Raw genomic sequence first — 144179 nt, 5'->3', positions numbered from 1 at the left:
GGTACCGAGTGCCAAGTCTAGGTCCAAAAGACTTCTCAACAGCTTCTACCCCCAAGCCATAAGACTCCTGAACAGCTAATCATGGCTACCCGGAATATTTGCACTGCCCCCCCACCCCATCCTTTTTACGCTGCTGCTACTCTGTTAAGTATTTATGCATAGTCACTTTAACTCTACCCACATGTACATATTACCTCAACTACCTCAACTAGCCGGTGCCCCCGCACATTGACTATGCAACGGTACCCCCCTGTATATATAGCCTCCCTACTGTCACTTTATTTTACTGTATATATAGCCTCCCTACTGTCACTTTATTTTACTTCTGCTCTTTTTTTCTCAACACTTTTTTGTTGTTGTTTTATTCTTACTTTTTTTGTTTAAAATAAATGCACTGTTGGTTAAGGGCTGTAAGTAAGCATTTCACTGTAATGTCTGCACCTGTTGTATTCGGCGCATGTGACCAATAAAATTTGATTTGATTTGATTTGATAAACACTTTTAGCTGAGCTCACTACAGAAATTTACAGAGACACTGAACCAAAACATAAAGCTACAACAGCAATCTAGGATTGTGAAAGTTGTCAAGTTAGTTTTTAACCTTACGATAGAGGTAAACGCAGAACGCTGTTTGAGAATGGTTTTTATTTTTTGTCTACTAGTAAGAATAGAAGAGTTTCCATGTTTTAGTCTGCGGGTGTTAGCGACTGGGGCTCGCTGAACTCGAGCGGACTGTAAGGGACATAATGGGCTAAGTTTGGTGTAGTGGGATCACTGGTTGCTGCGGAAAAGGAGGTGGTCAAAGGGGGGTGAGTGTAACAGGTGTGAAATGGCTAGCTAGTTAGCGGTGCGCGCTAGTAGCGTTCCATCGGTGAGGTCACTCGCTCTGAGACCTTGAAGTAGTTGTTTCCCTTGCTCTGCAAGGGCCGTGGCTTTTGTGGAGCGATGGGTAATGGTGCTTCAAGGGTGATTGTTTTTGATGTGTGCATAGGGTCCCTGGTTCAAGCCCAGGTAGGGGCGAGGAGAGAGACGGAAGGAAAACTGTTACATTGATGCTGTTGACCCAGATCACTGGTTGCAATGATTGGATTATCCGAAAGGGGTTATGTGTTTGTTTATTTTATAAGGTGTCTTTTCCCCTTAATTGAACACGGTATTATCTGATGTGTCTTATGAGAAGAAAAAAAAATTATGCACTCACTAACTGTAAGTCGCTCTGGATAAGAGTTTCTGCTAAATGACTAAAATGTAAATGTAAATGTCTTGAGTAGGATTCTTTCTTCCAGGATTGATGTTAAGGGAGATGTAGGAAACCACGTATCAAACAACCTTTCAATAGATGCTTGGGATCAAATATCACTGATTCCTTACGCTGAGAAATTGACTATATTTGTGACAGGGAAAAGTACTACATTTAGTGGGGTTGGAGAACCCTTGCGAGAGTTAAAAACAGTGGATTCTAAAAGGTGACATTAAAATTGGCAGTACGTATGGGTGACAGCATGAATGATGGTTACAAATAGTAAACGTTGTATCACGCTGCATTTAAAGAATCGCTGAAGGGTGTGAATTTGAGGGTTCTGTGTTGTAGTGAATTGTTATGGGCGTCAAATGACGAGAACACTGATAGGCCAGACCATCATCACATTAGTAGACTATTTTGGTAGAGAGGGGCCACAAGGCATGTGGGAAATTACAACCAGCGAAACAAGAGAACATATTTTGGGGTTTCGATTTAGGAAGTCACAAAGCATATTAAACGTGATCGAGTAGGAACAATGCGACTCAGGAAAAACCTAGGGGGTTTAATCTCATGAGACTTTATTTTCGTTTTATTCTACACTAGATTATGGAATTAACAAAAGAGGGGAGGAGTCACAAGTAATATTCTTGAGGGTTTTCTGAGTTAAAATAAACAGAGATGTAGACTGGTAAATTCAATGGAAAGTAAGAAATTCGAATTTGAAAGCCTATTTGATTTGATTCAGCTGTCAAAAATTATACCTGTAGATTGAATACTATAGCTAGTTTCATCATGTCTTGAACTGTACATGATAGGCCTAGCCGTTTTGGCTCTAATTCTCCCATTTATGTATCCTGATGTGCCTGACTACTAGATGATAGGCATCCTTCTATAGGGGCTCAGCTTGTCCTCATAAAGGATTCTTCCTTCTATATGGTTGCCACTGCCAACAAAGACACCACATCAAAGGCCAAATCTGATGTTGAAGAAAGGCAGCCCCACATATTGTGTTTGTCTTAGTCTAAAAAACAGTAGCTACAGTGGGGAGAACAAGTATTTGATACACTGCCGATTTTGCAGGTTTTCCTACTTACAAAGCATGTAGAGGTCTGTAATATTTATCATAGGTACACTTCAACTGTGAGAGACGGAATCTAAAACAAAAATCCAGAAAATCACATTGTATGATTTTTAAGTAATTCATTAGCATTTTATTGCATGACATAAGTATTTGATACATCAGAAAAGCAGAACTTAATATTTGGTACAGAAACCTTTGTTTGCAATTACAGAGATCATACGTTTCCTGTAGGTCTTGACCAGGTTTGCACACACTGCAGCAGGGATTTTGGCCCACTCCTCCATACAGACCTTCTCCAGATCCTTCAGGTTTCGGGGCTGTCGCTGGGCAATACGGACTTTCAGCTCCCTCCAAAGATTTTCTATTGGGTTCAGGTCTGGAGACTGGCTAGGTCACTCCAGGACCTTGAGATGCTTCTTACGGAGCCACTCCTTAGTTGCCCTGGCTGTGTGTTTCGGGTCGTTGTTATGCTGGAAGACCCAGCCATGACCCATCTTCAATGCTCTTACTGAGAGAAGGAGGTTGTTGGCCAAGATCTCGCGATACATGGCCCCATCCATCCTCCCCTCAATACGGTGCAGTCGTCCTGTCCCCTTTGCAGAAAAGCATCCCCAAAGAATGATGTTTCCACATCCATGCTTCACGGTTGGGATGGTGTTCTTGGGGTTGTACTCATCCTTCTTCTTCCTCCAAACACGGCGAGTGGAGTTTAGACCAAAAAGCTATATTTTTGTCTCATCAGACCACATGATCTTCTCCCGTTCCTCCTCTGGATCATCCAGATGGTCATTGGCAAACTTCAGACGGGCCTGGACATGCGCTGGCTTGAGCAAGGGGACCTTGCGTGCGCTGCAGGATTTTAATATATGACGGCATAGTGTGTTACTAATGGTTTTCTTTGAGACTGTGGTCCCAGCTCTCTTCAGGTCATTGACAAGGTCCTGCCGTGTAGTTCTGGGCTGATCCCTCACCTTCCTCATGATCATTGATGCCCCACGAGGTGAGATCTTGCATGGAGCCCCAGACCGAGGGTGATTGACCGTCATCTTGAACTTCTTGCATTTTCTAATAATTGCGCCAACAGTTGTTGCCTTCTCACCAAGCTGCTTGCCTATTGTCCTGTAGCCCATCCCAGCCTTGTGCAGGTCTACAATTTTATCCCTGATGTCCTTACACAGCTCTCTGGTCTTGGCCATTGTGGAGAGGTTGGAGTCTGTTTGATTGAGTGTGTGGACAGGTGTTTTTTATACAGGTAACGAGTTCAAACAGGTGCAGTTAATGCAGGTAGTGAGTGGAGAACAGGAGGGCTTCTTAAAGAAAAACTAACAGGTCTGTGAGAGCCGGAATTCTTACTGGTTGGTAGGTGATCAAATACTTATGTCATGCAATAAAATGCAAATTAATTACTTAAAAATCATACAATGTGATTTTCTGGATTTTCGTCTCTCACAGTTGAAGTGTACCTATGATAAAAATGACAGACCTCTACATGCTTTGTGAGTAGGAAAACCTGCAAAATCGGAAGTGTATCAAATACTTGTTCTCCCCACTGTCTACGTTTAGATAAAGATTTTGTTAAGAGCTCTGATAATGGCAAATGACCTTCACATTTGTTGATTGGTTGAGTTTTTCTTTATTTTCCAGGTTTCTGTTGGAGTTTTTGAAGGACCTGGACAGCATTTCAGGCTGATTTTGGTGCGAGGCCAACCTGCAAATGTGTTTCCAAGGGTACAGTATTGTAATTAATTGCCATTTAGCCCTACAACTTTGATTAGGGGTTATACTAGTTTATGTCATGAACATTTCATTGAATTGGTCACACCAAAAGAACAGTATACAGTTGCCAGCAGTGACTCCGAAAATGTGTAGGCTAAAACGTAGGCTATGCCATTACTGTACTGTAAGGTTAGCACAAGACAGTTCTCTCATTCTCTCATTGCCTGCCTAGTCAAGACTCAAGTCTTTCCTTCTGTTGATGTGATGTAGACTAGGCTACTACACAGTAATGACTGGAAGCAGTGGGTGTATTGAGTTGCACCCCACCTTGAATCATGGGGCAATACAGTGAACATCCTCCATGGTTTAGCTTAATTCGGATTATCATGAAAGTATTTCACAGCACCATGCATTAGAGTAAAACTGCAATGTGAGAATTGTCAACTTACTATACTAATGCAACTCTAGCTAACGTGTCTCTGACAACAGAGCTTCATTGTTTTGGAAAAGTCACCTTTGACCTCCCCTTTGAGAATCTCCAGTCACAAAATATATATAATAATATTACATAATATTACCCTAATTATTAAAAAGTTTAGCTACAATAATGGCAATTATTGTAAAGAGGTTTGTGGGTTAAAACTATACAAACCTTTTAGACTAGATGTTCCAAAAACCAAAGTGTGAAACCCAATCCCTGTTTTAATAACAATATACTCCAAACACAGCACATAAAACAAATATCCATGTATAAACACCCCTATTGAAGAGCAAACCTGCTTAATAGCCTGATGAGCGGATGTGTACATGCTGCTCCTTGACTCTTCTCATAAAACAAATAGGCTTGTCATGTGTAACAAAATCCCCTATGTATGAGCAACATACTTAATAGTTTGATGAGCGGAAGTGTGCCTGCTGCTCCTTGACTCTCCTCATGCAATACTTGTACCTTGTCATGGCAATCCTAGTAATGCAGTCCAGATGTGTATTGGTCAGTCTGTTCCTGTGATTTCTCTTCACAAAGTTCATGGTTGAAAATGTTGATTCACAAGTGTATGTGCTCACAAAAAAAGGACATCACCTTTTGCAAACATTGCTTCAGAGCTGGGTACTCTGTGTTAGCGACCATGTTCCAGAAGTGGGAAACACCTGTTCTCAGCTCAGCTTTCAGGGTGTCATTTGCCTGCAGTTCAATAACTTCACATTCCAATGCAGCATAGTCAGGTGAGAGGCCTGTGATGACTGGGGTAAGAGAAGACACTGGGACTTGGAAGGGGTTCTCAATGAAGTGGAAAGAGTCCTTGTACTCTTTGTGGAAAAATCACCCTGATTAACTCTTTAGTATTATCCCAGTTTACCTATTTGCTTATGGTCTTGCCTACGCCTAGCGAACAGTTTTTTAAATTATATGAGAAAAAAATATTCAATTTTATTTGGAACGGCAAGCCAGACAAAATTAAAAGGGCATATTTATATCATGAATATAAATTCGGAGGACAGAAATTATTAAATATAAAGCATTAGACCTATCACTAAAAGCTTCAGTCATACAAAAGTAATACTTAAATCCGAACTGGTTCTCAAGCAAATTAGTAAGATTGTCTCACCCAATGTTCAAGAAAGGCCTTTTTCCCTTTATTCAGATTACAACAACTAATTTGCAGTTATTTGAAAAGGAAATCATCTCCCAAATATCACTATTTCTAAAACAAGCCATAGAAAGTTGGTTGCAATTTCAATTTAATCCTCCAGAAACGACAGAACAAATAATGCAACAAATATTGTGGTTAAATTCAAATATACTAATTGACAAAAAACCTTTATTTTTTGACAGAATGTTTAAAAAAGGTATAATCTTCGTAAATGATATCATCGGTAGGACTGGTGGAGTTATGTCGCACATGCAGCTAACAAAAACATATGGAAATGTCTGCTCTACCCAAAATTACAACCAAATAATTGCAGCCTTACCGCAAAAGTGGAAGAGGAAAGTGGAAGGGGGAGAAAGTAAGGAACTTGTCTGTCGGCCTTGCATTAAAGAACATAATTGGTTAAGGAAAACTTATATCAATATAAAAAAGTATAGCAGTTTCACTTAAGGACCAAAGGATTGACAGCCGTCCCATATAGATTGCAAAATAGTTGGGAAGAGATTTTTGACGTACCGATCCCATGGCATAGTGTTTATGAACTGACACGCAAAACGACACCGGATTCAAAAATTAGAATCTTTCAATTTAAATTATTATATAAAATTCTTGCTACCAATAGAATGTTATTTATATGGGGGATACAATCTTCCCAGCTCTGCAGATTTTGCTGTGAAGAGACAGAATCATTAGATCATTTGTTTTGGTTCTGTCCATTTGTAGCTTGTTTTTGGACACAGGTCCAGGAATGGCTAAAGGATTGCAATATTTACCTGGAGCTAACCTTGCAGATAGCATTACTTGGTGATCTGAAAAGTCATAGTCAATCGATCAATAATATAGTAATACTTTTAGCAAAAATGTTTATTTTTAATTCACAATCTGTAGAAGCAATGAGAATAGAAAGGTTCAGAACTTTTGTAAAACATCACAGTACGGTTGAAATACAGTGAGCTCCATAATTCACTGGACAGTGACCATTCTTTTGTTATTTTGGTTCTGTACTCTAGCACTTTGAGTTTGAAAGGATACAATGACAATGAGGGTGAAGTGCAGACTGTCAGCTTTAATTTGAGGGTATTTTCATACATATCGGATTAACCGTTTACGAATTATAGAAGCTTTTGTACATGGTCCCCCCCATTTTCGGGCATCAAAAATCATTGGACAGTTTAACATAATGTAGAATAAAGTAATCATTGTTAATATTTGGTCGCATATCCTTTGCATGCAATGACTGCTTGAAGTCTGCGATGCATCGCCATCACCAGACGCTGGGTATCTTCCGTGGTGATGCTCTGCCAGGCCTGTACTGCAGCCATCTTCAGTTCCTGCTTGTTTTGGGGACTTATTGCCTTAAGTCTCCTCTTCAGCATGTAAAATGCATGTTCAATTGGATTCAGATCTGGTGATTGACTCGGCCAGTCAAGGTTTTTCCACTTTTTGGCCATCAAAAACCCCTTTGTTGCTCTAGCAGTATGTTTAGGGTCATTGTCTTGTTGCGTGATTAAGTGCCGTCAATGAGTTTGGAGGCATTTGGTTTTATCTGAGCAGATAAAATATTTCTGTAGACTTCAGAATTCATTGTTCTACTTCTGTCTGCAGTCACATCATTGATGAAGACAAGTGAGCCTGTTCCACTGGCAGCCATACAGGCCAAGCCATAACACCCCCTCCACCATGTTTCATGGATGAGGTGGTATGCTTTGGATCATGGGCATTTCTTTTTTTCTCCACACTTTTGTCTTTCCATCACTCTGGTACATGTTAATCTTTGTCTCATCTGTCCACAATACTTTTTTCCAGAACTCTTGGGGCTCTTTTAGGTGCTTTTTTAGCAAACTGTAATCTTGCCTTTCTGTTCTTCAGGCTTATCAGTGGTTTTGCATCTTGTAGTGTACCCTCTGTAGTCCTGCTGGTGTAGTCTTCTGCGTATGGTAGACTTTGACACATCTACACCTGCATCCAGGAGAGTGTTTTTGATCTGTTGGGCTGTTATCAGGGGTTTTTTCTTCACCATAGAGAGTATTCTCCGGTCATCCACTACAGTGGTCTTCCTCTGTCTACCGGGTCTTTTGACATAATTGTGTTCACCGGTTGTTTTTTTCTTGTTAATGATTAACAAAACTGTTGACTTGGGCATGGCCAGGGTTTTTGCAATGTTCCTGAATGATTGATTTTCATTTCTGAGCCTTATGACGGCCAACTTCATTTGCATCGACACTGCTGTCTTCCTCATGTTGTCACACCCCAATAACAACCTCCAAAGGCAATAGCAGCGTCTAGAATCATTACTATTCATCAACAGCTCTCCTGCATTCACTAACGACACAAATGAATACACCTGCCCTAACGACACACATCTGTGAAGCCAATTTAACAAATACTTGTAGTACCTTAAAATGGGGGGACCATGTACAAAAGGTGCTGTCATTTCTAAACGGTTCATCCGATATGTATGAAAATACCCTCAAATTAAAGCTGACAGTCTGCACTTCACGCTCATTGTCATTGTATCCTTTCAAACTCAAAGTGCTAGAGTACAGAACCAAAATAACAAAACAATGGTCACTGTCCAATGAATTATGGAGCTCACTGTATATATGGCAAATAGAAATCCTATATGGATGGTGTTAAGCGATAGATGGGAGGTATTGAATAGAGTTGAAGGATGGGACTAATAACAAATAACAACAAATAATAACAAAGATAGCTAATAATGTAAGCATACTGTGTCCATAATAAGTATATAGGTTGTATGTTGGGAGCTTTTGGGAGGGAGCACAGTTGGGAGGATGTGGCATGTAGAGGCAAACCGGATGGACATCATGAAAATGATCGGAGAGGTTGATAGTAGAAGAAGTTCAGGAGCAAAAAAAAAATATATATATATATAATAGAATTATTGTAAAATTAACTGTGTCCATAAGGTGTTGATAGTGGGTATGGACCGGAAGTGGAGGCCTGGGCATTGTTGTTCACTAGTTTACTCCAAGTAGGGAAAGGATGGCAGGGTTGAAAATTAATAAAGGGGAGTATATATATAAAAAACATGGGGGATTGGAAGTGATGCAGACAATTACATTGATAGATTGTATCTTCTATCTGCAATATTAAGCTGATCCACACCCCCCCCCAAAAAAAATATTACAAAAAATATATATATATATATATAAAAAAATACAAATAAAAGATTCCTTGTACTCAGCTCCTCCAACTCTTCCACAAATGCATTGTAGTTGAAATGTTGCAAAAGTTCTGGGTCATCTGTGGTGACTGCTCTGAGTTTTGGGACCTGTCTGTCAGGTATGAACAGTGTAGAGATTTTGTTTTGGAATGCCGTGAGTACGTGCATTTTTCTTTACTTCACCTCCCAATTCCACCCCTGGTTACCTGGATATTTTTGCCTTCCCTTGGAGCTGGAGATTCCGTGTATTCAGATGGCAGGTGATGTCAGTGGACGTGGTCAGGTTTACTATCCACCCAGAATTCTCCAAGAGCGATTTTAATGCTTTTGAAACAATAAAGTTGACCACTTGTACAACTAGTTGCATCACATTCTTCAACTCACTGTTCTTGAGTGTTTGCCACGAGTGCCTCCTGATGTATGTTTCGTCCAATGCCATGCTGAAACACGGAGCCGCTGATGTATCCTCGTTTAGCTGCTTACCAATGTATTTTCCAATTTCTTTAACCCTTCTTATTATGGTTGTTCGATAGTTGTAGTCCTTTTATTTGCTTTAGAATTGCATCTTTGTTACTGAAGTCAGCATACATTATTTCCATTAGCGGTGCGTGGGTAAAATTACTGAGGAAGCCAAGCCAGTAAAAAGTCCATATTCAAATCAAATCAAATTTTATTTATACATATCCGCCGAATACAACAGGTGTAGACAATACAGTGAAATGCTTACTTACAAGCCCTTAACCAACAATGCAGTTTTAAGAAGAAAAAAAATAGATAAGTAAAAAATAAAAATAGCAAATAATTAAAGAGCAGCAGTAAAATAAAATAACAGTAGGGAGGCTATATACAGGGGGTACCGGTAGCCATGATTAGCTGTTCAGGAGTCTTATGGCTTGGGGGTAGACGCTGTTAAGAAGCCTTTTAGACCTAGACTTGGCGCTCCGGTACCGCTTGCCGTGCGGTAGCAGAGAGAACAGTCTATGACTAGGGTGGCTGGAGTCTTTGACAATTTTTAGGGCCTTCCTCTGACACCGCCTGGTATAGAGGTCCTGGATGGCAGGAAGCTTGGCCACAGTGATGTACTGGGCCGTACGCACTACCCTCTGTAGTGCCTTGCGGTCGGAGGCCGAGCAGTTGCCATACCAGGCGGTGATGCAACCAGTCAGGATGCTCTCGATGGTGCAGCTGTATAACTTTTTGAGGATCTGAGGACCCATGCCAAATCTTTTCAGTCTCCTGAGGGGGAATAGGCTTTGTCGTGCCCTCTTCACAACTGTCTTGGTGTGTTTGGACCATGAACGTTTGTTGGTGATGTGGACACCAAGGAACTTGAAGCTCTCAACCTGTTCCACTACAGCCCCGTCGATGAGAATGGGGGCGTGCTCAGTCCTCTTTTTTTTTTTCTGTAGTCCACAATCATCACCTTTGTCTTGATCACGTTGAGGGAGAGGTTTTTAACCTGGCACCACACGGTCAGGTCTCTGACCTTCTCCCTCTAGGCTGTCTCATCGTTGTCGGTGATCAGGCCTACCACTGTTGTGTCGTCGGCAAACATAATGATGGTGTTGGAGTCGTGCCTGGCCATGCAGTCATGGGTGAACAGGGAGTACAGGAGGGGACTGAGCACGCACCCCTGAGGGGCCCCCGTGTTGAGGATCAGCGTGGCAGATGTGTTGTTACCTACCCTTACCACCTGGGGGCGGCCTGTCAGGAAGTCCAGGATCCAGTTGCAGAGGGAGGTGTTTAGTCCCAGGGTCCTTAGCTTAGTGATGAGCTTTGAGGGCACTATGGTGTTGAACGCTGAGCTGTAGTCAATGAATAGCATTCTCTTGTCCAGGTGGGAAAGGGCAGTGTGGAGTGCAATAGAGATTGCATCATCTGTGGATCCGTTGGGGCAGTATGCAAATTGGAGTGGGTCTAGGGTTTCTGGGATATGTGAGTCATGACCAGCCTTTCAAAGCACTTCATGGCTATAGACGTGAGTGCTACGGGTCGGTAGTAATTTAGGCAGGTTATCTTAGTGTTCTTGGGCACAGGGACTATGGTGGTCTGCTTGAAACATGTTAGTATTACAGACTCAGTCAAGGACATGTTGAAAATGTCAGTGAAGACACTTGCCAGTTGGTCAGCGCATTCTCTGAGTACACGTCCTGGTAATCCGTCTGGCCCTGCGGCCTTGTGAATGTTGACCTGCTTAAAAGTCTTACTCACATCGGCTATGGAGACCATGATCACATAGTCATCTGGAACAGCTGATGCTCTCATGCATGCTTCAGTGTTGCTTGCTTCGAAGCGAGCATAGAAGTGATTTAGCTCGTCTGATAGGCTTGTCACTGGGCAGCTCGCGGCTGTGATAGTGGCGTTGTTTGCTCTATAACCCATTCGTTCACACGCCACCGTGATCTACAATAAGGCCATGACAATAAAAAGACATCAGTCACACAGTGGCGGAATAAATTCAACTCCACATACATTTGTTTCATCACAAAACCGGAGAGCAACATCTGTCCGGTGAAGTCCACAAAGCAAATATTGCATGTAACAAACAGTTATATCACCTGCAGCATGGTCAAGCAAGTTAATGTTTTCGAACAGTTTACTAAACAACTACTGATTTAGAACCACAGAGTTACCGCAAGTCAGCACAAAGACAACAGGACATTTAAACATCATCATATTAACAAGGCTATACTGCATATGCTTAGTGTAGTACACTGGAAACAAACTTAAAGATACCAAGAACAATTTAGTCCAATCAATGTTGCTAAATATCATGTGGCTGTCCATAGTACTGATTTCTGTCTGTGTGTGTTTTGACTCACCCTAACTGAACGCCAATGCCATCCTCCTCTCTTTCATGTTGGCAAAACAGTCTGTGGCTCTGTCATACAGTACACTTTTAGTTTTTGTTGTCATAGGCTACGTAGATAAAATGCTTGCTAGCCTAACTTCCAGGCATGGGCAACAATGAAACACCTACAGTTCCTTGCAAAATAATTCATCCCCCTTGGCGTTTTTCCTATTTTGTTGCATTACAACCTGTAATTTAAATGGATTTTTATTTGGATTTCATGTCATGGACATACACAAAATAGTCAAAATTGGTGAAGTGAAATTTAAAAAATAAATTACGGAAAAGTGGTGCGTACATATGTACTCACCCCATTTGCTATGAAGCCCCTAAATAAAAAGATCTGGTGCAACCAATTACCTTCAGAAGTCACATAATTAGTTAAATAAAGTCCACCTGTGTGAAATCTAAGTGTCACATGATCTGTCACTTGATCTCAGTATATATACACCTGTTCTGAAAGGCCCCAGAGTCTGCAACACCACTAAGCAAGGGGCACCACCAAGCAAGCGGCACCATGAAGACCAAGGAGCTCCCCAAACAGGTCAGGGACAAAGTTGTGGAGAAGTATAGATCAGGGTTGGTTTATAAAAAAATATCAGAAACTTTGAACATCCCACGGAGCACAATTAAATCCAACAAAAATGGAAAGAATATGGCACCACAACAAACCTGCCAAGAGAAGGCCGACCACCAAAATTCACAGACCAGGCAAGGAGGGCATTAATCAGAGAGGCAACAAAGAGACCAAAGATAACCCAGAAGGAGCTGCAAAGCTCCACAGCGGAGATTGGAGTATCTGTCCATAGGACCAATTTATGCCATACACTCCACAGAGCTGGGCATAAAAAAAAAGCCATTGCTTAAAAAAAAATAAGCAAACACATTTGGTGTTCGCCAAAAGGCATGTGGGAGACTCCCCAAACATATGGAAGAAGGTACTCTGGTCAGATGAGACTAAAATTGAGCTTTTTGGCCATCAAGGAAAACGCTATGTCTGGCGCAAACCCAACACCTCTCATCACCCCGAGAACACCATCCCCACAGTGAAGCATGGTGGTGGCAGCATCATGCTGTGGGGATGTTTTTCATCGGCAGGGACTGGGAAACTGGTCAGAATTGAAGGAACGATGGATGGCGCTAAATACAGGGAAATTCTTGAGGGAAACCTGTTTCAGTCTTCCAGAGATTTGAGACTGGGACGGAGGTTCACCTTCCAGCAGGACAATGACCCTAAGCATACTACTAAAGCAAGACTCAAGTGGTTTAAGGGGAAACATTTAAATGTCTTGGAATGGCCTAGTCAAAGCCCAGACCTCAATCCAATTGAGAATCTGTGGTATGACTTAAAGATTGCTGTACACCAGCGGAACCCATACAACTTGAAGGAGCTGGAGCCGTTTTGCCTTGAAGAACGGGCAAAAATCCCAGTGGCTACATGTGCCTAGCTTATAGAGACATACTCCAAGAGACACACACAAAAAAAAATTGTATCTTCAAAGTGGTAGGCATGTTGTGGAAATCAAATGATACAATTTTAATTCCAGGTTGTAAGGCAACAAAATAGAAAAAATACCAAGGGGGGTGAATACTTTTGCAAACCACTGTAAGTTATCTAGCTAGTTAAGGTGATCCTACTAGGCTAGATCAAGGCTACATATTTAACTTAAATCGTCTCAGGCCAGTGGCACAACATATTCATTTATGTTTTGATCGGAATCGCCGTCATAATCATTTGCCTGTACAGAGAATTAAGTCAAAACCACAAATCAAAATCCCCATCTCCATCCATGAAGGACATCAACACAAGAAAGTGATTTGATTGGTCTGAAGCCAAATCCAAACTGGCCTCCCTTGGGTGGCGTTTTGTTGCACCAGTACAACCCACAGTTGAGCAAATGCTTGCTGGCATTAATCAATCAAATGCTACGGCGACAACATGTTAAACTCTTTTGGTTCAGACAGCATCAGATACATGGGCTACACATACTGAGACAGAGGGGTGCTGTTTCCCTCGCTCAAGTGATTTCTCCGGTGAGATTTAGCCACTTGTGAATTGCGGAAAATTATGAAAACACAGAGAGAGAGAGTTATTATTTGTATTTATTTATTTATTTGTCAAATATTTGGGGAAGCCTGGCTTCCCTTGGCATCCTTGAATACACACCACTGCACTGGCACACACCACTGATTATTCATGCTGAAGACAAAAAGCACTCTTTCACTATGTCTGTGTCAATAAAGGCCTTCTTATACCTAGCCAAGATCAGTGGTGACCCGTCATTCAGGGCAGGTGCTCATCGGCCATTGGACATACATTACACAACAAGTTGGAAATCGCAAATTCAACAATGTGTGGTTTGGAAAGCAATCACTAGCCTGCTATTCAGTGGAGTTGGTGTGTGATCCAAGTCTGGGTTTAAAGTTCTCTTTTCCAAGTTTAAAAGGTTAAACATTCAACATTGGCCATGCTGTCAATCCAGCATGACTTCTGCCGCATTCAAAACAACTGGAAACTCGGAACTGGGAAATCTCAGATTTAGTGAGTTCAAGACAACTGGGAACTCAGAAAAAATGAGCTTGACTGGGAAAATACATTTTGAACAGTCATCCAAGTCGGGAACTCAGGCCTCTTTCTAGAGCTCCAACCTGAAGATCACTGATGTCATGATTCAACCTTGTGTTTTTCAGCAACATAAATCCAGAGAATGCCAGACTTTGATGACAAAATTTGCACACGAAGTACCGCCGCGCCACCTTCCTGTTCAAGTGAGCATAGCACAACAAGGTGAGTCCAAAAATGTATACAGAAGACAGCGCTATTTGGTAAAAGACCAAGTCCATATTATGGCAAGAACAGCTCAAATAAGCAAAGAGAAACGACAGTCCATCATTACTTTAAGACATGAAGGTCAGTCAATACGGAACATTTCAAGAACTTTGAAAGTTTCTTCAAGTGCAGTCGCAAAACCCATCAAGCCCTATGATGAAACTGGCTCTCATGAGGACCACAACAGGAATGGAAGACCCAGAGTTACCTCTGCTGCAGAGGATAAGTTCATTAGAGTTACCAGCCTCAGAAATAGCAGCCCAAATAAATGCTTCACAGAGTTCAAGTAAGGTAATGGGTGGCTACTTTAAAGAACCTCAAATATAAAATATATTTTGATTTGTTTAACACTTTTTTGGTTACTACATGATTCCATATGTGTAATTTCATAGTTTTGATGTCTTCACTATTATTCTACAATGTAGAAAATAGTAAAAATAAAGAAAACCCCTTCAATGAGTAGGTGTGTCCAAACTTTTGACTGATACTTTTTTGGTTACTAAACTCAGTAAAAAAAGAAATGTCCCTTTTCAGGACCCTGTCTTTCAAAGATAATTCGTGAAAATCCAAATAACTTCTCAGATATTCATTGTAAAAGGGTTTAAACACTGTTTCCCATGCTTGTTCAATGAAACATGCACCTATGGAACGGTCATTAAGACACTAACAGCTTACAGACGGTAGGCAATTAAGGTCACAGTTGAGAAAACTTAGGACACTAAAGAGGTCTTTCTACTGACTCTGAAAAACACCAAAAGAAAGATGCCCAGGGTCCCTGCTCATCTGCGTGAACGTGCCTTAGGCATGCTGCAAGGAGGCATGAGGACTGCAGATGTGGCCAGGGCAATAAATTGCCATGTCCGTACTGTGAGACACCTAAGACTACGCTACAGGGAGACAGGATGGACAGCTGATCGTCCAAGCAGTGGCAGACCACGTGTAACAACACCTGCACAGGATCGGTACATCCGAACATCACACCTGCGGGACAGGTACAGGATGGCAACAACAACTGCCCAAGTTACACCAGGAACGCACAATCCCTCCATCAGTGCTCAGACTGTCCGCAATAGGCTGAGAGAGGGTGGACTGAGGGCTTGTAGGCCTGTTGTAAGGCAGGTCCTCACCAGACATCACCGGCAACAACGTCGCCTATGGGCACAAACCCACCGTCGCTGGACCAGACAGGACTGGCAAAAAGTGGTCTTCACTGACGAGTCGCGTTTTTGTCTCACCAGGGGTGATGGTCGGATTGGCGTTTACCGTCGAATGAATGAGCGTTACACCGAGGCCTGTACTCTGGAGCGGGATCGATTTGGAGGTGGAGGGTCCGTCATGGTCTGGGGCGGTGTGTCACAGCATCAACGGACTGAGCTTGTTGTCATTGCAGGCAATCTCAACGCTGTGCATTACAGGGAAGACATCCTCCTCCCTCATGTGGTACCCTTCCTGCAGGCTCGTCCTGACATGACCCTCCAGCATGACAATGCCACCAGCCATACTGCTCGTTCTGTGCATGATTTCCTGCAAGACAGGAACCTGTTGGATCAGAGGGTGAGGGCTATGGCCATTCCCCCAAGAAATGTCCAGGAACTTGTAGGTGCCTTGGTGGAAGAGTGGGGTAACATCTCACAGCAAGAACTGGCAAATCTGGTACAGTCCATGAGGAGGAGATGCACTGCAGTACTTAATGCAGCTGGTGGCCACACCAGATAATGACTATTACTTTTGATTTTGACCCCCCATTTGTTCAGGGACACATTATTCAATTTATGTTAGTCACATGTCTGTGGAACTTGTTCAGTTTATGTCTCAGTTGTTGAATCTTGTTATGTTCATACAAACATTTATAAATGTTATGTTTGCTGAAAATAAACGCAGTTGACAGTGAGAGGACGTTTCTTTTTTTGCTGAGTTTACATGATTCCATATGTGTTCATTTATAGTTTTGATGTATTCACTATTATACTACAATGTAGAAAATAGTCAAAATAAAGAAAAACACTTGAATGAGTAGGTGTTCTAAAACTTTTGACCGTTAGTGTATGTTTTTGAAAAAGGCAGTAAATGAGGCTGAATTAACTGTTTCGCTGCCAGACAAGGCTCCGCTGATAGCCAGGTGTAGCAGTGGTAAGGTGTTGGGACTGCTGTTGGGACTCTGCTTTTGGGACAACAGCAGAGGTCACTACCGGGTGGGTATTTCAAATTGTAGCCTATATGTGATATTGAGGCCATCTATCATACATTGTTGTGCCCCTGGCCTGAGAGGATGGAAGTTCAATATGTAGCTAGAAGTAGAAGGCTAATGTTAACTAGCTAATATTGCCCATGAATGGAAGTTAGGCTAGCGAGCAAGCATTTTAGCCAGGTAGCCTAGGACAACAAAAAATGAAAGTGTGTACCGTATGACAGAGGTATAGAACGTTGCGTCAACATGAAAGAGAGGAGGATGGCATTGGCGTTTCTCTTCAAGTAGGGTGAGTCAACATGTTTTTCTACTTGCACGAACGCGCACGCAGACACACACACACACATACACACACACACACACACAGAAATCAGAACCATGGACAGCCACATCATGTTTAGCTTACCTTGATTGGATTCAATTGTTTTTGGAATATTTTAGTTGTCACTGTATTAGACTAAGCAGAGGTAATTTGATGATCAAATCAAATCAAATTGTATTTGCCACATGCGCTGAATACAACAGGTGTAGACCTTACAGTGAAATGCTTACTTACAGCCCTTAACCAACAATGCAGTTTTAAGAAAATAAAAAAAAGTGTTAAGTAAAAAATAGATAAGTAAAAAATAAAAATAGCAAATAATTAAAGAGCAGCAGTAAAATAAAATAACAGTAGGGAGGCTATATACAGGGGGTACTTGCGGTCGGAGGCCGAGCAGTTGCCATACCAGGTGGTGATGCAACCAGTCAGGATGCTCTCGATGGTGCAGCTGTAGAACCTTTTGAGGATCTGAGGACCAATGCCAAATCTCTTCAGTCTCCTGAGGAGGAATAGGCTTTGTCGTGCCTTCTTCACAACTGTCTTGGTGTGTTTGGACCATGATAGTTTGTTGGTGATGTGGACACCAAGGAACTGGAAGCTCTCAACCTGTTGTTGAAATGTTGAAGTTGAAATGGTGTTGGAATAGAGGTAGCTCCGGTTTTCTTTGCGACTTGCGGTAACGCTCTGTGGTTCCCCTTACGAGAACAGATTGCAGTCAGAACTGTGGTTAGAATGCAGTATAACTGCAGTAGGCTGCAAATACTGTGTCCCCCCCAAAAAAAATGTACTGCAGTATTTTGCAGTGACTGCAGTTACAGTGCAGTATAACAGTATCAGTTTGGACACACCTACTCATTCAAGGGTTTTTCTTTATTTTTACTATTTTCTACATTGTAGAATAATAGTGAAGACATCAAAACTATGAAATTACACATATGGAATCATGTATTAACCAAAAAAGTGTTAAACAAATCAAAATATATTTTATATTTGAGGTTCTTCAAATAGCCACCCTTTGCCATGATGACTGTTTTGCACACTCTTGGCATTCTCTCAACCAACTTCACCTGGAATGCTTTTCCAACAGTCTGCCATCTGACTCATCCCAAACCATCTCAATTGGGTTGAGGTCGGGGGATTATGGAGGCCAGGTCATCTGATGCAGCACTCCACCACTCTCATCTTGGTAAAATAGCCCTTAAACAGCCTGGAGGTGTGTTGGGTCATTGTCCTGTTGAAAAACAAATGATAGTCCCACTAAGCCCAAACCAGATAGGATGGTGTATCACTGCAGAATGCTGTGGTAGCCATGCTGGTTAAGTGTGCCTTGAATTCTAAATAAATTACAGACAGTTTCAGCAGCAAAGCATCCCCACACCATAACACCTCCTCCATGCTTTACGGTGGGAACTACACATGCAGCGATCATCCGTTCACCCACACCGCATCTCACAAAGACACGGCGGTTGGAACCCAAAATCTCCAACTCTAACGAACTTATCCTCTGCAGCAGAGGTAACTCTGGGTCTTCCATTCCTATGAAGGTCCTCATGAGAGCCAGTTTCATCGTTGCGCTTGATGGTTATTCCGACTGCACTTGAAGAAACTTTCAAAGTTCTTGAAATGTTCCGTATTGACTGACCTTCATGTCTTAAAGTAATGATGGATTGTCGTTTCTCTTTGCTTATTTGAGCTGTTCTTGCCATAGTATGGACTTGGTCTTTTACCAAATAGGGCTATCTTCTGTATATCCCCCCCTACCTTGTCACAGCACAACTGATTGGCTCAAACACATTAAGGAAAGAAATTCCACAAATTAACTTTTAAGAAGGCACACGTTAATTGATATGCATTCCATGTGACTACCTCATGAAGCTGGTTGAGAGAATGCCAAGAGTGTGCAAAGCTGTCATCAAGGCAAAGGGTGGCTATTTGAAGAATCTCAAATATAAAATATATTTTGATTTGTTTAACACTTTTTTGGTTACTACATGATTCCATATGTGTTATTTCATAGTATTGATGTCTTCACTATTATTCTACAGTGTAAAAAATAGTAAAAATAAAGAACAACCCTTGACTGAGTAGGTGTGTCCAAACTGTAGAACACTGCAGTTATTCTGCAATCACTGCGTCCAAAATACCACAGTCGACTGCAGTTACTGCACTTTTACTGCAGTTTCAAAACTGCAATATTTTTTCGTAAGGGTCTAAATCAATAGTTGTTTAGTGGTCCGAAAATGTCGGAAACATTAACTTGGTTGACCATGCTGTAGGTAATGTAACTGTCTGTTACTGTACATGCAATATGCTTTGTGGACTTTACTGGACAGAGGTTGCTATCCGGTTTTGTGATAAAACAAAAGGTGTGGTTGAATTTATTCTGCCACCATGTCTTCTTATTGTCTCGGCCTTTAGGCCTATAGTACATATACATATACACATATATATATATATGTATATATATCATGTCGCAAGGCATATGAACTAACAGGTTATAGCGCAAACAACGCAATTATCACAACATATAGGTTGTAATGTCTTTTGGGGGGGTGGGGCTTGGCTTGGCTTCCCCATTGATTTTACCCACGGTGGCAAGTTGCTCATTATTGCGTTTTTGCTTCTGCTTGACTACTACAAATCGATCAATGTTAAATGTTCATTGCAAGGTAATTCGATTTTTAAAAAAAGATGGTGATAAATACTGACTTTGATGCGGCACAAAACACGTACAGTAGAGTGGGATAAACGGATGCTTCTCTCGGCCCTCCACCTCCCACCTCCGTCGTTAGCCTGAGCGAAATTTCCTCGACGTCACATGTTAATGCAGAGCTCAACATCTATCTTATACTGCCACCTATTGGGAGAGTGAAATAGTAGAGTTTGTGTTTGTGGAATTTGACTGCTAGGAAACTATTTGAAATTGTGCTGTATTTGGTAGTCTGTACATGTACAATAGAAAAATTACCGCGAGCCGCCAATCAAGGATCTGCGAGCCGCGCAATGACTATGCCTGGCCTAACACAACACAGTCTACAACCCAGCCACCTCAATTTCCTCCACAAACAAATAGACACTGAGAATATGCATTGTAACAGAGAAGCATCAAACTGCTTAATTACCCACATTTTCTACCATGCAATGAGTTTGTTCATGCATGAGACAAGATGATGAATCACCATTAGTCTTGTGAGATGCCTGTGAGAACAAAATGTTTTCCATGTTCCGGAAATAGAGCCAATGGTATGGTTGGTAAGTAAATCAAGCCACACTGAACAAACTGTAAAGAACAAAGTGATCTGATGCCATTACCAAGCAATGTCTGCAAATCCACTCACCTGTTTTCACCTGTTCTACGAAATGGCACTTTTGTAGGTCTCAATTAATCTCTGAAAGGTTGATGACTAAGAGGAGAAAGAGAAAACATCACCCTTTTGACAGCCGGACAAAGATTGTCACAGTCTTTGAGGCTGATCGTCATAATACAGTAATTCAGAAGTTATTTGCTTCTGAATTGCCACTTTGCCAAACGTTCAGATTCCTGAACTGCCAATTTACAGCGCTAGATTACATGTTGTGAACGTGTAGTGGGTGACGCACCGACCAGCCGGTTAGAGAAATGGTTGCTCATGCAAGAGTCCTTCAGGTCTGAGAGCAGTCGGCACATTTCACATTCAGCTGTAAGCTCTCATCACCATTATGTGTATAGCAGCAGGGCCATAGAAATAAGATGTCTATAAAACTCCAATAACAGCCCCTCTTCAGAAGTACAGATACAGTGCACACTGCTGCTTATAGGGATAGTGAATGGGGTTATAGTGATGAGATTGTTCTGCACAGAGATGTGATCACTATAGGAGATTGCTGCATCTATTCAGCCTCTGCTTCAACAGGTAAGCAGGGGTTTTCTGGATCAAAAAGGGGCTTAGGTGGTGGCCGTGGCAGGGGACTGTCACGATCGTCTAGTAGCGAAGTAGACCAAGGCGCAGCGTGTGAAAGAAACATGACTTTATTTTATTAAAGTACTAACAAACAAAACACGACTCGTGAAGTCCAACGGTAAACACTGACCGTAAAGGAACAAAAACCCACAACACCCAAAGGAAAACATACAGATTAAATATGGCTCCCAATCAGAGACAACCAGCCGACAGCTGACACTCGTTGCCTCTGATTGGGAGTCATACAGGCAAACATAGAAACAGAACAACTAGAATACCCAACATAGAAAACGAAACACATAGAATGCACACACCCTGGCTCAACATATAGAGTCCCCGAGCCAGGGTGTGACAGGGACGTGGCAATGGGTGCTGTTGGCTGGTAGGCGCAGCTTAATTGTAGAGAACATTTTAGAGGCCCCCATCTTGGCGGTGTAGAGACATTTATATTTTTTTAGCAAATGTCCTGCAATTCTACACATTTTTCCATGGAGCTAAGAGAACATTTTGGCTAATGCTGTGTTATTTTGCTCAAACATAATAACAAAATCAGTACTGCTAAATTCATTGTTTTTGGAATTTTCTATTTTTTATTTTGGTGATAGTTTTCTAAGATTCTATAATAAAAATAAATATAGGTACATTATCTTTTCTACATACTTTATATCTCGTTTTAAAAATGTTCCATCCCAGATTATTATATTTGTTTACACTGTTTTGACTTAAGTGGCCCACACAAGGATTTCAATGGCAGAACAATCCCTGGTAGGATGTTGAGAAGGTTCTGTGACTAGTAAGAAACCACTGGTTGCAACAAGCACTGATGGAGAATACTCTGTTGTTTTCCCTTACCTTAATAAAAACATTGACTTAAGTGTACACTCTGGCAACCTGTCATGCTGCCTGTGCACTCAGTAGATATAGGCCTAATAAGTGAATACAATATTTGTTTTCCTGAATACGCATTGAGATTGACTTCTCTGCCCTAGTAGGTACATAATTGTGTCAATATCATGCAGGCACAAACAGTATTGTTCTTATCTGTATGTCTGGGAGATATGGCTAGTCTGGCATATCTGTCACAGAATAATGATCTCAACCCCTTAGCTTTCAATTGTGACTTTAATTACAGTACATAATGTATGTCATGTTATCATCTCTCATCCTCTCTCATTTCCACCTCTATACCCATCTCTATCCCTTCTCCTGTCTTTGTATTGTCTGTAGGAGTGGTTGACCTTTGGGAAGGAGAGAGATGGAGCCATCATTAAAATGGCCCAGAAGTTTGTAGTTGAGACGATAGTGGGGAATTCTCACACACTCTACAACTTGGACAGGTTAGTCGCTCACTGTCACAGTAGGAAGGGTCCAATAAGCCAGAGGACAATGATCATAGGAGTTGGTAAGACGGCACAAACAGACCTGGGACCAGGCTTACCTACCCATGTAATTTTAAGTTATGTCTCCCATTTCTTATTAGTCCGATATCAGTACATCCAATAGTGATTTGAATAGTATTTGAATTTTGAGCTCAAACTGTTCCCGATGGCATATTCAACGATGTTGCTTGCTGGATAAAGAAGAGCAAACTGGAAAATAAGAGTGTAAATTGAGAACCTGCTAGTGGGTAGGGAAATGACACATCTAAGAACATGTTAAATAATTTGCCGTGAACACAGAATTTCCGCCCCCTCCCGCCCCTCCGGAAACAAAGCTCGAAACTAAGGATCTGGATCACGTTCTGCGCAAGTGTTATTTTACTCACACTACCTAGCTGCTGTTCTCACTCCCCCTCCCTTTTCCTCTTCCCTCTCCTTTTCCTCTTCTGAATCCAGACAGCTGCTGAACTGTTCGTTTTGCATCGCCTGGCGCCCGGTGTGCTATTAATCCTTACGTCGTTTGTCAACTACTGTTTTAGTCTGCCTACTATTTTTGATGATAATCTTCATAGTTATTATGCTGCCATATTGTAGCGAGAGTTGCTGAAAAAAGAACTAGCCAATTATAATGAGAAAATAATCACTATTTTGACTGCCTGTATGCATCTTGCTTGTGTTTGATATGCTTGCCTAAATATACTTACAACAGACAGCAAAGTTTGTACGAACATGTTGATCATGTCTTTTGTGTACAACATGGGTGGTATGCCAGCAGCATACCACCTTGCATCCCACTGCTGGCTTGCTACTGAAGCTAGTCCTGGTCGGTCGCTGGATGGGAGACCAGATGCTGCTGGAAGTGGTGTTGGAGGGCCAGTAGGAGGCACTCTTTGCTCTGGTCTAAAAGAAATCCCCATGCCCCAGGGCAGTGATTGGTGACATTGCCCTGTGTAGGGTGCCATCTTTCAGATGGGACGATAAAAAGGGTGTCCTGACTCTCTGTGGTCACTAAAGATCCCATGGCACTTATTGTAAGAGTAGTGGTGTTAACCCCAGTGTCCTGGCTAAATTCCCAATCTGGCCCTCATACCATCATGGCCACCTAATCATCCCCAGCTTTCAATTGTCTAATTTCCTCCCTGTAACTATTCCCCAGGTCGTTGCTGTAAATGAGAATGTGTTCTCAATCAACTTACCTGGTAAAATAAGGGTTAAATTAATGTAGCCTAACATACCTCCTGAAAAAAGAACATTACATTTACATTTACGTGATTTAGCAGACGCTCTTATCCAGAGCGACTTACAAATTGGTGCATTCACCTTATAGCCCGTGGGATAACCATTTTACAATATGTTTTTTTTTTCTTTCTTTGGGGTGGGGTAAGGGGGGGGTAGAAGGATTACTTTATCCTATCCCAGGTATTCCTTAAAGAGGTGGGGTTTCAAGTGTCTCCGGAAGGTGGTGAGTGACTCCGCTGTCCTGGCGTCGTGAGGGAGCTTGTTCCACCATTGGGGTGCCAGAGCAGCGAACAGTTTTGACTGGGCTGAGCGGGAACTGTGCTTCCGCAGAGGTAGGGGGGCCAGCAGGCCAGAGGTGGATGAACGCAATGCCCTCGTTTGGGTGTAGGGACTGATCAGAGCAGGTAGGAGCGACCGGTCAGGTAGGACGCAATCCAAGAGTGAGCCGCGCCGGAGAAGCCCAACTCGGAGAGGGTGGAGAGGAGGATCTGATAGTTCACAGTATCAAAGGCAGCAGACAGGTCTAGAAGGACAAGAGCAGAGGAGAGAGAGTTAGCTTTAGCAGTGTGGAGAGCCTCCGTGACACAGAGAAGAGCAGTCTCAGTTGAATGACCAGTCTTGAAACCTGACTGGTTTGGATCAAGAAGGTCATTCTGAGAGAGATAGCAAGAGAGTTGGCTAAAGACGGCACGCGCAATAGTTTTGGAGAGAAAATAAAGAAGGGGTACTGGTCTGTAGTTGTTGACATCAGAGGGATCGAGTGTTGGTTTTTTGAGAAGGGGTGCAACTCTCGCTCTCTTGAAGACGGAAGGGACATAGCCAGCGGTCAAGGATGAGTTGATGAGCGAGGTGAGGTAAGGGAGAAGGTCACCGGAGATGGACTGGAGAGGAGGGGATAGGGTCAAGCGGGCAGGTTGTTGGGCGGCCGGCCATCACAAGTCGCAAGATTTCATCTGGAGAGAGAGGGGAGAAAGAAGTCAAAGCATAGGGTAGGGCAGTGTGAGCAGGACCAGCAGTGTCATTTGACTTAACAAACAAGGATCGGATGTTGTCAACCTTCTTTTCAAAATGGTTGATGAAGTCATCCACAGAGAGGGAGGGGAGGGGGGAGGATTCAGCAGGGAGGAGAAGGTGGCAAAGAGCTTCCTAGGGTTAGAGGCAGATGCTTGGAATTTAGAGTGGTAGAAAGTGGCTTTAGCAGCAGAAACAGATGAAGAAAATGTAGAGAGGAGAGAGTGAAAAGATGCCAGGTCCGCAGGGAGTCTAGTTTTCCTCCATTTCCGCTCGGCTCTGAAACACCAGACGGGCTGGTGAAATCGAGCTTGAGGCATGGAATTCATAGTTTGAACATGTCAACCATATCTTTAGTGTACAACATGACATTTCCCCCTCCATGTCAATGAGGGGGAAGCGGCAGCGGAGCAGTGGGAGCACTGAGCAGAAGCTATGTACAGAATGACGCAATTTACCACAATCTGCCACGACTTGCAGTGGCTATTGATACAAAGATTTCTGCGCATGTGCAGGATTTTGTTTTTATGTAGCTGCAGCCCACTCTGCTGCCTACAGTGGTTCCTCAATTAAAAGTTTTGAGCTTGTGCCGCGACCATTTGTAATAGATCGTGGCAGATTGTGGTAAATTGCGTCATTCTGTACATAGCTTCCGTTCAGTGCTCCCACTGCTCCGCTGCCGCTTCCCCCTCATTGACATGGAGGGGGAAATGTCATGTTGTACACTAAAGATATGGTTGACATGTTCAAACTATGAATTCCATGCCTCAAGCTCGATTTCACCAGCCCGTCTGGTGTTTCAGAGCCGAGCGGAAATGGAGGAAAACTAGACTCCCTGCGGACCTGGCATCTTTTCACTCTCTCCTCTCTACATTTTCTTCATCTGTTTCTGCTGCTAAAGCCACTTTCTACCACTGGCTTCCAGTTGAAGCTCGCATCCGTTACAAGACCATGGTGCTTGCCTATGGAGCAGTGAGGGGAACGGCACCTCCGTACCTTCAGGCTCTGATCAGTCCCTACACCCAAACGAGGGCATTGCGTTCATCCACCTCTGGCCTGCTGGCTCCCCTTCCTCTGCGGAAGCATAGTTCCCGCTCAGCCCAGTCAAAACTGTTCGCTGCTCTGGCACCCCAATGGTGGAACAAGCTCCCTCACGACGCCAGGACAGCGGAGTCACTCACCACCTTCCGGAGACATTTGAAACCCCACCTCTTTAAGGAATACCTGGGATAGGATGAAGTAATCCTTCTATCCCCCCAAAAAAATAAATAATTAAAATAAAAAATAAAAATTAAAAAAAAATTTTTTTTGTAAAGTGGTTAACCGACTGGCTATAGCGTGAATGCACCAATTTGTAAGTCGCTCTGGATAAGAGCGTCTGCTAAATTACTTAAATGTAAATGTAAATGTAAGTCAGGTTCCAGAAAATCCGGAACCCCAGCAACAGTGTAAAATGCTGCATTGATGGGGTATTTGGCCTGGGAGGGATCAATAAGATTAAAATGAATACTTTCACATTTCTACAACTTCAATTGTCAGCATAGCTTCCATTCAGCCTATTTCTTTCTATCTAGTAGGCTAAGTGATGTCAGTATGTTACTGTAACTAAACTAGAGCACAGTGGGTTACATAAATGTGATTGATGTTTTAAAGACACACATGCTGCGAGCAGAGCTCCAGAGCTCAAAGGGCAAAAGCTCTCGCTGATGTAGAACCAACTGAAAGAGTTCTGATGTTTCACTTCCTACAGCAGAGAGTCCTATAGCTCAGTGCTGCCAGTGCCAGTCACACCACACAACATGTGCAGGCTCCAAGCAGTGGGAGGAGGAAATAGCTAAGCAGGGAGGCAGTCATCGTGGCAGACTTGTATGTGGCGTCCTGGTGGGGTGGCGGTGCTCAGCCATTACAACCATACTGCTGCTGGAGACTCATGGGCTCCTGATACGCCTCTGGCCCGGCCCACAACGGGGAATGATCCAATAGGAAGGCCTGAAAGGCTCCCACCAACACCGATATAGATGGTGTGCTGTAACCTCATCAGGGCATGGTTAGGGAATGGCTATGTAGATACCTAGGTACTGCCCGCTGTTCTATTACGAGTTATAATGCTGCCATTTTATTATAATTTTTTTATATATATTTTATATGTGCTTTTTTGTACATCCTGTATATGAGTAATGGAGAAGATTAATAACAACTTGATAACTATGATGCAATCAAGTACCATGAATATGTTTACTTTACATGTTGACTATGAATCATTTATACAGTAGGTTTTCAGATGGTACAAAATGTAAAAACGACAGAATGTCAAAGACTGAAAAGTAAAACTGTATTGGTATAATGATGTTTTGAATTGTGCTGAGAAATGATGCACTGTGCAGTTAATTTGAAACAACCAGTTTGTTGATGTGCAAAGATTGCCACATCAGTATCAATTGGCATTTCAGAAAATTATGCTCTGTTTTAATCTTGAATTATGTTTTAATAATTTCTACCTCTACTTTTATATCATTATCTTCAGGATCAGTGAGATGAACAACTGCCCTCCGCTCACGGTTTCTACTAAGCTAATATTTTGAGTTGTTTTAAGATGGTCATATCAAGTATCATTTAGCTATTTGATTTTGAATTTTAGGTTTCAAAACAATTATTTGATGAACCATTGAATTTGGCCTTACTGCTATTAGCCCAAAGAAACACAAATGTTTAACTGTTACTGGGCTAGCTTCAGATGAGTCCCGAGACGCTTGTGGGGGTCGAAGAGCAAAATGGAGAACACCATCGTGTTCGTGAGAGCTTAATCTTTCCATTGTTTTCCTATTAGTTTGAACGCTACAGACGTTTTCGTGAGAAGATCGATTTCTGGGATGTCTCATGGTCCGCAGATGTGGAAGGCCCCTATTGGTGGATGCGGTGGATATCTCTAGCTTAAACAAACAGATTTTGATGTTTTTTTTTTTATTATGCTAATTAGATTTTCGTGGGGCACAGACATCAACTCTAGGGGGTTACCCCTTTGAGCATGGAGAAGTTTAATGAATTAATATATATTAATTACACTTTGGATGGTGTATCAATACACCCAGTCATAACAAAGATACAGGCGTATCTTAACTCAGTTTCCGGAAACCGCTCAGGGATTTCACCATGAGGCCAATGGTGACTTTCAAACCATTACAGAGTTTAATGGTGTGATAGGAGAAAACTGAGGTTGGATCAACAACATTATAGCTACTCCACAATATTAACCTAATTAACAGAGTGAAAAGAAGGAAGCCTGAACAGAATACATATATTCCAAAACATACATCGTGTTTGCAAAAAGGCAGTAAAGTAACACTGCAAAAAATGTGGCAAAGCAATTACCTTTTTGTCCTGAACTCTGCATTTGCCTTGCAGCATTGCGTTGCAGAGGCAGTTGCAGTGCGTTCTGTATGGTGCATACGTTGGATTTATCTAACGTATGCGTCAAACTATATGCATAGACGGCTTGACAGAAATGGTAGCAGAAGGTGAATGTTGAACTTTTGTTCATATCCAGATGATGCTGCGTACCATTTTGCGCAATGACGCTATCGGTGTGATCGAGGCGTTAGAGATTTACCCAGAAAGACTCACAGCTGTAATCGCCGCCAAAGGTGATTCTAACATGTATTGACTCAGGTGGTTGAATACTTATGTAATCATGATATATGATTGTTTTTTATTTTCCGTGATTATTTTTTACAAATGTTAGAATTTTTCTTCCACTTTGACATTACAGAATATTGTGTGTAGATCGTTGACAAAAAATGACAAATCCATTTTAATCCCACTGTGTAACACAACAAAATGTGGAAAAAGTCCATACTTTCTGAAGGCACTATATAAATCCCCTTTTACATCAGCAGTTGTCAGAAAGGGTAATCCAGACTAGAGAGAAGGGACTCAGACCATATGGAAGATGATTTTTATTTTTTATTTTTATGGATGGTCATTTTAACTTTGACCTAAATCTACTATTTTTGTTTCATTAACACCTGGTGGAACAATTGTGTGATTGTACAGTATAATATAGTGCTTGATACATTTCCACCATTGTAATATCCAGAACTGTTACATCCTGTTATTCCTCAGTAATGGGTTTCCTAAACCACCCTTGTATGTCGAGCCCTGGCACACATAAACAGCGGCATTCCCGTGCGGTTGTTGCCTCTTCAGAAAGTGGGTTTATTGGTCAATTGCACATTACTGTTTTAATAAATCATGATTGTAATGTAGTGAACATTATGCCTAATCCAGTCCGTGTAGTCGTACTGTGGAATTCCAGTTCCATGTTTTACAGTAGCCAGACAGTGGGCGTGATATGCCATGTGAACCATGTAATGCCAGCATACTTCTGAGTAAAGTTAAACTAAAGTATACGAACGCCCCGACCTCAGTTTTTTTTAAACATAAGCAATCTAAACAGTGGGACGTTACAATTGGCGACGAGAGAAGAATGCAATTTACAAGACGAACTGTCTATGTGAGTAAACGCAGATAGCAGCAACAGCCTAGCTAACGTCGGAATCAGCTAGCTAACATCGTACATTACCGTAACGGCTACTTTACAGAACTTTCCGATGTTTGATGTGCACACAGAACCCAGCTCAATCGACTCGAGGTGGAAAAAATTGATCAACAGATGAAACAATTTTCTAGTGGCATTAGACATCGCGGATAACACACAGAAAAGGCCATTACTGTTACACTATGCAGAGTCGGATGTGTACGATATATTTGATACACTGTAAGATACCGGAGCAGCTGATGAGTATGATACAGCTGTAGCCAACACAGAATATGAAACCTACGTTTTCAGACAAGCAAGACAAAATGAAAACGAAACCTTGGATGCTTAACACACAAGATTGAGGCAATTAGCAGCCACGCGCGAGTTTGCAAATGTTGATAAAGAAATCAAGTCACAGATAATACTAAGCTGCAGTTCCGCGCGCCTCCGCCAGATGGTTCAATGGCTCTCCAACAACTACTTGATACAGGCAGGGCACAAGATATGTCGGATAAACAAGCTGCAGGCATGGAGAATGCTCAGTCAAAATCAGAAAAATAACTTTCAGTGTGCGCTGTACAAAATAAAAGATATAACAAAAGCCAGGGCTATAAAAATGAAAGCGACAAACATCAAAACATAACATGCAATAACTGTGGAGGAAAATTGCCACATGCAGGAGGACAAACAAACTGCCATGCAAGAGGGAAAAAATGTAAAGGATGTGGAAAGTTGAATCACTTTTTTAAATGCTGTAGATCACAAACCAGGGAGTCCACTCCTCCAGTTGCTGAAAAACTAACCCAACAGCATCCTAAGCATAAGGTGCAGTCACAAGATGACAAAAAGACACAAAAACAAGACACCTCCCCAAGCTCTGATGATGATGATGAATTTGTGTATGTTGTGTACAGAAACCATCGCAACCACACATCCAAGTTACTATTATGAACACAACTGTGGATGTTATTGTTGATTCGGGAGCAAGTGTTAACATTGTTGATGATGTCACATATGACAAGTTAAAGCCCAGCTGTGAAATAAAACAGGCTAAGGGAAACATCTTTGGCTCATCTGAACCACTTCCACTGAGAGGAAAATTCACAGCACCAGTCCGCTCCAAGACTACGATGGTGAACACCACTTTCTATGTAATCAAAGGTGACTCTGGCTCACTTCTGAAAATAATCAACTCTCTGTCCACTCCAAGTGAACCAGCTGATGGTTCATTCATAACCCAGCTTACCAACGAATACCAGGACCTCTTCCAAGGCATAGGAAAATTCAAAGACTTTCAAGTGAAGCTGCACATTGATGACACAGTGCAACCAGCAGTACAACCACACAGGAGGATTCCTTTTCACATGAGAGAAAAAGTTCAACAGGAGCTTGACACACTACAAAGCCAAGACATCATCGAATAAATCAGCGGGCCAACGCTATGGGTATCCCCAATAGTGGTCACACCAAAACCCAAGACGCCTGATAAAGTTTGTGTCTGTGTCGACATGCGCCTTCCGAACACAGCAATACAACGTGAACGACACATCACACCAACGGTTGACGACCTCATCCATGATCTGAATGGAGCATTGGTGTTCTCCAAGCTAGATCTTAATGCTGGACACCACCAGCTTGAGTTACATCCAGACTCAAGGTATATCACAACCTTCACTACACATACTGGCCTCTGGAGATACACCAGACTAAACTTTGGCATAAATTCAGCTGCCAAAGGTGTTTCAAAATGCAATACAGCAAGTGCTGCAAGGCATTCCTAACGTGAGAAACATGAGCGATGACATCCTAGTCTACGGTAGATCTCAAGATGAACACAACGCTAGTCTCAAAGCAGTGTTTCAGAGATTGAGAGAGAAAAACCTCACGCTGAACAAAGAAAAGTGCGAATACAGCAAAACAACTTGAGTTTTACGGCTTTGTTTTCTCAGAGAAAGGCATTTTGGCGGATCCAAAGAAAATCAAAGCCATACAGAATCTGCTAGCACCTCCAAATGTCTCGGAAGTTCGCAGTCTACTGGGTATGATACAATACTGCTCACGGTTCGTACCAGACTTCGCAACAACCGCACAGCCTCTTTGTGAGCTCACAAGAAAAGATCACACTTGGTCATGGGGACCAAAGCACCAGTCTGCGATGAAAAAATTAAGAACACGTCTGACGTTTGACCCAGCCAAGAGGTCGACAGTGTTAGTTGACGCCAGCCCAGTTGGTTTAGGTGCCATACTGAGTCAGCACAGCCCTACAAGTGACAAAGACGCCCATATCATCGCATGTGCCAGCCGAGCGCTTTCAGAGGTTGAACAGCACTACTCACAAACCGAGAGAGAAGCTCTGGCGATCATCTGGGCATGTGAACACTTTCACTTGTATCTCTACAGAGCTCACTTCACGGTCATCACAAGCCATAAACCACTAGAGGTTATCTTCAACAACCCAAAAGCCACAGCCCCAGCAGTACTTGAGCGATGGAGACTGAGACTACAAGCCTGTAGTACAAAGCCAGTAAAGACTACATGTCAAGACATCCCATCGCAGGGGAAACATCACAAGAACCTCCCGCATGGCAGAGGAATATGTGGACTTTATCATTGACAACACAATTCTCAAAGCAATGACTCTAGAAGAGGTGCATGAAGAAAGAAAGAAAGACTCAGCTCTACAGAAGGTGATTCGCCTATTGTCCACAGGAACCTGGCAAGATTCACCACGTGACACACAAGATACTGATTCCCAAACATTAAAAGCACTCTTTCGCATGAGACATGAACTAACAATCAATGCACAAGCACACGTCGTTCTGAGAGGAACACTGCTCGTTCTTCCAGCCTCTCTCCATACAAAAAGCAATCAACCTAGCTCACACAGGATCTCTAGGTATTGTGAAAACAAAACAGCTACTGAGAGAGAAGGTTTGGTTTCCAGGCATAGATGACATGGTGGGAAAAGCAATTCAGCACTGCATTCCATGTCAAGCTGCCACTGCAGAAAATCCTATGGAACCACTGTCTATGTCGAAACTACACAAAGGTCCATGGCTAGAAGTATCAGTCGATTTCTGCAGTCCTTTCCCATCGGTTGACTACCTACTTGTAGTTGTCAACGAATACTCAAGGTATCCAGAAGTTGAAATCGTAAAGTCCACATCTACCACTTCTGTCATTCCCAAGCTTGACAAAGTTTTCTCCTTTGGAGTACCTGAGATTGTAAAAACGGACAACGGACCTCCCTTCAATGGACAGTCCTTCACAGATTTCAGCCACTACCTTGGATTTAAGCATAGAAAGATAACACTAAAGAAAACCGTCACAGCCACAAACTCTGAAGAAAAACCTTGGAAACAAAATCTCTACAGTTTTCTGAGAAACTACCGCACAACCCCTCACAGAACTACTCAACAAACCCCAGCAGAGCTGATGTTTGGAAGAAAACTCTCCACTACACTTCCCACAATGCCTCACTTCGCACCAAACACCAAGCTACGTGACACTGACCAACGTGCAAAGCAACGCTTGAAAGAGACTGCTGACTACAAGAACCGACCATGACCCTCCACACTCAAACCAGGAGACATTGTACTCTGCCATCGGCATGCCAAAGGAAAATTCAAGACTCCCTACGATCCTAAACCTTACAAAGTCGTGAGAATCAACGGATTGATGATAACGGTGACACGCTCTGGACGTCTGGTAACCAGAAACTCATCCTTCTTCAAAAAGCTCCCACCATCAATACCTGTTGACTTTGACTCCGAGCTGTCGGAAGAAGAGGACGACCTGAATGCTTGTCCACTTGGCGCTGAACAACCAGATCGAGACCCGGATCCAGATCCAAACCCTCAATACTCTGAGAACCAATAGAAGCTCCAAGATATCTCATTGAAGAGATGTAATTAATCGAGTGCAAAGACTGAAATAGCTAAAAACCTTAATGTTGTATCCCAAGTGAAATTTATACTGACCCGTACTGATAACCTAAGTTATCTTTATTTTGAAGTAAAGGAGGGATGAAGAGACGTGCAATAAAAATTTGATGATTTGATTTAATGTTGTGGGCATTATGCCATAATCCAGTCCGTGTATTCGTACTGTGGGATTCCTGTTCCATGTTTTACAGTAGCCAGACAGTGGGAGTGATATGCCATGTGAACCATGTATTGCCAGCATACTTCTGAGTAAAGTTAAACTTAAGTATACGAACGCCCCAACCTCAGTTCTTATAAACATAAGCAATTTTAACAGCGGGACGTTACAATGACCAGGGAAATTGTTTTGTGTGTCGCACTGTTTTGGTTGCAGTATGGAACCCTGCTACTGCTAGACCAGACTCCGGCACAATCTACCTGCCTACTAACATGACTATGGCGAAACAAAGGCTGTGGAAAACCTGTATATTAGGAGGACATGTAAAAGTAACCTGTAAAGCTTGTCATAAGCCTAGTGCAAATATATCTGGGCTAAGCCACAAAGCATGTTGTCAGTCAGTGTCTTAATCATGTAACATTGGGGCTTTTCCCTAGTCGTTTGTCCAGGTGTTAAAAGAGCTTTTACCGAGTACAGAATGTCAACACAGTGTTTACTTTACCTTAGCCTGTTACTTCCATATAGCAGTCCAATATATTTAACAAAACTACAAGGACATTTACACACACATAAAAGCATTGGGGGACATGGGGATTTACTTAATATACAAAGCATGGCATAAAGACATCAAGCGTAAATAATATAATAATAATAAATAATATGCCATTTAGCAGACACTTTTATCCAAAGCGACTTACAGTCATGCGTGCATAAATTTTTTCGTGTATGGGTGGTCCCGGGGATCGAACCCACTACCTTGGCGTTACAAGCGCCGTGCTCTACCAGCTGAGCTACAGAGGACCACAGACGCTAAGGTGCATTGTGACATAGCTACACGGCTTTGAGACCACCATCTGCGGGGGATGCAAATCCCGAACGCTCACCTCCTCACAATTCCCAACCAACGCGGCTCCGGTACGCATCCTCTATTCATTTAAATGTGGTGACAGTTGGAGAAATAGCTTGAGCTGCGCTGAGAATTTGAAAAGTATGAAAGCCAACGGTCCAATATACTAGAACACTGCTGTGCATACACGTTTTGGACTATGATAGACGCTTAAGAGAGACAGTAGTGGTGCAGCTTCACTGGAATCTGACTAACGGTATTCTGTGCTGGTTGGTTTTGCCTGTCAGGTATTTTAGGAGCTGCTCTTGGATGCAGACTGTGTGAACTGGCAGATGGCAGATGGATGTGGCTCTCCTGCAGTGCCTTCTTCCAGCAGTTCTTCCACTGCTACTGTCCTGTAGGCTTCAGACGAAGGAAAGACCCCAGCGGAGGCTATATCAGGTACACACACACACACTAAAGCAGGGTACACACCACACCACACACACACACACGTAGACACACACGTAGACACACACACATACACACTACATCAGGTACACACACCACACACACACACTCCATCAGGTACTCACACACACACTGACACCCACACCACACACAAACACAGACACCCACTTACTGCCCTCCTGGGATTCAGACAGAAGACTGTGATTGGTCCGTGATTACCACAATGTTTGTGCTTTGGCAGAATAATTGACGCATCTGCTTGCACCAACAAGGCCTACCCTATCTCTGTTCTAACATTGGTAGGCTAGGTGCGTGGCACCTCTTGCATTCAGATGTTTGTAAAATGGTTTTCGCAATATTAAATCATAAGCTTTATTAATTGAGGGACAACCAATTTAATATACTGGGTCATTGTCACCAAATGCGCTGTAGAAAATTGTGTTTTACCGCCGGAGCTGTGTAGGTTACCGGAGTGGTCACAGCTCACATCTTGCCGATTGTACATCTTACTGCTGATTGGGGCTTTTCGATTGCCAGGTTCATTGTACGAAATGTTTTTGCTTGTTCTGCTTTAAACAGTCAGTGCATTTAGTCATTTTTGCATGATCAGGGTGAAGGTGTAATTTCATTTATTTATTTATTTTTATTTAACCTTTATTTAACCAGGTAAGCCAGTTGAGAACAAGTTCTCATTTACAACTGGGACCTGGCCAAGATAAAGCAAAGCAGTGCGGAAAAAACAACAACAACATAGAGTTACATATGGAATAAACAAAACGTACAGTCAATAACACAATATAAAATCTATATACAGTGTGTGCAAATGTAGTAAGTTATGGAGGTAAGGCAATAAATAGGCCATAGTGCAAAATAATTACAATTCTAATTTAGTATTAACACTGGAGTGATATATGTGCAGAAGATGATGTGCAAATAGAGATACTGGGGTGCAAATCTGCAAAATAAATAACAGTGTAAATAACAATATGGGGATGAGGTAGTTGGGTGGGCTACTTACAGATGGGCTGTGTACAGGTGCAGTGGTCGGTAAGCTGCTCTGACAACTGATGCTTAAAGATAGTGAGGGAGGTAAGTGTCTCCAGCTTCAGAGATTTTTGCAGTTCGTTCCAGTCATTTGCAGCAGAGAACTGGAAGGAATGGCGACCAAAGGAGGTGTTGGCTTTGGGGATGACCAGTGAGATATACCTGCTGGAACGCATACTACGGGTGGGTGTTGCTATGGTGACCAATGAGCTAAGATAAGGCGGGGATTTGCCTAGAAAGGATTTATAGATGACCTGTAGCCAGTGGGTTTGGCGACGAATATGTAGTGAGGGCCAGCCAACGAGAGCGTACAGGTCACAATGGTAGGTAGTATATGGGGCTTTGATGACAAAATGGATGGCACCGTGATAGACTACATCCAATTTGCCGAATCGCCGAAGTAGGATCGGTAGGATAGTCAGTTTTACGAGGGCATGTTTGGCAGCATGAGTGAAGGAGGCCGATTCTAGATTTAACTTTGGATTGGAGATACTTAATGTGAGTCTGGAAGGAGAGTTTATAGTCTAACCAGACACCTAGGTATTTGTAGTTGTCCACATATTCTAAGTCAGAGCCGCCGAGAGTAGTGATTCTAGTCGGGCAGGCGGGTGCAAGCAGCGTTCGATTGAAGAGCATGCATTTAGTTTTACTAGCATTTAAGAGCAGTTGGAGGCCACGGAAGGAGTATTGTATGGCATTGAAGCTCGTTTGGAGGTTTGTTAACACAGTGTCCAATGAAGGGCCAGATGTATACAAAATGGTGTCGTCTGCGTAGAGGTGGATCTGAGAGTCACCAGCAGCAAGAGCGACATCATTGATATACACAGAGAATAGAGTCGGCCCGAGAATTGAACCCTGTGGCACCCCCATAGAGACTGCCAGAGGTCCAGACAACAGGCCCTCCGATTTGACACATTGAACTCTATCTGAGAAGTAGTTGGTGAACCAGGCGAGGCAGTCATTTGAGAAACCAAGGCTATTTAGTCTGCCAATAAGAATGCGGTGATTGACAGAGTCAAAAGCCTTGGCCAGATCAATGAAGATGGCTGCACAGTACTGTCTATTATCGATCGCGGTTATTATATCGTTTAGGACCTTGAGCGTGGCTGAGGTACACCCATGACCAGCTCGGAAACCAGATTGCATAGTGGAGAAGGTACGGTGGGATTCTAAATGGTCGGTGATCTGTTTTGTGAACTTGGCTTTCAAATACTTTCAAAAGGCAGGGCAGCATGGATATAGGTCTGTAACAGTTTGGATCTAGAGTGTCACCCCCTTTGAAGAGGGGGATGACCACGGCAGCTTTCCAATCTCTGGGGATCTCAGACGATACGAAAGAGAGGTTGAACAGGCTGGTGATAGGGGTTGCGACAATTCCGGCGGCTAATTTTAGAAAGAAAGGGTCCAGATTGTCTAGCCCAGCTGATTTGTAGGGGTCCAGATTTTGCAGCTCTTTCAGAACATCAACTATCTGAATTTGGGCGAAGGAGAAGCGGGGGGGGCATGGGCAAGTTGCAGCGGAGGGTGCAGAGCTGGTGGCCGGGGTAGGGGTAGCCAGGTGGAAAGCATGGCCAGTCGTAGCAAAATGCTTGTTGAAATGTTCGATTATCGTAGATTTATCGGTAGTGACAGTGTTTCCTAGCCTCAGTGCAGTGGGCAGCTGGGAGGAGGTGCTCTTATTCTCCATGGACTTTACAGTGTCCCAAAACTTTTTGGAGTTAGTGCTACAGGATGCAAATTTCTGTTTGAAAAAGTTATCCTTTGCTTTCCTAACTGATTGTGTATATTGGTTCCTGACTTCCCTGAAAAGTTGCATATCGCGGGGGCTGTTCGATGCTAATGCCGTACGCCACAGTATGTTTTTGTGCTGGTCAAACTACAGAGGTCTCAGTAAGTACACCTCAACCCCCTCATTAATTGTGGCCGTCTGTGTGACCAAGACAGCTGAGTCTAGTTTTTTCCCCCAGCGGTTCAGCATTTTGTTTGATTTCTGTTTTATGGTGTGCCCTATTGATCACGACCAGGGTTTGGTTTCTTATAAAACATAGTCTGAAAGGGGCTCTTTCTCTTCTGAAACAACAACATGGTTCTCTCTCACAGTTCCTACTGAGAACTGAAGCAATTTGGCTCTTATGATTCGTCTTATAACGGCCTCCAACTCCACCACAATCCTCTAGTAATTTGACTCTTTTTGCATCCTGTTTTTACAAAGCACTTCTCCTGGCTTATTCTATGGCTCTAGAGAGAGCCACCTAGTGGTTAAATGTTTTGTATTTATTTATTGGCTGTCCTGCATTAACAGTTTTACCGTGTTATGTTTTCATTCTGCCCATCAGCCATTATGGAAGCTATTTCCAGTCAGTGGTTGGTAACATTGATGTAACGTGTGTGTGTGTGTCCGTCAGGTCTCCTGGCCTCTGTACCCACCATCCAGGAAGAGGGAGAGCCTCCCCCGACAGACACATTTTAGGTCAGCAGCAGCACCTGTGGTTTGTTGGGAGGTGTAGTTTTGTCCTTTAATTAACCAGGAAAGTCCTGGTAAAAAAAAAAAAACAGCATTTTGCTTTAGATTAACATAAAAAACAAGCTATTATATGGAATTTAATCCTTTTCTTTTCTCAAAGTTTCAATGTATCAGCTAAACAAATAAATGTTGTCTAACAGAAAGTGAAGGATACATGTACAGGAAAACACATGACCAATCTAAACTCTATTGAATGCAGAGTCACCCCCACACACGTTGTCTGCCCAGTGCAACACTCTGAAGAGAGGTAGGCCCTCTGAACCACAGCACCCACTCGAAACACCAGCACACCATCGCTGCCCAAGGAGACCATGATCAACTACAGGAACAGCAACAAGAGCAGTGGGAGGAACAGTCAGAGAAGCAGGCTGTAGAACAGCCAGTGGATCTGCAGTGGCACACGGTAATAAGCCACTGGGTTGTTCTGTATTCTGAAATGTGATTCATTTTACTGGAACCTCTTCAGAAGTCATCAAATAAAGTAAAATAAATGTAGGACAGGGATCATCAACTAGATTCAGCCAGGTGCCAATTTTTTTTCTTGAGTGGATGGTCGGGGCGCCGGGAACATAATTACAAATCATTTGTAGACTGCAAATTGACCGCAAGAAGCCCAAACAGATGTAATGTTTGACTAAAACATAATCATTTCAAACCTTGCTTAAATTTGTATACGATCACGTCTCTCTATTTTGCGTGGGAATACTTGGGAACAGATATCTTAAATAAAAATCAATTGGAGCTGATTCCCTGGTGTTTTTATATTTTTATTGTTTTCTTTTCCTTTGCTCAGAAAACATGAGGGGCCAAATAAAACCACCCGCGGGCCAAATTTGGCCTGTGGGCCGCCAGTTGGGGAACCCTGCTGTAGGCTATTTGTGGAAATCTAACCAACTGTGCAATTTGGTTTCTGTGTTTTTAGGAGCTTGCCATGTGGGATGATGGATGCTAGAGAGCCATGGTAGAAGACTTCTGATGTCCTGCGCTCACCCCTTTCCTTCGGGGCAAGACTAGTCACACATACACAAACATACAGAGTTTTACATACATTAACTGGTTTATAAAGTATATGAATAACAGCAAATCCAGATCAGCAGCAAGAACACCACCATAATTGCCAATAATAGTTTGCATAGAGAAAGGTTACAAACAGTGTATTGTATAGCAGGTTAGTGCTTAAACCTTTCCTTTCAGCTTTCCTAAACTGGCTTTTGTTATAGTTTTTTGTACCACCACCTACTTTTATTAGTGAGTGAATAACTGCCTTACGACTACAGTAGAGCCTCAAAGATACAAACCTTAGGTTTTTACGAACTGACCGGTCAACCGAGTAGGCAATATTAACCTGGATTATATATTTTTTTATCCCCCCCAAAAAACACATTAAAACAAAACACATGAATGTAAAAGACGCAATTCATATTTTCTATAAAGGTGTATGTCAAAGTTGTGGATATTTTAGTGTTCCGAACGACCTCCATTCTTGATGTGTTCGTATCTCTGAGGTTCCACTGTCATGTATCTGTTTGTCCTCTGTATGTTATTTTGACTTCGATCACAATGATATGATTGGTTTAGAAACTAATATTTTGCCTGTGGCAGAGAAGATATAATATCAATCAGTGAAATAACCAAGAATCAATGTTTTCATATGACTTAGTGCCCTTCATGTAAGTTATGAAGTAGCAGGGTCTGTCATTGTGCTTACTGTAAAACAGAACAGCACCTAGCTGCTTCCACCCACCATGGGTAGTGAGAAGTGAGTCTGTGGCCACACAGAGATGGATGAAACGTATGAAAAATTAATATGCACTTGTCACTGTCCATTCAACTCATTTCAACTTTTCACATATGAGTTGCTAACAACAAAAAAGACAGATAAAGCTGTGCGTAGACATTTATCATTTCTGTAGTCCATCAACCTATGACTCCCATAGAAAAATACATTGCCTCAATACATTTTTGACGGATGCTAAATCTGTCAATGATAATACTGTCTATACTAATACAATAATGACTAGTTTCGCTAAATACCATGTGTATAAAATATTTATATTAATTCCCGCTATATTCTGTTTATATTTGCACATCTATCAACCTTGTGTATATATTATACAGTATATATTACCATAAAACCCTTTGTCTTTGTTTGCACTGCCCTGTATGTGGATCTGCCCAGAAGGGGATGAGTTTGGCCTAATTTATAGTCTACGTAAGTACTCAGGACAGCCATTTTGCATTCTTACATTGCATACTTACATTGACTATAAATAAGCCTTTAGGAAATACTAACAGAGGTAAACTTCATTTATATTTCCCGTCAAAACACCGCCCATCTAAAGCTTGTCATCATTTGTCAGTCACCAAATATTGTACATTCCACGCAGAAAGTGTAAATTCACTATAATATTTTTTTCCATGCTGAGCTTTGTGAAATAGTTGTATTTATTTGTTTTATTTTCATTAAAACGCTGATAGAATAGTGACCCAATCAGTCTTTGTGATTGTATCTGTATATGAACCTCCGTACCGCATGCTGGAATTCACTGTCGATGGTAATAAATATAGTTAATTCATAGCATTGTGTATTTGGTAGTAGGTAGTTACACTTCCACCTTTTCAGTACTACATTTCGCCACTGGAGGGCCACATGCAGTAGGTTCTTAGCACAGAATATGCTTAAAGTGCAGGAGGTAAACAAGACTGGTAGACAAGACTGTATGAAGTCTAGATAAGATCTGGAACTGAACTAGGACCACGGGTCATCTGTACTTCACTCGAACAACCCTTATTTTCTTGTGAAAATAGTTGTGGCTCATCAATAGTTACGTATCATTAATAGACTTATCAATTAATCAACAATCAATCAACACTTTAGGACCAAACTTTGGTTTATTGAAGGGGTAGTCTCAGGTCAGTAATAGCAATAGATGCTTGTTATGTAATACTGTACAGGTCAGTTGTAGTTTGGGAGGAGGGTGAAAAGGATGAGGTTTAACAGTGCTTTGTTGACCAGCAGTAACACTTATGTGATCTCCTCAGGGATCACTACTAATGGCCTGAGTCCTCTCTCTCTCTCCCTCTCTCATCTATTTCTCTCTCTCTCTGTTTGTCTGTCTCTTCCCTCCTCTCTTCCTCTGTGGTCTTTCTCTCCCTCTCTGTCCCACTCTTTCTCTCTCTGTCTTTCTCTCCCGCTCCTCCCTCTCTGTGTCTGTATCTCCATGTCACACTCTATCTCCTCGCTCCCTGATATCAACTCTGATAGAAGATGAAAAGGGTGAGGAGGGACAAACAAGCTAGCTGTCTTTAAGCACCGTTGGGATATCTGGTACAGACATGGCCCAGTGAACCTGACATTTTAGCTTTCATGTACAGTATAGTTATTCTGGTCTGTAACTTGATAAAGTAAGGACAGGATTTGGATACCAAGAATAGGATATTGTGACTATGAATGTACACAGGCCCAGGTTGTTTACATATTAGAAAAGACAGTGTTAGACTTCAAACTTTTTACTGTGATTTTGTCCTTTCTTGTGAGTTTTGGTGTATACAATTATAAAGGAACTGTAATTTACACACCCCTGGTGTGGTAGACGTACTAGTGGCCAGTGTTGTAGTGTGTAAAATGGGTGTACATGTCATGTCTTAAACAGTATTGTAGTGTGTAATGTGTGGACATGTCCACAGGGACAGCAAATCACATTAGAGGTAATACTGTAATGACTGCTTAGCCCACTTGCCCTCCCCCCGCCATTTTATAAATTATACCCCGGACATACGTAAGCTGTTAATTCTCTCTGCTGCCCTGGCTCACACATCACATCACAGTTTGTTCAGAGCGTGGAGAAGAGGGTGTGGGTCATTCCATGGCATGAGAACCAACCTACACAACAACACAATGGAAGCCATGATGTTGTAAGCAGGGCCAGGGACCTTCCAAATCCTCCCTCCTCAGATCAGGGATAAAAGGGAAGAAGTCTCTCTTTCAGCAGCAGCAGCTTCATTGACCCTAGCAGTCACCACTTCCCTTCCCTCAGCCCTCCCTGTATATGGCTGCCTGGCCTGCGGAGGAGCCAGGCAACCTGAGTAGAGCTGCATCAATTCAAGCCGTCCATCATACAGGAGGCAGGGCCTTACAGGAGAAGAACCTACCCAGCCAGGGCTGATGGGCTGGGGCTTAAGCGGGTGATTGAGTCCCCCAATCTCCAGTCTCTTTACTGTCCACCAACAGCCTGCACCACCCCCATCCTCCCATTCTCCTCCAGTCATTATTTTGGACCAGAGGGGAAACACAAATACACAGAGAGGAGACGAGAGCTCTATGCTGTGTGTGGGGAAAAGGAAAAGAAGCAGGCTTGATCTTCAGGGTCCCTCTCTATCAGTGGTGTGGTGGAGGTGTTGTTGCTGATGTCTGGGCCAGAGCGCATGGAGAGTGAAGAGTCAGGATTGTGAATGATGCTCTGTTGAAAGGGGGAAGTGCTGTAATTGCCTGTTGAATCGATCAGTTCCTGGTCCCTCTGCCTGCCCTGCCCAGCCGATGTTGCTCTACTTCAGTCTGCAAATGGAGTCCAACGAGGAGGGGGAGAATTGGAGGGAGGAGGAGGATGGAGAGAATGGAGAGAAGTGGATGGAGGACCAGTGGGAGAAATGGTACAGTAGTATTTATATACTTTAGAGTTAAACCAGGGTCGTATTCATTAGGGCAAAAATTAACAAAATGTTTTTCAATGGATAACTAAAACAAGTGTTTTATTATTGGACTACTTCAGTTGGTTCAATCCCTGTTTCAGTCCGTTTTCTTCTGTTTGGTGCCTAATGAATATGACCCAGGCTGGGTTATAGGCCTTTACCTGGGGTAAACATACGCTGGGCAGTGTGCATATTCTTATAGAAGATCCCTCTGAAATTGATACTAACAGGGTACCAGCAGAAGCCAGAATGTGATACAGCCTTATTTAGATGCCTTATTTAGATTATGTGTTACGGTGTGAAATCTGTGAGAGATTATCAAAGAAACAGCACATAAACCAGTGGCCTTTTGTTTACCGGACAAGCTTTAATTTGCCATAAAGGTCTAGACTTCTTGGCAGTGACGTACAGTATGCTAATGTAAGACATAGAGACCACACTTTTTCCTGTCTCTCTCGGGCCTTCATGCAAACCCCAATGCAAGCCTTTTATTATAGGGTTTAGAGCTTTATAATATCAGCACAGATGGTTGTACACCTGCCACCTGACATCCGGAGTATCAAGCAGTACCTCACTAAGGTGAAAGTGTGACTAAGTCGTTTGTCTGCAGAGAGCAACACGCCTGTGTATACTCTCTCATTGATGTATGTAAAACAGTGTCCTCAGCTCTCATTGATGTTGAGTGATGACATGGTTTGTTTTCTGTAGTGTGGTGTGACGCAATGTGTGTTGTGTGTCTTCAGGCTGATCCATGACATCAGCCTGGAGGAGTTTGAGGACGAGGACCTTTCTCAGGTCACAGAGATCACTGATGAGGCTGGAGCCAGCCTTAACTACGACGACCTTGACTCTCAGGTAAACTAATCTACATGTACTCACACCAGACCTGGGTTCAAATACAGTTTGAAAGTGTCAAATGGGCTCGGATTGCAGTTTTGCGACTTTTCTATTGGTCCATTAAGCCAGGCAAACTCAATCAAGCACAAATCAAGTAGTTGAAATTATTTCGAATAGTATATGAACCCAGGTCTGGTACACACAGTGTGGTGCCAGCCTCAACTACAACAACCTGGATGACCAAGTAAGCTCCTCTACACTAGTTTCCCTCAACTAACTCCTCCCTTCTCCCACAATACTGACTTCACTATGCTGCAGTCTAGTTTTCATAATATGAATATTAATAGTAGAATGTTGAGATATTGAGATAAATGTTGCTTCCATTGTATGCTTGCTGTTATTTTGGGGCTGTGACTATGAGATAGTAGCCACAGCAAAAGCAGAAGTAGAATCCAGAGTTAGTAGTCCAAAGTCACTAATCAGATTAATGACTGCAGGCGGGGATTGTCCTGGTACACATGTGGTCCAGAGCCAAGTAGACCTAACATGCCACACATCATTAAAGCCTGGCCATCATGTCACTGGCCTCAGCCTTTAGCCCTGCAGATATTCTACTACACTAGCTAGTAGGGTGAACTGCATTTGTAGTATCAGTCAAATGGAGACGTCACACCATACATTAGCTTAGGGGAAGGTTGTAGTATTTGTAAGATGCCATTTATGTACAGTAGGTTTTAATATTTTGTGGTTAAAGAAATGATTCAGTATTAACATTATCTTTAGATTTGACGTGTAAAGACGGTAAGGGTGTTACACATTGCTGTTGTATACTTCACAGAACAGTAGCCTGGCTTTGCCTGTGTTTGTTTTCAGGGAGGTTTATCCTACTACAGTATGATTGTATTAGAATGGCATTACAGTGAGCATGAGCAGAGAAAGAGCCACAGGCTCAGGCTGCTGATGTCATTGCCAGGCCGTGATTGACTGGCTCCGTCTCTGCTCTCTTCCTCTCCCCCTCCATTCCTTTTCTCCTCACTGAATCCTTTTCTCTCTCCACTCGCTCTTGTTCTCGCTTTCTCTGCCTCCCTCCCTCTGCTCTCCTCCTCACTGAATCCTTCTTTCTCTCTCTCTCTCTCTCTCTCTCTCTCTCTCTCTCTCTCTCTCTCTCTCTCTCTCTCTCTCCCCCTCCACCTCACTGAATTATTCTCTCTCTCGCTCGCTCTCTCTGCTGCAACGCTGCTGCCTGGCTCTTCCCAGGACCATGTGACGTGGCCAGCCAGTAGCCAAGCGGGGAAAGCAGACGGGCGGGGGTTCAGGGAAGTGCAGGCGGAGATGCTCCACTTGGACCTGATCGATGCTGAGGAGGAGATCCAGGAGGAAGAGGAGCACTGGGGCCTGATCCATGGTTCCCACGACGACCACAGGCTCAACCAGGAAGAGAGAGGGGCCGTCGTTCTAACTCCTGTAAGACAGAAACAGCCCAATGTGATAGAATTAGAATCTGCGGAACATCCGGTCACTATGGATACGTACAGGCCCAAGAGACCCACCACCCTAGCGCTGTTTCCACAGGTGCAGCCTCAGCCTCCTCATCCTCCCAGGACTCAGGTGGGGACTGTTTATTTCTACCCTCTGTGGTGACACGACATCATCAGATCATCTGTTTGGTTCATATAATGTTGGATTAGATACAGAATAGAATGGAATCTGTATAGAGGCGTTAGAGGGGCTGCTGCTTAATCTCCCCTGTGATGACAGGCAGATCACATACTGTATCATAGATCATTATGTTTGTTTGAAATATACGATTCGATAGGAAGGGATCTGTGTAAGAGCTGTATAGAAGCTGGTCGCTTACACCCAGCACCAATTTACAGTACAGATCCTGCTTATTTTCTCCTCTGTGATTACAGATCATCTGTTTGGTTTAAATAATTAATGGGAGATCAGATAGAATTGAATCTGTATAGAATGGTGTCTGTATCGAGGCAGCATACCTTACCCAGGCACCAATATTAATACAGAGATCCTTTAATGTAATGTAAGCAATATGTCTACAGTGTGTCTTTGTTAATGTCGTTAAATGAAAATATTTTCATTTCACATTTGTAGCCACTGTATACCAGAAAATCTGAATGCTGGGACTGTTGTGATTCTCAATCGAAGCATTGTAACAGTAGAGGACATTTTCATTCATGTGATAATGAATGTGCTCTTTCTCCCTCGACAGAGCCCATGTTTACGACTGTTTGTAGCATGTGCTCCGTTTGCCTGCTGTCCTTGGTCTTTGCTGTCTGTAAATAGCACGTCCTTCTGTGAGTCTGTTCAGCTTCCCCATCAGCTGAATGGCATCAGACAGGGAAGGAAGGGTGTGCTCTGCTCACCAGGGATAGCAATGGAAAGGATAGGTCAGAGTCCGTCAGTGTCAGTCCAAGGATAGGGCAGTTTACAATGACAATCCTATGTAGAATGACTGAAGGGGTGAGGATCTGTTCACTCATCTTTCATCCATTGCATCTCATGTTGATCTTTATAAAAACATCTTTGATCTTTCCCTCAAAATAGACCTCTTGCCAGAATTATATTTTGTAGGCTAGTATTTATCGTGACTAAAATGGTTTAATATTGCTTGGATGCTTTGATGTAGTCCAGTGAGCTTCAGACCTATCTTCATTGAAGAAGTGTACGACGAGGAGAGGGCTGTCATTTCTCTGGAGGAGACTTGGAATGATCTTAGTAATTGCCCACAATGCTCAGCACGGCCGAGTGCTGTACAGTCTCTAGTAGTAGAGTGCAGATTGAAGTTTGAATGTTTGATGGTTTAATATTTTAACCTAAGCCATTAGTAGGATTATTGTTATGTATGTCCAGTGTGTATGTACTGTATGTATGATATATGAACCCACCCAAAACAACCCCACCACTTTTCAGTTATAATCAGTTATAACTAATTAAAATCAGGTATAACTGTTTGAAACCAGTAATAATCAGTTATGACCAAAACATTAACATGCTAAAAAGAAAATGTTTCAGAAAATCTGTTTCACGAGGACATCCATGAATGATGATCACAATGTCTTTATGACAGACTTCTGAGTGATTAAATTCAAAGAAGATCAGGAAAAGCAGGATAAGGTGCATGGCAGATGTAGGTTTTGATAACAACCTGCTACACGACTGGTTCATCCTTACCCTGTCTCAGGGTTCCTTCCCATCAAATAACCTAACATCACATCCACTTCAGACTCAGACCCCGTCCATCTGGCACTCTAGGCAGACTAAAGCAAATGCTAAAAGTATTTGTAAGATTTTCAAAGTATTATTTTGAACCCGGGTGTGGCCTGGAGAGGATAGAGGGAGGCCCAGGATGTTTTCCTCTCCAGGCGGTGTAATTCCTAATTCTGGCCCTGTCAGACCTGGTCACGTGACTAACGTCTCTGTGTATGGCACCACGACACGGCCTGACCTCAGAGCCCTGCTGCTGCTCGTGATGTCACGCTGTGTTGGGGAGGATTAGGCTAACCATGTTTTATGTCTCACTCCTACTCTGTCTGAGTGGTAGCCTGGTACAATGACAGAGACACTTGATCCCGAAGGAGCTGATCTCAAGGACTAGGGAAACAGGTAGTGAAAGCTTGATTCAGATAGCCTGGTCCCAGATATGTTTGTGCTGTAGCAAGGCAGCACAATCCGATCTGGGACCAGGCTATCTGAATGGTGGTGTTCACTGCCTATTTTCACAGTCCTTGAGATTACATCCCCCTCCAGATCAAGTGACTATAGCAGGGCTCTCCAACCCTGTTTCTGTAGGTTTTCGCTCCAACCCTAGTCTAGCACCCCTGATTCTAGTAATAATTAGCTGGTTGATAAGCTGAATCAGGTTAGTAACAACTGGGGTGGAGTGAAAACCAACAGGAGGCTAGCTCTCCAGGAACAGGGTTGTAGAGCCCTGCTCTACAGTATACTACACCCTCTCAGGTTTATAATGTGATCAAGGTGAACGATTACTTAGAAACTTTAGCCCCTTTGTTTAGACTAAAAACCTGATTTGTTTTGATTGTGAACAACATCTGCCAACCATATGTCACCATGGCTGTTGCCGTCACTACGTGTCCCAACTGGTTACATCACGCTGTTGTTGAGCCGTGTGTGTGTGCGTTTGCGTGCATGCGTGTGTGTTTGAGTACATACGTAAGCTGCATTGGCCACACACACACGTACGTACGTATGTGGCCAATGCAGCTTATACAGCACAAGACAGTTCAATTATCATTACAGTCATCACAGTTGTTTATTTGGGCTGAACATTTGATAAGCCATAGCCACTTCACTGATCTGACAATAGGGCTATTAGACATGATGATACTACTCTAAACTACACCGGTGCCATGTTGCCTGAGACCTGAGGGGACCTGAATCTCTCAGAGCAATATGACTGTAGCTCAGTGGGCTAACTTGGTTATGGTGGTGTCAGATTACACAGTGGATGGTTATCGGTTGCTGGGGTTGGTTACTGAGGACAGGAGGCCAAGGGGGGAGGGTGTAGTGTACCAAAGTTTGTAAAGCTACGTAATGATTTACCTTGCCTGAGACCTGAAGACTTCTACCAAAGGGATAACAGCTACCAAAAGGATAACACGGTCTTGATAATCAGTCAGTTCCATGAATTCCAAAATGTATTTTTTTCATTTCATGAATAGAACTTGGAGCATTTCAACATCAAACCGTTCTATCAACACAAACCCGACACACCAAAGAAACATACACACACCTACACACAGTTTCTCCTCCACTTCTGGGCCACGGTAACCATGGTAACAGAGCCAGTCCCAGTGCCCGGCAGAAGCTGCATCACGACTGTGAGTCAGCATCGTCACTGTGAATGGTCTCTATGACGGTGTGCTGCTGTGTAGTGTAACAGTCTTCATCTCCTGATTCCTCTTCCACGCAGCCGGATCAGATTGTGATGGTGTGTGAGATGATGTCATCAGGGCTTGGTGAGTCTCGCCCCAAGCCGGAGCCATATATTTAGATGGCTGTGGTCTCGTGTTACCGTACTCTAAAGCCTTGTTCATCACTCGGCTGCAGGAAGCCTGGAACAGAGGCTAGGACTGGGTAGATGTGATTGACAGCTAAGACAAGTCATTGATCATAGAACTGTTTGGCTAGAAAAGAGCTGTGGACTGACTGGGCTGGGCTGTGTAGTAATAACAGAGAATAGAGAACAGCCGTCTCCTTAGGCAGAACAACCACTCATGCTTTTTAACAGCCACTCCTGTGTGTGTGTGTGTGTGTGTGTGTGTGTGTGTGTGTGTGTGTGTGTGTGTGTGAGAGTGTGTGTAATGTTTATCAAATAAAAGTTCAATCCAACTATCTTTCTCTCCTCTCTCTGTCTCTCTATCATTCCATCATTCCCTCTCTCTCTGTCTGTAATATCATTGTAGGACAAGGATACAATTAACAACAACTCATTTGGAAAGAAGGACACATGGAAGGAGAATCTGTCAAACTCAAACTCCTCCTCCCCCCACATAACAGGTGAGAATGGGATATTGACTTGTTTAAACCATATACAGTTGAAGTCGGAAGTTTACATACACCTTAGCAAAATACATTTAAACTCAGTTTTTTCACAATTCCTGACATTTAATCCTAGTAAAAATGCCCTGTCTTAGGTCAGTTAGGATCACCACTTTATTTTAAGAATGTGAAATGTCAGAATAATAGTAGAGAGAATTATTTATTTCAGCTTTTATATCTTTCATCACATTCCCAGTGGGTCAGAAGTTTACATACACTCAATTAGTATTTGGTAGCATTGCCTTTAACTTGTTTAACTTGGGTCAAACGTTTCGGGTAGCTGTCCACAAGCTTCCCAAAATAAGTTGGGTGAATTTTGGCCCATTCCTCCTGACAGAGCTGGTGTAACTGAGTCAGATGTGTAGTCCTCCTTGCTCGCACACACTTTTTCAGTTCTGCCCACACATTTTCTATAGAGTTGAGGTCAGGGCTTTGTGATGGCCACTCCAATACTGTCCTTAAGCCATTTTGCCACAACTTTGGAAGTATGCTTGGGGTCATTGTCCATTTGGAAGACCCATTTGCGACCAAGCTTTAACTTCTTGACTGATATCTTGCTTCAATATATCCACATAATCTTCCTTCCTCATGATGCCATCTATTTTGTGAAGTGCACCAGTCTGTCCTGCAGCAAAGCACCCCCACACCAAGATGCTGCCACCCCCGTGCTTCACGGTTGGGATAGTGTTCTTCGGCTTGCAAGTGCCCCCTTTTTCCTCCAAACATAACGTTGGTCATAATGGCCAAACAGTTCTATTTTGGTTTCATCAGACCAGAGGACATTTCTCCAAAAAGTACGATCTTTGTCCCCATGTGCAGTTGCAAACCATAGTCTGTCTTTTTTATGGCGGTTTTGGAGCAGTGGCTTCTTCCTTGCTGAGCGGCCTTTCAGGTTATGTCGATATAGGACTCGTTTTACTGTGGATATAGATACCTGTGTACCTGTTTCCTCCAGCATCTTCACAAGGTCCTTTCCGGTTGTTCTGGGATTGATTTCCACTTTTCTCACCAAAGTACGTTCATCTCTAGGAGACAGAACGCGTCTCCTTCCTGAGCGGTATGACGGCTGCGTGGTCCCATGGTGTTTATACTTGCATACTATTGTTTGTACAGATGAACGTGGTACCTTCAGGCGTTTGGAAATTGCTCCCAAGGACGAACCAGACTTGTGGAGGTCTACCATTTTTTTTCTGAGGTCTTGGCTGATTTCTTTTGATTTTCCCATGATGTCAAGCAAAGAGGCACTGAGTTTGAAGGTAGGCCTTGAAATACATCCACAGGTACACCTCCAATTGACTCAAATTATGTCAATTAGCCTATCAGAAGCTTCTAAAGCCATGACATCATTTTCTGGAATTTTCCAAGCTGTTTAAAGGCACAGTCAACTTAGCGCATGTAAACTTCTGACCCACTGGAATTGTGATACAGTGAATTATAAGTGAAATAATCTGTCTGTAAACAATTGTTGGAAAAATTACGTGTCATGCACAAAGTACAGTGAGGGAAAAAAGCATTTGATACCCTGATTATTTTGTACGTTTTCCCACTGACAAAGAAATGATCAGTCTATAATTTTAATGGTAGGTTTATTTGAATAGTGAGAGACAGAATAACAACAACAAAATCCAGAAAAACGCATGTCAAAAATGTTATAAATTGATTAGCATTTTAATGAGGGAAATAAGTATTTGACCCCTCTGCAAAACATGACTTAGTACTTGGTGGCAAAACCCTTGTTGGCAATCACAGAGGTCAGACGTTTCTTGTAGCTGGCCACCAGGTTTGCACACATCTCAGGAGGGATTTTGTCCCACTCCTCTTTGCAGATCTTCTCCAAGTCATTAAGGTTTCAAGGCTGACGTTTGGCAACTCAAACCTTCAGCTCCCTCCACAGATTTTCTATGAGATTAAGGTCTGGAGACTGGCTAGGCCACTCCAGGACCTTAATGTGCTTCTTCTTGAGCCACTCCTTTGTTGCCTTGGCCGTGTGTTTTGGGTCATTGTCATGCTGGAATACCCATCCACGACCCATTTTCAATGCCCTGGCTGAGGGAAGGGGGTTCTCACCCAAGATTGGGTGGCCCCATCCATCGTCCCTTTGATGCGGTGAAGTTGTCCTGTCCCCTTAGCAGAAAAACACCCCCAAAGCATAATGTTTCCACCTCCATGTTTGACGGTGGGGATGGTGTTCTTGGGGTCATAGGCAGCATTCCTCCTCCTCCAAACACGGCGAGTTGAGTTGATGCCAAAGTGCTCGATTTTGGTCTCATCTGACCACAACACTTTCACCCAGTTCTCCTCTGAATCATTCAGATGTTCATTGGCAAACTTCAGACGGGCATGTATATGTGCTTTCTTGAGCAGGGGGACCTTGCGGGCGCTGCAGGATTTCAGTCCTTCACGGCGTAGTGTGTTACCAATTGTTTTCTTGGTGACTATGGTCCCAGCTGCTTTGAGATCATTGACAAGATCCTCCCATGTAGTTCTGGGCTGATTCCTCACCGTTCTCATGATCATTGCAACTCCACAAGGTGAGATCTTGCATGGAGGCCCAGGCCGAGGGAGATTGACAGTTATTTTTTGTTTCTTCCATTTGCGAATAATCGCACCAACTGTTGTCACCTTCTCACCAAGCTGCTTGGCGATGGTCTTGTAGCCCATTCCAGCCTTGTGTAGGTCGACAATCTTGTCCCTGACATCCTTGGAGAGCTCTTTGGTTTTGGCCACGGTGGAGAGTTTGGAATCTGATTGATTGATTGCTTCTGTGGACAGGTGTCTTTTATACAGGTAACAAGCTGAGATTAGGAGCACTCCCTTTAAGAGTGTGCTCCTAATCTCAGCTCGTTACCTGTATAAAAGACACCTGGGAGCCAGAAATCTTTCTGATTGAGAGGGGGTCAAATACTTATTTCCCTCATTAAAATGCAAATCAATTTATAACATTTTTGACATGCGTTTTTCTGGATTTTGTTGTTGTTATTCTGTCTCTCACTGTTCAAATAAACCTACCATTAAAATTATAGACTGATCATTTCTTTGTCAGTGGGCAAATGCACAAAATCAGCAGGGGATCAAATACTTTTTTCCCTCACTGTAGATGTCCTAACCGACTTGCAGAAGAAATTTGTGGATTGGTTGAAAAACGAGTTTTAATGACTCCAACCTAAGTGTATGTAAACTTCCGACTTCAACTGTACATGTATACAGTACTTTCTTGTGAGTAATACCAACATTAACTTTAAACAAAGTAGCAAAGTTTCTGTTCGCAAAAGTGGAAGCATTTAGGAAATTATACCTTTCAATGGATTGTTTCTAGACATTTTTATTTAATTTGTGTCAATGGGCACAAAGTAATTGCACATATTGCTACCAATGTCAATGCTACAGTACAGTATTTTATTCAACTCCAATCCGCTAATCCCTTCATAAGGTGATTGGGCCTAGACCGTTACATGAACACTCAGTCATAATCCTTAAAATGTTCAAGAAATAGAAAACACTAAAAGCCCAACGTCTTCGGTGTTCTCATACTTCAGTATGATACATACAATAAGAACATGTTGGCCAGGAAACCCAACAATGGCTACTGTTACTGTAGCTATATCCCTTATAATCCTTCACTCTGCAGTTTGTAGCCTAATGAATAATCTTTTGTTTTTGCTTGTGTTGTTGTTTTGTTTGTTTGTCTGTGTTAAAGGCGATCTGACACCCACTAATAAGCAGGTGAACGATGAGTGTAAAGTCCAGCAGCACAGCGATGCCTCTGTGGCCAAACAACCCCAACAAAGAGGGACAGGTCCAGAGAAGGCAGTCAAGGCATACAGCAAGGACTACTCCACGTTCATCTCACACGGAGCTACAGTATCACGGGGCAGGCAGCGTGATGCAAAGCAGCGGGATAAGAAGTCCTCCGCTGCTCCACACAACCAGACTACAGCAGCAAAGCCGAAAGCAGGCAGTATGAGAGACAAAGCTGTGGATGGGGACAGGGATAGGGATGGGAGCAGGGGGCGAGGAGGACAGGGGCAAGGGCGGGGGTGCTGCCGTGAGGAGGAGTGCCAGCCAGAAGCCACGGAGGAGATCTACCTGACCCCGGTACACCAGAAAAACCCAGACACTGACCGTCCAGACTCTGACCGTCCGTTCCTGTCTCAGAGCAGCGAGGGCAATCGCATGTCAATCAGCTCCGACGCGGAGGGACCCCCAGCGTACCCAAACACCGCCCTACCTGACCGAACAAACCCCTCCATCAGCGAGGAGGACGAGGTCTACCTGCACCCCCCTGCACCTCCTCCACGTTCATTCTCCATCTCCTCATGCTTTAGGCCATCTGACAGTGAGGGAGGGGACCAGGACAGGGGGTTATGGCACAGGGGCTCTAAGTCTAGCTCTAAGGGTGAGTCGGTGGGGTTGGGGGGGTTGGGGGCCCTGCGGACTGCACACGCAGGCCTCTCCTATGACTCTGTTAAATACACCCTAGTGGTGGACGAGCACGCCAAGTTAGATCTGGTGAGCTTGAAGCAGTGCTACCGGAGCTACAGTGATGAAAGCGACACAGAGACGGTGTATGAGTCAGCCAACGAGGAGGAGGAATATGAGGTGGATCACAGCGAGCTGAAGAGAGAAAGGAAAGAGTCATCACGTCTGTCGAGGGCTTCTTCGTCGTCAGAGGCAGGGGTTAGCGGGGGACCTCGAACACGCAAGTTCCGCAATGTGTTTGTGAACAGACATTTACACTCCTCTGGTGAGTTTTTTGTTACCGGCTGCTGCCATCCTTTTTTAAATGTATATTTTATACCTTGATTACACCATGAAGTCTCTTTGGACGAATTACCCTTTTTTTTCGAGGCAGACCTTGCTCAGGATTATGCTATTACTCAATTGTATTGCAAATTTCATTGAAACCATGTTTATATTTCTGAAGACAAAGAGCTGAACTTACTTTCTTACTTCAAAGGAATTACAAAAGTTAGAACGCCCTATTTAACATGATTTAAAGACACCAAAGTCAGCAGAGTTACTCCTGTATAGTACTCTTGTTTTGACACTTTATCTCATTTTTATCACAATGACCTAAAGCTCCCCTACTGCCTCGTGTCCTCCAGGTGCGGAGTCCTTTGGCCTGTTCTCCTGTGCGTTAGATGGAGTAGAGAAGGAGCAGAGCCACAGAGCTGTGTTCAGGTGAGACATTGTATGGTTTTACTCTTTATAAAAACTTGGTTCATATAAAAACTAATGAATAAGCCATTATAAATGGGTTATACGTAAGGGATAATCAACGAGGAGCGTTCTATGGAAAAGAATGTATGATGTGGAAGGTGTGTTCCATGACACGTTAGCGGAGTGGAACTAACTTTCCACGAAGTTGCATTATTTGCCAGAGAGGGCATAGAGCAACGGCAGGTAGCCTAGTGGTTAAGAGCGTTGGGCCAGTAACCAAAAGTTTGCTGGTTTGAATCCCCAATCTGACTAGGTGAAAAATCTGTCTGTGCCCTTGAGCAAGGCACTTAACCGTAATTGCTCCTGCAAGTCATTTTGGATAAGAGCATCTGCTAAATGACAAAAATATATACAGTACCAGTCAAAAGTTTGGACACACCTACTCAATCAAGGATTTTTCTTTATTTTTACTATTTTCTACATTGTAGAATAATAGTGAAGACATCAAAACTATGAAATAACACATATGGAATCATGTAGTAACCAAAAATGTGTTAAACAAATCAAACTATATTTTAGATTTTAGATTATTCAAAGTATTCACCCTTTGCCTTGATGACAGCTTTGCACACTCTTGGCATTCTCTCAACCAGCTTCATGAGGAATGCTTTTCCAACAGTCTTGAAGGAGTTCCCACATATGCTGAGCACTTGTTGGCTGCTTTTCCTTCACTCTGCGGTCCAACTCATCCCAAACCATCTCAATTGGGTTGAGGTCGGGTGACTGTGGAGACCAGGTCATCTGATGCAGCACTCCATCACTCTCCTCGATCAAATAGCACTTACACAGCCTGGAGGTGTGTTTTGGGTCATTGTCCTGTTGAAAAACAAATGATAGTCCCACTAAGCGCAAACCAGATGAGATGGCGTATCGCTGCAGAATGCTGTGGTAGCCATGCTGGTTAAGTGTGCCTTTTAATTCTAAATAAATCACAGACAGTGTCACCAGCAAAGCACCCCAACACCATCACACCTCCTCCTCCATGCTTCACGGTGGGAACCACACATGCGTAGATCATCCGTTCACCTACTGTGTGTCTCACAAAGACACGCGGATTGGAACCAAAAATCTCAAATTTGGACTCATCAGACCAAAGGACAGATTTCCTCCGGTCTTATGTCCATTGCTCGTGTTTCTTGGCCCAAACAAGTCTCTTCTTATTATTGGTGTCCTTTAGTAGTGGTTTCTTTGCAGCAATTCGACCATGAAGGCCTGATTCATGCTGTCTCCTCTGAACAGTTGATGTTAAGATGTCTGTTACTTGAACTCTGTGAAGCATTTATTTGGGCTGCAATCTGAGGTGCAGTTAACTCTAATGAACTTATCCTCTGCAGCAGAGGTAACTCTGGGTCTTCCTTTCCTGTGGCTGTCCTCATGAGAGCCAGTTTCATCATAGCGCTTGATGGTTTTTGTGACTGCGTTTGAAGAAGCTTTCAAAGTTCTTGATATTTTCCGGATTGATTGACCTTCATGTCTTAAAGTAATGATGGACTGTCATTTCTCTTTGCTTATTTGAGCTGTTCTTGCCATAATACAGTGCCTTGCAAAAGTATTCACTCCCCTTGGTGTTTTTCCTATTTTGTTGCATTACAACCTGTAATTTAAATGGATTTTTATTTGTATTTCATGTAATGGACATACACAAAATAGTCCAAATTGGTGAAGTGAAATGAAAAGAATAACTTGTTTCAAGAAATTTAAAAAATAAATAAAGTAAAGTGGTGCGTGCATATGTATTCACCCCCTTTGCTATGAAGCCCCTAAATAAGATCTGGTGCAACCAATTACCTTCAGAAGTCACAAAATTAGTTAAATGAAATCGACCTGTGTGCAATCTAAGTGTCACATAATATGTCACATGATATCAGTATATATACACCTGTTCTGAAAGGCCCCAGAGTCTGCAACACCACTAAGCAAGGGGCACCACCAAGCAAGCGGCACCATGAAGACCAAGGAGCTCTCCAAACTGGTCAGGGACAAAGTTGTGGAGAAGTACAGATCAGGGTTGGGTTATAAAAAAATATCCCAAACTTTGAACATCCCACGGAGCACCATTAAATCCATTATTATAAAATGGAAAGAATATGGCACCACAACATACCTGCCAAGAGAGGGCCGCCCACCAAAACATATGGACCAGGCAAGGAGGGAGTTAATCAGAGAGACAACAAAGAGACCAAAGATAACCCTGAAGGAGCTGCAAAGCTCCACAGCGGAGATTGGAGTATCTGCCCATAGGACCACTTTTTAGCAGTACACTCCACAGAGCTGGGCTTTACGGATGAGTGGCCAGAAAAAGCCATTGCTTAAAGAAAAAACTTAGCAAACACGTTTGGTGTTCGCCAAAAGGCATGTGGGAGACTCCCCAAAAATATGGAAGAAGGTACTCTGGTCAGATGAGACTAAAATTGAGCTTTTTGTCATCAAGGAAAACGCTATGTCTGGCGCAAACCCAACACCTCTCATCACCCCGAGAACACCATTCCCACAGTGAAGCATGGTGGTGGCAGCATCATGCTGTGGGGATGTTTTTCATCGGCAGGGACTGGGAAACTGGTCAGAATTGAAGGAATAGTTATGCACACTCAAGCTTTCTGTTTTTTTGGTCTTATTTCTTGCTTGTTACACAATAAAAAAATATTTTGCATCTTCAAAGTGGTAGGCATGTTGTGTAAATCAAATGATACAAACCCCCCAAAAATCAATTTTAATTCCAGGTTGTAAGGCAACAAAATAGGAAAAATGCCAAGGGGGGGTGAATACTTTTGCAAGCCACTGTATGGACTTGGTCTTTTACCAAATAGGGCTATCTTCTATATACCACCCCTACCTTGTCACAACACAACTGATTGGCTCAAACGCATTAAGAAGGAAAGAAATTCCACAAATTAACTTTTAACAAGGCATACCTGTTAATTGAAATGCATTCCAGGTGACATCAAGGCAAAGGGTGGCTACTTTGAAAAATCTCAAATACAACATATATTTTCATTTGTTTAACACTTTCTTGGTTACTACATGATTCCATATGTGTTATTTCATCGTTTTGATGTCTTCTATTATTCTACAATGGAGAAAATAGTAAAGAAAAACCCTGGAATGAGTAGGTGTGTCCAAACCTTTGACTGGTACAGTATATATTTATACCACAGCGTTGATGAATACGAGTTTCTGATTGGTTAGAAGAGCATTCAAGAATGGACATTGAAACCTGATAACGGAACAGTTGGAAAAGATATCTGGACAATTTGCAATCATAACGCAATAGGCGCCTACACATGCAGACCGTACTTGCTACAAAGTTATAGAACTCTAAACCAACAACCACACAAACATGAAATTGGATACAATGTAAACGCTGGTCCAACGAGGAAAAAACGTAGCTAGCTAGCTAGCATTGATTTGTTTTTGCAGAGACATATCTTTTTGGAGCATCTGATGACCTAACGTGTTGAGTGATGAACATGAATCCTGGTCCTTTATAGTCATGACGCAAGTGGCGCTATGCTGTCAAAAACTCCCACGTTTCTAGTTTGACCAGCTGTTTTCAGCAACTGATATTTTTTAATTTGGTTGTCATATTGGCAGGTTTGCTAGCAACAAACTATTTAGCTAGCTTCTAGCCTAGTGTTTGATATGCCATGAGATCTCCTCGTAATGAACAGTGTCGAGTGTCCTGACAAGAAGGCACATTTTTCTTGCTTTGCCAGGCAGAATCGGGCATTATCAGCTCTTTGTTATTGATGTACCAAATGAATGTCAATAGAAAACAGCTACTTTGCTGTTATTCTGGCTGCAGAGGTCGTGACTGTGTTAGCCGTAGCTAGCTGGCTAGCTAGCAAGCAAGGGATAAGAATGTTGCCAGCGAGCATGGCAACTGAACATAAAGAACGAACGACTGGGTTGCTTTTCTAGCTAGCTACCAAAAGATGAGAAAGTATGAATTTGCTTATATAAATGAAAATATAAACTAAAACATTTTATTCCTACCGGTAAATGTGTGCTTATAGTATTGTTTTCTTTGGCAACTGTGGTATAAGTGGGATCAAAAGCTTAAACAAACGCAACTGAATAACCTTTGTTGTTGTTCTGGCTGCAGAGGTCGTGACTATGTAGACGTAGCTAGTTGGCTAGCTAGCAGCAAGCAAGAGATAAGAACGTTGCCACTGAGCATGGCAACGGAACATAAAGAACAAACAACTGGGTCAGTGGCAAAGTTCTTATCCCTTGCTTGCTGCTAGCTAGCCAACTAGCTACGTCTACACAGTCACTACCTCTGCAGCCAGAATAACAGCAAAGTTTACGTCCTTGCGTTTGTTTAAGCTGTTTATCCTGCTTATACCACAGTTGCCAAAGAAAACAATACTACAGTGCATTCGGAAAGTATTCAGACCCCTTGACTTTTTCCACATTTTGTTACGTTACAGCCTCATTCTAAAATTGATTAAATACATGTTTTTCCTCATCAATCTACACACAATACCCCATAATGACAAAGCGAAAACAGGTTTTTAGACATTTTTGCAAATTTATAAAATAATAAAATTCCTTATTTACATAAATATTCAGACCCTTTGCTATGAAACTCGAAATGGAGCTCAGGTGCATCCTGTTTCCATTGATCATCCTTGAGATGTTCCTACAACTTGATTGGAGTCCGCCTGTGGTACATTCAATTGATTGGACATGATTTGGAAAGGCACACAACTGTCTATATAAGGTCCCACAGTTGACAGTGCATGTCAGAGCAAAAACCAAGCCATGAGGTCGGAGGAATTCTCCATAGAGCTCCGAGACATGATTGTGTCGAGGCACAGATCTGGGGAAAGGTACCAAAAAATATCTGCAGCATTGAAGTTCCCCAAGAACACAGTGGCCTCCAACATTCTTAAATGGAAGAAGTTTGGAACCATCAAGACTCTTCCTAGAGCTAGCCGCCTGGCCAAACTGAGCAGTCGGGGGAGAAGGGCCTTGGTCAGGGAGGTGACCAAGAACCCGATGGTCACTCTGAAAGAGCTCCAGAGTTCTTCTGTGGAGATGGGAGAACCTTCCAGAAGGACAACCATCTCTGCAGCACTCCACCAATCAGGCCTTTATGGTAGTGGCCAGACGGAAGCCATTCCTCAGTAAAAGGCACATGACAGCCCGCTTGGAGTTTGCCAAAAGGCAACTAAAGGACTCTCAGACCATGAGAAATAAGATTTTCTGGTCTGATGAAACCAAGATTGAACTCTTTGACCTGAATGCCAAGCGTCACAACTGGGGGAAACCTGGCACCATCCCTACAGTGAAGCATGGTGGTGGCAGCATCATGCTGTGGGGATGTTTTTCAGCGGCAGGTACTGGGAGACTAGTCAGGATCGAGAGAAAGATGAACGGAGCAAAGTACAGAGAGATCCTTGATGAAAACCTGCTCCAGACCTCTAAGGACCTCAGACTGGGGCGAAGGTTCACCTAACAACAGGACGACGACCCTAAGCTCACAGCCAAGACAACGCAGGAGTGGCTTCGGGACAAGTCCCTGAATGTCCTTGAGTGGCCCAGCCAGAGCCCAGACCAACATTCTTATCCCTTGCTTGCTAGCTAGCCAGCTAGCTACGGCTAACACAGTCACGACCTCTGCAGCCAGAATAACAGCAAAGTAGCTGTTTTCTATTGACATTCGGATACATCCATGAGCTGATAATGCCCGATTTTGCCTGGCATAGCTAGAAAAGTTTGCCTTCTCGTCAGGACACTCGACACTGTTCATTACATGGAGATCGGATTGCATATCAAACACTAAGCTAGAAGCTAGCAAACCTGCCAATATGACAACCGAATTATACAAATAACAGTTGCTGAAAATAGCTGGTCAAACTAGAAACTTGGGAGGATTTGACAGCATAGCGCCACTTGCATCATGACTGCAACAGTAGCCGGGACCAGAGAAATTAATGTTTATCACTCACCACATTAGGTCATGAGATTATCCAAAAAAAGAAGTCTCTGCAAAAACAAATCAATGCTAGCTAGCTACGTTTTTACAATGTATCCAATTTCGGTTTGTGTGGTTGTTGGTTTAGCATTTCGTAACTTTGTAGCAAGGACGGTCTGCATGTATAGGCACTTATTGTGTCATGATTGCAAGGTGTCCCAATATCTTTTCCAACTGTCTCATTATCTGGTTTTAATGCCCATTCTAGAATGCCCTTCTAGCCAATCATAAAGAGTATTCAACAATGCTGTGGTATAAAAGGATTATAATGACTTCGTCTCGGGCCCAGTGTTGCCAACTCCTCAGTAAGGAAAGTAGCTATTGGCTGTCCTAAAAGTCGCTAGAAGTCGCTAAATGACATCATCGCCTAATTTGCATAATTGACCATGTGCATGTAATTGTGATGGACGCTGTAGGAGAGAGGAATAACTTCGTGGGAGAGACAAAAAGTGAGTAAAAAACACCCTAAATATGTTTAGAACTACAAATGAACTTTCTTCTGTCGATTCTTGTTTTTTTTTATGTCACAATTCCAACCCTCCTCCTTTATCCGGGCTTGGGACCGGCAAAAGTGACCCAAAAGAGACACTCTACTCTGGTGGAGTTACTTCGTTTTTTTTATTTATTTATATTTTTGTTTTTCTTAAGTTTGGTTTTAACCTTATGGTCCACTTAGGAGCCTACAACAAGTCACAGTAAAACATGAACATTTTTAACCATAACATTTCAACAATTTTTTTTATATACAATCTACATTAACAATCTAAATGGACCAAAAAGAGAGAATAGAAAAAAACTGTCAATGGCAATGTGAGAAAATGATGGTAACTAGTCTGGCCCTAATTCAGGTTAATTGTTTGTTTTTTCCAGACCCCCTTCTACACACACACAGGCTGTGCTGACTCACAGAAAGAGTGGGTCATCGTCATTTTGGTCAAGGCTCTCTATGGCAGGTTCAGCAACTGAGGGAGCTGACTTAAATGAGTAAGCAGCTGATGTGCCAAAAAGCTGCAAAACATTATCAGGCAGCTGGTGCTCATAGCAAGCCTCACCAGACAGCTTCAGTCCATATCGAATGTACAGGATGGAGTTAAGGGTCTGCAAGGACATCCAATTTCTAAGTTAGCTTTTTACCACACTCATCTGGCTGAATACTCTCTCGACTTCAGCATTCGAGTGTGGCAAGGACAACACAGACACAGCTGCCATGGCAAGTTCTTGAAACGGGTTGATATCAGCTGCATCCCTGAACTTCCAAATCTCACTCCAGAAGCGTTTTTGTCTCATTCCATTTACTAAGATGGATGGCACGCCATTGCTGGACAATCTTGTCTATCTCTGCAGGGGAGTAGCCAAGGAGCTTGGCTATTTTTTCTATTTCTCCAGGGCTCTTATTGTGCTTTAGAGTTTCCTCCACATTGAAAACTGACATGTACTGCAATGCTTCGGTGTTGTCCGGCAGTCTCACCCTCAACTCATAGGCTACACACCACTTTCGGACATTGTTTTCATCCTCAGGCGCAAGGTGGAGCTCAGCTGCCTTTGACTGAAAAAGGTAACCAAGGTACGGTTTGGGACTGATGTATCCATCTATTGGCCCTTTGAGTACATCAACATTTGCCAGTGGATTCAGCACCCTGCTGCTCACAGACTTGATCAGGCTAACCAAGCTGTCAAGTAGCTTAAGAGGATCTACTTGCTCTCCCTCAAAAGCCTTGATGGCCAACTGTACCTCACCCAGCACTGACTTCAAAAAAGTCAGATACAATATGTTTTGAGGATCACTGTACATGGAGTCTCCCGAGTGGCGCAGTGGTCTAAGGCACTGCATCGCAGTGCTAGCTGTGCCACTAGAGATCCTGGTTCGAATCAAGGCTCTGTCGTAGCCGGCCACGACCGGGAGACCCATCGGGCGGCGCACAATTTGCCCAGCGTCGTCCAGGGTAGGGGAGGGAATGGCCGGCAGGGATGTAGCTCAGTTGGTAGATCAGTGTTCACTGTACTTGGTGACTGCGGAATGCAGCCTAAGCTCCTCCCACTGGTCCAAAATGCGTGAAACCGCGGGTTCAATGGAGAGCCAATGTGTGGCACACACCTTGGTTATCTGTAAAGGTTTCTCCCCACTGTTGATGGTCTCATATATGGCCTTGTAGGCCTCCCTGCGCTTTGGAGACACTGAAAACCAGTTATTAGTCTCTCGTACCAAGTACTCCACACTACGGGGGATGGTGTCATTGGAACCATGACTTACAGCAAGCTGCAGAGAGTGGCACACACAGCGAATAAGAATCAGATCTTTGAGGCTATACTCCTCCTTCAGCACCTTATGGACCCCATTGTTAATCCCCGTCATAACATAAGCATTGTCAGTCCATATCCCCAGGAGTTTCTCTTTTTTAAGACAACACTTCTCGAGGAAAGCCACAACATCACGGGCTATAGATTTGGCATCTCCTCCCTCCAACTCAACAAGCCCCAGAAATGTTGATACAATTGTCTGCTTGGTGTCACTAAAGTACCTTATCACAACCCCCAGGTACTTAGAAACACTTACATCCGTGGACTCATCGAGGAGGAGGCTGAAACGCTGGTCACCCACATCTGCGACCAACTTTTTCAGAAAGTATGGTGTTAGAACACCATTAATCATTTCTGTGCATTTTGAAGTGGGTAGCAGCAGTGGAGTCTGAGAAAGCAGCTCTACATGCTTCTCCAATGTGATCACATGCCAGCATGGAACAGTGTTCAGCGATAACTAATGCCATGGTGGCCTCAGCCTTTTTTGCAGAGTCAATTTTTTAAACCATAAATGGCAGCTTGTTTTGGGTAGAACTGTTATAAGGCTTTGCCTTTTGAGTTGTCATGTGCTTTTTTACATCACTAAGTTTGGCGTAGAAATCAGCCTTACAATACAGGCAGTATGCCCGTGTATCATCTCCAATAAACGGCTTCAACCAGCCTTTGAATTCAGGGTTGGATTCCCACTCCTTTCTGTATTTTTGAGTGTACAGTTTAGACTGAGACATGATGAGCTAGCTAGCTAGATGTTTAGCTTATGTCACATAGAGGCACACACACAGTGGACGAGGTGAGTAAGTGACTGAGGCTGTGTGAGTCAAATGCAGTGATTTATTTTAGACAAAGAACATTTTACATTTACAACCCGCCCTGAATGTAAGCCAGGGCGGGATCAGCCAGCGGCGGCTTCCTGCATGCGCGATTCATTTGCAGTCTAGACGCGGAGGGGTGAACATCTCCTGCTCTGACTGCAGCTGGGAGGGACTGCTGCGCGAGGACTGGGCCGCCTGTGAGTGCTTTGGGACGGAGGTGGGGCCCACGGCAGCACCCGCTGCTCGTTGAGAAGAGTAAGAACGATACGTGCTTTCACGTCAGAGTCTCCAAAAGTCTCCAATAACACCAGAAAAGGTTGCTAGATTTGTCACTAGTCGACATGTGTCACTAGAAGGGTATGAATACTCGCTAAATATAGCGACAAAGTCGCTAAGTTGGCAACACTGCTCGGGCCTAACAATACCGTGCCAAAATATCCTCCAAACACAGGCTTCTCGGGCGTGCATTAAGCCCTAGAATGCACTTCTAGCCAATCAGAAACGAGTACTCAACAATGCTGTGGTATAAATATTTATAAATGCTTAAAGCGGTCTTACCCAGGGTCCTCCTTCTGGTGCTGACAAACACATTAGAGATTCATTAGATGGATAAATATAAAACATAACATCATAGTGGTCTGACAGTGTGATTAACACCTCATTAGCAAGATAATGTAAAAACAACTTTGTAAATACATTTTATTGTAATCGCTGCCAAAGGTGCTTCAACAAAGTACTGAGTAAAGGGTCTGAATACTTACGTAAATGTGATATTTCAGTTTATTTTTTATACATTTGCATTTGTTTTTGCTTTGACATTATGGGGTATTGTGTGTAGATTGATGAGGGGGGGAAAACTATTTAACCCATTTTAGAATAAGGCTGTAATGTAACAAAGTGGAAAAAGTCAAGGGGTCTAAATACTTTCTGAATGCACTGAGGAATTATTGTCATTCTCAATGGATATAAAAACATACTTCATTTGGTTGCTGTTTGAGGTGAAGTAAACATTCATTTGAGAAGCTCCACAGCTCATTAGTGGTGGTGCATTAAGCCAATCAGAAATACTATCAGATCCTCAACATTGACAGAAGTGCTCCAAACAAATGACAATGACTAAATTTACAAAACTCGTAAATGGAATGAAATTAACCAAAACTTGTTTCTCACAAGTGTAGCATAGGTTGTGCGCTCTGCAAACGTGTCCACTCCGACAATGAATACAGTAAAAGACTGGAGTAATAATATGTTGAATGCATTAAGACATTACTGTAACAAAACAAACAATGTAGATTAGGAATTAACGGTGAATGTACTACTGGTGATATATGTAATGGGAATTCTGGAGAGAGAAGTACGTTGTGCAGCCACACTCCCCTTCTTGGACTGTGCCATCCCCCGCGGCCTCCGCAATGGATTAGTTGACTGAGATGGGGGCAAATAAGACCGGTGTCTCGTGTGCCATAAAAAATATATATATATACAGTACCAGTCAAAGGTTTGGACACACCTACTCATTCAGGGATTTTTCTGTATTTTTGTTATTTTCTACATTGTGGAATTATAGTGAAGACATCAAAACTATGAAATAACACATATGGAATCATGTATGGGGGAAACAAAATTATGCACTCACTAACTGTAAGTTGCTCTGGATAAGAGTGTCTGGTAAATGACTAAAATGTAAATGTAGTAACCAAAAAAGTGTTAAACAAATCAAACTATATTTTAGATTCTTCAAGGTAGCGACCCTTTGCCTTGACAGCTTTGCACACTCTTGAAATTCTCTCAGCCAGCTTCATGAGGAATGCTTTTCCAACAGTCCAACAGTATGAAAAATGTATGCACTCACTAACTGTAAGTCGCTCTGGATAAGAGCGTCTGCTAAATGACTAAAATGTAAATGTAATTAACCATGCTGTCTGTGTGATTAACAGGTTTGTCCCTCGACATGGCGATGAGCTGGAGCTAGAGGTGGATGACCCCCTGCTGATGGAGGCTCAGGCTGATGATCTATGGTGTAAGGCCTACAACATGAGGACTGGGGCCAGCGGCATCTTCCCTGCCTACTACGCTGCCAAGGTCACCCAGGAACCCAGCAAAGGTGTCAAATATGGTTTATACTGTTTGTGATGGTTTATTTAATCCATTAGACAGGCTTTGAACACAGCAAAGGTACTGCCATCAATACACTTTGGGCATCAGTGTTTGGTTATAGGATCAATATAGACGTTCTATGAAATGCATTAAATTAATTAGCCAGTGTGCAAGTCTTTGCTCTCTTGCCAACTCCTTGTCCCTTATTGTCATGCCGAACATGTTTGCCCATAGGAGTTGGCATTTTGGCAAGAGAGCACAAACTGGATAGGATCTTTAAATAGCCTGATTTGGCTCTGAATGAACCTCTACTGAATAATATGCGGACAAATAGAACTATAAGTGTGTCTTTGCCCTTGCCCTATCTCCATTAGATAACAAAGATGACTGGGTAGACAGGTTCCGAGTGAAGTTCCTGGGTTCTGTTAACGTACCCTACCACAAAGGCAACGACGTGCTTTGTGCTGCTATGCAAAAGGTACAGTATCAACCCCCCCTGGTGGTGTGTTGGGGTTTGTAATCTACACTATCATTTCACAATCCTCAATCAGAAGAACAATGCAGACAGAATGTGATTTGGCAGCCTATTGTACTTAAAGCAAAGTCTGAGAATGGATTTGCTGAGTTAAAACGTGCACATGTAAACAATCAAGCTATGCTATTGTTTTCATCAACAGATTGCTAACAACCGACGGATGACCATGCAGCCTCCCTCTGCATGTATTCTGGAAATCAACATGAAGGGGGTGAAAATCATTGTGCAAGATGAATGTAGGACCTCGGAAAGAGTATGTCCTCTCTTATACACTAAAATGTCCTTATTCTATAACTGTGCTAATACTGATATCTTTGTTCACAATGCCTCACTGTTATTGGTTTATGCATCAGTGTTCAAGGCCCATGTATATACACAGTTTTCATTTGGATTAGCTACATACATGTTGTGATATGGAATTTTCCAGTCAGACCAAAGTTAATCCTATAAGTCATTTGTAGTCATACATTATTCATTCATACATTAGTCATACATTGGAAAATACAATTCTGGAGTATTTCTGTAGGTATGGAAACTACAGTATGACTACACCTTTTCAAAACAGGGTTCAAACAAGGTTCAAAACAAGGTTAAGTATGACTAGACCTTTTCAAAACAGTCTTGGGTGGAAAGCAGCAGTCATTTATCAGGGTGGACATTGCCCTCGTGAGGACTTGTGTGGGATACTATGGTCCTGTGGTCGGTGACATAACCCCTGTTGCATAATGACCACTCAGTCTTAAGACTTTTTAATCCTCCTCACTCGTGGTACCACCAGTGTGTCCCATCGGACTGGCTTACTGTATGAGTAAACTCTCAGACACAGACCATAGGGTCTGAGCCTAATATTATGTTCTGTTCTTACTGAGGTGTGGTGTGGTGTGGCCTGAGTATCAGTCTGTTTCTGCTCTCTTGACAACTCTTTATTGAATTGCCATGCCAAACATGAGCAGAAACAGACTGGAACCCAGGCTGCACTATGATGCATTCACTCAGGCCCAACAGCCACTGTACCCATATAAATAGAATTAGCACATTCTAGAAGTACTCTTTCTAATTCTATGACATCACATGCTAGTGCAGGAACTCACCGTGAATATCTCTCATCTCTATGTATATTTTCACAGGGGGATAAGTGCTTTCACCTTTTTCAGCTTAAGAACATCTCCTTTTGCGGCTGTCACCCAAAGCATAACAAGTGAGTAAATGACACATACTATACTAAGGAAGTCATTCAACTCCAAGCTTACAGACCTATAAATACAAAATCAGATTGATGGCCACCTCACCCACTGGGCAAAAACAGGCTGAATCAACTTTGTTTCCATGTCATTTCAACAACAACAAATAATGTGATGACGTTGAATCAATGTGGAAAACTGATTGGATTTGCACAGTCATCAATGTAAGGGAATTTCATATTTTTCACCCAACTTTTAACCTAGATCCAGTGACATGGTGACATTCTTTGTCGATTCCATGTTGAATTCACGTTTGTTGACAACTCAACCAAATGTAAATCAAAACTAGATGTTGAACTGACATCTGTGCCCAGTGGGCAGCTTATTTAACAAAACATAAAACTACATAAATCTTAAAGAGCTGTATCTCAAGGGCAGAAAGACTAGCAAGTAGCAACTACTGTATCTGGAGCATGTTGTACCTTGTCTCTCCCATTGATACCAGGTATTTTGGATTTATCACCAAACATCCTGATCACCAGAGGTTTGCTTGCCATGTCTTTACGTCGGACGACTCCATGATGCCTCTGGCTGAGTCTGTTGGGTAAGCTCTCAAACATTTCCTCTCTGCCAATCATCTCTTCTTACTATCCAAATATGCTAATGAATATGTACAGCATACTGCTTATAACAACAAATCGTTCTATTCACAAACTACTACTGACTATTTGTACCTAACCCCCCTTTTGTTGTTCCTGCCTACAGGAAAGCCTTCCAACTGTACTACAAGGAAACAGTGGGCTACTCATGCCCAACAGAGGACATCTTCATTGAGTAGCTATCTTCTCTCTATAGTACATTTCTCCAATGTTGTGTCATGATGAAACAACTTGCATGGTGGATTACTGCATTGAATGGTAACGCTTTTAGTAATATTGATCTGTCACACAGATCTACTTGGTGCGGCTTTCTATTCACGGTCATGTTTCCACTGCACAAACATGTCTACAGAAATACCTAAACTAAAGCATTACCAATCCTATCCAAAATAACATACATGTATCTTCCTTAAAAAAAGGTCATTGGCCAAAAGTACACTACTGTTAAATGTAAAGGGTGTAGCCAAATGTAAGGACAGGCACTACAGTCCAGAAAATCCCAAAAGTAGTTACAGATCTAATTCAATATCACACTCAATATCAAGATAGAATATGTTTCTCTGTATGTGGCTATACGAGTAATTCCAAATTATATGAGATCACTATATCAAGTCACCTGGAAACCTTGTCTTTGTACAGAGGAAGACAGAGAGGCAGTGATTTCAATCTGTCTGTATGTCCCTGGACTGTTTTTAGAATCACACTGTGTTTGATTTCAGAATCAGTTAGTATGTATGTTGGGTGGGAAAGTGTATTAATGGATTAATGGTCCCCATCACATCATAACAGGCTTTAAATGAAGTTCATCATTCTCACCTATGAGCTCTTTGTTAAAATGAACTGTGACCTGGCCTGTCATCCTATCTGCCAATACCAAAAAGGTTAATTCACTTTTATTTTTCTCTTAATGTGACCCGTGCAGCCAATGGCAATGTCCGCTTTCGGTATAATGCCAGGAGTCGCTTGTGGATTTGACAACTCTAACGTAATTCCACCTCTGACACCGCCAAAACTACTGCTATGCGGATTTCGGACAAAGTGGATCTGATTTAATAGAGCCCTTAATCTTACTGTAACTTGGAAACAATATTTTTGCCCCAAATTGTATAAGGAAAATATTTTAATAAATATGATCTTGGAATCACTGTGGTCTTTCCACTTTAAAAGCCACCCGGAAGGCACGTGTTCGGAAATCATGTGTTAAACCCACAAGTAGTGCCTATTTTCTAATTATTGTGATTACTGTATACATTATGCATTTCCTTTTTATTTCCGATGGTTCTCCTGGCATTGTGGGACAGATGTAATACCTGTACAATATAAATATGCTGTTTGTAAATGAAATGTCCTACAGAAAGATTGATCAAACCTGGTGTGTATTGCATGATATCAATGTCAAACAAAACCATGTAGAGAAAAAACCACAGGATGTTAATTCTTGTCATTAAATGTGAAGGTGTTTACATCCTCTCTGAAATGTATGATTTATATTTCCCTTGATGATTGCATCTCAAAACAATCCTCTAAGAGGTAGTCCCGTGTAGCTCAGTTGGTAGAGCATGGCGCTTGCAACGCCAGGGTTGTGGGTTCGATTCCCACGGGGGCCAGTATGAAGAAGAAGAAGGAAAAAAATGTACGCACTCACTAACTGTAAGTCGCTCTGGATAAGAGCATCTGCTAAATGACTCAAATGTAAAAATGTAACCTGAGGTGTAAAAATCTTCCTGACCATGCAGTAAGACATTATTGCCATGGGTGACACAGCAACAATCTTTATATTAGTTGATACAGGGTTGGTAATCATAAATTACATACAGATATATCACATCATAAATAACTACAGAAAATAATGCGTATTACTATGTAGGGAATACTGAATTATAGTTCCAACCTGTAGAAACTTTCACACTTTTCAGACAAGGAATACAATCATCAGACAGGTTTTCATGGTACAAAATATATAACAGTTCTACAGAAATTGGCCTAGAGAAATATGCCTAAAGTACACAGTTGTAACACAGAAACTATAGTTGTAACGGAGTCACTGACAAGTTTAGTCCATCAGTGGAAGTATAAGTGTGTTAATGGGAGGCAAAGGGCCATTGGGAGGTCAGCCTCAGTCCAGGCTCAGTTCTCTGAGGAGTCTGTCTCCTCTGTGGATCCGTCACTCTCCATCTCGATCCTCTTGCGGTGGTGAAGGGACTTGCGTGGGGAGGCCTTCCTAGGGGGCTCCTTGTGTCCTGGTGCACTGCTGCTGCTGTTGGATGTAGGACTGATAGCGATCTGTGCAATGCTGTAGAGAGCATAGAGATATAGTAATATATTACAATACAATACTATTTCATCCTGTAGAGAGGAGAGGATACACAGTACTACGGAACTGACTAAGCTTCCAACCAGAGGGTGACTGAAGGTTCATAATCAAGTTGTGTCAAGGCAATGAAGGCATGCAACATGATCTATTAGCCATTTTTAACAGTGTATTAGAAACATGGGCAAATTTAGGTTTTTGATTATGGTACATTATGTGTTCCAGTTGACTTACAGTTTCTCCACCTCCTGGTCCATCTCAGGGTCAATCAGAAGCTCTAACTTGTTTGGCAGGGCACCTAGGAAGGTCAACACTCAAAATTATTAACAATAGATAAATAGGGATTAAATGAAAAGCCTGGCAGGTTTCATTTATTGTAATGCATGGCTTGTAGTTCTATTTCATTATGGGAACAGTAGTCTTTGTTATCAATAGATAACAACACAGTAGGCTAGTTCTCACCAATGTCCTGGTTGACACCCTCATGTCTGACCAGAGCCATCACAAAGCCATAGAATGTCACTCTCTGTGTTTGCTCCAGAACCTCTCTAATGGCAGATGTAGAAGGATGGCTATGGAGAAACACACAAGATCAATAAATCACTCTAACTGCAATATGTAACTTTTTGGGCGACCTGACCAAATTCACATAGAAATGTGTGTTATAGATCTGTCATTCTCATTGAAAACAAGTCTAAGACGCAGTAGATCTGTTCTATGTGCACTATATCGTCTTTTACTTTCAGTTTTGTACATCAGCTGAAAATACAACATTTTTGGTCATGGAAAATATATTTAAAAGTGGTTTAGATGGTACAATGATTCTCTACACTATACTTGCTTGTTTTGTCACATAAACTGATATTAGGCAAACTATTAGAATTTTAGCAGGAGTTATATACCCTAGTAGTTCAATACAACTTAATTTGTCCCCCTGGTATAATCTTCTCCCGAGTGCTGGTGTTGCCTGAGAATCATTGAATGTTTGTTTATATTGTCATTGTAGGCTAGTCACAAGATGTATTTAGATGTATTGTAATTATGGAACTATTTCTTACTTGTGTTTGAACCTTTCACAAAGCCCCTCGATGCACTCTCCAAAGACAGAAGAGTCCACTCCTTCCTGGGCCTCAGTTTCCTCTGTAGCCACCTGGGGGAGCTGTTCCACTGAGGTAGAGGTGGGGACGATCACAGTGTTGGGGCTTTTCCCTGACAGCAGGTCCTGGTAGATCACAGCAATACTCTCCAGGAACTCTGTTAGTGGAAAGTAAAATGAATACAGGATTTCATGTGACACTGTGCAACCTAGAGTCTACCCAGTCAGAGGCAGAAAAGTATCTAGTGCTCTAGCATTAGAGTTTATGTATGTGATCATCATGTCAGGTACATAGTGGTGAACCAAGTTCTCTGGTTGTTGGTTTATGCAGAGGTACTTACCTTCAAAGTAGAACTGGATTTGGAAAGAGAAGAGGAAATCCGAGAAGGACATGAGGCAGTCCATGGCATCATCCATTAGCACTATCCTATGTTGAAAGAGGATACGGTCATAGTGTATACTTCAAATGTTCACAATCATGTATTTGCATTCCATTTCACAGAGATGAAAACACACTGAACTTAATGTAACTTAAATGTAGCTAACTTAACATAATACTGTACAATATCAATCAATTATGCCAAATCAGACCTTGCTGCATGTTGTACCATCTCCACTGGAAAGTCTGGACAGAGGAGCTGCAGAAGGGAGCTGTACTCCAACATGGCCAGGAGGTCTATAGCAAGCATACAAAAGCACATAACATATATAAACACTGACAAACAACACCAGAGATATTAATTGTATTTATATAACTCAATGACACACACAGGAGGTCCTTGCAGGAAACTGAAGCTACAGTATAATTCCATAAGCATTGTGTTTTTTAATCGTAACTTTTTCACTAAATTGTTTTCACATTTTTATAATGTTCAAAGACTGTGTTACCACATCACACACACAGACACACACTCATTAGGCCTACCTCCGTTCTTCCCGATCTGTCGGAAGCACCTCCAGAGGACACGGATGAAGGAGGCCCTGTTATGAGCTGTGGCCTTGATGTAGCCGAACTCTCTGAACAGTACATGGTTGCCGTTCTTCACACTGCTAAAGCTGTCAACCAATCACAAAGGAAGTGAAATACAACATAAGGGCCAATTATTTGGCAAAAACATAATAATAATCCATAAACAGGAGATGGCTATAAGCATTTTAATGTAAGAATGTATCGTTACCTACACTGTAGTTACAATATAACTTTGAAATAAGATGAATTGATTTGAGGAATGTGGCAGGGAAACGTATTCCACACGTCTGTTTATGATCTGCTCTGAAGAAAGACTGGTAAAATAGAATAGAAACGTACTATTCTGAAAAGTAACGGACGATGCCAAACTGGGTGTATTCCTCCTTGTGCTCCAGAAGCTGGGTCACAGCATCGTTCAGGTAGAAAAGCACGTTGGTCTCAGCTGCCAGAGGAGAGAGGGTGAGTAGCTAATGTTAGCTACACACTAATATTTAGCTTTGGGTTAACCAATATTGGTGTCCTTTTATGCAGGTGTTGCTAGCTATCAAATAACTGTAATGCAGAGCGGCATATCTCTACCTATAGGCCTAACAGCTCTGCTGTCTGGCTGCATGCATGATGGTGCAGATGCAAGCTAATATTAACTAACGTTAGCTACTCACCAAGGTACTCATCAACTGAGAGGGTAGGATTGAAACGATCAGGATTCATTTTCGTGCACATTGCAGGGTCCGTAATTATAAGGTTATATATTGATATTTCAATGTATTCACTACTTGAATTTTACAGCTGGCATTGCATTTTCATGTTACTGTGGCGATCTAGCCTTGGTAGGTTTCCGCACAGGTTTCGTTTCCATGGGAAACAGTACCGGATGTTTAGGGTTTTATCAATTAAACCCCCATGGAACATCGGTATTCACTGAAAGGTTCCTAGTGTACCACCCAAACCCAAACCGAATGCAACAATCATGGGTCTATTGATGTAATGGACAATAAGTGATTGATGAACTATTGATGTAATGGACAATAATTCAAATAGCTTATTACACATGTATTAAAGCAGTCCGCATATGCAATACATCAAGACTTTAAGTATGTTGGCCTGAGTGGCCTCAATAGTCTAATTTTCCTAATTCAACCCCTTTATCAAAACAGTCCTTTGCCACTTCTCATATTAACATTTAAATGAAGGGCCATGTTTAGTTAAAGACAACACAAAACATCTAGATAAATTAAAAAGGATAATAAATCACTCTTGTCTTCATCTATCAACAGATCTTTATCAAACACTACTACTCCACTACTGGTTGAATCAATGGATGGACTCTCGCTCCACAGAGCCTCTCTATGGCCGTTTGTCTCTGTAGGTGCTGTAGAACCACACTCTTTTGACCCCTTCCTCAGCACCTGAGGGAGAGAGAGACAAAGGATGCACAAAAAGGCTTGCTATTTGGGGTTTTAGACTGGGTTTCTGTATAAGCACTTTGTGACATCTGCTGATGTAAAAAGGGCTTTATAAATACATTGGATTTGATTTGATCTCTCTCTATTATTTTCTGTCTATTATCTACATTATGAAGCATCTGTATGAGGCATCCTTACGTACTGCATCTGAGAGAGGGAGCGAAAAGGAGAGATGTTACTCAGGAGGAAAACGAGACAGGGGTTTTTGAATCATGGTACCTCGGTACTAAGCATTCAGACACGGCATCATAACACATAGTTCAAGTATTGGAGGTACAGTAAGTCATTTGAAACACCGGATGAAAAGAGGTTCGATGAGGTTCACTGAGTGACCATGAGGAGGTAAGGAAGTGCATTTCTGTCATCTTCACCTGAGTAGCAGAGGAAGTTGTGATGGTCATCGCAACGCCGCTCCACCCAGAGGAAGCCTCCCTGTTGATCATCGCTCCACAGGGGTTGGAGAAGTCCTTAGTAGCTAGGGGGTGCGACTCCCTCCCAGTGTCTGTAGTCCATGTGGCCCCCGGTCATCCAGTACCACCTGTCTGCTATAGGGCCATACAATGAAAAAACAAAAGTCGCACACTCATCTCTCATTGCTTGTGGATGATTTACTACCAACATTTCCAATAGCCTTCATCAGGGTGTGGCAAATAGGTTCTCATCACATCTGTAAATACCTGCGAAGTCCCAGCCACAGATGGGGGGTGAAGGAGGGCAGGTCGCTGCGCCGCAGCAGATCCTCCACCGCTCTCTGTTCATCCTTGCTGCGGACAATGAGCGGGTCCCCATAGTGATCCCTACAGTAGAACATAGCGTCGGACCAACACAGCTTCTTCGTCACCACTGTCACCTTCCTCCCCCTCAAGAGGACACTGTAGGAAGGAAGTGGAGGAGGGGTGGTGGGCAGGAGAGAGGGTGTGGGAGAAGATGGGGGAGTTGAAGCACTGGTTGAAGAAGAAGGAAGAGGAGTGGATGTTGGGGAAGAGAGGAGAGAAGATGGGGGAGTTGGGGGGATTTTGGAAACACTGATGGAAGGAGGTGGAAGAGGGGTGGACAGAGGAGCGGATGGGGGAGTTGAAGCACTGGTTAAATGAGGAGAAGGAGGAGGAATGGATGTTGTGGAAGAAATTAGAGAAGATGGGGGAGTTATTGGGGGGGGGTGGAAACACTGGTGGAAGGTGGAGAAGTTGACAGGTGAGAGGTTGTTTGAGAAGAGAGGAGAGAAGATAGGAGGATTTTGGAAGTACTGCTGGTGGGAGGTTGAGTGGAGGGCACAGAGATGGGTGTGTCTGAAAGAGTGAGAGAGATTACAATGTTTCACTCTTGACACGGGTACACTCACTGACAGCATGCAGGGAATCGATACCAACAATTTTTCCTTTACTTTATTACATTTATTTGACAGGGACGATGCAGATCTCTGTAAATGTGCCAGATGTAGTCAAAAAGTTAATTTCCTATCTAAAAAAGATTGTAATGATAAATATACAATACAGGAAGAGTTCAACTGTCTGATAAAGATTAACAGTGAAGACAGTCATAGGGTATTACCTGCAGGAGTGGTATATACCTCCACCTCACATAGCATGAGTAGCTTGTCCTTTCCAGGAATTACCACAATGACGTAGTGACCCTCCATCTTATTACACTGGACATTTTTGGTCTTTCCTGGTCGGATTTGGGAGATGATAGCACATCTGGGAAAGAAAGAAAGAAAGAAAGAAAGAAAGAAAGAAAGAAAGAAAGAAAGAAAGAAAGAAAGAAAGAAAGAAAGAAAGAGAGAGAGAGAGAGATGCAGATACCCAGCATTAGCATATATGACAGAGAGATCTCAAAGCCCTTTATAAAGTGTTTCTATGGACGGGAGTGTGTCTAGGATATGGTGTCAGCTGGTGTTCTTGGTACTGTTGCTCTCCAGTGAGTTACCAATGCGGATCTCAGCACAACCAAGATCGTCAGGGTTGGCATCACTGTTGGTGATCCAGACATAGGTCACTCTGTACACATCCAGCAGGTCCAATCTCCATCAGGGATTGGTTTGCCATGAAGTGTCGCTACAGGATCCTGCTTGATAGTCTTGGTTATTGTCCCCGCCAATGGCATGAGCAGGTTCACCCTGAATATTGTACAGAGAGGACTGGGTGGCCACTCTTCTCAACGCCACGTTCTCTATAAAATATAAAATCAAAGAATGTAAAATACAGTAAATCTGGTAGATTAGCCAAAAAGGAGTGGGACTTTGGAAAATGTAGGGCACTCAGTTATTTGAATGCCTGCATAACCGAGGGGGTGTTTATGACGTTGGCTCATCATCAACTTAATTTTTAAAAATCCAGCAATTACTATGTCTCTAGGCCTACTGTTTTACAGAGGAAAGTAGAAATTGTAGTATGTGTCTTGGCACTGTGAATGAGGAGAAGGAAGGATTAAAAATTATAGAATGGTTCATTAATGGTTATTAATAATACAATTATATTATAGTACATTACACAATCACACAATATAATATAATTATACAATGTTTACAGCAGTAGGACATGGTTATATTGTCCACACAACATGGTCAAAGTGTAGGAGAGGGAAAAAAATTCAAGATATGGGTAGAATCACTGTATGTAAAATAAATAATTGCAAAACCTACCAAGCAAGTTGAATTGGCTCCACCCCATGTTTCTAAGGTAGACAGAGGAGATTTTGAATACATTTGTTGTGCTTTGTTAAAATTCATCCTACTTTAACCAACTCTACATGTCAAATACACTCACCTTTTTGGTCAAGAGTCTCAAAAATAAAAACAGTATTCTGTGGCATCAAGATGTTACTTACCAGGAATATCTACTACTTCTCTGTCTCTTCAGGGCACCTGACTCTTTCTCTCCTTGACCCCAATGTGTCTGTCGTGTTATACCTTATGGATATGATGTTTCCACTTTTGCATCTACTATGTTTGATTCCCGTTGTTCTGACCACATGCAAAATGTATTTGTCTTGATTTCTTTACACATAATAGGATGACCTCACCAATGGAGGTTGTTGTATTAGTTCAATGAAATCAGACAAATACATTTTGCATGAACCATACGATTTTTATGTCTCTGCGTTCAGTTTGAAGGAAGTCGCTAACTAGCGTTACCGCAATCGCTAACTAGCGTTACCGCAATCGCTAACTAGCGTTAGCGCAATGACTAGAAGTCTATGGTAACTGCTAGCATGCATTTCCAAAATCCTGAAGTATCCCTTTAACACAAATAGAATAAATAGTGTAGGCCATTTTGACTGGCAATGACCTAGGGTGACTGCTTGAGGTGGTGCCTATATCGTAAAAATTTATGAAAACAAAAATTAATTTAAGGTTTGGGCATATGGTTATCAGTGTAGTTAAGGTTAGGTTTAGGTTTAAAATCAGATTTTAAAGAAGATAAATTGTAGAAAAAGGCGGGGTTTAGCCATTTGTGGTTGTGGTACGACCCTCTCTGTGGAGCGTGGCCCCTCCCTCTGGTTCACCGCCCTTGGAGGCGGATTCAAAGCTTGGACTGGAGAGAGTAATGGTCGAATATTGGCTCCATCTAAATAGCTAACATTATTTTGCATACCAGAAAGACCCCAGGTAATTAAAAAAGCCTGTATTCATTGTTCTGCTTCTGAGCTAGCTACTGAAAGGAGAGCCCGCGCTTTGATGTTCACTCAGACAGACCTAATTAATTTAGCTCACTGCTGCGTTTTCTGGGCCTGGCTGTGGTGGTGCAGATGAAATAGCTTTTCTTTGACTGTCAGGCAGACAAGTCTTATTTTGTACATATGCCAGCTTAATGCAATGTCATACCTTTTATTTTGCTTCACATTACACTGGTTGGTGAGAAAGTATCGTTGTACATAGTCAACATGGTTGTTGGGTTTTGGTCGTGTTGACAGGTCCAGCTAGCAAAGTTACTAGCTACTGTTGCTAGCCACGTTAGCTTGACGTTGTCAGCTGACGTATGCAACAACAGCTTTTAGCTTAACATAGTAAGCTAACTAGCTAACTGTGCATTGATGTCTAAGGTACATTTGTATCGTTATTTGATTCCATCTAAATCTAGTTTTCTAACTAAAAGCTTTTTTCTAATTAGCGCGCTAACTAACGTTAGTTGCGATCAAAGCTCTGCCAGCAATGTTGATCATGTTATTGTAGCTAGCAAGCTAACGTTAGCTAATCTGTCACACGATGTTTGGCATTACTTTGCTAGCTAGCTGGCTAGCAAACGTTAATTTAGTTCAAATCAATATGTGCTAGTGTCGCAGTTGGCTAGCTAATGTAGCTAGCTAGTTAATTCTGCCCAGCCAAAATATTGAACTCTTCCCAGCCAGTCAGACATACGTTTCAAGTTGTATTAGTCGTAAGGACACAGATTCTTACTTGCAGGTTCCTTCTCGACAATGCAACAACAATAAGATATAATAAAATAAGAATACGAACATAAAGTAAATGGCAGTAGAATAGATTAATACAGGAAGGCACAATATTTAGCTAACGTTCGACATGTATCAGGGGAAGGGAGGGAATTTGGGGCCAAGTATTGAAATTGTGCAGACGTGTACTAAGGTGCGGAGAGTCAGTGTAGGTGGTCAGTCCAGCTCAAGGGTACAGCATGTAGATAGAAACTGTCTCTGAGGCTGTTGGTATCAGACCTCATGCTCAGATACGTCTGCCAGACGGTAAGGGAGTGAACAGCTCATGTGTTGGGTCCTTGATGATGCTGTAGGACTTCCTCAGGCATCGTTTCAAGTAGATGTCCAGGATGGATGGGAACACAGCCCCAGTAATGTACCTGATGGGTCAATATGAAATCTGACCGGCAGCCTCTCATCTGAAAATGCGTTAGGAGAGAATCACATGCTTGTCCTTTCAAATAGAGCTGTAGCACCACTTTTAACCGCTTAACTAGCTGCCTCTATTGTAATGGCTAGTTATGTTTTGTCTTCAGATCTCCACTCAGACAGTGCATTAGACAAGCATATTGTTTAACTTAATTATGTCGGCACACTCCACACCCAAATGTTGTTGGTGCATGCCAGAGTATCTCATACTGATGTTTTTGTGATGCCATGTTGTTTTCTAAATTCACTATTGGTATGGAAACTTCTCAATCTCCTGATGCATGCATAGTATGTTACGTGTCATGAATGAAAGGAAGTGAATTACACATTTCACTCCATCAGAAATGTACAGTGCCTTCATAAAGTATTCACACCCCTTGACTTTTTCCACATTTTATTGTTACAGCCTGAATTTAAAATGAATTAAAACTGAGATTTTGTCACTGGCCTACACACAATAGCACATCATGTCAAAGTGGAATTATGTTTTTAGACATTTTTACAAATTAATTAAAGATGAAAAGCTGAAATGTCTTGAGTCAATAAGTATTCAACCCCTTTGTTATGGCAAGCCTAAATAAGTTCAGGAGTAAAAATGTGCTTAACAAATCACAAATGTTGCAATGACTCACTCAGTGTGCAATAATATTTGAATTGAGGCTGTAACAACAAAATGTGGATTAAGTCAAAAAGTATGACTGCTTTCTGAAGGCATTGTATGTTATGACTACTATTGACATACCAGCACTCATTACAACTGGATGTTCTGAGAATGGATTGCAAAACTGGTAACTCCCACTTTGTTTTGATATTGTTGTTACAGTTGAATTTGTAAGGCAAACACAGAGGTCATCATGGGTGATGACAGTGAGTGGATGAAGTTGCCCATCGACCAGAAGTGCGAACACAAGGTGATTACCCGTCACACACACGCACTTAAGACAGACTTTCCTCACAGTGTTGAATCCTTGCTGGATGTGTTTCAGCAGCTGTGGTTTTGTTTCATAAAATATTATCCAATAGCACACCCTGAGCTCGCATTGTAAGCCAGTGTTTTCCATTAGTAACGGCCGTCGGCTAATCAGCCGGTTACGGACTCATTTTCAGCCAGTTACTTTTTCCACGTCATATTAACTAGGCTACTTTTCATTTAAACGTTTTAATTCGCTAGTCCGTCGAACCCTCTCCCGCTAGAATGAATGATATACCGTTTCTAGTGATCTATTGATAGGATAGACGCCTGTTAGTCAAAGCGAGCGACGACAGGAAACGCTCTGTCCCGCCTCCCGGTATAATTTGTGTGTGCTGTGGTTGGTTGCAGTTGAATTTCTTTACATGGAGGAGGGAGAGAATTTGTACATCCCATGTAATGTAAGTCGTAACGATGTATGCACTAACTGTAAGTCGCTCTGGATAACAGCGTCTGCTAAATGACTAAAATGTAAATGAAATCCACTTAGCCTAATTATTATTTTCTGCGACATTAATGTATTTTCTTTCGCGTGTTTCACGTAGCCAGCCACGCGGATTCGTGGCGCATAGGCTATTTACTGTGCTTTATTTGACAACTGGAAAGGAAGTGTTGACTCTGATTAAAGGTGTTGAACTGACTAAATAAAGTAGATCTCCTACAGTACCAGTCAACGGTTTGGACACACCTACTCATTCAAGGGTTTTTCTTAATTTTTACTATTTTTTACATTGTGGAATAATAGTGTAACTATGAAATAACACATATGGAATCATTTAGTAACCAAAAAAAGTGTCAAACAAAGCAAAATATATTTCGGATTTTTCAAACCTCTGCTGCAGAGGATAAGTTCATTAGAGTTACCAGCCTCAGAAATTGCAGCCCAAATAAGTGCTTCACAGAGTTCAAGTAACAGACACATCTCAACACCAGCTGTTCAGAGGAGTGTGTGAATCAGGCCTTCATGGTCGAATTGCTGCAAAGAAACCACTACTAAAGTACACCAATAATAAGAAGAGACTTGTTTGGGCCAAGAAACAAGAGCAATGGACATAAGACCGGTGGAAATCTGTCCTTTGGTCTGGAGTCCAAATTGGAGATTTTTGGTTCCAACCTCTGTGTCTTTGTGAGACGCAGTGTAGGTGAATGGATGATCTCCGCATGTGTAGTTCCCACCATGAAGCATGAAGGAGGAGGTGTGATGGTGTGGGGGTGGTTTGCTGGTGACACTGTCTGTGATTTGTTTAGAATTCAAGTCACACTTAACCAGCATGGCTACCACCGCATTCTGCAGCGATACGCCATCCCATCTGGTTTGGGCTTAGTGGGACAATCATCTGTTTTCAACAGGACAATGACCCAACACACCTCCAGGCTGTGTATTGCTATTTGACCAAGAAGGAGAGTGATGGAGTGCTGCATCTGATGACCTGGTCTCCACAATCCCCCGACCTCAACCCAAGTGAGATAGTTTGGGTTGAGTCGGACCGCAGAGTGAAGGAAAAGCAGCCAACAAGTGCTCAGCATATGTGGGAACTCCTTCAAGACTGTTGGAAAAGCATTCCAAGTGAAGCTGGTTGAGATAATGCCAAGCGTGTGCAAAGCTGTCATCAAGGCAAAGGTTGGCTACTTTGAAGAATCTCAAATATAAAATATATTTTGATTTAACACTTTTTTGGTTACAACATGATTCCATATGTGTTATTTCATAGTTTTGATGTCTTCACTATTATCCTACAATATAGAAAATAGTTAAAATAAAGAAAAACCCTTGAATGAGTAGGTGTGTCCAAACTTTTGACTTTTACTGTATATAGAACAAAAATATAAACGCAACAATTTCAATGATTTTACTGAGTTACAGTTCATATAAGGAAATCAGAAGCCGGATGTGGAGGTCCTGGGCTGGCGTGGTTACACGTGGTCTGCGGTTGTAGGACCGGTTGGACGTAGTGCCAAATTCTCTAAAACGAAGATGGAGGCGGCTTATGGTAGAGAAATGAACATTCAATTATCTGGCAACAGCTCTGGTGGACATTCCTGCAGCCACCATGCCAATTGCATGCTCCCTCAACTAGAGACATATGTGGCATTGTGTTGTGTGACAACTGCACATCTTAGTGGCCTTTTTATAGTCCTCAGCACAAGGTGCACCTGTGTAATGATCATGCTGTTTAATTAGCTTCTTGATATGCCACACCTGTCAGGTGGATGGGATTATCTTAGCAATGGAGAAATGCTCACTAACAGGGATGTAAACAAATTGAGAGAAATACGCTTTTTGTGCGTATGAGACATAGGACCAACACTTTACATGTTGCGTTTTATATTTTGTGTTCAGTATAATACTTAAGACTGACATAACCCTTTTTATTTTTTCCATTTAACCTTAAATTTCTCTGTTCTAATAAAATACATAATTTGAAAAACAAACGTTGTGGCAATGCATATCTTGCAGTAAAACTGTAAATACGATTTTAATCTCGGAGACAGGTTAAAGGTTTAATATTCTCATACTTAGAAAATAGCCCTGATCATAAACGCCTAGACCTAGACAATATTCAAAACAACTAACAATACACTGAATTCATACATTTTCAGTAATTTTAAATTGTCATGTATTTCTACACAATACCACAGCACATTTTTCCAATCTGGGAGGTAAACTCGATAAAGTAGCCTATTCAATAATTTCGCAATGTATTTCGGATGGAATCAAGGCATTATAATCTACCAGAGGCCACCAAAATGTAGCTCCTTCTGCAAATAATGTTGAACCCAGAGGGGAAGCCCCAACCCCCCACCCCCTCCTCCCCGGGGGTGCCTGGCTGGCTACTTTTTCTATTTGGTGGCTACTCTATGTACTTGTGAAAAACACTGGTGAGCTCATTTTCCCCACAAAAACTGCTAATTTAGACTAGATTTCCAGCAGCAAAGAGCTAGACTGAAGACTGCTAAATGGCTCTTCCAAAAGGATAGCCTAACATGCAGTGAAGCTTATGATTTTACAGTTTCCAATCCCTGTCTTCAGTCTCTCTCAAATGATTTACACTCAATCACAATGGAGGATATGCTAGGCCAAATAACTGCCCTCTGTACGTAACATCAAAAGAAAGCCCATTTTAAATTAGTTTCTTTACTTTGGCTGTACAACTAGAATCTGGGTCACATCAAATCCCTTAGTTATGAACTCTAATTTACCTTGACTCCCTCTCATCACAAGGCTCACTGTTCACCTGCTTCATCCCAACCAAGGTATGGAAAGCCAGACTAAATGGCTATGAAGAAGCCCTGAAGCTCTTCCAGAGGATAGAGGACGAGAAGAGCCCAGAATGGGGCAAATACCTGGGCCTGCTTAAGAAATTTGTGACCGACTCAAACGCCGTGGCCCAGCTGAAGGGCCTAGAGGCAGCATTTACCTACATTGAGAAGGCTCATGTGGCTGGCAAGTAAGTACTAGACCTACATCTCATCTGACTACACAAATGGAACTTTGTAAATACAAGAAGATGTAATAGTAACTCATTGCCTAGATTGTCAGGCTACTTGAATAGTTGAACAGTAGTAATGAAAAGGCCTATCTCATAGCCTTGGTCTTCAGGTTAGGTGAATGCATACAATTATAATACAAGAGACTCATTGTAATTATATGGGTGAATATATCTAAATCTCCCAATGAAAGCTTTGTCTGTTTTAAGTACTGATCTCTGTGTGAAACTGGGCTTGTTGTGGAAGGCTCCAGTGAGCTCTAACGCAGTCAGGAGAAATTTTAAGCCTGCCTGATATTTATGTATGGAGAGAGCCTGTCTGACATCAGATCCGTCCGTATATTGTGTGCAACCTATCGGGCAAGGATTACACTATTGAATGATTCTAGGAAGGACTAGTAGGGACTTAGAATGCACGGTAGTGAATGAGAGAACAGAGGCCATAGGACATAGAAGGTGAGTCAAAAGGAACACTAATTCACAAGGGCTACATCGCAAGCATAACATACAACTGTTTATTATGGATTCTCATGACAATTAAGTCGGCATACGCTGCGCAGTGTACATGAATTGACACTCTACTCTCGCACGTAAAATGTGATGCCGTTGACGGCATCTCTCTGTGTGGTTTTGGCTTAAGTGTTTTGCTTGTGTTCCAGAACATCAGGAGAGGTGGTGTCGGGCGTGGTCAGTAAAGTGTTCAACCAGCCTAAAGCCAGGGCCAAAGAGCTGGGCTCAGACATCTGCCTCATGTACATAGAGATCGAGAGGGCTGAGGTGGTTCAGGACGAGCTCATCAAAGGCCTCGATAACAAAAACCCCAAGATTGTCGTCACCTGTATTGAAACTTTAAGGAAGGCACTTAGGTGAGTTTTTCTACTTCATAGTTTTGCTAAAGATTTCTCCAACCAATTAATTCAGGCGCTTTTTTTTAAACCATAGCTATTATGTCATTACATAGGCCTAAATCCTGAAATGTAATTATTTATTAATTTTTTTCAGTGAGTTTGGGTCCAAAATTATTACTCTGAAGCCAGTGGTGAAAGTTTTGCCCAAACAGTTTGAGTCGAGAGAAAAGGCGGTTCGAGACGAGGCCAAACTACTAGCAGTAGAGATTTATAAATGGATCCGGGATGCGCTTCGACCTCCTCTCCAGGGCATCAACTCTGTTCAGGTGAGATAAGGCTTCTGAACACTTTGATACAGAGGCTCTTTCTCAATTCATCTTTCTTCGATTTCTCACATCTTCGCTTCCTTCTCAAAACACATAGGAGAAGAAGGTCTGAGGAGAGGGACTTTGGACCTTCTCCAATAATAGGATTGAAGCATGGAATCGCAGAAAGACCAATTGAGATGCAGCCAGAGTTTGTTTTTGCTCATATGCAATATGGGTCTCCATAAATTCCGGAACAACTGATTCATGGGATGTCTAACAGCTGGGTTTCCTCTTCTTTTTTCCACAGTTGAAGGAGCTGGAGGAAGAGTGGGTGAAGCTGCCGACGACAGCCCCCAAACAGAGCCGCTTCCTCCGCTCACAGCAGGCCCTCAAGGCCAAGTTTGAACAGCAGCAGGCAGCTGGAGGAGACGAGGCAGATGGTATACTTTATCAGACAGCCTAGTTTTGATGTCCACATTTAAGCCACTTTACGCCTTTTTCCTAGCCTGGATGGCAGTCTGTTTGTGCTATCTTATGGAACTCCTTATGGAATTGTTGTCAAGATGGCACAAACAGATCTGTGACTAGGCTTCTCTCATCAATGGCTTTTGAGAGAGAATTTGTGCAACGCTTTATATCTTTGTGGAAGATAACTGTAAATGCCCAGGTGTTGTTGAAAGACAAGAAGATTGACGTATGTAAATGTTGCATGGTAGTCTTGATGATTGAGACTGGTCTTGTGAAAAGCCTTTGCGCTGAAATGTCGACATCAAACAGTCTCAAATATGTAGTCTCGTCTTGTTTTTTTTCTATAATCGTATTGTTGATAATGAGATGGGTAGGCCGGCTTACATTATCAGATTGAAGGTCTCACACTAAACTCTCTTTCAGGAGATGATGATGACGAACCTGCACCTCAGGTAGACCCGTATGAGCTGCTGGAAGCAGTGGAGATCCTCTCAAAACTACCTAAAGACTTCTATGACAAAATTGTACGTTTGGGCTCCAGGGAAATGACCCTTAAATTCAAAAGGCCTAAAGTGCATCTATTGAATTAATATATGCTAAACATACACTACCGGTCAAAAGTTTTAGAACAAATACTCATTCAAGGGTTTTTCTTTATTTTTACTATCTTCTACATTGTAGAATAATAGTGAAGACATCAAAACTATAAAATAACACATATGGAGTCATGTAGTAACCAAAAAAGTGTTAAATCAATATATATTTTACATTTGAGATTCTTAAAATAGCCACCCTTTGCCTTGATGACAGCTTTGCACACTCTTGGCATTCTCTCAACCAGCTCAACCTGGAATGCTTTTCCAACAGTCTTGAAGGAGTTCCCACATATGCTGAGCACTTGTTGGCTGCTTTTCCTTCACTCTGCGGTCCGACTCATCCCAAACCATCTCAATTTGGTTGAGGTCGGGGGATTGTGGAGGCCAGGTCATCTGATGCAGCACTCCGTCACTCTCTTTCTTGATAAAATAACCCTTACACAGCCTGGAGGTGTGTTGGGTCACTGTCCTGTTGAAAATCAAATGATAGTCCCACTAAGCCCAAACCAGATGGGATGGCATATTGCTGCGGAATGCTGTGGTAGCCATGCTGGTTAAGTGTGCCTTGAATTCTAAATAAATCACAGACAGTGTCATCAGCAAAGCACCCCCACACCATAACTCCTCCTCCTCCATTCTTTATGGTGGGAAATACACATGCGGAGATCATCCGTTCACCCACACCGCGTCTCACAAAGACACGGCGGTTGGAACCAAAAATCTCAAATTTGGACTCATCAGACTAAAGAACAGATTTCTACCGGTCTAATGTCCATTGCTTGTGTTTCTTGGCCCAAGCAAGTCTCTTCTTCTTATTGGTGTCCTTTAGTAGTGGTTTCTTTGCAGCAATTCGACCATGAAAGCCTGATTCACACAGTCTCCTCTGAACAGTTTATGTTGAAATGTGTCTTTTACTTGAACTCTGTGAAGCATTTGGGCTGCAATTTCTGAGGCTGGTAACTCTAATGAACTTATCCTCTGCATCAGAGGTAACTCTGGGTCTTCCGTTCCGGTGGCGGTCCTCATGAGAGCCAGTTTCATCATAGCGCTTGATGGTTTTTGCGACTGCACTTGAAGAAACGTTCAAAGTTCTTGACATTTTCCGTATTGACTGACCTTCATGTCTTAAAGTAATGATGGACTGTTGTTTCTCTTTGCTTATTTGAGCAATAATATGGACTTGGTCTTTTACCAAATAGGGCTATCTTCTGTATATCCCCCTACCTTGTCACAACACAATTGATTGGCATTAAATTAACTTTTAACAAGGCACACCTGTTAATTGAAATGCATTCCAGGTGACTACCTCATGAAGCTGGTTGTGAGAATGCCAAGAGTGCAAGGCAAAGGGTGGCTATTTGAAGAATCTCAAATATAAAATATATTTTGATTTGTTTAACACTTTTTTGGTTACTACATGATTCCATATGTGTTATTTCATAGTGTTGATGTCTTCACCATTATTCTACAATGTAGAAAATAGTAAAAAATAAAGAAAAACCCTTGAATGAGTAGGTGTTCTAAAACTTTTGACCGGTAGTGTATGTCATATTTTTTTATATTAGGAGTTTGAAAGCAAAAGTTAGGCTATTATGTGTTTCTTGTATTGAGTTGGATCAATGTAATAAGACATAAACCATCTCTCATTATATCTGACCTTAGGAGGCCAAAAAATGGCAGGAGAGGAAAGAGGCCTTGGAAGCAGTGGAGACCTTGGCTAAAAACCCTAAATTGGAGAATGGCGACTTTGGTGACTTAGTCAGAGCACTAAAAAAGGTACTGTAACATCTTATGTTTCACAGGGACGCCACTAATTGGGATACCGGGTAATGGAATGTATCTCCAGGAAGTAGGACAATGATAAACCTCCTGAAAATAATAATTTGTTTCCCAGGTTATTGGTAAAGATGCAAATGTTATGCTGGTGACCCTGGCAGCCAAATGTGTGGCTGGACTAGCAGCTGGGCTCCGGAAGAAGTTTGGAACATATGCAGGACATGTAAGTTACCTTCAAGGCAGTGGTATAGAATTGTGTTTACAACAGTTATGCTAGCCAAGAGCAGTGAATGTGGGAGCTGATGCATGAACAAGCTGAGTGCGGTTACATTGGTAACGGTGGGGAGCAGTGGCAACATGTATTTGTACATCCCTGATTTTGTACATAATGTGAAAACTGTGCTTTATATTATGCTCTGTGTTTCAAGGTGGTGCCAACGATTTTAGAAAAGTTTAAAGAGAAGAAACCACAAGTGGTCCAGGCCTTGCAAGAGGCTATTGATGCAATCTTCCTTACTGTGAGTAAACTGTACTATGTGGATTCACTGGTCATAGTTTGGGCTTTGTTTCTATGTGATTCATATCAAGCTGATTTAGTAAGATCTGGAATGTTGGGACTGTTCTTGTTTTGAGAGATTATCTTCCGTTTGATTTGGTCAAGAGACTCATTCCAGGCTGCTTCTATTTTATTTTCTGTGCCTAACATAATGTTTTCCATGTCTTCTTATTGTTTTGCAGACAACTCTCCAGAATATCAGTGAGGATGTGTTGGGTGTGATGGACAACAAGAACCCTTCCATCAAACAGCAGGCCTCTCTGTTCCTGGCCAGAAGCTTCCGCCACTGCACCCAAGCCACGTTGCCAAAGAGCATGCTCAAAGCTTTCTGCCCTGCATTTCTCAAGGTACCGAAAACATTTCATATTCATAAACAGGCAAATTCATGGCTGGTTTCCCAGACACAGATTACGTGTAGTCCTGGACTAAAAAGCATGCTTAGTCAAGAATCTGGATTGAAAGTGCTTTTTAGTCCAGGACTAGACTTAATCTGTGTCTGGGAAAACATCCCTCTGTGGTCACAAATGATGTTCTGTCCTCCAATTTGTGAACGTGTGGGGAATAATGCTCCTACTCCCCATCTCTTGATGAACCCTCTCAGCAAGTGAATGATTCGGCCCCAGAGGTGAGAGACGCTGCGTATGAAGCTTTGGGGACAGCCATGAAGGTGGTGGGGGAGAAGGCTGTCAACCCATTCCTGGCTGATCTGGACAAACTCAAGCTTGACAAGGTGAGGATTGCTATGTAGAATATGTATCAGAATATCTATCGTTATTGATATCATTAATATCAGTGTGTTAGTCTATCGTCAATACACAGTATGTCCTTATCGTTGTTATCAGTCTATCTATTACTATCTTGTGTGCCGTGTTATCTTGTGTATCCTGTGTAAAACTAGTTCACTAAAAGTGAACTAATGCCAATGTAGATTAGTTATTTATTGGATATACGGTTGTATTATTATGAGATAGTATCCTTAAAGTTGACCCGTTTTTGAAGAGTAGACAACAAATGAAATTACCTGACCTCCATCCATCTCTAAATGAACAGATTAAAGAAAGTGCTGATAAGGTGGAACTGCCTGGAAAGAAAGGAGGAGGTGGTGGAGGGGCGGAGAAGAAGGCACCTGCTGCAAAGGCAGCACCGCCTGCTGAGGCTCCAGCTAGATCCTCTGCACCGCCCAAGAAGGCCCCAGCAGCTAAGGTTTGATTGATTGATTTGACAATTAAAATGCATATAAAGCCACTTTAGCCTGAGACAAGGTGAACCCCAGGCTGCCAGTGTTATTCACCAGGCTCGCTACACTGTCCCCGATGAGACAGTAACCATAGTAGGTATCTGTAAAGAAACTACTAAAAAATGAATTTTTGTGTTCATTATTTTGCAGTTTGGTGGACCTCCTAAGAAAGGTAAACCTGCCTCCGCTCCGAGTGCGAAAGGAAAGAAATGTTCTGAAACAAAGGAATTCATAGAGACCGAGCTATCGGTAAGTCAACTGTTTTAAGAGGACTGCTATGTGCAGCCTTTTAACCGTAGGAATACTCATTATTTAGTAGTCTGGTTGAATGAGCGGACCATTTTTTCGGTGGTTAACTCTTTCATTACCGGTAACTTGAGTGTTTGACCTTGTTTGTGTCCACTAGATTGAGGTGTGTGAGGAGAAGTCCGCCGCGGTGCTCCCTGCCTCCTGCATGCAGCTGCTGGACTCTGCTAACTGGAAGGAGAGACTGGCCAGCATGGAGGAGTTTCAGAAGGTAACTAGTTTTGACTGTATAATCTGACCTCTTTAGTATTGTCTTACTCATATCTCATCAAATGTTATACATTTGTGTTCTATTTAATTATGTGGTCTTGCTCATATTATGAACCTGCTCTTTACAACAATGTGTAAATAGATTAATTAGTGGAGTTAGGTACTTTTATGTTATATTCTTATCATGTGATTGTCACCAGGCTGTGGAGCAGATGGACAAGAGTGAGATGCCCTGCCAGGCTCTGGTTAGGATGCTGGCCAAGAAACCAGGCTGGAAAGAGACTAACTTCCAGGTACAGCATACCCAAGTTTAAACACTTACCACAGCGAGCTAAAATGGATACATACAGTGCATTCGGAAAGTATTCAGACCCCTTGACTTTTTCTACATTTTGTTACGTTACAGCCTTATTCTAAAATTGATTACATCAATCTACACACAATACCCCATAATGATTAAGCAAAAACAGGTTTTTAGAAATGTTTGCTAATTTATTACAGATAAAAACACCTTATTTACATAAGTATTCAGACCCTTTGCTATGAGACTCGAAATTGAGCTCAGGTGCATCCTGTTTCCATTGATCATCCTTGAGATGTTTCTACAACTTGATTGGAGTCCACCTGTGGTAAATTAAATTGATTGGACATGATTTGTAAAGGCATACACTTGTCTATATTAGGTCCATGTCAGAGCAAAAACCAAGCCATGAGGTCGAAGGAATTGTCCGTAGAGCTCCGAGACAGGATTGTGTCGAGGCACAGATCTGGGGAAGGGTACCAAAAAATGTCTGCAGCATTAATAATAATAATATGCCATTTAGCAGACGCTTTTATCCAAAGCGACTAACAGTCATGCGTGCATACATTTTTTGTGTATGGGTGGTCCCGGGGATCGAACCCACTACCTTGGCGTTACAAGCGCCGTGCTCTACCAGCTGAGCTACAGAGGAATTGAAGGCATTGAAGGTCCCCAATAACACAGTGGCCTCCATCATTCTTAAATGGAAGAAGTTTGGAACCACCAAGACTCTTCCTAGAGCTGGCCGCCCGGCCAAACTGAGCAATCGGGGGAGAAGGGCCTTGGTCAGGGAGGTGACCAAGAACCTGATGGTCACTCTGACAGAGCTCCAGAGTTCCCCTGTGGAGATGGGAGAACCTTCCAGAAGGACAACCATCTCTGCAGCACTCCACCAATCAGGCCTTTATGGTAGAGTGGCCAGACAGAAGCCACTCCTCAGTAAAAGGCACATGATAGCCCGCTTGGAGTTTGCCAAAAGGCACCTAAAGACTCTCAGACAATGAGAAACAAGATTATCTGGTCTGATGAAACCACGATTGAACTCTTTGGCCTGAATGCCAAGCGTCACGTCTGGAGGAAACCTGGCACCATCCCTACGGTGAAGCATGGTGGTGGCGGTATCATGCTGTGGGGAGGTTTTTCAGCAGCAGGGACTGGGAGTCAGGATCGAGGGAAAGATGAACGGAGCAAAGTACAGAGAGATCCTTGATGAAGACCCGCTCCAGAGCGCTCAGGACCTCAGACTGGGGCGAAGGTTCACCTTCCAACAGGACAACGACCCTAAGCACACAGCCAATACAACGCAGGAGTGGCCTGACAATAGCTGTGCAGCGACACTCCCCATCCAACCTGACAGAGCTTGAGATGATCTGCAGAGAAGAATGTGAGAAACTCCCCAAATACAGGCGTGCCAAGCTTGTAGCGTCATACCCAAGAAGACTTGAGGCTGTAATCGCTTCCAAAGGTGCTTCAACTAAGTACTGAGTAAAGGGTCTGAATACTTATGTAAATGTGATAATTGAGTTTTTTATTTTTATAAATTTGCAAAAATCTATACAAACCTGTTTTTGCTTTGTCATTATGGGGTATTGTGTGTAGATTGATGAGGGTGGAAATAACAATTTAATCAATTTTAGAATAAGGCTGTAACGTAACAAAATGTGGAAAAAGTCAAGGGGTCTGAATACTTTACGAATGCACTGTAGATACAAATGTTGGTGAAAATGTTGTGATTGTATCACCTAAGGTTTGTTTTTTAACGGATAGTCCTATTTATTGGACCTTGTATTTGTCCAGCTCCTGTCATTATTGTGGATGTATAAAATTCCATTCACTAGATGGACCCACATTTCTCTGTCGTCATAACTGACTTTTGGTTCTTGGGTTTGTTCATGATTCAGGTGATGCAGATGAAGCTTCACATTGTGGGTCTGATAGCCCAGAAGGGATCCTTCTCCAAGACGTCAGCCTTCGTGGTGTTGGACGGCCTGGTGGATAAAATAGGAGATGTGAAATGTGGGGGCAAAGCCAAGGAGGGCCTGACTGCTACCGCTGAGGCCTGCTCCCTGCCCTGGACAGCTGAACAGGTCTGTTGTTGGTGGTGTTGCCTTTCAGAACTGCGGTTCTGCTATTCAGTTTTTTTCCCTTTTCACATCTTTGAATTAAAAAAAGAGCACAAGTAAGAAATATCAGTTGTTCACTAGTGTGCTTCATCCCTCAGGTGGTCTCCATGGTTTTTGCACAGAAGAATCCTAAAAATCAAGCTGAAACCCTCAACTGGTTGGCTAACGCCATGAAGGAATTTGGATTTGCTGGGTAAGTTTCTTACTTTCCATTATTGGAGGTGTATCCATTTACCAATAACAATATCAAAGCATTCAGTGTCCTATGATAATATATTCTAATTCACAAAATCATTGCGGTAACACAAGTCTGCAGGTCTAATGCTTTATAACTTGTTATAAATATGTATGATAATGTACATGTTTATCGCTGCAGCATCAATGTGAAGGGTTTCATTAACAATGTAAAGACGGCGTTGGGAGCGACCAACCCTGCGGTGCGGACAGCAGCCATCACCCTCCTAGGAGTCATGTACCTCTACATGGGAGCTCCTCTACGCATGTTCTTCGAGGATGAGAAACCTGCCCTGCTGAAACAGATAGACGATGAGTTTGAAAAGGTAAGAAAAACGTGTATCTAATAAGTATAGTATGTATACAATATGTATTTGTATGTTCCAATGAATGACCTCTGACTCTCTTTTTGAAATTGCTAGCTAGGGGTTGATTTCAACTGCTATCTGTTCGGTCTACGTAAGATTGTCAAGAAGGCATATAAGAAATGTATATACTGTATGGACATGTATATATTTTCAATGTGACTGATGCGATTGCTGCGTCAGATGCAAGGCCAGTCTCCTCCGACTGCGTTCAGAGGAGCCAAGAAAGGAGGAGCAGAGGAGGATGGAGAGGAGGCAGACGAGCAGGAGGAGGATGGAGGAGGAGGAGGAGCACCTGACATCATGGATCTGCTACCTAGAACTGACATTAGGTTTGACTTTACACTCATACCCTTTTCACACTACCTTGTCTGCACTGTTCCATATTTTCAACAACTATGATGGATGTGTAATCAGGCAAGCTCATTACTGCTTGGATTGGTTTGGCTCTGTTCAGCTCAGTAGTGTGAAAAACCTTATACTTCTTTGACTATTTTGATGATGACGGTTCCATTCTATGTTTAATGGTTTGGCCATTCCACCTCATTAATCCACTCATTCTTTCATCTCCTGTGCAGTGATAAGATCACACAAGACATGGTGGATAAGATAGGTGACAAGAACTGGAAGATTCGTAAGGAGGGTCTGGATGAGGTGGCAGCCGTCATCTCTGAGGCCAAGTTTATCCAGCCCAGCATAGGAGAGCTACCCGTGGCACTGAAGGGACGCCTCAACGACTCCAACAAGATCCTGGTAAGAGGTTGAAGAGCTAGCTGTCTGTTTTTGTTTTCAGTATCAAATTGACGAAGAGGTCTTCGAACTTGTTGCAGGCACTCTTTAGTATGTTAAGTCTAAGCTATATTTTCTTCTGTCTCATAGTAGAATATTATATGACATTATAGCTTTTTCTGATACCAAAGTATATTTTCTCTCTCCAGGTCCAGCAAACCCTGACCATTCTTCAGCAGATAGCCGTAGCGATTGGCCCAGCTCTGAAGCAACATGTCAAGAACCTGGGTATGCCCATCATCACTGTACTGGGAGACAGCAAGGTAAAGCCTATCGTACTCTGAGATACATGCACAAAGGCATAGGTAGCTATTATGGTTAGTGTGATAGAGAATATTATACTGTACGCATAGTACATACACATAATGAGCATAACTAATCTAGTACAAGTGATTGACTGAGTGACTGTTTGGTTGTTCTCAGTATCAGTTGTCACTCGGTATTGTATTGAGTGAATAATGGTGTGGATTCTGTGTATCCCCCTCTCCCCTGTAGACCAACGTGCGTGCTGCTGCCATGACAACCCTGCAGGCCTGGGTAGAACAGACCGGCATGAAGGACTGGCTGGAGGGAGAGGACCTGTCTGAAGAGCTCAAGAGAGAGAACCCCTTCCTTAGGCAGGAGGTACAAACACAGCCCTTCAGGTCATCTCTTAAAACCTCTCTTAAAGCCTGCCTCTTGTAGCTGGCAGTAATATGTGATCAGGATGTGGTTAGGTGCTGGTATCATGGGTATTGTGTGGAATCTGAGCACAAGGTTGAAACGTTGGCGGCATCTGGAATGGGAATCATAATACCTCCAACCATGTTTGATGGCCATGTACGCTTATCATCTCTACCTGACACAGCCAGAAGAGGACTGGCCACCCCTCAGAGCCTGGCTCCTCTCTAGGTTTCTTCCTAGGTTCCTGCCTTTCTAGGGAGTTTTTCCCTAGCCACTGTGCTTCTACATCTGTATTGCTTGCTGTTTGTGGTTTTAGGCTTGTGACATCTGCTCATCTATAAAGGGCTTTATAAATACATTTGATTGAGAATGACCCATATAACACGCCCCTCCCCTCCCCAGGTGCTGGGCTGGCTGGCAGAGAAGCTCCCCACCATGCGTACGGTGCCCTCTGACCTGATGCTGTGTGTGCCCTACCTGTACTCCTGTCTGGAGGACCGCAATGGAGACGTGAGGAAGAAGGCCCAGGATGCCCTGCCCACCTTTATGATGCATTTGGGCTACGAGAAGATGTTAAAGGCCACTGGCAAACTCAAGGTACGCTCTGTCATGGAGGAGATGACTTGGACAGGCTAAATTTCAAGATATAAAAGATGCCTTTGCCTCAATCCAGTCTGAATTACTAATTGATAGTGGATTGAAAGAAAGTGAAACAGAGCTGTATTCAGTCTGGATTTCCAGGCTAGAGTACATTGTCTTACGTCCGGTTCATGGCTACACATTCGTGTTAGAAAGACTCAATAAGTCGGAAGACAATGGGCTATGGTATTGTTGTTCTGTAGTGACTGTGTCCCACTCTCCCTGCAGCCCGCCTCGAAGGAGCCAGTGTCTGCCCTGCTGGAGAAGGCACGGGCAGTGATGCCAGCCAAGCCTGCTCCACCTCCTGGCAAAGCTGGCGCAGCCAAGTCTATCAGCGGCGGTGCCCCTGCTGCAAAGTCAGGTTGGCTTGCTTCTCAGTTACTATCTGAATGAAGTATGATCAAATCAAATTGTATCTGTCACATGCGCTGAATACAACAGGTGTAGACCTTACCGTGAAATGCTTACTTGCAAGCCCTTAACCAACAATGCAGTTCACGAAATAGAGTTAAGAAAATATTTACTAAATAAACTGAAGTAAAAAATAAAATAAAACAATAAAATAACAATAACGAGGCTATATACAGAGGGTATTGGTACGGAGTCAATGTGTGGGGGTACAGGTTAGTCGAGGTAATTTGTACATGTAGGTAGGGGTAAAGTGACTATGCATAGATAATAAACAGCGAGTAGCAGCAGTGTAAAAACAAAAGGGGGGGAGGGGGGTGTCTATGTAAATAGTCCAGGTGGCCATTTGATTAATTGTTCAGCAATCTTATGGCTTGGGGGTAGAAGCTGTTAAGAAGCCTATTGGACCTAGACTTGGCGCTCCGGTACCGCTTGCCGTGCGTTAGCAGAGAGAACAGTCTATGACTTGGGTGGCTGGAGTCTTTGACAATTTTTTGGGCCTTCCTCTGACACCGACTAGTATATAGGTCCTGGATGGCAGGAAGCTTGGCCCAAGTGATGTACTGGGCCGTACGCACTACCCTCTGTAGCGCCTTACGGTCGGATGCCGAGCAGTTGCCATACCAGGCGGTGATGCAACTGGTCAGGATGCTCTCGATGGTGCAGCTGTAGAACTATGAGTGTGCAGAACACTGTGTGCATCCCAAATGGCACCCTATTCCCTATTTAATGCATTACTTTTGACCAGGGTCAATAGGGCTCTAGTCAAAGGTACCGCACTATTTAGGGAATAGTGTGCCATTTGGGACACACAAAAGTATCCTCTACCACCAGTATGCTCCTTTCATGTGGCTATATCAGCAAAGTAGCGTCAGCCATTGAGTTTGAAGAGGGGGATCTATCTTTTTCAATTTTCTTATCTTGGGCAAGCAAACATTTCTCTAGCTCCCTTGGACAGGTAGCTTGTGTTGTAACATGTAGACTTTGACTGTAAATCTATATACAGTGAGGGAAAAAAGTATTTGATCCCCTGCTGATTTTATATGTTTGCCCTTTAACAAAGAAATGATCAGTCTATAATTTCTATGGTAGGTTTATTTGAGAGACAGAATAAAAATAAAAAAAATCCAGAAAAACACATGTCAAAAATGTTATGAATTGATTTGCATTTTAATGAGGGAAATAAGTATTTGACCCCCTCTCAATCAGAAAGATTTCTGGCTCCCAGGTGTCTTTCATACAGGTAACGAGCTGAGATTAGGAGCACACTCTTAAAGGGAGTGCTCCTAATCTCAGTTTGTTACCTGTATAAAAGACACCTGTCCACAGAAGCAATCAATCAATCAGATTCCAAACTCTCCACCATGGCCAAGACCAAAGAGCTCTCCAAGGATGTCAGGGACAAGATTATAGACGTACACAAGGCTGGAATGGGCTACAAGACCACCGCCAAGCAGCTTGGTGAGAAGGTGACAACAGTTGGTGCGATTATTCGCAAATGGAAGAAACACAAAAGAACTGTCAATCTCCCTCGGCCTGGGGCTCCATGCAAGATCTCACCTCGTGGAGTTGCAATGATCATGAGAACGGTGAGGAATCAGCCCAGAACTACACGGGAGGATCTTGTCAATGATCTCAAGGCAGCTGGGTCCATAGTCACCAAGAAAACAATTGGTAACACAATACGCCGTGAAGGACTGAAATCCTGCAGCGCCCGCAAGGTCCCCCTGCTCAAGAAAGCACGTATACAGACCCGTCTGAAGTTTGCCAATTAACATCTGATTGATTCAGAGGAACACTGGGTGAAAGTGTTGTGGTCAGATGAGACCAAATTCGAGCTCTTTGGCATCAACTCAACTCGCCGTGTTTGGAGGAGGAGGAATGCTGCCTATGACCCCAAGAACACCCTCCCCACCGTCAAACATGGAGGTGGAAACATTATGCTTTGGGGGTGTTTTTCTGCTAAGGGGACAGGACAACTTCACCGCAACAAAGGGACGATGGACGGGGCCATGTACCATCAAATCTTGGGCGTGAACCTCCTTCCCTCAGCCAGGGCATTGAAAATTGGTCGTGGATGGGTATTCCAGCATGACAATGACCCAAAACACACAGCCAAGGCAACAAAGGAGTGGCTCAAGAAGAAGCACATTAAGGTCCTGGAGTGGCCTAGCCAGTCTCCAGACCTTAATCCCATAGAAAATCTGTGGAGGGAGCTGAAGGTTTGAGTTGCCAAACGTCAGCCTCGAAACCTTAATGACTCGGAGAAGATCTGCAAATAGGAGTGGAACAAAATCCCTCCTGAGATGTGTGCAAACCTGGTGGCCAACTACAAAAAACGTCTGACCTCTGTGATTGCCAACAAGGGTTTTGCCACCAAGTACTAAGTCATGTTTTGCAGAGGGGTCAAATACTTATTTCCCTCATTTCAAATGAAAATCAATTTATAAAATTTTTGACATGCATTTTTCTGGATTTTTTTGTTGTTATTCTGTCTCTCACTGTTCAAATGAACCTACCATTAAAATTATAGACTGATCATGTCTTTGTCAGTGGGCAAACGTACAAAATCAGCAGGGGATCAAATACATTTTTCCCTCACTGTAAAAGTGTCTTCTATAATAGAGTATTATTTATATAAGCCGTGTTCATCCCAGAACTTCCTAACCACTCTGTTGTTGGTGTTGTGCAGCTTTGTCTAAAGCTAAACCTAAAGCTGTTATTGATGACTATGATGATGACGACGAGCCTGAGCATGAGACTAAGACTAAGAAAGTGGTTAAGGCTGGAGCTGCTAAAAAGGTATGCATTTATTAATCTTACAATTTTCATTGTTTATTTGTCTGGGACCGTGTACAATTATAACATACATTTGATGTGTTTTTCCAGATATACAGTGCCTTCAGAAAGTATTCATACCCCTTGACTTGTGCCACATTTTCTTGTTACAGCCTGAATTCAAAATAGATTAAACTGATTTTTTTTCTCACCCGTATACACACAGTACCCCATAATGACAAAGTGAAAACATGTTTTTAGAAATGTCATCAATTGTGTTGAAAATGAAATAAAGAAATATCTAATTTACGTAAGTATTCACACCCCTGAGTCAATACTTTGTAGAAGCACCTTTGGCAGCGATTACAGCTGTGAGTCTTTCTGGTTAAGTCTCTAAGAGCTTTGCACACTTGGATTGTGCAACATTTGCCCATTATTATTTATTTAATTCTTCAAGCTCTGTCAAATTGGTTGTTGATCATTGCTAGACAACCATTTTCAGGGCTGGCCATAGATTTTCAAGTAGATTTAAGTCAAAACTGTAACTCGGGAACATTCACTGTCTTCTTGGTAAGCAACTCCAGTGTAGATTTGGCCTTGTTTTAGGTTATTGTCCTGCTGAAAGGTGAATTCATCTCCCAGTGTGGTGGAAAGCACAATGAAACAGGTTTTCCTCTAGGATTTTCCTATTCTATTTTCCATTCCGTTTCTTTTTTTCTAATGGAAAAACTCCCCAGCCCTTAACGATTACAAGCATACCGATAACATGATGCAGCAACCACTCTGTTTGAAAATATGGAGAGTAATGTGTTGTATTGGATTTGGCCCAAACATAACAAAAAGTTAATTGCTTTGTGACATTTTTTGCAGTATTACTTTAGTGCCTTGTTGCAAACAGAATGCATGTTTTGGAATATTTGTATTCTGTACAGGCTTCCTTTTCACTCTGTCAATTAGGTTGGTATTGTGGAGTAACTACAATGCTATTGATCCATCCTCTGTTTTCTCCTATCACAGCCATTACAAATATCTGTAACTGTTTTAAAGTCACCATTGGCCTCATGGTGAAATCCCTGAGTGGTTTCCTTCCTCTCCGGCAACAGAGTTAGGAAGGACGCCAGTATCTTTGTAGTGTAATTAATAACTTCACCATGCTCAAAGGGATATTCAATGTCTGGTTTTCTATTTTAACCCATCTAACAATAGGTGCCCTTCTTTGCAAGGCATTGGAAAACCTCCCTGGTCTTTGTGGTTGAATCTGTTTGAAATTCACTGCTCGACTGAGGGACCTTCCAGATAATTGTGTGTGGGGTACAGAGACGAGGCAGTCATTCAAAAACACTATTATTGCACACAGTGAGTCATGCAACTTATTATGTGACTTTTTTAAGCACACGTTTACTCCTGAACTTATTTAGGTTTGCCATAACAAAGGGGTTGAATACTTGTTGACTGAGGCAAAATGTGGAAAAAGTCAAGGGGTGTGAATGCTTTCTGAAGGCTCTGTAGCTAGACTGATAATGCTTGTCTCCAGTCCCTGGGAATCTTGCCACTGTCATTTAAAATCTAAATCGGTACAATCTCATTCAGCTCTTGGCACACCAAGATCCTACAATGTGCCAGCTTTTCTCTCTGTGAACTGGATATTTCATTCTGCATTTAATAGAACGCCCCCCAGGAATCTGTTGCGAGCTCGGATAAAGATAGTGTCAGTAGTCCTAAAAGACTTACAAAGGGGAAGCGTAGCAGCCAGCAGGTACATGGTTGGAGTCAAGCACCACTGTTACTAATATGTGACTCCGGAATGACTAACTGGGTGGACTGAGCCTTGCACCGGGTGTTAAGGCACTGCACGTGTGTCTGTTTCTAAAACTATGTGGGTGAATTTTTTTTGTGCATGTTTTGTGGGTATTAAAACACACCCATACACTGTGTGAGGCTGAACACAATATCTAAATGTTTTATGTTTTTGCTTTTATATTTAGCGTTATTTTGTAATGGTAATAATAATTGGTCTAGCTTTTCATATACAGGCTGCAATCAGAGAGTTCTTTACATTATAAACATACGATGTTTCTCTGCTGTCTTTTAAACCTTTCTGTCTTTGTCTGACCACGCTATAAACGAGTTTTACAACTTTTGTATGTAGCTTTATATCTTGTTATGTTTCTGAACGGTCTTTTAAACCTCCCTGTTTCTCTACCACATATTCTGAGCACAATGCATAATAACCCTTTTCTCTCTAGCTTTTAAATATAGGTAATTGCCAAAATAATGGAAAGACTTGAGTAAATGAAAGCAGGTGCTTCCACACAGGTGTGGTTCCTGAGTTAATTAAGCAATTAACATCCCATTATGCTTAGGGTCATGAATAAAAATGCTGGGCAGCCCATTATTTTGGCTACCATGGCTATGGCCCCATAGGATGACAATGCCCCCATCCACAGGGCACGAGTTGTCACTGAATAATTTGATGAGCATGAAAACGATGTAAACCATATGCCAAGACCATCTCAGTCACCAGATCTCAACCCAATTGAACACTTATGGAAGATTCTGGAGCGGTGTCTGAGACAGCATTTTCCACCACCATCAACAAAACACCAAATTATGGAATTTATTTTGGAAGAATGGTGTTGCATCCCTCCAATAGAGTTCCAGATACTTATAGAGTCTATGCCAAGGTGCATTGAAGCTTTTCTGGCTCTTGGTGGCCCAACCCCCTATTAAGACACTTTGTGTTGTTGTTTCCTTTATTTTGGCAGTTACCTGTAGCTTTGTATCTTGTAATGATGGTGTTTCTGTGCTTTCTATGTTGTTCTGATAATGTCTCTGCGCTGTCTTGTAAACCTCCTCATTTCTCCCCGTCCCGTCTTCAGGGTGTGCTTGGGAAGAAGGCCCCGGTCACTAAGGCCACTGCCAAGGATGAGGAGGACAGGTCAGGTGTTATCTTTATGCTGGTGCCCAACGGCAAGGAACAGAGGATAAAGGAGGAGAAAGGGCTGAAGGTAATATAGATTATAGTAATAATATATGCCATTTAGCAGACGCCTTTATCCATAGTCTTAATCATGCATGCATTTAATTTATGGGTGGTCCCGGGAATCAAACCTATATCCTGGCGTGGCAAGCTCCATGCTCTACTAACTGAGCTACAGAGAAGTGATGTCACCTTTTTAGCTATTCAGTTTTATCACCTTGTAGCTTTTCACTTTGATAAAGGAGTGGGTGAGGTGTCTCTGTTGTCTGTGGAGGCTGTGCCGTGTTGAAGGAAAAGGTTGATCAAAAGGACAGTATTGAAATGAGTCATGTCATGTGTTTCATCTGCTCCCTGACAGTTTGTGTGGCATTTTGGATGCCCAGGATAAGACTGTTTGCTGAGCAAGAAATAATTATTTATTTTATCCTTTATTTAACCTGGCGAGTCAGTTAACCCGAGTCAATTTGCATGAAATCAAATTGGCATAATAAAAACATCCTTTGTTTCGTCAACAATTATTCTTTTTGGGATACCTGAAGGGGTCCTAAAATTAGAAATGCAATATCTAAATGATCCTTGGTATGACCATCTTAAAACAATTCGATATGTTAGCTTAGTAGAAATCCCCCCGTAATGTGAGTAAATAATGCTGAATAATCACTTGTGATGCAGGTGTTGAAATGGAATTTCCAGACCCCTCGAGATGAGTATGTGGACCAGTTGAAGACTCAGATGTCTACCTGCTTCGCCAGGTGGCTCCAGGACGAACTCTTCCACGCTTCTGACTTCCAACGCCAGGTGAAGGCTATTGGGGTCATGGGAGAGGTAAGATCCCCACAGGAGACAGCAAAACACATGTATGATTAGATAGAGCCCTTGGTGAGTCTCTTTCTTTTTTATTTATACAGGTTTGTGTTATTGAGATGATCTCTTTTGCAATAAAAACCTATACTCTGAAGAGTGAAAATAATTATAATATCAAATCTTATTTTTAGTTTATTTTAGACTGGAGAAACAGAAAAAGAAGTACCCTGTTTCTTCAGTTTTGCCTTTTGCCTCCAGCACTTTCTCAAATCAGCTAATGGTGTGCGGTAGAGTCTGACTATTACCTACAAGTTTATTTTAGAATAAAACCATTAGTGTTTTTTTTAAACCTAAGGGAGTTTTTTTACTTGACTGACTACAATGTTATTTTTACACTGTCTAGCGTATGGAGGATGAGCTTGAGGGCACAGTCAGCTGCTTGGACCTGATCCTGAAGTGGTTCACGCTGCGTTTCTTTGAGACCAACAGCACTGTGCTGATGAAAGTTCTGGAGTACCTCAAGCTGCTCTTCCCCATGCTGAGCAGAGAGAACTACCACCTCAATGAATACGAGGCTTCCTCCTTCATCCCCTACCTCATCCTCAAAGTAAGTCATCTCCATCCACTATCTCATTCCAAAATCATGGGCATTAATATGGAGTTGGTTCCTCCTTTGCTGCTATAACAGTCTCTGCGCTTCTGGGAAGGCTTTCCACTAGATGTTGGAACATTGCTGCGGGGACTTGCTTCCATTGAGCCACAAGAGCATTAGTGAGGTCTGGCATTGATGTTGGGTGATTAGGCCTGGCTCGCAGTCGGCGCTCCAATTTATCCCAAAGGTGTTCGATGGGGTTGAGGTCAGGGCTCTGCACAGGCAAGTCAAGTTCTTCCACACTGATCTTGAAAACAATCTCTGTACCTCGCTTTGTGCATGGGGGCATTGTCATGCTAAAACAGGAACTTCCCCAAACTGTTGCCACAAAGTTGGAAGTACAGAATCGTCTAGAATGTCATTGTATGCTGTAGCTTTAAGATTTCCCTTCACTGGAACTAGGGGGCCTAGCACGAACCATGAAAAACAGCCCCAGACCATTATTCCTCCTCCACCAAACTTTACAGTTGGCACTATGCATTCAGGCAGGTAGCGTCATCCGCCAAACCCAGGTTCGTCCATCGGACTGCCAGATGGTGAAGCGTGATTCATCACTCCAGAGAACGCGTTTCCACTGCTCCATTGTCCAATGGCGGCAAGCTTTACACCACTCCAGCCGACGCTTGGCAATGCGCATGGTGATCTTAGACTTGTGTGCGGATGCTCGGCCATGGAAACCCATTACATGACGCTCCTGACGAACAGTTCTTGTGCTGGTGTTGCTTCTGGAGGCGGTTTGGAACTCTGTAGTGAATGTTGCAACCGAGGACAGGCTAATAGTTTTATGTTATTATGCGCTAGGTGCTTCAGCACTCGGCATTCCAGTTCTGTGAGCTTGTGTGGCCTACCACTTCGCTGCTGAGCCGTTGTTGCTCCTAGACGTTTCCACTTCACAATAACAGCACTTACAGTTGACCGGGGCAGCTCTAGCAGGGCAGACATTTTACAAACTGACTTGTTGGAAAGGTGGCATCCTATGACGGTGCCACGTTGAAAGTCACTGAGTTCTTCAGTAAGGCCATTCTAATGCCAATGTTTGTCTATAGAGATTGCATGGCTGTGTGCTGGATTTTATACACCTGTCAGCAACGGGTGTGGCTGAAATAGCCGAATCGACTAATTTGAAGGGGTGTCCACATACTTTTGTGTATATATAGTGTAAGTCACCTCCATCCCCAACCTCGTCCTCAAACTAAGTCACCTTATCCTTCATCCCCTACCTCATCCTCAAAGTCACCTCTACCTCCACCCAGACCAGGGTTCAAATTTATATCTGAAGTCTTTCAAATACTTGGCACTCCAGGGAGACTCAAGCAAATGTTCAAAGTATTACAATTATTTCAGATACTATTTGAACCTAGGTCTGGGACCAACACACTCTCCATGTGGTGTGGTCTCTGTTTATAGAAAGCTGTGTGACTCCATTTAAAAAAAATGTTTTATCCTTTTTTCACCTGACAGGTTGGGGAATCGAAGGATGTGGTGCGTAAAGATGTGCGTGCCATCTTCACCATGCTTTGTAAGGTCTACCCCGCCAGCAAAGTCTTCCCTTTTCTCATGGATGGGACCAAGTCCAAGAACTCCAAACAAAGAGCTGGTAAGACCAAGTGGACTAAGGCTAGAATAAAGGAGGAGAAAATACAATTCATTGCATTGTCAAATCTTATATTCATTGTAGTAATAATAATACATGGGACTTATAAAGCGCTTTTCAAGGACCCAAAGTTGCTTAAAGGGGAAGTTTACCCAAAGGGGAAGTTTATCCAAAATCCAGAAACTCCCAAGTAATTCCATACATTGAAACTAGTTCTGTGGAGTTTGCCCTCTCCCCTTCTCTCTCTCTTGAGTGCAGAACTGCGACGGCTGCAAAAACGGGTCACGTGACATGTGATGTTGTTGGATGCAGGCCTCACTCTGCTCCGTTGTCAGTGAATGCGTGATTCACAAATTCATAAGTAAGCGTAATGCCGAATTTGCTATTTTTGTCAAAAGTACCATCGGTTTTGATTCAAAATGTATACTTTTCCACCTAAAATATTTGTGATTATTTTATATCATTATTTTATGTAGCAGACTGTCACAGCAGCGGAGATGGGTAACAACTGCGCATGAGCGCCCTCGTGGGGGAAACCCTGCTACGTAGAAATGTCACAATATGCCCTTATATGGAGCTTGATGTCACAGATTCAAGTTCGTTTGGGGGGTAGAAGTAGTGAGGATACAATTTTATTTTATTTTTACAACCAAGAACATGTCTGACGAAAGACTCGCGAGTGAGGAGGAAGAGTAGCCTACTGGAGGGGCGTCGATGTTGTCAAACCTTATTTATTTGAGTCAGAGTAGCCTATTCTGACAAAGAATTGAGGCAAATTGAACTTGGCAGCCACTGTTTTAGAAACCGAGGCCGCAGCAGCAGCTGGACAAGAGCCCCAGCCCAGGATCAACACAGACTAGTGGTGGAGTTGTGGCAATAGCGCTCCAATGCCGACCAATGAGGAAGGTTTGTGCTGCAGAGAATTCAAATATGTGACTAGAATTCTTACAGACATGGAGGAACTTATTAATGATGAGGAGCAGTTAGTTTGCTTTTGCGACCACAGGGATTTTGCTGCCCACAAAAACTGGTGTCCTGGACAAAAATTCTGTAATTTCAAAAAGGAATTGGAGAGACAACCCTGTTCCAGCTGCGCCAAATGGACAGTTATCCAAACGAGGAAGTAGCTAAACTTTACTTTATTGAGTGAACGCTTATCATAAACCTCTGAACAGGACCGTTAGTGGGTTTATGGTTTCACATTATCCTATGTTTGTTTATTTATTTATTCATATATATATATATATATATATATATATATATATATATATATATACTGCAATGTAAGGTGACACAATGTCTATTGTCTCCTCAACCCCCCTTGTCATAAATACATAGGGCACATATGCTAACCTGTATTGCACCTAGGCCTATATGTCGACATGATATGGTGCAACGGTAATAAGAACACCTTGAACTTCAAGGATCAGGTTAGGCTACATACTGTACCTCCGTATGCTTCCTTTGTCGCTTTCTCTTCTGAAACGCACTGCGCCAGATCCTGTCCATGGAAATACAGTAGCAACAGTTGTATCTTTTGGTATCCTTTGGTTTTCTGTCCCCATAATTTCAGATTGCATATCTCGTTCATGGAGGGCGACCTCCACTGAACTAGTTTCAATGTATGGAATCACTTGGGAGTTTCTGGATTTTGGATAAACTTCTCCTTTAAGGGTAGGCCTTGTCAAAGAGGTGGGGCTTTAGGAGGGACTGAAAGTGGGTGATGGACTCAGAGTCACGGACGGCTGGAGGGAGGGCGTTCCAGAGCCTAAGAGCAACCCTGGAGAAGGCCCTGGAGCTTGGACCTGGGGATGACAAGGTGGCCTGCTGTGGTGGAACGAGTGTGCGTATGGGTTGGTAGGGGAGAAGGTCTGAGAGGTAAGGGTGGTGAAGGGCTTTGTAGGTCAGAAGCAGGATCTTGTGATCAATGTGTTGGGAACCAGTGGAGTTCAAGGAGGACAAGGGTGATGTGCTGCTAGGACTTAGTGTGGGTGAGGAGTCGGGCTGCAGTTTTGAACCATTTGGAGCTTCTGGAGGGAGCTTGAGTTGATGCCTGAGAGTAGTGAGTTGCAGTAGTCAAGATGGGAGGAGATTAATGCATGTATGTGGGTTTCAGCGGGAGGACCTGACTTTGGCAATGTTGCGAGGTGGAAGAGGATTTGACAGTCTGTCTTTTGTGGTGGTCAAAGGAGTGGGTGGAATCCAGGATGACCCCAAGGTTGCTTGCATTGAGGGAGGAAGAGACAGTTGTTGTCAATGGTGAGAGTAAAGTTGCGAGCTTTGGTGAGGGTGGATTTGGTACCTATGAGGAGTTCCATTTTATCACTTGAGCTTGAGGAAGTTTTGTTGCATCCATGTTTTTATTGCAGAGGCAGGATTCAATGTGGGTTGAGGAGGGATTTGGTGCTGAGGTAGATCTGGGTGTCATCGGCATAGCAGTGGAAGTCGAGGTTGAAGTGACTGAGGATCTAACCAAGGGGGAAGGATGTAGATGATGAGTAAGGGACCCAGTACAGAGTCCTGGGGGACACCCTGTGTAACTGCAGCTGAGTTTGAGGTGTGGCCATTGAGGCAGATGTAGTGTAGTGGGTCCGGTTTGTGAGGTACAAGTGTAGCCAGGAGAGTGCGGTGCCCTCAACACCCAGACCCTCATGCCTGGTGAGGAGGATCTGATGGCTCACTGTGTCAAAAGCGGCACTCACGTCGAGGAGAATCAGGATGTAGAGGGAACCAGCATCAGCGGAGGTGAGGAGGTCATTGATAACTTTAGGAGTGCAGATTCAGTAGTGTGGAGGGGCGGAAACCAAACTGGAGGGGATTAAATATGTTGTGGGTTTGTAATTGGGAGGCAACAGTCCGTTCCTTGACAAGGAAATGGGGTGGAAGTTATTGAGAAGGGTGGTGTCCAGTCTTGGCTTTTTTAAGATGGTGGGTGGGGGGCTGACTGCAGCTGTTTTGTAGCTGGAGGGAACAGTTCTGTTGACGTTGTGTGTGATATATGGACAGAGAGCATGCAGGCAGGCTTTGATGAGAACAGTGGGGAGAGGATCCAGGGAGCAAGTTGTAGTCTTGGATGACATGACTTTTGAGATGTATGGAGAGTCAATGGGGGGTGAATTCAAAGAGCCGAGTCTCAGCGGTGGCGGTTGACGGGGAGGGGCGATTGAGATTGATCAGTCAGTGATGAGTTTATTTTGGTGAACTTGTCTTTGAAAAACTGAAGGAAGGAGTTGCGGAGTTCAGTGGAGGGAGTAGAGAAGGTGTCGTTACGGTGTTGAAGTAATTTGCTGACAGGGGGAACAGAGTCCGGGAGTTCTTATTGGAGCTGTTGATGATGTTGGAGAAGTAGGCGGACCTGGCAGCACTGAGGGCATCTCTGGAGGCGGAGGTTGTAGGCCTCAGCGTGGACAGTGAGCCCAGACTTCCTGCTCAGGCGCTCCAGGCGGCAGCCAGCTTGCTTCAGGGCGTGGAGCTCGGGGATAAATAAGGGGAGGAGAAGGGAACAGGTTTAGTTTGGAGGGGGGCCAGAGAGCTGAGAGAAACTGAGCAGTGTTGAATTGGGCAGCTAGCTCATAAGGTGAGTTGGGGGGGCGTGGTCAAGGGGCAGGTCAGAGCACATGGCATCAGAGCGTTGGAGGGGGTCAACAGCTTTGATGTTGCGGAAGGAGATGAGGCGTTTGTCAGTGTTGTGGGGTGAGTATGAGGGAAGAGGGACATTTTAAGGATCTTGTGGTGAGACTGTAGGAACAGGGAAGGGGAAATATTAGTTAGGTTGAGGCCAAAAGAGCAGACGAGATGTGTATGTGTCCCTTGATGTGAGTGGGAAAATTGACATGTTGGGTAATATTGAAACAGAACAGCAATTAAATCCGAGACAAGTTTTGATTTTGAGTCCATGTGAATATTCATATCGCCAAGCAACAGTAACAGGGGGAGAGTAAGAACCTTCAGGCCTTCTGTTGAGTGTAAACTTCCTGTGCTTCAATATCCTTATTTGTATCTCCTCGTTGTGGCACGAACCAACCATTCTCTCCCTGTATTCCCCTAGAATGTCTTGAGGAGCTAGGCTGTCTGATAGAGAACTATGGGATGAACGTCTGTCAGCCAACACCAGCCAAATCCCTGAAAGAGATCGCTGTTCACATCGGAGACAGGGACAATTCAGTACGCAACGCTGCCCTCAACACAGTGGTGGCTGTGTACAATGTCTGTGGGGACCAAGTCTACAAACTCATTGGCAATGTAAGATACTCCTACTACTACAATGTACTGTAATATAAACTGCAATAGAGGGTATGTCACAAAGCAGGATCAATGAGTTAGCCAGCAAACTAGCATAAATGTTCAGAAATGAATACATTTAAGTCCTGTGTAGCTCAGTTGGTAGAGCATGGTGCTTGCAACGCCAGGGTTGTGGGTTCGATTCCCACGGGGGGGCCAGTATGAAAACTGTATGCACTCACTTAACTGTAAGTCGCTCTGGATAAGAGCGTCTGCTAAATGACTAAAATGTCAATTTTAAAAGATATGCTTGAAATGGCCATGGACTGTTTCAACCAACAACCCATAGTCAACTTTCACTTTATTAATGAACCAGGAAATGTGAATGTTTATTCAAGTTGGCTAACGTAGTATCCTGCTATGGACTATACGCCTCTGGAGATGTCATCTCCGGTGTTTATCTCAAACATCCTTTGTCTGTCTTTTGCAGCTGTCTGAGAAGGAGATGAGTATGTTAGAGGAGAGGGTCAAGCGCTCGGCTAAGAAGACCCCAGCAGCAGCCCCACCACCCACCAGACAGACTGCAGAGAGAGAGAGGCCCCAGAGAGAACACCCCTCCAACCCCAATGCTACCTTCATGAGGAAGCCTGCTCAGCCACCTCAGGAGGAAGTGCCCAACAAGCTCAAGTATGGGATTGGTCAAATCCCTGACCTAGTGCCTCCTCAACTACCTACCAAAGCATGGCTCTCTATTCTAACAGATCTATGGTGTTTTTACTTTAGTCTGGTGATCTAGTAGTTACAAGTGCCGCTGTACTTTACTCACATTCATGGCAAAGAAATTCTGTCCATGCCTTAAGACCTTACCTACAAACCCTCGTAAGGATAAACCCTTTGTTCCTCCTCAATGTCAGTCTTTTACTCTTTTCACACTGATGTGATGAGCCGAACCGTGCTGAGCTCTACTGCACTGACCTGGTTACGCATCCATCATACATACCGGAACAATGCTTGAACAACAATGTGAAAGAAAAAATATCTGAGCCAGCACAGTATAGATTAAAAAATCATACTTTTTCGCCAGAGGGAAATTTGTTTGCACGGTTTGGGTTGGCACGATGGTGTGAAAAGAGTATTTGTGTATTCTTTCCTTCTCAATTTTCTAACCTCTGTTGGTTTCATTGCATGGTGTGCGGTCTGTTAATGCTGAGCCTCTCTTATCCTTTATAATTGCTCTTCTCTTATCGCTGCTCTGCTCTCCATGGACAGAATAATGTATCGCACTTATAGGATGTGAGTACCGCCGTGCCTCTCCCAGACAGTGTGCACTCTGCTCTCCTCCAGAAGCACTCAGGATGGGGATGTGATGTAGATTAATCTAAACGTAACACTCACCAGTCTAAACTAAGTAGTTCAGTTTATGTCTCCTCCCCCCTAGGGCTGTTGCGGTGACCGTATTACCGCCACACCGGCAGTCACGAGTCAAGAAGGCAGTACATTTCCACGTGACTGTTTAGTCACGGTAATTAGGCTTCTCCAAGCTCTAATGCTGTTGATGGTCATTTGTAGCCTACCAAATGTGCTAACTGCCTGGTACTCAGCACTCTATTGTCCCTCTAATCAAACACTTAATGAGAGCCCATGAGCTCATGTTGTGCAACATTTCTATAGGCTATGCAGTTGCGTGAGAAAACAGAGTGATGGCCTCTATTAAAAAGAGGATCCCATCAGCTTTCTATAGGCTAGGCCTACTATATTTATTTCTCAACTTTCCTAATATTAAACACATTGCTTATCTTTACAACAGGAGTATAGCCTACCTGGCTGGCATGAAAATGAACCACAGGAAAAGCGTCCTCCTTTCGCTATTTAAGTGTATAGATTACATGTATTTTTTCCCGCTGCCCCTGTTTCAAGACAGGTGCATGATGATGGTCCGTTCTAAATCAAAACGAATTTCACACATATATTATTTAGTATACGTAAAGATAAGATTAAATCAAGAATAGTCTGATGGGTGACAAGATTAGCTTATCATGTGAATTATATATTGTCACTTGTGAATGATGCCCAGCTTAAGGCAAATCATAGCCGCACACCACATGTAGCCTAGCCGCACACCACATGTAGCCTAGCCGCACACCACATGTAGCCTAGCCGCACACCACATGTAGCCTAGCCACACACCACATGTAGCCTAGCCCATAGGCCTATATGTTTTGATAAGGTTTGTTTCAAAATCCACTTTACAACGGGTGTAGAGCCTAACTAGCATACATATTGTATGCAGCGCGTGAGTTTCAAGTTTGGGGAAGATCATTTTCACCATAAAAATTCACCTTTTTATAATAAAAGCATTACATGCATAATCTCATTTGTGGTCACTTTTGATAAATGGTGTTTTCCCGCTAATGGAACATTCGCGCTTATAGCCTTCTGCCGTGTGCGCATTGCTGCGCTTATAATGTGAAGAAATAGCCTAATTGCTTCAGCCTCATTGTGTTAAAAGTTTTTTTGATGCTAGTGGTTGTATTAATTTGGGATCTATCACATCCCACAACTGTCCCAGACTATGGTTGGAATATTTATTTCTCGCACAGAATAGAATAGGTCGACTTTTCAAATCGTTTGGAGAAAATATCCTTTCTATTTTATTCAGCTTTGTTCAATTGTATTCTTCATACTATAAAATAATGCCACGGAATTATAAGCAAATCTTGTCTGCTAAATGAACTAGTGTAGCCCACAGCCATATGGCATAGCCAGATCACAACCTAACATAAGGACAACTCAGAGTATGCTATTCTGTTCTTCTGAAATAGACTACATTTTCTTCATATCATGTTTCTTTGACCTGTCTAAAATAAATAATGGATTTATTGTGAAGATGTAGGCTATATTACATGGATTTATTAGACTTTTTTTAAATGTAGATGTTCCAAAGGTCTGCATCAGCGGCTTGTAGGCTATGCATGGCAGCCAGGAGATGCTAAATGTGTTTGTTAATTAATGGTCAATTACCGTGAGACCGGCAGTTATTTGCTTGACAATCACCGGCTGACTAAATTTCATGACCGCCACAGCCCTACTCCCCCCGCCACAGCCCTACTCCCCCTCCTCGTCGTCGTCCAGTGTTAATGGCAACCTTCCAGTGTCCATACTAGCAAACCACTTAGAGTGAAGCCATGTATTACTCAGCCATTCTAAGTAGTATTCTGGTGCGGGTATATTGGAACAGAGATAATGTGTGCCTACCTGTCTGTCTGTGTTGGTTTCGATGACATGGTTCTGAATTATCCTCTTCTGTCCTCCCCCAGCCAAGCGCGGGCTCAGAACGCTATACGGGAACACTCGCACCCGTCCATCCCCAAGGAGTTTCAGCTGGATCTGGACATGATTGAGAACGACCACACACGGGTCAGTGAGCTGCCCGACCTGGTCCAACACAAACTGGACGAACTGCTGGAGCCCATCATGATGCCAGAGCCCAAGTGAGTGTCTGTCTGACCTGACCCAAACTTTATACCAAACTTTCCCAAGTCTTAGACCAACGCTGCCTGGCTGGCCTGAACTTCCATTTCAGTCTTTTTTACATTAGTTCTGAAATAGCAGAGTGATGAATAGTTGAGTGATGAACTACACTTTTAACATGTGGATACACAACTAACCTGTCCAAGCATTATACCAACACTGGCTGGGAGGGATGTGCATTGATCTACTGTAGAACCGTTTTGAATTTCTAAAATCTAAGAGACTTGTGATGGTCGTGGCATCACAAGACTAACGACAGTGAGTGGTTATGTAATTAGTTGTGTGTGTGTGTTTCCCCAGGATCCGCTCTGTCTCGCCCCACTTTGATGATCTTCACAACAGCACCGCTTCCACCATCAACTTTGTCATTTCCCAGGTGGCCAGTGGAGACATCAACACCAGCATACAGGCTCTGGCACAGGTTGGTACATCACTGTAGTATAGGCTGAAAAAGAGGTTAGGGAACATCAAGCCTCGATTTCCGTCTTCCAATAGTCGAGTGAAGGGGACTTGGAAGTCTGGAAATGGGAGACTAGGGAACATCGAACTCCGACCTATCTAACTACAGTACTCTGCTCTAGTTAGAAAAGAGAAGAGGGCAAGCAGTGGACAGTGTCTCTCTGCGTATTAACCTCTGTCTCCCCTTCCCCCAAGATTGATGAGGTGTTGAGGCAGGAGGACAAGGCGGTGGCCATGTCAGGTCACATCGACCAGTTCCTCATCGCCACCTTCATGCAGCTGCGCCTCATTTACAACACACACATGGCCGACGACCGCCTCGACAAGAAGGACATCTTCAAGCTCTACAGCTGCATCATCGGCAACATGCTCTCAGTGAGTAGTGACTACACATTCACACCACTAGGGGGGCGATACTGGTCTGTTTGAAAGAGTTGGCTCAATCTCTACATTTACATTTACATTTTAGTCATTTAGCAGACGCTCTTATCCAGAGCGACTTACAGTTAGTGAGTGCATACATTTTCTTTCATACTTGGACATTCAGACCACAATCTCACCACACTGTCATAACCATAACGTCATCAGGCTATGTCACTATGGTGAGGTAACAGCGTGACGGTGGTGACTCAGAGAGGTCGTGAAGGTGATGACGTACCGGGATCTGTCCTTTGCCAATGATGCGGTCGGTGCTGTCTCCGTCCTCTTTGTTCTGCTTGGTCTTGTTGTAGCTCTTCTCATAACACAGCAGCCTCAATGTCTGAGAGCCCTCCAGGTCTATCTCAAACTCCTCGTTCCAAGAGGTTTTGTTTTAACATCTAAAACCAGAATATTTTCACAGTGTATCAAGGTGGAGATCTCTTTCTAGAGTAACATTAAAAGGGACAGTTGTTGTATTTTTTTGTATTTTTGATTTGACCAAACTCTTTTTAGCCAAGCACACCGGAGTATGCTTAGTAGACCGTTGTGGACATATGTAACACTGCCAGATGTGTGTGTGTGTCTCCTGTGTACTGTAGTTGTTCTCTATGGAGAGCCTGGCGCGAGAGGCGTCTATGGGGGTTCTAAAGGACCTGATGCACGGTCTGATCACGCTGATGCTGGATGCCCGGGTGGAGGACATCGAGGACGGACAGCAGCTCATCCGCTCCGTCAACCTGCTAGTGGTCAGAGTACTGGAGAAGTCTGACCAGACCAACATCCTCAGGTCAGAACTTTGACTTTATTACATTTAGTTTTACGGGGACAGTGCACATGAATCAACATTACTGTAAATGCCTTGTCCTGAGAAATGTTAGCAATGATGGCTCATGTACTTCAGAGAACCTCTCTAAGCACAGAGCAGGAGAATGCACCCTGGCTAAGGATGATGGAGATGAAGACATTTCCAGAATACTGTATATAGTATCTCTTTTTCTCTCCTCCCAGTGCTCTTCTAGTGCTGCTACATGACAGCCTAACCACCTCATCAGGGTCTCCTATGTTCTCTGAACTGGTCATGAAGGTATCACTATTTCATTTGTTATGGGAGTGTTTACTTTTATCTGTGCATGATATGTATGGTGTTTGCACATGAGCTAGTCAGATGTGTATTCCCTGTTCTTTGGGATATTTTACCTTTTTTAGCTAAAAAAATAAAAAGATTACCTATTTCCAATCCAAATCATTATAAATAATTATTTTGAGGCTCAATTAACAATTTAAATGTAATATATTTAACCCCCTGGTTCTCTCTCTCTCTAGTGCCTGTGGCGTATGATCCGGTTCCTGCCAGACACCATCAACAGCATCAACCTGGACCGCATCCTGTTGGATGTCCACAACTTCATGAAGGTGTTCCCCAAGGAGAAACTGAAGCAGCTGAAGTCTGACGTGCCCCACAGGACTCTCAAGACCCTGCTGCACACACTGTGTAAACTCACTGGAGCCAAAGTACGTACGATACATACCCAAACCTCATTCACATCCAATAATATATATAATAATATAATATGCCATTTAGCAGACGCTTTTATCCAAAGCGACTTAGTCATTCGTGCATAATTTTTTTTTTTGTGTGTGTGTATGGGTGGTCGTATTTTATGTACGCAGATGAATTTCCCCTTGAGGGAGAATAAAGTTCTATTGAATTGAACCACCTTACCATTATTTATGGGGTACTATTCAGTGGTGCTTATTTGTCCGGAGATGCTGTCTATTTTCTGTGGTTTTGATTAAGGAGACCATAGTGAGGCCGTTGTTGTTTTGACCATGTTTCTTTGCTGTGTCTAGATCCTGGACCACATGTCCATGATAGAGAACAGGAATGATTCTGAGCTGGAGGCCCACCTGAGACGAGTGGTCAAACACTCTGGAAACTTCTCTGGCATGAAGTCTGACCGGGGCACAGAGAAAGGACAGGTACGTTCAGTTAATCCAACCTCTAATCACTTGATTCATTTAACATCGTTCAAGTGAATACACTGCTTTTAAAATAGTTGTGGATAACACAAGGTTTTTACAACATGTCTGCAGTGCAACATGAGTCCACTTCCATAATAGCATAATGTATCCTTACTGCTTCCAGGATGACAAGATGTCTAAAGCTAAAGTGAGCGACATCCTCTCTGAGATCTTCAAGAAGATTGGCTCCAAGGAAAACACAAAAGAGGTGATTATTTTCTTTGTTTCCTTGGTCGTTCATGTATTCATACCTTCATTTTATGATTTGCACCCTCTTGTTAAGGTCGTAATTGTAAAAGATAGTGTTAATTTACAGTACCAATCCAGAATTGTTAGTGAGTTAACTGTTTGTTGTGTCCCCAGGGCCTGACTGAGCTATATGAGTATAAACAGAATTACTCAGACACTGACCTGGAGCCCTTCCTGAGGAACACGTCTCAGTTCTTCCAGAGCTACGTGGAGAGAGGCCTCCGCATGATCGAGTCTGAGAGAGAGGGCAAAGGCAGGATCCAGACTTGTAGCACAGGTACTAACCCTGCAAGATTTAAAGAGGAATTCCACTCAATAGTTTAAATGTGAAGTTGTGTTATTTGCCTTGTAATATTTGATCTGAAATGACTGTCTACTATGTGTCTAACCCAGAGATTTTGTCATAATCTGTAGCAGAGTAATAGGGAATCCAATCCTGATATCAGCTCTGGTACTTTGGTATAAGCAGTGTTAGTATTGTTTGAATGACTATTGAGGTTTACTAGTTGCAATCTACTGTATGTACAGTGCATTGGGAAAGTATTCAGACACCTTCCCTTTTTCCACATTTTGTTACATTACAGCCTTATTCTAAAATGGATTAAATAAATAAAAATTCCTCATCAATCTACAGACAATACGCCATAATGACAAAGCGAAAACAGGTTTTTAGAAATGTTTGCACATTTATTAAAAATAAAAAACAGATATATACATAAGTATTCAGACCCTTTGCTATGACACTCAAAATTGGGCTCAGGTGCATCCTGTTTCCATTGATCATCCTTGATGTTTCTACAACTTGATTGGTGTCCACCTATGGTAAATTCAATTGATTGGACAGGATTTGGAAAGGCACACACCTGTCTATACAGTGAGGGAAAAAAGTATTTGATCCCCTGCTGATTTTGTAAGTTTGCCCACTGACAAAGAAATGATCAGTCTATAATTTTAATGGTAGGTTTATTTGAACAGTGAGAGACAGAATAACAACAAACAAATCCAGAAAAACGCATGTCAAAAATGTTATAAATTGATTTGCATTTTAATGAGGGAAATAAGTATTTGACCCCCTCTCAATAAGAAAGATTTCTGGCACCCAGGTGTCTTTTATACAGGTAACGAGCTGAGATTAGGAGCACACTCTTAAAGGGAGTGCTCCTAATCTCAGTTTGTTACCTGTATAAAAGACACCTGTCCACAGAAGCAATCAATCAATCAGATTCCAAACTCTCCACCATGGCCAAGACCAAAGAGCTCTCCAAGGATGTCAGGGACAAGATTGTAGACCTACACAAGGCTGGAATGGGCTACAAGACCATCGCCAAGCAGCTTGGTGAGAAGGTGACAACAGTTGGTGCGATTATTCGCAAATGGAAAAACCACAAAATAACTGTAAATCTCCCTCGGCCTGGGGCTCCATGCAAGATCTCACCTCGTGGAGTTGCAATGATCATGAGAACGGTGAGGAATCAGCCCAGAACCACACAGGAGGATCTTGTCAATGATCTCAAGGCAGCTGGGACCATAGTCACCAAGAAAACAATTGGTAACACACTACGCTGTGAAGGACTGAAATCCTGCTGCGCCCGCAAGGTCCCCCTGCTCAAGAAAGCACATATACAGGCCTGTCTGAAATTTGCCAATGAACATCTGAATGATTCAGAGGAGAACTGAGGGAAAGTGTTGTGGTCAGATGAGACCAAAATTGAGCTCTTTGGCATCAACTCAACTCGCCGTGTTTGGAGGAGGAGGAATGCTGCCTATGACCCCAAGAACACCATCCCCACCGTCAAACATGGAGGTGGAAACATTATGCTTTGGGGGTGTTTTTCTGCTAAGGGGACAGGACAACTTCACCGCATCAAAGGGACGATGGACGGGGCCATGTACTGTCAAATCTTGGGTGAGAACCTCCTTCCCTCAGCCAGGGCATTGAAAATGGGTCGTGGATGGGTATTCCAGCATGACAATGACCCAAAACACACGGCCAAGGCAACAAAGGAGTGGCTCAAGAAGAAGCACATTATTGTCCTGGAGTGGCCTAGCCAGTCTCCAGACCTTAATCCCATAGAAAATCTGTGGAAGGAGCTGAAGGTTCGAGTTGCCAAACGTCAGCCTCGAAACCTTAATGACTTGGAGAAAATCTGCAAAGAGGAGTGGGACAAAATCCCTCATGAGATGTGTGCAAACCTGGTGGCCAACTACAAGAAATGTCTGACCTCTGTGATTGCAAACAAGGGTTTTGCCACCAAGTACTAAGTCATGTTTTGCAGAGGGGTCAAATACTTATTTCCCTCATTAAAATGCAAATCAATTTATAACATTTTTGACATGCGTTTTTCTGGATTTTGTTGTTATTCTGTCTCGCACTGTTTAAATTAACCTACCATTAAAATTATAGACTGATCATGTCTTTGTCAGTGGGCAAACGTACAAAATCAGAAGGGGATCAAATCATTTTTTCCCTCACTGTATAAGGTCCCACAGTTGACAGCGCATGTCAGAGCAAAAACCAAGCCATGAGGTCGAAGACATGATTTTGTCGAGGCACAGAGCTGGGGAAGGGCACCAAAAAATGTCTGCAGCATTGAAGGTCCCCAAGAACACAGTGGCCTCCATCATTCTTAAATGGAAGAAGTTTGGACCACCAAGACTCTTCCTAGAGCAATTGGGGGAGAAGGTCCTTGGTCAGGGAGGTGACCAAGAACCCGATGGTCACTGACAGAGCTCCAGTTCCTCTGTAGAGATGGGAGAACCTTCCAGAAGGACAACCATCTCTGCAGCACTCCACCAATCAGGCTTTTATGGTAGAGTGGCCAGACAGAAGCCACTCCTCAGTAAAAGGCACATGACAGCCCGCTTGGAGTTTGCCAAAAGGCACCTAAAGACTCTCAGACCATGAGAAACAAGATTATCTGGTCTGATAACCAAGATTGAACTCTTTGGCCTGTATGCCAAGCGTCACGTCTGGAGGAAACATGGCACCATCCCTATCGTGAAGCATGGCAGCATCATGCTGTGGGGATGTTTTTCAGCGGCAGGGACTGGGAGACTAGTCAGGATCGAGGGAAAGATGAACGGCGCAAAGTACAGAGAGATCCTTGATGAAAACCTTCTCCAGAGCACTCAGGACCTCAGACTGGGGCGAAGGTTTACCTTCCAACAGGACAACGACTCTAAGCACACAGCCAAGACAACGCAGGAGTGGCTTCGGGACAAGTCTGTGAATGTCCTTGAGTGGCCCAGCCAGAGCCCGGACTTGAACCCGATCGGACATCTCTGGAGAGACCTGAAAATAGCTGTGCAGCGACAATCCCCATCCAACCTGACAGAGCTTGAGGTTCTGCAGAGAAGAATGGGAGAAACTCCCCAAATACAGATGTGCCAAGCTTGTAACGTCATACCCAAGAAGATTTGAGACTGTAATCGCTGCCAAAGGTGCTTCAACAAAGTACTGATTAAAGGGTCTGAATACTTATGTAAATGTGATATTTCTGTTTTTTATTTTTAATACATTTGCAAAAAATTCTAAAAACCTGTTTTTGCTTTGTCATTATGGGGTATTATGTGTAGATTGATGAGGGGAAAATGAATTAATTAATTTTAGAATAAGGCTGTAACGTAACAAATGTTGAAAAAGTCAAGGGGTCTTAATACTTTGCAAATGCATTCATTGATATTACTGTAAATGCATGTGCTGGACTGGTTGAAAAGCACTTCAGTTGCTGTGAAGAGTTCTGTTGAAGTTAAATGTTTCTCTCTTACAGTGATTCCCCAACATGGCCTAGACTCTGGCTCAGTGCCTCTGAACGGAGAGGAGATGAAACCTGCAGTGTACTACGAGAGACTGAAGATACTGAGACAGAGACAGGGACTGGAGAACAACTCCAGGGTTAGTTTAATATTGATCACATTGATGCCACTTGGCTTACAATTTCACATTCATATTATGATGTTGATGTAGAATTTGACTACTTGCTGTATTGATGAGTGTCCCCATCATATTATAGCTAGTGTCACACCCACAGTGATGTAGCATTGTTTCTTGGCTAGCTTACTTTAAATTCGAAAACTGATCACCTGTTCTTTCCCCCCCCCCTTCCTCTCCTTTCCCCTCCCTCATTTTCTCTTCTCTCTCTCTCCCGTCTCCCTTCTCCATCTTAATAGCAGGCTCAGCTGTTGCCGCAGGAGGAGGGGGACAGTGGACAGACGCGTCCCATGACGTCCCTGCTGTCCAAGCCCTCGGTGGCCTCCTCCACAGACATGCTCCAAAGCAAACTGTCTCAGCTCAAAGAGTCCCGCGAGTCCCACTTCCAGCAGGAGCAGTCCCACTCCCACAGCCCCACACGCTGCTCGTCCCCCTCCGCCAACCTCGACGACCTCAAGAAGAGGCTGGAACGGATAAAGAGCAACCGCCAATAAACAACCCCTGACCGCCAACCCCATCTCTATACCCAGTCTATCCAATGTGTTAGCCAGCCCCCACCCTCGACCCCGATACCCACCAAGCCTTGGCTTTACCAACACCCTGCTCTTTTCCTGGCCTTCTTTTTCAGGGCAACCCCCTCTGTGTATAAATTTGAAAAAAAGCACCCGTCTCATTGTACAATATACTGTAAGTGGACTATTTTTTTGTTGAGTATCGTGGCACTATTGTCTGTATATACTCATGGATGCTAACCACTCAGTGCTTTTTAAGTGTCAAGTTAGGGTTATAGTGTACAGTTTCCATGTGCAGAATGCTGTAATATGTGTAACTTAATCTAGCCTTTTTTTTGTTGTTGAAGGATTTAGAATTCCATGGTCAAACCATAACATTTCTCTTCTGTGCAGGGTTGGGGTCAATTCCATTTTAATTCAGTCATTTCAAGAAGTAAAGTGAAATTCCAATTTTTCCTCATAGAGAAGCATTTAGGAAAATCTGAGTAGGAATTGGAATGTCAGTTTACTTCTGGAATTGACCCCAACCCTGTTTCCAGGCCCTGTCAGTTCATACCACTGTTAGCTAAACTTGCTATTTTGCTTTTCCATCTATGAAGTTAAAACTCATCAAACTTGAAGGATTGATTCTGTTCTCGAAGTAAAGGAAGGAGCATGGCATGAAGTAATTGTTTTGTAAATAAGGTTTGCATTACTAAAATATGCTTATTAAATCATTGGTTTAATAACGCTCCCATCTTGCATATTGTAGCAGAATGTTGCTAATTCTGATGCATTGTTTTTGTATTTAACTCAAATGGAAGTAGTCTTACATTTTTGCTCTTATTGGTTTTAAGTGTATAATCTATTGTGAAAATGGCAATAAAGTATGTTTTTTTTTTATTTTAACAAACTACCTATGTGGGTATGTTTTGCATTTTATTCTTGCTCTATTGAACACATCACTGCACCACATGTTGAGTGATCAACATTTCATGACATTTATATTAAGGCATTTCAGAACTTCAGCTCTTAGGTTCATCATAAGTTAAAAGTTACAATAAAGGCAAATATACATTAATTTAAAATCGGAGGTAGTGTCTCAAGATAGTGCCAAAAGGGGACAGACATCATCTGACTAGCTATTTTTCTATTCCATACAATATTCTAAAATCCGACATCTCAAAGGCCAATGGGTAATGGAAGATGTGGCATACACGTGCTGGAAAACATTGTGATCAAATTGAACATGTAATGGCAATATATCAAACTTTCCACAGATATTTCTGTATTCAAATCTTTAATTAAGCCATCCATATTTGGTAATTCTTTACCTAAAGAATGTCAAACATTTTCACTATAGATTCAACAATAAAACAGACAGCCTCCTCCTCTGCTCATAGTATGACTACATGCAAGGGGAGAAGGGTGCTGTGATGTAAAAATAAGTGCAACCATACAGTACATTTAAAATCTTTCATAGCAACAAACAATTAACAAATACAATCATGACATGATTTCTGATTCTGTTATAGGCACATGCAACATTTAAAAAGTTGTATACATTGCTTCTACAAAAGGCAGTGTCAGTAAAGAACAGGAGACGAAATACATTTGAGGTTGATTGGTTAATAGTTGATTGGTTAATAGTAGCCACAGTTTTTCTGTTTGGATGTGCTTATCAGTTCATTAAAGCAGCTGACATGGAACGTTTAAACATAAAAAATACGTCCTTAGTTTGCTTATAGGCAATTTCTCTCTGTTCCCTTTTCTAATGCAGTATGCAAAATGTTGAAAACATCCAGCATGTGGAAGACTGAAGAGGTACAGTGCCTTGCAAAAGTATTCATCCCCCTTGGTGTTTTTCCTATTTTGTTGCATTACAACCTGTAATTTAAATTGATTTTAATTTGGATTTCATGTAATGGACATACACAAAATAGTCCAAATTGGTGAAGTGAAATGGAAAAAAATAACTTGTTTCAAAAAATTCTAAAAAATAAATAACGGAAAAGTGGTGCGTGCATATGTATTCACCCCCTTTGCCTTGAACCCCCTAAATAAGATCTGGTGCAACCAATTACCTTCAGAAGTCACATAATTAGTTCAATAAAGTCCACATGTGTGCAATCTAAGTGTCACATGATCTCAGTATATATACACCTGTTCTGAAAGGCCCCAGAGTCTGCAACACCACTAAGCAAGCGGCACCATGAAGAACAAGGAGCTCTCCAAACAGGTCAGGGACAAAGTTGTGGAGAAGTACAGATCCCTTTAAGAGTGTGCTCCTAATCTCAGCTCGTTACCTGTATAAAAGACAACTGGAAGCCAGAAATCTTTCTGATTGAGAGGGGGTCAAATACTTATTTCCCTCATTAAAATGCAAATCAATTTCTAAAATTTTTGACATGCGTTTTTCTGGATTTTTGTGTTGTTATTCTGTCTCTCACTGTTCAGATAAACCTACCATTAAAATTATAGACTGATCATTTCTTTGTCAGTGGGCAAACGTACAAAATCAGCAGGGGATCAAATACTTGTTTTCCTCACTGTACATATCCAGACACCAAATGGCCTCCTTGTATCCCAATGCCTTTGTTGCCCTGAGAGTTCTTCTCACACTCCGGGTGACAGTGGCAAGTGGAGAGCGCACATTCTCCAAGCTCAAACTCATAAAAAACTACCTGCGCTCTACTATGAGTCAAGAGAGACTCAATGGACTCGCCACCATATCAATTGAGCACGAGTTGTCTTACAAAATCAACCTCCAACAAGCAGTGCATGCTTTTGCTGCCAGGAAGGCCAGGCGAGTCAACTTGTCTTTGAATAAAATACTCAATTATCTATCACCTGTTTACTTTGTATTTTTTAGATTTAAATAGACTACATCCTAATCTCGCTCTCTCACTCTCTTTCTCTCTCTTTCTCCCCCTCTCTCTCTCTCCTCTCTCTGCCTCTCTCAGATGATTTGATTTCAGGACCATGGACAGCTACCGAGAGAAAACATCGCTGACTGCAGAGGAAAGAGGCCACTCTAGGCGGAGACTAAATAAATAAATGCTGAAACTGATGTTGGACAATCAAACTCCCTATGTAAATAAACAAAATTGGTTAAGGCTGCGTCATTGACATAAAGCTTATTTTACACTGCTCCAGCGAAACGAGGCCCGCCATGCATTTATGAAAGCACTTGTTTCTAAAGCTCAAATGATCTCACTCTTTTTTACAGTTCTACAGGAATATTAAAATATATGTTAAATATGTTATATAATAGTGTTATTTTAATTTTAATTGTAACAATAAACACTAACTGTTCTGACTTCTAGCACCAGAACCTTCTGTTGGAATCCTGAGGCAGACCAAGCATTTCTGGACTTGAAGAACCGATTCACCAACGCCCCGATTCTCTCTCAACCTGACACTTCCCGTCAGTTTGTCGTAGAAGTGGACGCGTCTGATGTGGGGGTTGGCGCCATCCTGTCCCAGCGTAGCTCCACTGACGGTAAACTCCATCCCTGCGCCTTCTACTCTCGTCGGCTTTCGCCTGCGGAGAGAAACTACGATGTGGGTAACCGGGAGCTTCTCGCGGTGAAACTTGCCTTGGAGGAGTGGCGCCACTGGTTGGAGGGGGCGGAGCAACCGTTTGTTGTCTGGACTGACCACAAGAATCTTGCTTATGTGCAATCGGCTAGACGTCTCAACTCCCGTCAGGCCAGGTGGGCTTTGTTTTCTGGACGATTTAATTTATCCCTGACGTTCCGACCTGGTTCCAAGAACGGCAAGGTGGACGCCTTGTCCCGGATGTTCTCCAAGATGGAGGAGAGTGGGGCCAAGACTGAGACGATTCTTCCCCAGAACTTCGTTGTGGGAGCAGTTACATGGAGGATTGAGGAGGAGGTTATGGCGGCCCTTCGGACGCAGCCCGGTCCCGGTAACGGTCCACCCGGTCGGTTGTTTGTGCCGTTCTGCTGTCCTCCAATGGTCCCACACCAGCAAGATGGCTTGTCACCCTGGCATGGCTCGGACTATGGCGTTACTGCGCAGACGATTTTGGTGGCCTGCCATGGGAGAAGATACCCAGAGGTTTGTTGCTGCCTGTCCAGTTTGTGCGCAGAATAAGAGTACCAATCGGCCCAGCTCTGGGCTTCTTCATCCCCTACCTATTCCCCGGCGACCATGGTCACATCTGGCCCTGGACTTGGGTTGCCCTCTTCTGATGGGAACACAGTCATTCTGACTATTGTGGACAGATTCAGCAAGTTCACCCACTTTGTTCCCATCTCCAAGCTTCCCTCTGCCACTGAGACGTCCGAGATCCTTGTTAGGGAGGTTTTCAGGGTCCACGGGTTGCCCAGTGACATAGTTTCCGACCGTGGTCCTCAGTTTACCTCTGCTGTCTGGAAGTCCTTCTGTTTGGCCATTGGAGCTACAGTCAGTCTCATATCTGGATTTCACCCCAATCTAATGGTCAGGCGGAGAGAGCCAACCAGAAGATGGAGTCCACGCTGCGCTGCCATAATACTCTCCCTACATCTGCCACTGGGATGTCTCCCTTCCAGTGCCTGTACGGCTACCAACCTCCCTTGTTTTCTTCTCAGGAGAGGGATCTCTCGGTTCCCTCTGTCCAGGCCCACATTCGTCGTTGCCACCGGACCTGGCATCGGGCCAGAAAGGCCCTCCTTAGAGTTTCTGACCGGTATCAGCTCCAGGCGAATCGTCGCCGTATTCCAGCCCCCACTTATCAAATCAAATCAAATCAAATGTTATTGGTCACATGCACCGAATACAACAGGTGCAGACATCACAGTGAAATGCTTACTTACAGCCCTTAACCAACAGTGCATTTATTTTTAACAAAAAAGTACAAGTAAAACAACAACAAAAAAAGTGTTGAGAAAAAAAAGAGCAGAAGTAAAATAAAATAACAGTAGGGAGGCTATATATACAGGGGGGTACCGTTGCAGAGTCAATGTGCGGGGGCACCGGCTAGTTGAGGTAATATGTACATGTGGGTAGAGTTAAAGTGACTATGCATAAATAATTAACAGAGTAGCAGCAGCGTAAAAAGGATGGGGTGGGGGGCAGTGCAAATAGTCCGGGTAGCCATGATTAGCTGTTCAGGAGTCTTATGGCTTGGGGGTAGAAGCTGTTGAGAAGTCTTTTGGACCTAGACTTGGCACTCCGGTACCGCTTGCCGTGCGGTAGCAGAGAGAACAGTCTATGACTAGGGTGGCTGGAGTCTTTGACAATTTTGAGGGCCTTCCTCTGACACCGCCTGGTATAGAGGTCCTGGATGGCAGGAAGCTTGGCCCCAGTGATGTACTGGGCCGTACGCACTACCCTCTGTAGTGCCTTGCGGTCGGAGGCCAAGCAGTTGCCATACCAGGCGGTGATGCAACCAGTCAGGATGCTCTCGATGGTGCAGCTGTATAATTTTTGAGGATCTGAGGACCCATGCCAAATCTTTTTCAGTCTCCTGAGGGGGAATAGGCTTTGTCGTGCCCTCTTCACGACTGTCTTGGTGTGTTTGGACCATGATAGTTCGTTGGTGATGTGGACACCAAGGAACTTGAAGCTCTCAACCTGTTCCACTACAGCCCCGTCGATGAGAATGGGGGCGTGCTCAGTCCTCTTTTTTTTCCTGTAGTCCACAATCATCTCCTTTGTCTTGGTCACGTTGAGGGAGAGGTTGTTGTCCTGGCACCACACAGCCAGGTCTCTGACCTCCTCCCTATAGGCTGTCTCATCGTTGTCGGTGATCAGGCCTACCACTGTTGTGTCGTCTGCAAACTTAATGATGGTGTTGGAGTCGTGCCTGGCCATGCAGTCATGGGTGAACAGAGAGTACAGGAGGGGACTGAGCACGCACCCCTGAGGGGCCCCCGTGTTGAGGATCAGTGTGGCAGATGTGTTGTTACCTACCCTTACCACCTGGGGGCGGCCCGTCAGGAAGTCCAGGATCCAGTTGCAGAGGGAGGTGTTTAGTCCCAGGATCCTTAGCTTAGTGATGAGCTTAGAGGGCACTATGGTGTTGAATGCTGAGCTGTAGTCAATGAATAGCATTCTCACGTAGGTGTTCCTCTTGTCCAGGTGGGAAAGGGCAGTGTGGAGTGCAATAGAGATTGCATCATCTGTGGATCTGTTGGGGCGGTATGCAAATTGGAGTGGGTCTAGGGTTTCTGGGATAATGCTGTTGATGTGAGCCATGACCAGCCTTTCAAAGCACTTCATGGCTACAGACGTCAGTGCTACGGGTCGGTAGTCATTTAGGCAGGTTATCTTAGAGTCCTTGGGCACGGGGACTATGGTGGTCTGCTTGAAACATATGGTGGTCTGCTTGGTATTACAGACTCAGTCAGGGACAGGTTGAAAATGTCAGTGAAGACACTTGCCAGTTGGTCAGCACATGCTCGGAGTACACGTCCTGGTAATCCGTCTGGCCCTGCGGCCTTGTGAATGTTGACCTGCTTAAAAGTCTTACTCACATCGGCTACGGAGAGCGTGATCACATAGTCATCCGGAACAGCTGGTGCTCTCATGCATGCTTCAGTGTTGCTTGCCTCGAAGCGAGCATAGAAGTGGTTTAGCTCGTCTGGTAGGCTTGTGTCACTGGGCAGCTCACGGCTGTGCTTCCCTTTGTAGTCTGTAATAGTTTTCAAGCCCTGCCACATCCGACGAGCGTCAGAGCCAGTGTAGTACGATTCAATCTTAGTCCTGTATTGACTCTTTGCCTGTTTGATGGTTCGTCGGAGGGCATAGCGGGATTTCTTTTAAGCGTCCGGGTTAGAGTCCCGTTCCTTGAAAGCGGCAGCTCTACCCTTTAGCTCAGTGCGGATGTTTCCTGTAATCCATGGCTTCTGGTTGGGGTATGTACGTACGGTCACTGTGGGGACGACATCATCGATGCACTTATTGATGAAGCCAGTGACTGATGTGGTGTACTCCTCAATGCTGTCTGAAGAATCCCAGAACATGTTCCAGTCTGTGCTAGCAAAACAGTCCTGTAGCTTAGCATCTCGTCATCTGACCACTTTTTTTATTAACCGAGTCACTGGTGCTTCCTGCTTTAGTTTTTGCTTATAAGCAGGAATCAGGAGGATAGAGTTATGGTCAGATTTGCCAAATGGAGGGCGAGGGAGAGCTTTGTATGCGTCTCTGTGTGTGGAGTAAAGGTGGTCTAGAGTTTTTTTTCCTCTGGTTGCACATTTAACATGCTGGTAGAAATTAGGTAGAACGGATTTAAGTTTCCCTGCATTAACGTCCCCCGGCCACTAGGAGCGCTGCATCTGGATGAGCGTTTTCCTGTTGATTTATGGCCTTGTACAACTCATTCAGTGCAATCTTAATGCCAGCATTGGTTTGTGGTGGTAAATAGACAGCTATGAAAAATATAGATGAAAACTCTCTTGGTAAATAGTGTGGTCTACAGCTTATCATAAGATACTCTACCTCAGGCGAGCAAAACCTAGAGACTTCCTTAGTATTTGATTTTGTGCACCAGCTGTTGTTTACAAATATACACAGACCGCCACCCCTTGTCTTACGGAGTCAGCCGTTCTATCCTGCCGATGTAGCGTATAGCCCGCTAGCTGTATGTTATCAATGTCGTCGTTCAGTCACGACTCGGTGAAACATAAGATATTACAGTTTTTAATGTCCCGTTGGTAGGATAACCGTAGTCTTAAATCATCCAATTTATTTTCAAATGATTGAACGTTGGCTAATAGGATTGATGGAAGAGGCAGTTTACTCGCTCGCCGTCGGATCCTTACAAGGCACCCTGATCTACGTCCACGATATCTCCGTCTCTTCCTCACGCGAATGACGGGGATTTGGGCCTTGTCGGGTGTCTGTATGATATCCTTCGCGGCCGCCTCGTTGAAGAAAAAATCTTCGTCCAATACGAGGTGAGTAATCGCTGTCCTGATATCCAGAAGCTCTTTTTGGTTATAAGAGACGATGGCAGAAACATTATGTACAAAATAAATTACAAATAACGCGGAAAAACACACATAATAGTACAATTGGTTAGAGGGCTGTAAAACGGCAGCCATCAACTCCGGCGCTGTTATACCGTCGGAGATAAGGTCTGGTTGGCTACACGGGATCTCCCTCTGCGGACTGAGTCGAAGAAACTGTCACCGAAGTTCATTGGTCCGTTTGTGGTGGAGAGAGTTATTAATCCTGTTGTGGTACGACTCAAATTGCCTAGAACGCTCAGAGTCCATCCCACCTTTCATGTCTCCTGCCTCAAGCCTGTTCTCCTCAGTCCTCTTTTGCCCCCTCCTCCTCGTCCTCCTCCTCCTCCTCGGATGATCGGAGGTGGTCCTGTCTACATGGTGCGCCGCATCATGGATTCCAGACGGCGGGGTTGGGGTTTCAGTATCTCGTGGACTGGGAGGGGTATGGTCCTGAGGAGAGGAGTTGGATTCCTCGGCGTCAGATCCTTGATGCTGACCTCCTTCGTGACTTCTACCGCCTCCATCCTGGTGCTCCGGGTAGTCCGCCCGGTGGCATTCGTCGGAGGGAGGGTACTGTCATGAATCCCGCTTCCTGAGTCTGTTTCTGCCTGAGTTGCCTGTTTTCTGTCCTGGAGTCTGTTTTCCTGAGGTTCCTGAACACACCCTGTCTGGTTGCCGGGCGACGAAGCTAGGCGGGAGATCTCTTTATTACCCGCACCTGCATCTCATCAGCTATCTGCACACCTGGTCCTGATCATCACCTCTCCACTTCATAAGCTCTGACCTGACATCCATTCCCTGCCGGATCGTTAGCCATGAACAGTATGTTGTGTCAGCATATCAGCCTCAAGTTTTCTAGAGTTAGTTTTGTTGTTTTGTACTTTTTGCTTGCCGTGTACTTACCTCCGTTTACTCTGTCTACAGTTATTCTCCCGGAACATTCACTCCACCCTTGCCTGGTCGTCGGTGGGTTCTGTAACATCATTGGATCTGCCTATTCACTTCCACCAACTCACCTCCGCTGCCCGCTCCGTCTCCTGAATTATCCTGCTTCCACATTTGAGTCGTTAAATAAATACTCCCCTTCTGTCTACTCACCTTGTCCTGGTCTGCTTCTGGGTTCTGCTTTAGAGAATCGTGACACTCGAATTGAGTGAGGGTATCACATACCCTTGTTAAAGAAAAGGGCAAAAGGATATCTATTGTTCGCTTTATATTCTGAAATAAATGTATAAAACATATCCAAATTATATCAAGCCTTCTATAAGGATTCTTAACTCCGTGATACCTCATGGTAGAAACAAGCTCTAAAATGCCCGCGAAAGACGTGACTCCGATGCATATTGGGATATATTGATTCCTCTCTATGACATTCTGAAGCTGAGCTGCAGCCTATAATATTCGAGGAGATAAAAAATTTTACTTTGCTATTCTATCCCTATTAATTGCGCTTTTCTCTATCTGAAAATAAAATGTTTGTTTAAACCCAGGCAGCTTTTAGGGAAGCACTTCTGTTGTTGGGTTATACAACGGACAAGTAGCCAGCAGTTGAAACGGACATTTTTCTGTGTCAGTAGAGCTGCTGTCTGGGTGGAAAGGTAAATTTTGAAAGTGCCATGCGTAGATTCATAAGGATGTCTATAATGTAATTATTTGCAAACAGCTGTTGCAAACAAGACACTCTGGTTTGACATTGAGAAATATGGGGGGAGGTGGCAGATTTTTGTACCGCCTAGGGCAGCAGAACGTCCAGGGTTGAAAATGCACCAACCTGAATGCGCATGACGCACTGTCCAAGTTGTCAAATGAGGGTTTGTAAGGTCATGGAAATTAGTTTAATAATTTCTGTTACTGTAATTCATGAAGGCACACTTTTAAATATGATCAATCACTTAAATCTACATATTAGCCAATATCAGAATGACCCTTTCGTGCTTGTCTCTGCATGTGTGTGCCAGTGCGAGTGGGCCGTTGCCAGAGGAGAGGGAGTGTGACATTTCAGCAGCAAGTATAAAATAATGACAGACAACAGACTATCTAGATAGCCAATTCAAAACATAACTTGTAGCAGTTATCTCGCTAGTTAACTATAGCCAACGAATCATTCATGTCCACCCACACATAGCATAAATAAATCTGTGCAGTTGAAAAACTGGGATTCCCTTCTATTAAACAGCAGCCATGTAATTGCGACAACGTTAAAAATATTCGTAGAATAGCCTAATTGAGAAATAACTTGCTGTGCATAGATCTCCCCTGAAACATGAATATTTGAGCCTTATATACACTGAGTATACAACAAAATTAAGAACACCCGCTCTTTCCATGACATAGACTCACCAGGTGATCCCTTACTGTTGTTACTTGTTAAATCCACTTCAATCCGTTTAGATGATGGGGAGGAGACAGGTTAAAGAAGGATTTTTAAGCCTTGAGACAATTGAGACATGTATTGTGTATTTGTGCCATTCAGAGGGTGAATGGGCAAGACACAATATTTAAGTGCCTTTGAACGGGGTATGGTAGTAGGTGCCAGGCACACCGGTTTGAGTGTGTCAAGAACTGCAACGCTGCTGGGTTTTTCACGCTCAACAGTTTCCCATGTGTATCAAGAATGGTCCACCACCCAAAGGACATCCAGCCAACTTGACACAACTGTGGGAAGAATTGATGTCAACATGGGCCAGCATCCCTTTTGAATGCTTTCGAAACCTTGTAGTCCATGCCCTGTCGAATTGAGTATGTTCTGAGGGCAAAAGGGGGTGCAACTCAATATTAGGAAGGTGTTCCTAATGTTTGTACACTCAGTGTATAAAATCATATATACAGGGGGAAAAAAGTATTTAGTCAGCCACAAACTGTGCAAGTTCTCCCACTTAAAAAGATGAGAGAGGCCTGTAATTTTCATCATAGGTACACGTCAACTATGACAGACAAAATGAGGGGAAAAAAATCCAGAAAATCACATTGTAGGATTTTTAATGAATTTATTTGCAAATTATGGTGGAAAATAAGTATTTGGTCAATAACAAAAGTTTCTCAATACTTTGTTATTTACCCTTTGTTGGCAATGACACAGGTCAAACGTTTTCTGTAAGTCTTCACAAGGTTTTCACACACTGTTGCTGGTATTTTGGCCCATTCCTCCATGCAGATCTCCTCTAGAGCAGTGATGTTTTGGGGCTGTCGCTGGGCAACACGGACTTTCAACTCCCCTCCAAAGACTTTCTATGGGGTTGAGATCTGGAGACTGGCTAGGCCACTCCAGGACCTTGAAATGCTTCTTACGAAGCCACTCCTTCGTTGCCCGGGCGGTGTGTTTGGGATCATTGTCATGCTGAAAGACCCAGCCACGTTTCATCTTCAATGCCCTTGCTGATGGAAGGAGGTTTTCACTCAAAATCTCACGATACATGGCCCCATTCATTCTTTCCTTTACACGGATCAGTCGTCCTGGTCCCTTTGCAGAAAAAACAGCCCCAAAGCATGATGTTTCCACCCCCATGCTTCACAGTAGGTATGGTGTTCTTTGGATGCAACTCAGCATTCTTTGTCCTCCAAACACGACGAGTTGAGTTTTTACCAAAAAGTTCTATTTTGGTTTCATCTGACCATATGACATTCTCCCAATCCTCTTCTGGATCATCCAAATGCACTCTAGCAAACTTCAGACGGGCCTGGACATGTACTGGCTTAAGCAGGGGGAACACGTCTGGCACTGCAGGATTTGAGTCCCTGGCGGCGTAGTGTGTTACTGATGGTAGGCTTTGTTACTTTGGTCCCAGCTCTCTGCAGGTCATTCACTAGGTCCCCCCGTGTGGTTCTGGGATTTTTGCTCACCGTTCTTGTGATCATTTTGACCCCACGGGGTGAGATCTTGCGTGGAGCCCCAGATCGAGGGAGATTATCAGTGGTCTTGTATGTCTTCCATTTCCTAATAATTGCTCCCACAGTTGATTTCTTCAAACCAAGCTGCTTACCTATTGCAGATTCAGTCTTCCCAGCCTGGTGCAGGTCTACAATTTTGTTTCTGGTGTCCTTTGACAGCTCTTTGGTCTTGGCCATAGTGGAGTTTGGAGTGTGACTGTTTGAGGTTGTGGACAAGTGTCTTTTATACTGATAACAAGTTCAAACAGGTGCCATTAATACAGGTAACGAGTGGAGGACAGAGAAGCCTCTTAAAGAAGAAGTTACAGGTCTGTGAGAGCCAGAAATCTTGCTTGTTTGTAGGTGACCAAATACTTATTTTCCACCATAGTTGACGTGTATGATTAAAATTACAGGCCTCTCTCATCTTTTTAAGTGGGAGAACTTGCAGTTGGTGGCTGACTAAATACTTTTTTTCCCCACTGTATAAGTAGGAGCAGATGAGCATATAGTTTACATTTGGATGCACAACCTTCCATTTTACATTTTAGTAATTTAGCAGACGCTCTTATCCAGAGCGACTTACAGTTAGTGAGTGCATACATTATTTTTTTATTTTTTTCATACTGGCCCCCCGTGTGAATCGAACCCACAACCCTGGCATTGCAAACGCCATGCTCTACCAACTGAGCTACATCCCTGCCGGCCATTCTCTCCCCTACCCTGGACAACGCTGGGCCAATTGTGCGCCGCCCCATGGGTCTCCCGGTCCTTACAGAAGACCGGGACAGAGGCTATATGCGGGTGTGTGCTCATGATCTGAGGAGTGGGGAGAAGGGGGGATGTAATAATGTAAAATTTAGTAGTAAAATCCAAAAATGCATTCTGATTGGGCACCTAGCCATGCAATGTCATTAGGTACCGCTTTAATTACCTTGTTTAGGAAGCTCATTGGATCCCAGGACGGGGTCAAATTGACAGTTTGTTTTCCTCACAGTGAGAAAAGGTTGTTCACTTTTGCAGACAGCTACAGCTAACTTGGTCAAGTTTTGGTACTTGCGCACTGAATAATTATAGGTAGTTGGCTAAGCACGAGGGTAACATCACAACAAGCACCTGCACCTCCGTTACCCCAGCCACTAGCACCTGACGACCTTGGTGTTGAGGAAGGGGCCAGCGCAGGTGTCTTGACACTTACCTGAGCCGCCTTTTCAGTGAGAGAAAGCTGGCCTTTTGTATCGCCTGGTTGAAGGTCTGCATTTGGTTGTGGTGCATGCAATGTCGTCTGAGGAACTGAGAAGGCGATAGAGGACTTTTTCAATGTGTAGCTCCCTGTACAATTTCTTTAGGAAGCCAATGGTGGATGCACAGTACACTGGGGTAAAACTGAAAATACTAATTGATCAGAGATGAACTGGCCACCTCACCACGGTGTCAGTCATTTTGAAATCTAGTGACATCACAGATGCTCGGTGAAATCGAGTCTACTCGCGCATATGGCACAGATGTGAGACTTGAGGCCACAGGTTTATTGAAAGCAGTGAGAGCTGTGCTTCATGTTTATTGCTAACATGACTCACAAAATCCTGTGGTTCCTCAACCCTCCAAGTTAGTGCAGTCTGAATCTACTGAGCTGCACACCGGTGTCAAACTTGTCCGCAGTACGAATGGGTGCGTTGAAAAACTGCGATGTAATGCTCCCTTCACTATAATAGCCTCTGTATCAATTTCTATGCATTATTCAGTTATGACAGCCAGATAGTGTTACCATACAGTATTAATTATTCACAGAACTTAGTGTATTTACTACACTCACACCCGGGCTTTACAATGTATTAGTGATCCTTATCGCCCTCTGCCAGTGTCCATAAGGTGCCATTTTAGATGCACCCCAGTCAGTCATGCAGTCCCCAGACAACAGCAGAGAAACACTGTCACCACATTACAGGAGTAATTTGCAGGACAGTGCTATTCCCAGTGGACTACAGAAGCAAGAGAACGCTATCTTCTGCTGGCAAAAGGTGGTAAAATATGGAATTTTACCTGCTAAAATTCATAACTTCAATTCATCCTTGCCACCCTTCTGCATAAAATCAATTTTGCACCATCCTGCAATCCAGTTGATCTCAAACACACATTGACTTCACAGCATTTGTGGTGCAAACATTAGGCTGGAGAGTTCAGTTCAGGGTTCCCTCACCTTTGGGATGATTTTTATTTCAGAAACAGTTGCACAAGGACATTTCACAGATACAAACTTTATAGAGGACGTTTCATACATGCTGTACAAAAACAATCCGAAAAAAGGAGATAGGAAACAAATAAACGAAATACTTTTCTTGAAATACATTTAAGAATTATAAAGGATTCATCCTTATTCTTAATGGCCTTCAAGTTTTTATTTTTGCCCTAACACTACACAGCTGATTCAAATAACCAACTCGTCAAGCTTTCATTATTTCAAATCAGCTGTGTAGTGCTAGGTCAAAAACCAAAACGTGCACCCAGAGGGGGCCCCAGGACCGAGTTTGGGAAACCCTGATCTAGTTTGACAGATCTGGAGATCTTATAAATCAGAGAAATTAAAAGTTAAAATACCCTTTTAAACCTTGTGGATGAAGATTGTCCGGGTAACAAAACAAAAACACAGTGTGAAACCCTTGAAAGTGGAGCAAAAAAATAATAAATATAAAAATAAGGTATCCATCGCCACATTCCCTCCCAATCAGCAGGGCACGAGTCAGTCCCTCACTCAGGTAGAAGGCAGACTGGAACAGTGAATATATATAATTTGTCTATGATGCTTTTAGGGTTTCTTGGGAGCGAAGGCGGGAGGTAGGACCCGCCGTGAGTTGTTTTTCACCCAGGGGTGGTCAATTACACTCTGCAGCGGCAGCCGCATGGAGGGGCTGTGGCGGAGCAGCTTAGAGATCAGGTCCCGAGCCCCGTCAGACACCACCTTGGGGAACTGCAGGTCCACCTGAGAGACATGGAGGGAGGAGATGTCATTAATCACAGTTTATGCATTGGTAAAATATTTAGCTACAACATGCATGTCAATCATGATGCAATTTATCAAGTGACTGCCCATGAAATAGATGATAACATTACTGGATGAATCAATCATCATTCTCTGAACAAATTACAAATAGGTTGCATAAAAGCATTTTCTATATAGCAGTTACTTAAAGGTGTTACACAAAGGATATTTTAGAAATTTTGCATTGTAATTTCAGGAAAATGTAAATCTCTCTGGCACTAACAGTGGAATGATTATGTTTGACAGTATTACTTATCCTCCAGTGTTGTGATTTGTGGTGATATTCGCCTATTGATTTCTCTCACGGCATCTGTTGTCAAACTGGGAAAGCGGTTCTGACTTTGTGGCTGTGTTATCATTTCCTGGTTGCTAAAATTCGACACGTCGCTCAATTTCAGGCACCGAATAGTGTAGGAATCATTGTACCATTAAATGGCTGTGAAATATAGTTTATATACAGCGCCTTCGGGAAGTATTCAGACCCCTTGACTTTTTGTTACAGCCTTATTCTAAAATGTATTAAATTGTTTTTTCCCCTCATCTACACACAATACCCCATAATGATAAAAGCAAAAACAGATTTAGACAGTTCTGCTAATTTATAAAAATAAAAACAGAAATATCGCATTTACTTAAGTATTCAGACCATTTACTCAGTACTTTGTTAAAGCACCTTTGGCAGCCATTACAGCATAGAGTCTTCTTGGGTACGACGCTACAAGCTAGGCACACCTGTATTTGGGGAGTTTCTCCCATTCTTCTCTGCAGATCCTCTCAAGCTCTGTCAGGTTGGATGGGGAGCGCTGCTGCACAGTTATTTTCAGGTTTCTCCAGAGATATTCGATCGGGTTCAAGTCCGGGCTCTGGCTGGGCCACTCAAGGACATTCAAAGACTTGTCACGAAGCCACTCCTGCGTTGTCTTGGCTGTGTGCTTAGGGTGGTTGTCCTATTGGAAGGTGAATCAGTCTGAGGTCCTGAGCGCTCTGGAGCAGGTTTACATCAAGGAACACTCTGTACTTTGCTCCGTTCATCTTCGCCTTGATCCTCACTAGTCTCCCAGTCCCTGCCGCTGAAAAACATCCCCACAGCATGATGCTGCCACCACCATGCTTCACCGTAGGGATGGTGCCAGGTTTCCTCAATACGTGACGCTTGGCATTCAGGCCAAAGAGTTCAATCTTGGTTTCTTCAGACCAGAGAATCTTGCTTCTCATGGTCTGGGAGTCCTTTAGGCGCCTTTTGGCAAACTCCAAGCGGGCTGTCATGTGCCTTTTACTGAAGAGTGGCTTCACTCTGGCCACTCCACCATAAAGGCCTGATTGGTGGAGTGCTGCAGAGATGGTTGTCCTTCTGGAACGTTCTCCCATCTCCACAGAGGAACTCTGGAGCTCTGTCAGAGTGCCCATTGGGTTCTTGGTCACCCTGACCAAGGCCCTTCTCCCCCGATTGCTCAGTTTGGCTGGGGCGGCCAGCTCTAGGAAGAGTCTTGGTGGTTCCAAACTTCTTCCATTTAAGAATGATGGAGGCCACTGTGTCCCTGGGAACCTTCAATGCTGCAGGAATGTTTTAGTACCCTTCCCCAGATCTGTGCCTCAACACAATCCTGTCTGGGAGCTCTACGGACAATTCCTTCGACCTCCTGGCTTGGTTTTTGATCGGACATGCACTGTCAACTGTGGGACCTTATATAGACAGGTGTGTGCCTTTCCAAATCATGCTCTCGAGTGGCGCAGCGGTCTAAGGCACTGCATCTCAGTGCTTGAGGCGTCACTACAGACCCCCTGGTTCGATTCCAGGCTGTATCACAACCAGCCGTGATTGGGAGTCCCATAGGGCGGTGCACAATTGGCCCAGCATTGTCCGGGTTTGGCCGGTGTAGCCATCGTTGTAAATAAGAATTTGTTCTTAACTGACTTGTCTAGTTAAATAAAAGGTTAAATAAAAAAATGTCAAATTAATTGAATTTACCACAGGTGGACTCCAATCAAGTTGTAGAACCGTCAAGGGATGATCAATGGAAACAGGATGCATCGGAGCTCAATTTCAAGTCTCATAGCAAAGGGTCTGAATACTTATGTAAATAAGGTATCGGTTTTTAATTTTTATTAAATGTGCAAACATTTCTACAAACCCCTTTTCCCTTTGTCATTATGGGGTATTGTGTGTAGATTGCTGAGGAATTTTAGAATAAGGCTGTAATGTAACAAAAATGTGGAAAAGGTCAAGGGGTCTGAATACTTTCTGAAGGCACTGTGTATATGTGTGTTATACAGTTGAAGTCGGAAGTTTACATACACTTAGGTTGGCGTCATTGAAACTCGTTTTTCAACCACTCCACAAACTTCTTGTTAACAAACTATAGTTTTGGCAAGTCGGTTAGGACATCTACTTTGTGCATGACACAACTAATTTTTCAAACAATTGTTTACAGACAGATTATTTCACTTATAATTCACTGTATCACAATTCCAGTGGGTCAGAAGTTTACATACACTAAGTTGACTGTGCCTTTAAACAGCTTGGAAAAGTCCAGAAAATAATATTAGAAGCATCTGGTAGGCTAATTGACATAATTTGAGTCAATTGGAGGTGTATCTGTGGATGTATTTCAAGGCCTACCTTCAAACTCAGTGCCTCTTTGCTTGACATCATGGGAAAATCAAAAGAAATCAGCCAAGACCTCAGAAAAAAAGAACATTCATCCTTGGGAGCAATTTCCAAATGCCTGAAGGTACCACATTCATCTGTACAAACATTAGTACGCAAGTATAAACACCATGGGACCACGCAGCAATCATACCGCTCAGGAAGGAGACGCGTTCTGTCTCCTAGAGATGAACGTACTTTTGTGCGAAAAGTGCAAATCAATCCCAGAACAACAGCAAAGGACCTTGTGAAGATGCTGGAGGAAATGGGTACAAAAGTATCTATATCCACAGTAAAACAAGTCCTATATCGACATAAGCTGAAAGGCCGCTCAGCAAGGAAGAAGCCACTGCTCCAAAACCACCATAAAAAAGCCAGACTACGGTTTGCAACTGCACATGGGGACAAAGATCGTACTTTTTGGAGAAATGTCCTCTGGTCTGATGAAACAAAAAGAGAACTATTTGGCCATAATGACCATCGTTATGTTTGGAGGAAAAAGGGGGTGCTTGCAAGCCGAAGAACACCACCCCAACCGTGAAGGACGGTGGTGGCAGCATCATGCTGTGGGGGTGCTTTGCTGCAGGAGGGACTGGTGCACTTCACAAAATAGATGGCATCATGAGGAAGGATCATTATGTGGATACATTGAAGCAACATCTCAAGACATCAGTCAGGAAGTTAAAGCTTGGTCACAAATGGGTCTTCCAAATGCACAATGACCCTAAGCATACTTCCAAAGTTGTGGCAAAATGGCTTAAGGACAACAAAGTCAAGGTATTAGTGGCCATCAAAGCCCTGACCTCAATCCTATAGAAAATGTGTGGGCAGGACTGAAAAAGTATGTGCGAGCAAGGAGGCCTGCAAACCTGACTTCGTTACACCAGCTCTGTCAGGAGGAATGGGCCAAAATTCACCCAACTTATTGTGGGAAGCTTGTGGAAGACTAACTTGGGTCAAACGTGTCGGGTAAACAATTTAAAAAGGCAATGCTACCAAATACTAATTTAGTGTATGTGAACTTCTGACCCACTGGGAATGTGATTAAATAAATAATTCTCTACTATTATTCTGATATTTCACATTCTTAAAATAAAGTGGTGATCCTAACCAACCTAAGACAGGACATTTTTACTGGGATTAAATGTCAGGAATTGTGAAAAACTGAGTTGAAATGTATTTGGCTAAGGTGTATGTAAACCTCTGACTTCAACTGTATATATATATATATATATATATTTTTAATAGCACACATACAAACGACAGCATATAAAAATGCAAACAACATCACACCTGCCCAGACCCACCTGCTCACACCCCAATGTCCAACGCCTGCATCACTCTCCACCATATGGCATCAAACTGCAACATTGTTTCTCTGTCGCCCACGCATTTTCAACATTTAGATAAAGCATTTGACCTTTCCAACATGTTAACGATGGAGGATTGGTTGATTTCCAGTTAAGTATACGTTTTTTCAAGATGATTGACAAGAAAAGTTGTCCAACCCATCGGTTAATTCAATGCACCCTCATATGCCATGTCTTGAAATATGCAGACAGGCGGATTAAAAGTAAATTTACATTGTAATACTTTCTAACTCCGCCCATAACTTTTGTGAAATATCTTATCAACAACAAACACCAGCTGTTTGAAGCTGGTGGACCAAACCGAAAGCTACTTTTGGTTTTGGTCCAGCTTAAAAGTAGCGGTTTTTGTCCACCAGCTTCAAGCAGCTGTAAAAACTATATTTTTGGTACAATGATTCCCTAAACTATTCAGTGCTTGTTTTCACAAATTGAGCGAACAGTGTAGAAATGTAACAACCTGGAAATGATTAACAGAGAAATCAATAGGTGAATATCACAGCCAATCACAACACTGGCGGGTAAGTAATACACTATCATTCCACTATTAGCGCAGATATATTATGGACATTTTCTGAAATGACAATGTAAAAATGCAAAAAAATCCTGTGTAGCACCTTTAACAAAATAAAGTTTCAGAGTGACTGCGGACCTGACTTTTCTGGACCCCTCATCCAGAAAGCTAAAGGCCTCGAAGTTTCTGTGCATGATTCTCTACTTTACGCACAGTCTCTGCTCTACTTGTAGAGAACAGGCTACTCTGCTTGCTCACTGTACATCATCCAAAACACTGTATAACTCAAGATCTAAATGCATATCCCCATGAAACTGATTAAGATCAAATGGTTGGTATGCAGATGCTGCATGGACCTTTCACCTGTAAAACTTGATTAGCATTCATGATTGACAGTGAGAAATGTGAAGGCAGGGTCTTTACGAATAGAGCAGAGATTTTGTGTAAAGTAGAGAATCCCGCACATGCACAGAAGCTTCGTGATCTTTAGCTGTTAGGAAGGGGGGTCCAGAAAAGTCAGATCCGCAGGCTCTGCCAATAAGTTGCTGACCATCTAAAAATGCAAACCTTTGTGATGCGCTTGTACGTTTCCGAGTGGCTGGCGGTTTCAAAGGGGGGGTTTCCAACTAGGCACTCAAAGCAGAGCACCCCGATGCACCACAGGTCCACCTTCTCATCGTGGGCCTTTCCCTCAATCATCTCTGGGGGCAGGTAGTCCAGTGTTCCACACATTGTTTGGCGCCTAGAGGGACAAGTCAACAAATACATATAAGTGGTAGGGTTTTGAAACGGATCCATTCCTACAAAATAGACAGTCATGATGAAGAGGAAGGAAAAACATGTCTCGCAGTGAATTAATGATTGAATACTAGGGCCGACCATAATTATTTGACTGTTCGGTCGACAAGCTGTTGGTTGACAGAGATTTCTTTTTGTCGAGCAGTAGCAAATATATACAGTACCAGTCAAAAGTTTGGACACCTACTCATTCCAGGGTTTTTCTTAATTTTTTACTATTTTCTACATTGTAGAATAATAGCGAAGACATCAAAACTATGAAATAACACATATGGAATCATGTAGTAACCAAAAAAGTGTTAAACAAATCAAAATATATTTTATATTTGAGATTCTTCAAAGTAGCCACCCTTTGCCTTTGACAGCTTTGTACACTCTTGGCATTCTCTCAACCAGCTTCATGAGGTAGACACCTGGAATGGATTTCAATTGACAGGTGTGCCTTGTTACAAGTTCATTTGTGGAATTTCTTTCCTTCTTAATGCGTTTCAGCCAATCAGTTGTGTTGGGACAAGGTAGGGATGGTATACAGAAGATGGTCTTTTACCAAATAGGGCTGTCCATATTATGGCAAGAACAGCTCAAATAAGCAAAGAGAAACGACAGTCCATCATTACTTTATGACATGAAGGTCAGTCAATCCGGAAAATTCCAAGAACTTTGAAAGTTTTCAAGTGCAGTCGCAAAAGCCATCAAGCACTATGATGAAACTGGCTCTCATGAGGACCGCCACAGGAAAGGAAGACCCACAGTTACCTCTGCTACAGAGGATAAGTTCATTAGAGTTAACTGCACCTCAGATTGCAGCCCAAACAAATGCTTCAGAGTTCAAATAACAGACACATCTTAACATCAACTGTTCAGAGGAGACAGCATGAATCAGGCCTTCATGGTCGAATTGCTGCAAAGAAACCACTACTAAAAGGTCACCAATAAGAAGACACTTGCTTGGGCCAAGAAACACGAGCAATGGACAGAAGACCGGTGGAAATCTGTCCTTTGGGCTGAAATTTGAGATTTTTGCCACCAACCGCCGTGTCTTTGCGAGATGCAGAGTAGGTGAACGGATGATATCTGCATGTGTGGTTCCCACCGTGAAGCATAGAGGAGGTGTGATGGTGTGGGGTTGCTTTGCTGGTGACTCATTGTCCTGTTGAAAAACAAATGATAGCCCCACAGCACACTTAACCAGCATGGCTACCACATCATTCTGCAGCAATACACCATCCCATCTGGTTTGGGATGGTGTATGACCCAAAACATACCTCCAGGCTGTGTAAGGGCTATTTGACCAAGGAGAGTGATGGAGTGCTGCATCAGATGACCTGGCCTCCACAATCACCCGACCTCAACCCAATTGAGATGGTTTGGGATGAGTTGGACCGCAGAGTGAAGGAAAAGCAGCCATCAAGTGCTCAGCATGTGGGAACTGCTTACATTTACGTCATTTAGCAGACGCTCTTATCCAGAGCGACTTACAGTTAGTGAGTGCATACATTTCTCCCCCCCATACATGATTCCATATGTGTTATTTCATAGTTTTGACGTCTTCACTATAATTCCACAATGTAGAAAATAGCAAAAATACAGAAAAATCCCTGAATGAGTAGGTGTGTCCAAACGTTTGACAGGTACTGTATATATATTTTTTATGGCACACGAGACACCGGTCTTATTTGCCCCCATCTCAGTCAACTAATCCATTGCGGAGGCCGCGGGGGATGGCACAGTCCAAGAAGGGGAGTGTGGCTGCACAACGCACTTCTCTCTCCAGAATTCCCATTACATATATCACCAGTAGTACATTCAACGTTAATTCCTAATCTACATTGTTTGTTTTGTTACGGTAATGTCTTAATGCATTCAACATATTATTACTCCAGTCTTTTACTGTATTCATTGTCGGAGTGGACACGTTTGCAGAGCGCACAACCTATTCTACACTTGGAATGAAATAAACCAAAACTTGTTTCTCACATTCCATTTACGAGTTTTGTAAATTTAGTCATTGTCATTTGTTTGGAGCACTTCTGTCAATGTTGAGGATCTGATAGTATTTCTGATTGGCTTAATGCACCACCACTAATGAGCTGTGGAGCTTCTCAAATGAATGTTTCTTCACCTCAAACAGCAACCAAATGAAGTATGTTTTTATATTAATTGAGAATGACAATAATTCCTCAGTGCATTCAGAAAGTATTTAGACCCCTTGACTTTTTCCACTTTGTTACATTACAGCCTTATTCTAAAACGGGTTAAATAGTTTTTCCCCCCCTCATCAATCTACACACAATACCCCATAATGTCAAAGCAAAAACAGGGTTCTATGTTTTTGCAAATGTATTAAAAATAAACGGAAATATCACATTTACATAAGTATTCAGACCCTTTACTCAGTACTTTGTTGAAGCACCTTTGGCAGCGATTACAGCATCGAGTCTTCTTGGGTATGACGATACAAGCTTGGCCCACCTGTATTTGGGGAGTTCCTCCCATTCTTCTCTGCAGATCCTCTCAAGCTCTGTCAGGTTGGATGGGGAGCGCTGCTGCACAGCTATTTTCAGGTTTCTCCAGAGATATTCGATCGGGTTCAAGTCTGGGCTCTGGCTGGGCCACTCAAGGACATTCAAAGACTTGTCCCGAAGCCACTCCTGCGTTGTCTTGGCTGTGTGCTTAGGGTGGTTGTCCTATTGGAAGGTGAATCAGTCTGAAGTCCTGAGCGCTCTGGAGCAGGTTTTCATCAAGGATCTCTGTGATTTGCTCCATTAATTTTTCCCTCGATCCTTACTTGTCTCCCAGTCCCTGCCGCTGAAAAACATTCCCACAGCATGATGCTGCCACCACCATGCTTCAACATAGGGATGGTGTTAGGTTTCCACCAGACGTGACGCTTGGCATTCAGGCCAAAGAGTTCAATCTTGGTTTCATCAGACCAGATAATCTTTTTTCTCATGGACTGAGAGTCCTTTAGGTGCCTTTTGGCAAACTCCAAGTGGGCTGTCATGTGCCTTTTACTGAGGAGTGGCTTCCGTCTGGCCACTCTACCACAAAGGCCTGATTGGTGGAGTGCTGCAGAGATGGTTGTCCTTCTGGAAGGTTCTTCCATCTCCTCAATGGAACTCTGGAGCTCTGTCAGAGTGACCATCGGGTTCTTGTTCACTTCCCTGACCAAGGCCCTTCTCCCCTGATTGCTCAGTTTGGACGGGCGGCCAGCTCTAGGAAGAGTCATGGTGGTTCCAAACTTCTTCGATTTAAGAATGATGGAGGCCACTGTGTTCTTGGGAACCTTCAATGCTGCAGAAATGTTTTGGTACCCTTCCCCAGATCTGTGCCTCGACACAATCCTGTCTCGGAGCTCTACGGACAATTATTTCGACCTTATGTCTTGGTTTTGCTCTGACATGCACTGTCAACTATGGGACCTTATATAGTCAGGTGTGTGCCTTTCCAAATCATGTCCAATCAATTGAATTTACCACAGGTGGACTCCAATCAAGTTGTAGTAACATCTCAAGGATGATCAATGGAAACAGGATGCACCTGAGCTCAATTCTGAATCTCATAGCAGTGTCTCAATACTTATGTAAATAAGATATTGCAGTAGTTTATTTTTAATAAATTAGCTACAACTTCTGATACCCTGTTTTTGCTTTGTCATCATGGGTTATTGTGTGTAGATTGATAAGAAAAAATAAATATGTAAATCAATTTTAGAATAAGGTTTAACGTAACAAAATGTGGAAAAAGTCAAGGGGTCTGAATAATTTCTGAATGCACTGTATTTGAAAAATCTTTCCAGCTCTCTCGCTTTTGATAACTCTGCTTGAAAGGGAAAAATGTAATGCTCTGATCCAGTGGAAACGTCATAACATAGGCCTACCTGATTACTTCTTACCCCTAGCGCAAATAGCCTACAGCTGTGTCTGTCCCGAGCTCACTGGCGCCAGGAAACTGAGGGCCCAGAATATTTTATACAATGTTGCAAAGATCTTCAGGCCAGAGCCAAGTTAATACAATGTTTCAAGTTCGTCGCAGACAGGCCATGCGTAGCCAATCTGATTTATAGCGGGGGAATCTTATTTTTTAATTTCAATATTTTCTACCTGCAGGCTGCAATGTTTTTAGTTGTTGGCTTTATAGGATATTTTTTTGCATAGTTGGCAATAGCAATATAAGTTACTTTTTAGGTTCGTATCATTTTCATTAACCACATGACAATGATTTTGAAATACGAAGTCGTTATTATAAGTGAAATTAAACTGTTCCACGAAAATGTGCATATGAAAACTGTAACTGGCACGCAGATCGGTAGAAATGGCAAGATAAATTGGCATTCCACATGAGAAAGTTTGCAGACTCCTCGTGTAGCCTATTACCGGCAACTTCAGGAGAGTAACACAGAATCTGCTAAAGCCAGTAGGAGCGGGAGGAGGATGGTCGGGAAAGGCTAAGGTTTCTTTCTACTGGTTATCTTGATCTCTGGCTCCCTCTTGAGTAATTTGTGTCTTATTTCATCAAACAGCGAGCTTAAAGCATCAGACAAGCTCAATGCATATATATAGTTGATTTTATTAAAAACTGTCTATAAAGGAAAAATGCACTTTTAAAAATTTCGACCAATGGACTGGTCGGAAGAACAGCCGACGTTCGGTCGACCAAGACCACATTCAGTTTGTTTTGAGGGGATCCGTTTGAGCAAGACGAGGCGCAGAATCGCTAATCACGTCACTAAATAGCTTGTTCACATAATGAGTAGGTATTTGGAATGCAAGGTGATTTGTAGATTAGCAATTCTGCGCAATTTGCCTGCAATTTAACACAGATTGCCTTCACAGCATTT

At 42.9% G+C, this 144179-nt stretch overlaps 4 protein-coding genes and 2 long non-coding RNA genes across 9 annotated transcripts in view; 3 read left to right on the top strand and 3 right to left on the bottom strand.

Annotated features, from left to right (window-relative positions):
- The first annotated feature begins 28992 nt into the window (after positions 1-28992).
- LOC121577367 lies at positions 28993-40674 on the top strand. The gene is made up of 5 exons (XR_006002615.2): positions 28993-29147; positions 34410-34563; positions 38022-38086; positions 38340-38543; positions 39063-40674. It is a non-coding gene; the product is annotated as an uncharacterized LOC121577367 (long non-coding RNA).
- Positions 40675-42387: 1713 nt separating this feature from the next.
- On the top strand, positions 42388-69498 carry mapk8ip1a (mitogen-activated protein kinase 8 interacting protein 1a). Its single transcript, XM_041890746.2, has 12 exons — positions 42388-42790; positions 43573-43684; positions 44924-45274; positions 49111-49204; positions 52944-53990; positions 54352-54427; positions 65494-65660; positions 66028-66131; positions 66331-66441; positions 67316-67386; positions 67875-67973; positions 68135-69498. The coding sequence occupies exons 1-12, from the start codon at positions 42678-42680 to the stop codon at positions 68205-68207; spliced, it is 2418 nt and encodes an 805-aa protein (XP_041746680.1). The 5' UTR covers positions 42388-42677; the 3' UTR covers positions 68208-69498.
- Positions 69499-69784: 286 nt separating this feature from the next.
- LOC121577366 (UPF0705 protein C11orf49 homolog) lies at positions 69785-73292 on the bottom strand. The gene is made up of 9 exons (XM_045223632.1): positions 73068-73292; positions 72745-72847; positions 72361-72491; positions 72027-72111; positions 71777-71862; positions 71398-71593; positions 70802-70911; positions 70574-70637; positions 69785-70321 (listed from the first exon to the last, which is right to left on the bottom strand). Exons 1-9 carry the CDS (start codon positions 73126-73128, stop codon positions 70156-70158), a joined length of 1002 nt encoding a protein of 333 aa, XP_045079567.1. The 5' UTR covers positions 73129-73292; the 3' UTR covers positions 69785-70155.
- Positions 73293-74010: 718 nt separating this feature from the next.
- On the bottom strand, positions 74011-76109 carry LOC121577365. Its single transcript, XR_006661583.1, has 4 exons — positions 75798-76109; positions 75423-75568; positions 74549-75160; positions 74011-74416 (listed from the first exon to the last, which is right to left on the bottom strand). It is a non-coding gene; the product is annotated as an uncharacterized LOC121577365 (long non-coding RNA).
- A 1258-nt stretch (positions 76110-77367) lies between these two features.
- On the top strand, positions 77368-120063 carry LOC121577041 (cytoskeleton-associated protein 5-A). 4 transcript variants are annotated; one of them, XM_041890741.2, is made up of 45 exons: positions 77368-77478; positions 79552-79639; positions 82954-83147; positions 83846-84052; positions 84189-84360; positions 84650-84782; positions 85234-85334; positions 87069-87182; positions 87301-87405; positions 87611-87700; positions 87921-88085; positions 88340-88468; positions 88789-88941; positions 89126-89224; positions 89382-89492; positions 89692-89784; positions 91694-91879; positions 92014-92108; positions 92292-92475; positions 92698-92846; positions 93093-93267; positions 93453-93566; positions 93799-93927; positions 94369-94563; positions 94834-94966; positions 97706-97815; positions 99458-99547; positions 100671-100799; positions 101444-101596; positions 101979-102182; positions 103689-103824; positions 107870-108063; positions 108533-108729; positions 109312-109335; positions 111360-111533; positions 111874-111994; positions 112228-112407; positions 113052-113239; positions 113461-113536; positions 113776-113964; positions 114304-114432; positions 114599-114682; positions 114838-115000; positions 118494-118618; positions 118894-120063. In XM_041890741.2, exons 2-45 carry the CDS (start codon positions 79583-79585, stop codon positions 119146-119148), a joined length of 6204 nt encoding a protein of 2067 aa, XP_041746675.1. In that variant the 5' UTR covers positions 77368-77478; positions 79552-79582; the 3' UTR covers positions 119149-120063. The 4 variants fall into 4 exon arrangements, with proteins under 4 accessions (XP_041746675.1, XP_041746678.1, XP_041746676.1 ...); XM_041890744.1 differs by lacking the exon at positions 99458-99547 and having other exon boundaries at positions 77369-77478; XM_041890742.1 differs by lacking the exon at positions 109312-109335 and having other exon boundaries at positions 77369-77478.
- Positions 120064-133157: 13094 nt separating this feature from the next.
- The window catches only part of LOC121577040 (aurora kinase B-like), a 13441-nt gene continuing 2419 nt past the window's right edge, over positions 133158-144179 (bottom strand). Inside the window, exons 8-9 of the mRNA XM_041890740.1 lie at positions 139109-139283; positions 133158-133953 (exon numbers count right to left, since the gene is read on the bottom strand). Coding sequence (XP_041746674.1) covers positions 133780-133953; positions 139109-139283 — 349 coding nt within the window. The 3' untranslated portion in view covers positions 133158-133779. The remainder of the gene's footprint in view (positions 133954-139108; positions 139284-144179) is intronic.

The sequence above is a fragment of the Coregonus clupeaformis genome, chromosome 11 (genome assembly GCF_020615455.1).
Source record: "Coregonus clupeaformis isolate EN_2021a chromosome 11, ASM2061545v1, whole genome shotgun sequence".
In the NCBI taxonomy this organism is placed as follows: domain Eukaryota; kingdom Metazoa; phylum Chordata; class Actinopteri; order Salmoniformes; family Salmonidae; genus Coregonus; species Coregonus clupeaformis.
This window is presented reverse-complemented; position numbering and strand designations above follow the sequence as displayed.

What these genes read in the sequence shown, in the direction of transcription:
- mapk8ip1a (XM_041890746.2), top strand. Translation starts at nt 42,678, where the DNA reads ATGTTGCTCTACTTCAGTCTGCAAATGGAGTCCAACGAGGAGGGGGAG. An exon ending in AGCCACAGAGCTGTGTTCAG is followed by an intron (nt 54,428 to 65,493) that starts GTGAGACATTGT and finishes TGTGATTAACAG; the next exon opens with GTTTGTCCCTCGACATGGCG. An exon ending in TGTCACCCAAAGCATAACAA is followed by an intron (nt 67,387 to 67,874) that starts GTGAGTAAATGA and finishes CATTGATACCAG; the next exon opens with GTATTTTGGATTTATCACCA.
- LOC121577366 (XM_045223632.1), bottom strand. Translation starts at nt 73,128, where the DNA reads ATGTGCACGAAAATGAATCCTGATCGTTTCAATCCTACCCTCTCAGTT. An exon ending in GTCCGTTACTTTTCAGAATA is followed by an intron (nt 72,492 to 72,744) that starts GTACGTTTCTAT and finishes ATTGGTTGACAG; the next exon opens with CTTTAGCAGTGTGAAGAACG. An exon ending in GACCAGGAGGTGGAGAAACT is followed by an intron (nt 70,322 to 70,573) that starts GTAAGTCAACTG and finishes TGCTCTCTACAG; the next exon opens with CATTGCACAGATCGCTATCA.
- LOC121577041 (XM_041890741.2), top strand. Translation starts at nt 79,583, where the DNA reads ATGGGTGATGACAGTGAGTGGATGAAGTTGCCCATCGACCAGAAGTGC. An exon ending in TGCCCTGGACAGCTGAACAG is followed by an intron (nt 91,880 to 92,013) that starts GTCTGTTGTTGG and finishes TTCATCCCTCAG; the next exon opens with GTGGTCTCCATGGTTTTTGC. An exon ending in TCCCCTACCTCATCCTCAAA is followed by an intron (nt 102,183 to 103,688) that starts GTAAGTCATCTC and finishes TTCACCTGACAG; the next exon opens with GTTGGGGAATCGAAGGATGT.